This window comes from Hermetia illucens, chromosome 3, assembly GCF_905115235.1.
Source record: "Hermetia illucens chromosome 3, iHerIll2.2.curated.20191125, whole genome shotgun sequence".
Lineage (NCBI taxonomy): Eukaryota > Metazoa > Arthropoda > Insecta > Diptera > Stratiomyidae > Hermetia > Hermetia illucens.
The window spans coordinates 104,461,724-104,584,741 of NC_051851.1; the positions used below are offsets into that span (position 1 = coordinate 104,461,724).

The following is a 123,018-nucleotide window of genomic DNA, read 5'->3' on the forward strand; positions in this document are numbered from 1 at the left end:
AGCATAAAGAACAACACAAATGTCAGTGACGACTGGGATTTAAGCTCGGAGTAATGAGGTACAGAGACCAAAGGATGAGATGTTACTTTATGTGGTTGCCATAGTCCCATAAGTAGTGCAAAGCGTGTCGAAGACATTTAGCCGCCATCGATGAAGACTGTGCTGAGTGATGTAGCCTAAGGCGTCCTACTCGTCAGCCGTCTCAATCCGAAACTTTCCCATAGCCACTTCCGTTCTCTCATCAACATCTCCACGGATATTTGACCCGTATGTTGACGAAGTTTTTATTTGTCATTGCCTCAGGGTAAAGTATCCCGATGACTCTATACAGACATGAGTTGAGAATTGTGTTGAGGTACTTCTTCTAGCCTAATGTCAACGTCCTCCAGAGGATGTTCCATGCAATAGAGGGATTTTTTTGGTGTAAGCTAGGTGAATGCGCCCGAAACAGTATGCTGTCCGACTACCAACTAAATTCCTCCTTGTCATCAGAGAACTAGCCTGAACCTTTTGACACCTTACGTCGGGCAAGCCCTCCCGCTATCCTGGCTCAGTGAGCCCTCAGGTCAGGGATTTCCCTCTCCCAATGGGAGGGGAGTAGAGGGAGGGGGTTACTAGTTCAGAGGACCCCTTGGAATCCGGTGGCTCCGCCGGTTGAGATCAAACAAACTATTAGCGCTCCTTAGCATCTCTCTAACAATGTTGTCTGAAAACAGCTACGCTGTGTCGTTGCATCAATATGCCAAGCCGTCCGGATTCCTGAGTGGTTAGAGCACAAGGCTGTCGTACGGAAGGTCGCGGTTCAAATCTCACTGGTGGCAGTGGGATTTGTATCGTGATTTGACGTCGGACACCAGTCGACTCAGCTGTGAATGAGTACCTGAGTCAAATCAGGGTAATAATCTCGGGCGAACGCAATGCTGACCACATTGTCTCCTACAATATAATGTAGTGTACCGTTACGGTCTTGAATGAAGTGCTCTAACACACTTCAAGGCCCTGATCCATTATGGATTGTTGCGCCAACGATTATTATTAATATGCCAGTCTGCTTTGCGCCAGTTTAGCAGCAGTACGTCCAACAACAAGCGCCGCAACCTAGTCTGCATATCAGACTGGGCGCGACTATTCCTACATGTCGAATCTGAGCAGACTATCCTAGGAAGCGTTTCAAAGTTGCGGCTCTAGGATGAATCCCTGTGGTCTTTCAGTTAATCCCTCAATATCTGCAAGCATATCTTCCCATCTTATGGAATTGAAGTCATGTCTGACATCAAGCGTTATGAGGAGCACTGTCCGTGAAGGTAGGCGGATATGGGCCTCGGCTCGATGAACCGCATCCACGACCTTCACAACAGCATCCACTGTGGATCTCCCTGTTCTAAACCCCAACTGCCTTAAGGATAAGTTCCCGGCAGCGCGGATCGCTTTAGCGAATCATACACAGCTTGTCTTCTTTTCTCTTGCTGATCGGCGCGAGTCTCGCCACCTTCCAGCCACAAGGAAAAATAGTCTTCTTCAGGCAAGCATTGAGCCCCAGCAGCAAGTGCGGTCGTTGCCGCTTTCTTGTTTTTCATGTGAATGTGGCAATCCATGATGCTTTCCGTCCTATTAACATCGTGCGGGACGTCTGGGGTCTGTTTTTCGTTGTGAAAAGGACGCTCCCCGTCCTATTGACATCAACCCGTGCGGGATGTCTAGGGAATAATGCACGTGCAATGTGGTAAGTCAGGTCGGTACTTAGTAAGCAGGGCTTTCACAGAAACCCAATTTTCCGGGTGACAAGGTTATAGCCAAGTCCCGACAGGTCCTTATTTACCTCGTCGACTAGGTTCTGCCAGCGGCGAGCTTTGCTTATACTCTGCTTATACTTCTTCCGTAGGTCGGCAATAAGTGCGGCTGTTTCTAGTTTTCGCATGTCTTCCGCTGCTCACCACATTCGTCTGTTGAAGGAGGTGCGATCCAGTAGCTCCACTAGTTCCATCAGCCCGTTTTTGATGCCTTTACTGCCGTTCTTCTGGAGGAGCGTTGCCGATCGCATAAGCGTCACCACTGTCACGCATTTCCTGATGGGCCGGTCTTCTTCAGCTCTAGCTAGAAAGGTCGATCAAACTTCAACTCAATTCATGCCTGATTCCACCTTCCCGGGACTGGCGATTTTGACTGAGCTTTTTTCCGGAACAGGGACACTGCCGCGTCAGCCGCGCTACATTGTAAGGCTCCCTCTATATTTAGACGTAGCGGTGTCACATCTGGTGTTTCAGCCCTCGCTGCCTTTTTCGCTGGTCGCTGCGGTGAGCAACGCATTCTCGTACTGCGACAAACGCAGTCAGCTCTTTCTCCTTCCTTGATATTTCGTCCTTTTTTCTTAGTATTGTTATGATTATTCCCCATGTAAATTTCACAAGCACGTTTGCAAGGCAGCGGCTCGTAATAGTTAGGAACGGGTATACTCTTCTTGACAAAACCCCTACCTCAGTTCCCGGAGGAGCGGCCTACGCTTAGCTGATCTCGGAACTCCCAGACGGATCAGCACTCGTTCGGAGCAACGTGGTCTACTAATACCTATTCAATGTACACTAACCGACCAAGGTCCCCAAGGGCTGGCTTCTAATGCATGTCACAAATACTACCTTAAATACGAAATAGACTCACATCCTCATCGATGTCTCGAAGGACACCCAGTGTTTCACGACGTGTACTGGTCATTCACGGTTCGCTCATCACCGAGAGGCTTTCCTAGAGCGCAGACTACTACCTAGGGCGCCGGTTCATTACCAGCTGAGGAGTCAGAACCATGAAAGACGATGTTGAAAGTATTGCTGTTTGGAGCAGCGAACAGTAAAGCTTTCAGTTGCATGTATTTGCAGTAAACCAGGATTTATTGCCCTTCAGAATTTTGTACAGGTTGGTATTTAGGCCCTAAACCTGGCCAAAACTAATTTATACCACGAACAGCTACGTTTTATTTGAATTATAGCGGAATAGATGGTAAAGCAAAGACTTCTGGATGTACGAATATATTTATTCGTCATTGCCTCTCCCTCTAATATGAGCATACCTTACATCACTTTCTGATAACAACTGTCTTTTCTTATTTATGTTGCTTGGCACTATAAATAGGTCCGAAATAAAAATTGCCTATTTAGGATATCTATAAATGTTGGACGTTATACGTGAAGACCTTTTTTATAAATAACTTGCTATAATAATTACGCGCTTCCAGCTTCTTCAATGGGACCATGCTAGAACCACCTGTACAGTATAGGGAACATTGGATAAACACGGAGAAACGGAATACCGGAAGCTGTTGGTTCGAGTATAAACTTTCACCCGTATATGGCTAAAATCATGAATACAAAAATGTTACATTCCCCCTTTGCATGTATTGGGAGCCCCCCATTAAACTGCACATAAATTTACGTCACTCCCTGTATAATTCCCATCTGTTCTCCAATCGGTTTACCCGTTTTGGAGAAAAGTACAGACAGACTGACAGTGAATCGATTTTAATAAGGTTTTGTTTTACACAAATCAAAGGAATGTGGCTATTTGGTCCGTCAAACATTTGTCGAGGTTTAGAATTTGCGGTAAGTGGCAAAGATATGGAATACTTCAGAGATTTCACTTCGACAACCAACTAAGAATTTGAAAAGACTGACACAACTTTCACCATCTTTGCGCCTAAGAAATGGTAACTGGCCTCGTAGGGTCGTTGATGAAAGTGCTACTCTGACGCCTCATTTCGAAAATGTTTTCCACAGGTTCTACACCACAATGACCGGGTACCCAAAGTAATTACGCTGTATTGAATTTCGAAAAGGAATTCAATGGGTATCTACATTCTGGATCGATTTTTGAAGTGATCAAAGGACTGCTCCACACCCTCAATGCAGCTTGGATAATGCTACAGATTGCGACGGGTGTGCCATTCAACGTCTCGTCAATCGTCCAAGAAGAAAGGCCGTTGCATATTGTTCCTAAGGAAGATTCCACATCTTGTTTTCATTCAAGAGGTAGACTCATGCTCCAGAACTCCGCTCCATTTTTGAGCCATTCCATATACATGTATTTCTCTCTCTCTCTTCCAATGCTCTGTGCCTCTGAATTCATTGCCCATAGATCGAATTAGTTTATGAGGGGCTTTTATTCCAATGCTTTGAATATATGTACATATATCCAAGGGCTGCGCCACATGCCGTGCTTACGGCACCGGTAAAATTTACACACACAGTTTTCTGCAGTGCGGTTAGTTTACCGTAAAAACTTTTTTGCCTCAGCTTAATCCATATCTGAGGCGTGAGGAAAATATTCGCTGCCCACCCCATCAACTGTACAGAGCTCGTTTCATTTTTTCTCTCTGCATGTTTGTTCTAAAGAAGCTATTTTATCTAGAATAACTCCCAGATGTTACACTTCTTCGGAGAGTTGAAGAATTGTGCTCTTCATCTCTAGAAAGCAAAGGCCATTCAGTTTCTTCCTTTTTGTAAAAACTAGCGTTTTGGTTTTGTCTGAATTTACTGAAAGTCCGTACCTGTGGCACCAACAGTCCATCAAGTCAATTAGGCGTTGCATGTTTATGCACACTGTTCCGAGATGCCGACCAATAACTAGCGCAGCCTGTAATACATTAGCAGACTTTGCAATTCGCCTAGTAGTGAATCTATCAACATACCCCATGCAATAGCACACCACCTTGTGGGCAGCCTTTCGTCGCTTCTCTTACTCGGTAGCGATCAACACCCACGTCAGCAAACAGCAACCATTCCGTCGGCATAGCGTAGATTAACTAGATTTCCTTCGACAACGTACTCCCTGGCGGAAGTGCACAGTTAAAAGCCCCTTCAAATTCTACGAACACTCCCATCACGTACTCACCTTACAGAGTTGCGTCCGGTATATTTGAATACAAATAATGAAAACCAGACCCACAGGACTTTCTGCGTTGGTAAGTGTGTTGGTTTTCATTTACCAGACATGATATAATTTGTTTGAAGTTCTAGGGTTTGTATAGTTACCTTCCATAGGCGTAGAAAACTATGTGGTGCAGCAGGGTTAACAACATTAATTTCGAATGTTGTTAATGCGAACGGATAGATGACGCCGATTGCGCTCTCCGCGGCATATTCGAACCCGCTACGAGGGGGGAAAACCAGCAGTGAAAATTTCGTTGGTTGCAAACGGGTCTTCAAAACATCGATCCCTTTCTTCTGGTCGCAACTTCCGTAGGCGCAAGACGTACCTTTGCACATATTATAGTAAAAGGGAAGTATTCTCAGCATACATATTTGTAAGAATGCGTGTAAATAATAACTTTGAGAATTAATAAAAAATAAAAATTTCATGAGAAATTAGCGTATCTACTGCCTTATAATTAGAACGTTCAAGTCCATGGGTGTTTCCAAATAGGAAAACGTCCAAAACTACTTTAATCTTCTGCCAAGAGGTAACACGTACCCAGCATAAGACAACTTCGAAAAAGGATTTCTTAAAAGTAGCTCTAAGTATAGACGTTAAACCTCACTGAATAAGTGCCATCCATACAAGATGCCTTAAAGTGGTCAAAAGACAGAGTAGCAGTTCTCGCTTTTTATTCGTAGCCACCGCTATTGCAGCGTTGCAATTCCCCCTGTTGTTCTTTCCTGTTGAAAGGTTAGCAGAAACCGCCAATTCTCACTGTCTTCTATTTCTGATACCTACTCCCCTTGATACGAACTCTTGGCCGCGTTCGACAGAAGAATCCTCCGAAGAATTTTTGGCCCTCCACATGAGGATGAGCGATACCATGACCGCCAGGTTGTGGATAAAATCCGACTCAATAGGTTACGGTGGGCGGGTTACTTAATCCGTATGGATAAGGATGATCCCACCCGGAAAGTCAAGTAAGGGCAATATCTATGGTAGAAAAAGAAGACAAGGTAGACCCTGCCTATGATGGAGCGATGGCGTAGGTCAGGACGCCAGACAGCTTTTAGGAATATCGAATTGGTGGACCTCAGCGCGAAACCGGGATGTCTGGAGTTCCTTATTAAGGCAGGCTTACAGCGGATACCGGTTGTTGCGCTGTTGATGATGATGATGATGATGATTCCCCCTGATGACATACTACTAAGAGAGTCTTTACAGAGTCCTATATAAAGTTCATGAAAGTTCCATCTGGTTTTCTAAGAGTAATCAATTTAGCTGGCTGACCCCTTTCGCCTTCTAGTCAGAGTTCTTAACCGGTGACCTTGTCGCTATCCAAGTCTCATTGGAAGCCGGGAGGAGCACTCGAGAAGTAATTGTGGCATCGGAATACTTAATTGGAGGGTGTCGGAAGAACCCTCTATGTCTGATCACAGGATAATCAGATTCGACATTGAGGGTAACTCCGAAATAGAAAGAATAATAAGGATTCCCAGGAGAACGGATTGGGAATCCTACGCAACGCACTTGAGCAACAACGTTGCCCACCTTCAAGGGGGCGGTGACATCAGAAGCGAGCTGAAATTAGAAACGGTGGTGGAAAACCTCAACACAATCGTCATTGACGCACATGAGGCCAGCTGTCCGCCTAAGACAGTCAAGTCATCAAGGGATGTACCATGGTGGAACAAGAACCTAGCCAGAATGAGAACAGAGGCACGAAAACTCTTTAACCGGGCAAAACAAACCGGGGACTGGCAGAGGTATAAAAATGCACTGACTGCGTATAGCAACGCGATCAGGGAAGCGAAACGGAACAGCTTCAGGGAATTCTGTGAAGGGATCGAACAGATCACGGAAGCAACCAGGCTGTACAAGGCTGTAGCCAAAGACGGGGGAATATCCTCTGTCTGCTTGAAAAAGGAAGATGGGAAATTTACCGAAAATAAGGAGGACAGGCTACACCTGCTTCTCGGAACACATTTCCCGGGATCCTACCCCCCGGTGGCAGGCGACGACAGTCTGCCTGACACCCCAACAACGAATAAAAGAATAAAAGGGGAAGGAACGAGAGCTGGGAACTAGCAAAAGAGGTATACTCAAAAGCTAAGCTAAGATGGGCAGTGGGAAATTTTAAACCACTAAAATCTCCCAGAGTAGAGGGCATTTTCCCAGCGCTTATCCAGAAAGGCCTAGGAATTATATTAGAGTCTCTTTTGAGGGTGGTAAGGAGCATTGCACTGCGATACATACCAAGGGCATGGAGACGGGCAAAAGTCGTCTTTATTCCGAAAGCAGGTAAAAAGGATCCTTTTCACTCTAAATCTTTCAGACCAATTTGCCTAACATCTTTCGTACTGAAAACGGCGGAGAAGGTGATAGACAACTATATTAGAACTAACGTTCTAAAGCCTAATCCCCTACATCACTGCCAGCACGTTTACCGGGCAGGACGGTCCACTAAAACTGCTCTGTATCAGCTGACAGAGGTACTACGGGATGCCATAGAAACAAAAGAAATTGTACTGTGCGCGTTTTTGGATATCGAAGGAGCATTCGACAACACATCGCACACAGGGACGCAAGATGCCCTGAGCCGCAAAGGAGTGGGAAACACACTGGCATTCTGGAAAGCAAGCAAATAGAGGTACCGATAGGTACAAATTCTATTATCATGAACACCACTCAAGGCTGTCCACAGGGTGGGGTACTATCGCCGCTGATGTGGAGTATAGTAGTGGATGAACTTTTGGACGTGTTAACAAACACTGGAATGCAGGTGCAGGGTTACGCGGACGACATTGTTTTAATCTGTAGGGGCAAATATGAAGATACCCTATGTGATAGAATCCAAACTAGACTAAGGGTTACTAGTGCCTGGTGCAGGAAGGTGGGACTGCGGATCAACCCAGACAAAACCACCATAGTACCATTAACTAGGAGGCGTAAGCTTGATCACCTGAGAGCCATAAGATTACATGATATGGAGGTGAAACGAGAATCAGAGGTCAAACATTTGGGAATTACACCAGACCAAAAATTTCTCAGGAAAACACATGTCGGAAACACTTGTCGGAAAGCCACGAGGGCTCTGAAGTTTTGCTGATCCATAGCAGGAAAAAATGGGGTTGGAGCCCGAAGATACTACTTTGGATATACACTGCAATAGTAAGGCTGATTACCTATGGAGCGGTAATCTGGGCAGAAAGAACCGAACTCAGCACACAAGCCATAAGCTCCAAAGGCTGGCTTGCGTGTGTATCAGTGGGACAATGAGGACATGCCCGCGGCATCCCTGGAGGTCCTTCTGGGATTAACCCATCTCCATCTGCACATATTAACCCATCTCCATCTGCACATATAAATGCAGGCAAGGAGGGCAATATTCAGGATGGCCGGTAATATGAGTGAGGCGGGGAGCTGCCTAAATCGAAGGAAGATCGATATTCTTTCTAGGCGGTATCCCGAACTACTGATACCAAGGGATAATGTGGCGAGGCGGCAGGATTCGTAGCATTCGCGGAACTTCCCACTTTGTAGAACTCGCCACGGGGGTGAAGGACTAGCGAGGAAAGTGTGCCATGAGTTGGGGGCAGAAAGAGCCACATGGAGACAATCGTTCTCTTCTGCTTCCGGCCTTAAATGACGACGGATCGCTCGCGTTGTTCAAAAAGTGTTTCCGTTATTCTTTCATTTCTTGAATTATTTTCGATTGTTTGAATAAAAGTTTTAATTCGTAACGACGTCATTTGAAATTTGTGATTACTCCGTGCTCTGGTGTCATCGTGTTTTTCCTTAAAAATAAAATGGGATTACACTCGGAAATCGTTAACCGGACTAATCTATCACCCACACGATAGAATCAGCATCAACACGGAATACACCAAATGAAAACAGAAATCTCTGCACCCCTGGTTTCTGTTGCGCAGAGAAGCTTGAACTTGGACGTACGGGTGATAGGGAGCAGACTGGTGCAATTGCACAATAACATGACAACGAGGCTTCACTTCGATAAAAAGTGTGAAACACGTTGGGAAACTGGGAGAGCGTAGCTGCGACATACGGCTTAAACCAGCAACTGATTACTTGGTGCACTGAGGGATCCCTCTCAGCAGAGGGAGCGGGTGCCGGTGTCATTGGTCCAAGGAAAATGTACTTTGAGCCAATGGGCAGGTACACTAGCATATTCCAGGCGGAAATATACGCCATAGGCAAATGTGCCTCCTTAAATCTGAAAAGGAAAAGGATCAAGGCACTTAGGTCCAACCAGGTGAACTCTAAACTGGTATGGGAAGTTCCAGGCCATGGTGCGTTGGAAGGCAACGAGGCAGCGGAAGAACTAGCCAAGAAAGGAGCAGAGACGCCTTTAAACGGGCCAGAACCCTTCTGTGGAATCGGAAACGGTTTCATGGCTATGAATCTAAAAAATGAAGAGGAACGGCTGAGGGGACTATACTACGCGAAACTACCAGGGACGGAGCAGTCCAGGGTGCTTATTGGGGGATACGCACCATACGACCTATACACACAAAGGATTACTTAAACCTCACCAAAAAGAACCTCCGAATCATAGTGGGAATTCTCACTGGTCATTGTGGGCTGAACTATCACCTAGGGAAGCTAGGAATATCTACGGACACTGCCTGCAGGTTTTGTGAGGAGGAGGACGAAACCTCTATACACATCCTGGGACAGTGTCCGGTACTTGTGCAAAGTAGGTCGAGGCATCTTGGAGAACACTTAATACCAGATGCAAAGCTGAATGATCTGGAAGTAAGGAACATACTTAAGTTCCTAACGGTTATAGGCCTGCTTAAGGTACTATGATCAATAGGTACACTATAACCAGTAAAAGGGGCACAATAGTTCCTCAAGGACGCGGTGCGACTTTCCCTTAACAGAATTATAATAATAATAGAATTCCCAGGTTCATGCAAGGTATGAGTTTCAATATTTCACTTCAGAGATGTTGAAACTTTTTGCCGCTTTCGGTATCCATTTGGTAGTGGTTTTTACCAATCATACCGAGTTGTTGAAGGTGTACGATCTTCGTCGTCATCCTACGCATCCTGTTTGTTTTCAGAATTTAATCAATCAGAATTAATTCGCTCTTCTAAAATATCCTCTACACTCCCGAAACACTCCCGAAACACTCCCGTTTTCTTCGCAATTACCTTCGAAATGTATTCGCTTTGCTTACTGGTACATATTGTATCTAAATTGACTTCGCAGTTAGCTGCGTATGCGTCGCGTCCTTCCTCATATAGAAAAGTCCTTTGCATCTCAAAATGTTCACTTTCCTCTTCTTCAGCTTTTGTCCCGTTCAGAGTCGGGGTTTATCGTCAAATGTGGTATGTTAGTATATGTGTGTATATGTACATATATATAAATTCTATGTATGTTTCCCTTAGGCTGTAATGAATTCACATGAAGTGGATAACTTTCAACTACTACAATATGTTGGATTTCCCTTCATTTCCTAAGATGAACTTAAGGATTTTTTGTTAAATTTCCAAAATTTAGCAATACATATTCCTTCATTAACTTTTTTTACATACATACATACATTAATATGTAAATAATACATAAAGAAATGTTGTTCTTCGCCTTCCATCTAATACCAAGCGACCATATAATTGGTTCTTTGTGTTCTCTACATTTGTCAAAAAATCGTTTTAAATTGCATGAAGCCCATTGTAATTTCTTAATACCGTGTTCGAATAGAACCTTGCCGCCAACGATCCATTCAGAAAAAGAAATAAAAACAAGTCCTTTTATTTTATGTTTTACAAATGAGCCCTTATAAATATTGTTGGTGTTTCGATAAAAAGCGTTTTGACTGTCTTTTGAATCCGAAGTAAGTTACTTGGACAATAATTACTTCTGCCAAAACGTTTTCAAAGTGACCAACGAAAAATATCATATCCAACTGTCTGACATTGTAGTGGCGATATTTACATACATACATAAATATATATGCATCATCAATTAGAAAAGATATGTAAGTTTTCTTTTGTAAAGTTCCCGAAACTAAACTTATTTTCGAGAGATATAAGTAAGTTTCTATACGTAAAAATCGTGTGCACACACACACGACAGGTAAAAATTCGGCTATTTTCTTTAGGATGGGTGTTGAGGTACACACTTCATTATTCTCTACCATGCCTGTGTTCATTTAATTTTGAAAACAGAACTGAGTTAATTCTAATGAACACTGAAAACAGTAGATTCAAAGCACGAGCACGCAAACAACAAAAAATATGTACAAACAGAGATGTTTGCCAAAGCGTTTCCAGATGATGTTGCCGTACCCCTTACCGCACCATATTTACTACAATTATCATTATTATTGGGCCTCGTATATTGACAGTCTGGTGCCCCAACTACATAGAATTTTTCAGGTTATTTGATGCCACTATCTCGGAGCAAGATTTTGAAGTAATCCTTTGTTTGTGCGCAAATCTAACGTTCACATATGCAACTAAAGAGCAATCGACGTGAATTTCAGAAGGCAACTTGGCAGTGGCCCCAATCGCTTGAATTTGAGGGAGCTTCATAGAAGGCGGCGTCACCGTTTTCGGACATTTCCTCTCAATCAAACGCATCTGAATTGGCAAAGCTATAGGCCCACCAAACTAGCCGGCTTAAAAGTGTTCTACAGATCATTGTACTTTTGGAGAAAACCCCACAAAAAATGCCGGAATTAGCAAATTTCAAGAAAGCGGCCAGCAAAAAACCGAAATGGTTTATCCGCCAATCAAGTTGCGGAATTTCCATCTTTTTGCTCCGTTCCTAGCCTGTATCTAGTATCGAGGAAAACAGCAGTGGTCCGCGTCGGTAGCACCAATGTCGCCACTGTATCAAACGCAGCAGCTACGACCCATTCAAACTTTTCCAACGGCGTGAATTGCAGCGGGCATCGAGTGGTTGCGAGAAAAACGGCGAAAAGCTATTCTTTATCAATCTGCTTTTCCGCGTCATGATAGTACGACGATAATATCTACGATTGCACTAACGTCGATAGAGATTTTGTCACCCACTGTACGCATTACCTAATTGGCGCCCTACCATCGCGAGTGCATTCGCTGGCTTCGAGAGCGATTCGTTTCACCTGTGCGCCCAATTTTTCGACTGTTGTTAGATTGAGCTTCGTAGAGGTCGTTATCTACTACCGGCGCCGTGATGCACCTCGCTAAGTTGCTTGTAACCGTTCTTGCCGTGAGCGCGCATGGCGTCGCCACCCCCATCGTGCAAAATCCGCCCAGCGAGCTACCGGCTGGGGGTTCCGGAAGTGGGCTTAAGGTTGCGGGCTTGCGTACCTGCACCATCCCCAACCAGAGTGATAAGGGCTGGTGTGTGATTGTCAGTGAATGTGAGTCTTACGTGCGCCTTCGTAGCGATTTTAATCTGACCGCCGAAGAGGTGAACTTTTTGAAACGTGTTCAGTGCGAAGACGATGGAATAGAGCCACGAATTTGTTGCCCCGAGGGTTCCGGCAGGTACGTAGATCCTCACGTGCAGTTCTCGCGAAATGATCGGAAAGTGCGGCTTGAGGACATGGCAAAAGTGCAACCCAAGAAGCACCGAAAGAGAACCGGTGCCCCGAAGTCGGGACCACCGGCAGGCATCGGATTGGAGGAAGAATGCGGTAAGCAACTAGTAAACCGAATCTATGGCGGCGAAATTGCAGAGTTGGATGAATACCCGTGGATGGCTTTACTGGTGTACAATTCAAGTAGCCATTTATCTTCCTTCCGTCAATTTGTCGTCAATCTAACGAGTCCCGTTTTAGACGAATTCGGTTGCGCCGGGGCCTTGATTAGTCGACGTTACGTTCTCACTGCCGCCCACTGCGTGTCCGGGGCTGTTTTCGAAGAGAAGAAAGGACTGTACGTAATGCTTTCCGCTTTTCTTAAACAAAATCACATCCTAACCCGGTTTACCGGTTTTTACCACGTGTCGCTAGGAAGTCAGTGCGCCTCGGCGAATACAACACTAACACCGAGCCTGATTGCATCCAGGAAATTAATCATGTGGACTGCGCCGATTCGGCCGTGGACGTAGCCGTCGAGAACATCATCATCCACCCTGACTACAATGAATCCGCGCGGGATATGCAGCACGACATTGCGCTTCTCCGGCTCAAACAGAACGTTCGATTTACACATTTCATAATGCCAATCTGCCTTCCTGTCCAGAGCCACAACCATTCCATCACCAAAGCCAAAGGAGCGATCTTCACGGTGGCTGGATGGGGCCGAACGAACCTCTGTAAGTTTGGTGTCACATTTTTTACTTTACTTCCCATTCCTAATTACAACGTTGTTTTATTTTCTACATATATTTAGAACTCCCTACTAACTCGAGAATAATTGACCTGTTCTATTCCGTTCACGCCCTCGTACTCGATCAATCATCCCCTATGCGCCCAAGCCAAATTCACGAAGTTTCACTATACATTCATTCTCGAATGGCAGAGCAGCGCATCCTCCGTACTTAATAGTAGTGCCAACATTTCGCGACGCAGGGCATAGGCTTGTGACCAATTAGAATTTTGAAGCAGCGCAATAATTACATTCGATATGTGCATTTTATTAGTATTTTCTCTCGCCAGCTCCAATTTTCAAATATATGAGTCCGAAGTTCAGAGTTTTCATTGAAGTTCGAATGAACCTGTTTCCGCCCTGGATATTTGTCAGTAAAGAAACAGTTGATTCCACAGCTAGTTTCGAGATCCTGTTACCAAGAAATGAAAATCTAGCTGCTAATTTGTATTTTCCACATGACGGTTTGAGCCCAATTATCGCATGTATAGCAGCCGGTCATTTAACCCAGAATGGTTTTACCTACAGTATGGAATGCGGCTTAATGTATATTTAGAGAAGAAGAAACCACCATTTATTTCAAATGTGTCGGGATAACTCACTGCTTAGAACACTAGGTTGTCGTATGGAAGATCGCGACAGTGGGATTTGTACCATAACTGGATGTCGGATGTCAGTGGACTGAGCTCTGAATGTGTCAAAACAGGGAAATAATCACGGGTGAGCGCAACGCTGACCACATTGTTGCCTACAGTGTACCGTAATCCTGTAGTGGACCGTTACGGTCTTGTGAAGTGCTCAGACCACTTGAAGGCTCTCATCCAAATGGATTCTTGGGCCACCGATTATTATTTTTTCAAATATTGTCGTTAATTGTTAGGTCGCGTTCGTCGCGTAGGTTGCATTCTGAACACGTCTGGATTGACTTTCACCGTACCGACTGAATACGACAGAAAGTTTCCGCTTTAGTGTGTCCAGAATTTCAACTACGGGTGTTTCACAGGGGTTGACATAGTTGCTGTAAAAGTTCTGCACTTTATTCTTCACCCGTCTGCTGGCATTGTAAGAGCTGATTTGAATCAGCCTTGCAATGTCGTATCTTAGTGAATCTCGCCGACATTCCAGACGAAGTTTCCATGGTGGATTTCTTCGGTCACTCAAACCAATAACACGAAAGCAAATCTTCTGACCGTACAATCTGACAGCCGTAACTGCACCAAAATATACAAGTGATTGTAGTTGCAGCAGCGACATATCAGCACACAGCCGAGATGCAATCTCATCATTGATTTGAGGTAGAACTCTCGGAGGTGCTGAAGATGCAGAGAGCCTGGGAGTACCTAGTCTATGCAAAGGTTCCATTTCCGAAAATTCTCGATACGCTCTTTGGAATTCGTCCCGAATCTCTGCGGAGACCTCAGCTGGACGGTGGATAAGAGTGCTTCGCTGAATACTGAAACTGTTGCCTGCAGTGGGGTGTGGTGCTGTTGATGCTGCCGCCTCTGCCCCCATTGACTCTTGGTCGCCAGTTTCCGCGATGACCTCAAGTCAAACACGTTGCCTGATGATGGACGGGATTGTGTCGCTGTGAGTAATAAAGCGGTACTGGTCTGCGACTCGCTGCACAGTCACGTGCGCGAAATGCCCGAAACGCTCGACGAATCTGTAGTCCAAAAAGGGCCAATAAGATGTTGTACTCGCCCCGCCTAGTCATCGTGACGCCTAGATGTCGAAACGCCCCACATTACGGAAACCGATCCAGCCACCAAGTCAGACGACTCATACTCACACATTATTTATTATTATTTATTATTTTATAAACAGTATTATTGCAACAGCAAAAATCATGCGGTTATTCCCATATGGAAGTCAGGTACCCTTCTTTGAAATTGTAACGAGCATCTGCTTTTTCAACTCATTGCAATAGATCTGAGATCCATCAAGTATCAAGATACAAAGATTGGAGTGCTTCAGTGTGTTGATACCAAGATACCAGATAACTTCGCGTCCGGTTGGAGGAACAGTCCGTGCTACGGAATGTGATATTATCCACATGAGGTGGAATTCTGGTGTATATTATATAATTCAGAATCTTGGAGGAAGATTCTCTCCACCTCTTCAGCTGCTCATTTTTGTGAATGTAAATCCCCCTGTTAACTTCCATTACAGGAAAATTGAAAGGCTTACGATCACGTGTAATATCTTTCGTAAAGGAGATAAAATTCCTATCCAGAATCCCACTTCGCCGTCCAAATGCTGCAAAAACACGGCTCCTATAACATAAGAGCGGCCAGTCACAGTCCGAGAACGGATTCATGTCTACTACGTAAAGGTCTCCCGGAGTTCAATAGAACCATGTCTCAAAGCAGATAATACTACTATCCAGAATCCCACCAACCCACTTCGCATAGGCTTCTCAATACCATTAGCGAGAAACCAAAAACCGTTTTCCACAGCGAAAGTGTCGTAGCCTTCATCCGAGGCATTGGTGACAGTTCCGTAGCGATCCCGAAATTCGTTACTAGCTCACAAAGTTCGATCCTCTTTAATTGCCTCTTACAATAAAAGCAGAACTATTTTGAGTGTACATATTCTTACATCCCAAATTAATGGGCCATTGTATTCTTAAACACCAGCTCAACAGGCTATTGAAATTGAAAATTGAAAAGTTGTCAAATGAACAAACCGCAGCATTCTCACTTGCACGGCAGCAACAAAATAAATATGCCGATCTACTAAATTTCCTCCAAAAAATTGCGTAGAGTAACATATAATTATTACGGAATTTCGCAATGTTTAGCAATCCAAGATTTCGTTATGTTGCTGGAGCTTGAATTTGTTCCCTCCTTATAAGCAACGATAACTTTACTCTATTTTGACCGTCGTGTACTAAGCAGTTACCATTCTTAAAATTAAGGTGAAGTTATAAATGAACAATCTTTTTCTCAAATCTCAATAGATCATATAGTCTTCTAATGAAAACTTAGAAGACTTGGAATGCTTCATCTCTCACTGCACTCTGAACAAATCACTTTTGAACCAGAGGATTCGTAAATCCCGATAATGGTCCTTTTATTTAAGTTCTAGAAAAGTATAATTAATATTAAAAGTTTGAGTGAAACAAAACCTTAGAAGAATTCATTTAATGTCAGCCTTTTTATCTTTTTATTGATTGTTCTTAGAAACTGCTCAATGGAAAACTTTGAAAAATCTATAAATAACACCGCAACCCTGCAAATAGAGTTGATAATTGCAATTAATTTGTTAGATATGGGAAGAAAGCCTCCCTACTTCCACTTTAGCAAGTCCAATAATGGGAGCAATGTGAATGATGAATTTTCTTTCACCCTGCTTATGGGGAGAATAATTGAATTGTTAAAATTCGCAAATACGAAACGCAATGTATACTTATTGAATTAATTATCAATTCCAAAGGTTATGTCACATACGTCCACATTCTGCGGAAGTTCAAATCTGTTGAAAAAGTCTCCCGACAATGCGACCGATTTCCTCTGTAATGTGAAAAGTTCTCAGGAAGTACAAACTAAATGGTTGGAAATCACCATACAATAAGAAACCATTCATGAAGTTGCGGAGGAAGAGAACAGTCGCGAAGCCCCAGGAAGGCAATTCGCACCAGTCGTATTCTAAGAGCCTGGAATTGAGGAACTCAGGACAGGGTATGGAGGCACACAAGGGACAACTATTAGTTTGCCGGCTGAAACAACGTTCGAACTACTAGGATGTAGTAAAGCAAAAAAAATAACTCGGGTTGTTTGCAGACTAGACTACATAGCTAAAATTATAAAATTTTCCTTCATTAATTGCTAAACTCCAGATACACATGCATATGCACTTACATATCAATATTCTGTTAATCCTAAGTAAACAAACGACGCCCATCTAAATTGATCTAATGCATCTTCACGCATTTCATTTTTTCATTTCATTTATTTACTCATAGTGACTTACAACTAGACAATGATTACTTAATGCTAGCTTAATAACGGCTAATAGATCTTAATGCTATCAAACGGGTGACTATTACATAGTTTGGCCAACCCGACCTTCTCTGTAATCTACTTTACTGTGTATATTTTTATTTATACATCGATCTTGACAATTTATAATAGCACTTGGTATTTTCAAACTGCGCCCGCACTAAAGGCGCGAGAAGGTGAAATTTTACTTACTTAACCTAGTTACATATAACTTAACCTAACTTATTTTAACTTAAAGTAATTTAATCTAACTTAATCTAACATAATTAATCCTTAACTAATATTTACAATAAGCACATTACAATTTCCTGTGCTTATCCTCTATCCACCCCTACCAGGCAAGGAGTTTCAAAAAAGGTTAGGATTTTGGGTCTTAGAGATGAACTCACGATTTGGCAGGGCCTTAAGAATGTGGCCAATGGGGAGGTTTTACCCTGTTGGTAGAGATGCCGAATTAGTGGGTTGGGGTGGTCCTCCGTTCTTTCGAAGAACCTTTCCATTATTGTGAGAACGTGTTCTCGAAGTGGTTTGACTTTGGCTCGCCTATACACTTCGGCGTTTTTGCCGATCTTTTTTGTTTTCCAGTTGTAAGACAAGCCTGTACAATGTCTAAGGATTCGGCGTTCGAATGACTCGCATTTTGCCATTGCTTGGTTGGAGCATGAGATCCAAGTTGGTGCTCCGTAACAGATAACGGGTCTTATAAGGGCCTTATACAGGGTCAGTTTGGTTTTGGTGCTGAGACCTACTGTCTTGCGAAGAAGATAGTAGATGCTACTGACTGCACCGCGTGCCTTGCTGATAGCGAGCTGGAGGTGGGGTTTAAACTTGAGGAGTTCATGCAGGGTTACTCCCAAGTATTTGATCGAAGTAGATCTGCTCACTGTGGTGTTCCCGATTCTCATTTTCAAGCGTTTAGCTTTCCTATGGATGCCTCTAGAACCTAAGTATCTAGATTTTCTCCTAAAGGTGCAGATTTGCGTTTTTCCCTCATTAATCTTGATTCCCCAACTACGGTAGTACCTGCAGAGGTTTACAATGTATTTCTCAACCGCTTTGGCTGCCCTGTTAGGGTGGAGGTTCGAAGCGAAGATAAGCGTGTCATCGGCGAATTGGATCAGTTCAACGCCGTCATCGGGGATCGGAACGTCAGCCGTGAAGATGTTGTAACAGGTTGGCCATGAAATGGATCCTTGCGGTACACCCGACGTTACCGGCAAGAGATCTGAAAATTCATTCCCCACGCTGACATAAAAGTGCCTATCTTCGAAGAAACTTAACGCAAGTCTAATTATCGGGACAGGGAAGTCATTATCTATCAATTTGTATATAAGTCCGTTTACCCACACGGAGTCGAAGGCCTTTTCCAAATCTAACGCACATGCTACTGTGGGTTTATTGTTGACGTTAAGTCTTGAGACGACAGTGTCGTGTAGGTAGCTCAACGCGTGCTGGGTTCCGTGTTTAGAGCGGAATCCGAACTGGTGGTCAGGGATACGCATTTCACTTTACTCCGTACATTTATATACTTAAAGTAAATACCAACCGCACTAGCATACACACATGTCTTTTTTTATTTGACACCATCCGCAAACATTATTAGCAAATACATGTGCACACACATGCCTATGTTGAGTAATTCATACTGATATACAAACAACAAAACAAGTCGGGAAACCGGAAGCTGGGCGCTTCAGGTATGAGAGGTTTTGTTTTTTTCTTGGGTGAGTATATTTGTACGTAGCCCGTTAAGAATATGCATTTAGCATATCAGATTTAGTACTTCGGGTTGTAAATTTACACGGTAAGGCAACTTTGAGCTACTGTAACTTTGTTACTAATAGTATGATTTTAATGAAACTTGGAGGTAATATGCTTCATATTATATTTTATACTACTACCAACCTTTATAACTCTGACATAAACTTATGGGGGGGTTTTCCTCAATTTTTCCAAAAATAAGGTTATATACTATTATTAACTTAATTTGAACAGATATCGATATGGAGAGTATTTTGAGGCCTGGGTACCGTATAGAAGCAGCTTCATTATTTTTTTCAGATTTTTCGGTTTGGTAGTTTCTGAGAATGGGTCCGTTAAAGAAATCATCACTTTGCACCCTTCCCACTCTCCACCTTTTTAACAAATCTCAAAACTATATTTGGCCAAAAAAATGTTTACACCCCCCTTTTACATGTATGGGAACCTCCCTCAATCTCAACGAATTTTTGTTTTACAAACAAAACCTTAAAAAGGTAAAAAAGGAAAACTAAAATATCCCAACTTTATCCCATATAAGTTCCACTTTATATGATGGCGACATCATACACCTTAGAATGCAATAAATTTACGTGAAATGCAAAATTTAAAGGAATTTCAGGAGAATTCGTAAAATACAGTAATTTGCTAGTTTTTTAATTTGTTTTTTTTTTTTTATTTGAGCAGATATCGGAATGGCATGTATTTTGAGGCCTAGATTTCATGTAGGTGCACTATTGTGAATTTTTCAGATTTCTTGGCTGGATAGGTTCCGAGAACGAGACCTGCTTCACTTTTTGGGGGACACATTTTGAATCACTACTCCCCTATGTTTCACCAAATATTAGAAATGAGACCCGTTTCGAAAAGTAATAAACAAGCTCTTCCATTTCATACGCTGTATGACCATGACCAGTTTACACTTCCTTTCATATGTATGGGTTCTCAAACTCAACACAAAATGGCGCTATTTGCTACATGTAAAGGGATTGACACACTACGTATTCTCACCACATTTCGTGACAATTGGTTTAGCTATTTCTGAGTAAATCGGATGTGACAGACGGACAGACAACAGGCAGATATTGGATCGATTTTAATAAGGTTTTGCTTGAGTGTAAAGGCTTTGTGTTTACCTTATGTGAGAAACTTTCTATGCGCGTACATATTTCCATACGTAGAAATAAGAGTTCGAAATCTTCTTTTTCTTCAGCCTTCGTCCCGTTCACAAGCGGGGTCGGCTCGTCGTGGTCGGCTTCGCCATTTGGCTCTATCGAATGCCTGATCTGGGTGCAATCTCGAGTCTTTCAAACCCCATCCGTATCAAGCCACCGTTGTTTCGGCTCGACTATTGGTCGTTTACCATCGATTTCGATATTCAGACCAATCTTGGCAAGTGAATTCTCGTTACCACGATTTGCGTGACCATACCATCGAAGACGCCTCTCTCGCAACTTTTCCACGATCGGTGCAACCCCATAACGATCGCGGATATCCTCATTTCGGATGTGATCTAAACGTGTTACGCCACTAGTCAGTAAAACGTAGCATCTTCGTCACCATTACCGCAAGACGCCGAAATATTTGTTCTTATGTTTCCGGACACCAACACATATATGTAGCTTAATTATATTGACATAAATATTGTCCTCAACCTAAAACAAGTCGGAATACCGGAAGCTCGGTATAACGGTTTTGTGTTCATTTTATGTGAGCAATTCTCTATGCACTTTTCTCCATTCATACGTAGGTAAGAATACAAAATATTTCGTCATCTATTGCCACAGAGCAATTGATCGAACCTTTTCATTTGATACCCCATATCACCATATTCTGTGGAAAAAATTGTTCACCCCCTTTCGCATGTATGGGGAGCCCCCTTGAAACTTAACATAAAATGGTGCCACTCGCTGCATGGGACACACAGACCACATGTTCTCACCAAATTTCGTAATAATCAGTTCAGCTGTTTCGATGAAAATCGGGTGTGATTGATTGACAGATAGATATTGTATTGATTTTAATAAGGTTTCGTTTCACAGAAAGCCTTACAAGTAAACATTGCCTACTACCGTATTCCAGCTAAAAAGGGAAACTGTCATCCATAGGCATTCACTTTATGTGATAATGATGACATTTGGTGCCCATCATTATTATACATGAGAAACTTTTTATGAATGCTTTTCTATTCGTATATACATAGCGAACATGCAAAATATTCCTTATTACATTTTTAAACGCCCATACTTGTTGAAGACATTATAATGCTCATCCTCAACGAACAGACCCAATGACTCCCGAACACATGAGCTCACTATTTATGATTCAATGTTTGCTGTCCGTCTATCTGTCACACACGATTTACTCGCAAATTGCTGAACTAATTTTCACGAAATTCTCACTTGATAATTCGTTTAAATATAGCCAGCGGCGGCAATTTCTATTGAGTTTAAGGGAGGGGGAATGGAGATGTTAAAGTTTTTGTCAGCGAATATAGTCATAGCCATGGGAATATAGCCAGGTGGCAATTGTGATATTGAGTCGAATATAAGGGGATAAGGACTCAAAATGTGAGCCCCCAAAAGTGAAACGTTGTCCGGTTATGTCTTTAATATGTGCAGATATTCTTATATTCAGAAGTTTGGAAAAACATACATGACGGAATATTTTAAATTTTCAGCTACCGGCGAAAAAAAAAACCTGCCTAGAAGTTTCTGACATAAGATGAACACAAAACCTTTATACCTGAAGCCCCCAGCTACCCGGTGTTCCGACTTGTTTTGTTATATATGTATATGCTAATGTAATTTACGGATAGTGGACAATAAATGGACATGGATGTGTGACATCAACGGCGCAACAACCGGCATCCGGTCTAGGCCTGCCTTAATAAGGAACTCCAAACATCCTGATTTCGCGCCGAGGTCCACCAATTCGATATCCCTCAAAGCAGTCTGGTGTCCTGCCCTACGTCAGCGCTCCATCTCAAGCAGGGTCTGCCTTGTCTTCCTTTTCTACCATAGATATTGCCCTTATAGATTTTCCAGGCTGCATCATCCTCATCCATACGGAATAAGTGACCCACCCACCGTAACCTATTGAGCCGAATTTTATCCACAACTTAACGGTCATGGTATCGCTCATAGATTTCGTCGTTATTCTTCGGAGAATTCTTCTCTCCAACGGGTAAAGTAAAAATATGTGAAAATGCGTTAGATCAATTTAGATGCGTAGTAGCATACGGTAATAGGCAATGCTTGTTTGTTTTAATATGTCACACATATTTATATCTTGGAGTTTGGTAATATATGAACGAATATTTTGAATTTTTAGCTGTGGAGGAATGAAAAAAGCTTCATAGAGCTCTTCAGATAAGATGAACACAATACTTTTATACCGGAAGCGGTGAACTTCGCGTATTTCGATTTGTTTAGTTAAAATATTTGTATATCAGTATCAATTACTCGAGACAGGCATATGTATATATTTGTATGGTACAAGTCAATGAAGTTTTCGGGTAATATCCGGACCACCAGTATTCAACTTGCGTACATAACAGCTTTTGTGCACGGAGTAAAGAGAAAATATTGAGACACATATGCGCTAGAGTGCGGAATAAACTATATTTCTTTGCTTTGGATGAGCACCATATCTGTCTTTAATATGTAAATATATCATGGAGTTTGGAAATACATATATGAAGAAATGTTTTGAATTCTTAGATGTGTCTCAATTGAAAAGCGTGGATAGAAAGTTGCTCACATAAGGTGAACCAAAAGCATTTAAATCCGCCTAGCTTCCGGTATTCCAACATGTTTTTTTAAGGTTTTGTGTCCGTATGTCACACCCGATTTACTCGGAAGCTGCTAAACCGATTGTGACGAAATTTGGTGAGAACATGCGGTCTGTGTGCCGCTTTATATGCAACGAGTGACCCCACTTTGTATAACTCTGAAAGGGGGGTGTACATTTTTTTTACACAGGATATGGTCATGTTGGCTTTTTTTTGTTATTTGCACATCAGTGTCAACTACTCGAGGGAGACATGTGTATTTACATGTATGTGTTACAACGCTTTCGGGTAGTAATATAATAGACATCCAACCAACGGTTTTTAATTTACGGACGTGCTTTTATGCACGGAGGGAAGTGGAAATGTGTGAAAATGCATTAGATTAATTTATCAATGCGGTAATAGATAATGTTTGTCCATTTAGAATGCACAGTATTTATATCGTTGAAATGTACATATGTACACATGTATATCTTGGAATTCGACAAAATATGGCGGAATGTTTTGTATTCTTGGCTATGTACGAATGGAAAACCTGCATAGAGAGTTTCTCATATAAGATGAACATAAAACCGCAAGCGCCTAGCTTCCGGTATCCGACTTGTTCCTATTTTGGTTTTGGACAGGTGTTGGAACTGGTATGTTCATATAATAAGGTGAAATCGTCAATACATTGAACATTGAACATCAGCCATCGAGTCATTAGGAATTTCATGCAAAGAGAATAGATCAAATTGTTTCTCACAATTATAATGGGACACGGTTGAATGTCGCCCAGTCCCAGGCCCTAGTCAAATACGGAAAACGGAAGATCGTACCCACATATTAACGTTTTACAGATTTATAGCTGATTTCGACTCAACGACTAATTCATAACAAGTGTCAAAGGATGCAGAGAGACAACAAATCGGGAAACCGGAAGCTGGGCGCTTCAGATATGAAAGGTTTTGTTTGCTTCTTGTGTGAGTATATTTGAGTGTAGAATTATCCCATTTGTGCATAGCCCGTAACGTATATGCATTTATGATAGCATGTCAGATTTAGTACTTCGGGTTGTAAATTTACACGGTAAAGACAACTTTGAGCTACTGTAACTTTGTTGCTAATAGTATGATTTTGATCAAACTTGGAGATAATATGCTTCATATTATATTTTATACTACTAACTTTAACTTTTATAACTCTGAGATAAACTTAAGGGGGGTTCTATTCAACTTTCCCCAAAATATGGTAACATACTATTATTAACTTAATTTAAAGAGATATCGATATGGAAAGTATTTTGAGGCTTGGGGACCATATAGAGAAAGCTTCATGATTTTTTTTCAGATTTTTTCGATTAGGGAGTTTCTGAGAATGGGTCCGTTAAAGAAATCATCACTTTCCACTCCCCGCCTTTTTAACGAATCTCCAAACTAAGACCGGCTTCAAAAAGTACTCATTAAGACCTTTCATTTGAAAACCTACATGACTATATTTGGTGAAAAATTTGTACACCCCCCTTTTACATGTATAGGGACCCCTCCTTAATCTCAACTTACGAGGATATCACTCACTGCATGTCTGGGGGTCCACAGTTCCCACCTTCTCACCAAATTTTGTTTCAATCGATATAGCCGTTTATGAGAAAAGCGCCTGTGACAGACAGACAGACATTAAACCGATTTTTTTGTTTGAAAAACAAAACCTTAGTAAAAAATCATCGATTGAGCTTCCAAGGCAACAAATTTACTGTCCAATGCGTCTTGACTAGACAAAATTTCGAAAAGTTGTTCATGCAAGAATACCCCTGAAATATAATACATCACTAAGAATATTAAGACATGTTGTGCACATCATTTGAAAATACGATCGCTACAATGGTACGCTGATCGGCAAAATCATCGGTGTGCTTAAGCAACTACTTGCGATATCCATTATCCACATTGATTAAAAATAGCTCTATAAAGACCAACTAATGAAATTTAGAAGCACACTTTAAACGTTCACGCGCTAAAACGGCCATGTGCGACGTTTCTGTAAGTAAAGTCCAAAAAGCCATGTTCATGTAATTTAGAGACCCCACGTATTGACAAAATTTCCAAGCTGTAGTTAAGATGGCTCGACAGCACTTACAGGGTATTAACATATCATTCCAATAAGCTGGTAACTCATGCATACCTACTTCGCTTCATTTTTCACCAAGGAAGTGATTCCTCCTATCCCCGAGAAACGCGCACAGACTACTTGAAACCCATACTAACACCAACATAATTATAGTAGCTGTTGTTGCTTTCATGTGAAATGAATATCATAGAAATTTAATATCATATAAAAGGAAATTTCCTGGTATGTATTGTAGTAAAAACCCATTTTTAAGTTACTCTAGAAAAGCTAAGGATGCATAGAATCGAATTATATGTAAAGCGTTCACTTTTCCCATCCATTTTTCATACCTGCTTGCTAAATAACAGTCATCTCTCGTTCTGGAAGCAAGTAGTGTAGTAGACGAGCTACTCACAATAGAATCTAGAAAAAATAGAAAAGAATTGTGTTTCAACTACATACAAACGCAACAGTAGTAACGGTCTGCTGGTAGAATTGGCTAAGCGTCAGCCTTGGGTAGTTTAAACTAAATAGTTGAAACTGTCGGTGCAAAATGTACTCTGTAGAAGCGCACACACGTGCAGGCTAACTTACCAGTTTTTTTAAAAAATCGTTGTGTTGCCTGCCCTACTCCGGTTCGTCATGGAGGTTTACGTTCATCTTTGTGTTGTTATACTACTTTAGGCTTATCACCCGCATAGCCCAAGTGTAATGATAACAGGGAAAAATAACAATATGACAAGAGGGGAGTTCTTTATATAAGAAAACGCATAACTCGTCCTTGGCCAACTTCCCTTTTCCCGATTAAGATTTTGCACAAAATAAATCCTAACCGCGTTACATGCCGAAAACAGCAACCTATCTTCTTAAGTACATCTGGGTTTAACTGATATTTAGCTATTTAGCCAAACAGAATCTGTGAAACAAAACCTTATTAGAATCGAGTCAATGTCTGTTTATCCGTCTGTCCGTCTGCCCGTCCGCCCGTCCGCCCGTCTGTCCATCTGTCCGTCTGTCGGTCACACCCGATTTATTCAGAAACGGTTAGAATGATTGTCACGAGAATTGGTGAGAACGTGTTATCTGTTTTTCCCTTTACATGCAGCAAGTTCCGCCATTTTGTGTTAAGTTTAAGGTGGTTATGTGGGGTATCAAATGAAAGGGCTTAATTAGTACTTTTCGAAACTGGTCCCATATTTGATATCGGGTGAAACGTTGGGGTGGTCAAAATATGACCCCCAGAAGGTGTAACAAGTCTCGTTCTCAGAACCTATCCAAGCGAAAAATCTGAAAAAAATCACACTGGTGCATCTCTACAAAATCTTGGCATCAAAATACATCCGGTTCCGATATCTACATAAACAAAATTAATAATAGCATATTTCAACATTTTAGAAATTTACCTGGTAACCCCACTTATTCCAGAAGTGCGGTATGGGGATAAGGGGTAACATAATGCACAACTTGGTCAAGTTTGAAGAAATTCCAACTTATACTAACAATGTCATAGGGTGTGAAACTTCGTCATTTTTGTGAATTTCGCGCATTAGTGTTTGACGTCACCACCAGAAATGTGTGTATGTAGGTGTATAGTATAGGCGTGAATTTTCCGGGTAATGTCTAATTCAGATAGATACATATATTTGTACATTAAACCAGCCGTATTTAATATATGTACTATATATGCACATATGAATGCTTTTGTGCACGAAGTAAATCGGAAATATGGGTACGATCAATTTATATACGCATGTACAGTATTCAGAAATAAGCAGTTTGTTTGTTTAGGGGGAGGATAATATCTATGGCTGTAATATGTACATATGTCTCTTGTTTTGGAAAAGTACGAAAAAAAATGTTGGATTTATAGCTGTATACGGATAGAAAAATGTGTTTCTTATATAAAATGGACACAAAACCTTTATACCCGAAGCGCGAGCTTCCATTATTCCGACTTGTTCATCTATTTACTTTGAATTGTAATGTTCCTTTAAATTAGAATTAGACATTGGAAAATCTTACAAATTGATGCCTACCCGACTAAGCGCGTTTAAAGCTTTGCCGATGATTGGAGGACTTTCATATTATTTCTATTAACGATGGAGCTGAATCCCGCAAACTTACTCTCTTTAAAATATTATTTATTCCCATTATAATGATGTTTCTCTCTTTTTTATTAAAAATACCATTAAAGCCTTACGGACATCCCCGTAGTCTTAGTATCTAATTAGCTGAGTTGAATGTATTATACAATGAAAAAGTTCACTATGATTTTGGGGTAGATTCGAATTTTGTCGAGGTTCCCAATTTTGAGTGATAAAGATTAAATTATTATATTTATTTACAAATAAATTAATTTTATATAAATCTCTTAGACAACAAATGGTTCTAATACAATACGTACTTAAGGAGAGGCATTTTCGAACATCTTCTCAAAACTCTCAAAAGTTAATAAAGTAAACCAAAAGATACAGTGAACGGCTATGCACTCTGGGCTTGCGAGGCAAGTTTAGAAATATAATCCTCATTAATGTTCACGCCCCTACAGAGGAGACTGCAGAGTCAGAGAAAGATACCTTCTACGAGGCAGTAGAATGAATCCTCGAAACCTGTCCCAGATATGATATCAAAATCATACTTGGGGATTTTAACAGCCAAATAAGGAAGGAGGCCGTATTCAGGCGATACGTTGGCTCCCATAGCTTACAAAAATACAAATGATAACGGACTGCGGACCATTCAGTTAGCAGTGTCACACGAAATGGTTGTTGGAAGTACCTGGTTTCCGCGGAAAGCGGTCTACAAACATACATGGGCCTCTCCAGACGGGACCACTTTAAACCAAATTGACCACGTGTTACCTCTCCCCTCTCTGCCTTGATGAATGTCAGAACATATAGGGGGGCCAATATAGACTCGGATCATTATCTCGCTGGCATGGTGCTCCGAGCTCGAATAACAACACCACCCAAAATCCCCTCTAACAATCAGGTGAAAGTTAACACTGAAGCCATCCATAACACAGCCCTCCGCGACACCCATAAGAGGAAAATGGATGCCGCAATAACCGCAGTCAACAGACGACCTGGAGATGAAGCATCAACAAATGATCTTCATAACCACCTGAAGAACGTTATCATGGATACGGCCACAAACATACTTGGCCCCAGCCGCAAAAGGAGTCGCAACGGCTGGTTTGACGATGAATGTAAGCTAGTTACGGAACGGAAGAATGCTACATACCGAGTAATATTGCATTCTCAAAGAACGGGGGCACTCGCAGAGACTTATCACGAACTCCGTTAAACGGAGAAGCCGCTTGACAGACGGAAAAAGGACGCCTGGGAGAACCAACAAGTCTGTCAACTAGAAAAGTACAGGGAGCAACCGCACCAGGCGCGCAAGTTTTACCAACAAGTCAGCAGGTTGAAACCTTATACAGCTCGATGCTCATCCTGCCGAGACCAAGTGGGAAATCTGATTTCCGACAGAATGGGCATATTACAGCGATGGGTTGAGTACTTTGATGAGCTACTGAACAACCAGAACATCGGCGTGTTGGAGGTCCCGCCAACTGAAGACGACAGACAAACACTGTCACCACCAAGTATAGGAGAAGTCGCCAGGAGCCAATGGAATTACAGCGGAACTGGTTAAATATGGAGGCGACCAGTTATACCAAGTGGTTCATCAAATTGTGCTCAAGGTATGGGGCAGCGAATCAGTGCCTGACGATTGGCATTGTCTGTCTCATATATAAAAAGAGAGATATCACACAGTGCAGCAATTATAGAGGTATCACGTTACTGAGTACCATCTATAAAATATTCTCCACTGTCTTGCTAGACCGGACAGCCCACACGCCGAGGACAACATACCAAAGAAGCTTCACTCCAGGCAAATCAGCAACAGATCAGATTTTCTCTCTGCGGCAAGCGATGGAAAAACTATTGAAATATGGACAACAGTTGAACCATCTATTCATCGACTTTAAAGCCACCCATGATAGCATAGCCAGGGTGAAACTGCACACGGCCATGAGAGAATTCGGTATCCCGACGAAATTAATAAGACTGACTAGGCTGACCGTGGCCAATGTGCGAGGCCAGATAAAAGCAGCAGGATCACTCTCAACACCATTCGACATCAACAACAGTCTACGACAAGGGGATGCCCTCTCATGCATCCTCTTTAACCTGTCCCTCGAGAGAGTGATCCGTAATGCTGAGGTAAATGCAAGAGGTACGATCCTCTTTAATTCAACCCAACTACTGGCCTATCCTGACGATATCGACATCATAGAAAGAATCACCCGAAACGTACAAACTGCCTTCATCCAGATCGAGCAGGTGGCAATCGGGGCGAGATCTTGGGCTGCACATCAATAAAGGCAAGACAAAGTAAATGGTGGCAACGTCAGCACCGAAAACCAACCAACCAGCAACATCAAACCGCACTGGTCAAATGGAAAGAATAAGGATAGGAGAATACAACTTGCAAACCGTTGATAATTTCTCCTATCTAGGGACAAAAATCACAACCGATAACAGCTACGATGATGAAATCCGCGCACGGTTGTTGTCAGCCAACAGATCCTATTTCGGCTTACAAAAACTGTTTCGCTTGAAACGTCTTACCATACGGTCAAAGCTCTTACTGTACAATACAATGATCTTGCCAGTCCTCATGTATTCCTCGGAGACTTGGGTTCTTAGCAAGAAGAATTGCGCTCGAGAGAAGAAGGAGGATGGACGATTCCGTTGCCTACATAGCGACGAAATCTATGAGCGATACCATGACCGTCAGGTTGTGGATAAAATCCGGCCCAATAGCTTACGGTGGGCGGGTTACTTAATCCATATGGATGAGGATGATCTAGCACGGAAAGTCTATAAGGGCGATATCTATGGTAGAAAAAGAAGACAAGGCAGACCCTGCCTAACATGGAGCGATGGCGTAGGTCAGCACGCCAGACAGCTTTTAGGGGTATCGAATTGGTGGACCTCGACGCAAAATCGCGGTTCCTGGAGTTCCGTATTAAGGCAGGCTTAGACCCGGTATCGGTTGTTGCGCCATTGATGATGATGATGAAAAGATTCAAGTACATTTACATTTGGATCCCATTTTTAATGGAGAACTATAAAACGGAACTCATTTTTTATCCAATCGACTCCAAACTTTAAAAAAAACGATATTTCACTAAAAAAAAACAAGAAAAACAACTCAAGAAGAGTATAAAAATATATGTCAATGTTAAATATAGCCTCCGTTGACATCAATAACTGCGTTTCACCGTTTCAGAATCGATAAAATTACCTTTAAAGGGGCTCGCGTTTCGTTTTGTCAAATCGAATAAGATCAAGCAATTGGGGAGGCGTCCAAAGGCGTCTTGGTTCATAAGAAAGGAACCTTTCGTTCAAAATATTTGCATTGTGTATGGGATCATTGTTTTATTGGAAAGTCCAATACTCCAAGACCAAAACTATCCACGAAGAGATGTAAATTCTCTGTAATCAGGCTCTTATCTTGGTGTCCCAACATTGTAGTTTCAACGAACCCAAACCAACCCACTGGGTGCTATAGCCTCCGAAACCATAACATGACCTCTACGATGCTTAATAGTTGGAAGTATGTTGATTTTCCGATTGCACCGCTGTGCTCAGTTTTCGCCAGACATTTCCTTCATTTGTTTGGATGGCTCAAGTGGTTAAAACCTGAATGTCGGATACCAGTCGACTCAGCTGTGAACGAGTACCTGAGTCAAATCAGGGTAATCATCTCGGGCGAACGCCATACCGACCACATTGCGCCCTGTAGTGTACTGCTACGGTTTTGAATTGAGTGCTTTAACACACTTCAATTCCTTGATCCAATACGGATTGTCGCGCCAACGATTATTATTATTTCTTTCGTTATTACTTCAAAATTAACTTTGGTTTCAGTAGTTAATATTACTTCTCTCCAAAACTCTTCATAATTTTGCATCTGAGCTCTGAAAAGCGAAGAGCTGAGACCCAAGACTGTGACTCATTGAATTCTGTATTCGGGTTATTCAGGAAGGTAGAAAACCATTTGACTTCAGGAAAGTACCACAGTTCCAATATAGAAAAATAAAGGTAGTCCAGCAGAATGTTCAAATTACCTTCCAATCCGGTTACTATCACATACCATGAAGATTTCTGAACGCATTCTTCACAAATGTATTCGCAAAATCGTTGAAATAACCTCGAACAAAGCCGGATTTGTCAAGAACTGTCAAGAACTACTGATGCAACACACGCTGCGCTCATGGAGAAACACCGTGGAAAACATCGCCCACTTTACATTGCCTTTCTGGATCTAAAGAAAGAGTGTGACCGTTTGGCACATGATCTCATTTGGTATGATTTACGACAACACTTAGTGCCAGAAGAACTCGTGCGCTGGATTCAATTGCTCTACCATGATCCGAAAAGTAAAGTTCGAAGTATGGCGGGTGTATCAAAACCGCTTCTTGTCTCTGTTGGTGTTCATTAAGGAAGCGCCCTCTCACTACTCCTCTTTGTTCTTATTATGGACACCGTCACACGGGACATCCAGCAAAAATGATCTCGAGCAACTTGTCCAAAAAAAGAATGATCGCCTCATGTAACACAGTCGGAGAGTGAGCCTGAAAAAATTTTCGATGACCGCATAGAGCCAAATGGCGGAACCGATCAGGACGAGCCGACCTCGCTTGTAAACGGGAGAAAGGCTAAAGAAAAAGAGAAAGATTTTTCATGTAGTGGCTTGCAAAATCTATGCAAAATCTGTGTGCCCCTTTTCACTAATAAATAATTTCGTGCGAGGTATTCTACCGTTATAAAAATCAAAATGGATAACTCCATGAATGGGTTTGTATTAAACATATTTGTTTGAAATTTTTGTCACGAATCGGAGAATTACTGGCTAAGAGGTGGTACAATGCTCTTATTCAGAAGAAAAAACAAAAGCAAGCCGCTTTTTTGATTTAATTAGGCTCTGAACTTAACCAAAACAGAATTTTTTTCTGAGATCAATCAAATATAAAAAAACTGTTAAACTAAACGTAACTTCAAAATATTAGCGAAGAGAAGGCGAATTCCTTAAATTATTCTTACAACTTACTTGATATTTAGAACATATTACCGTCTTTACTAAATGACTTTTCACTGCTGTATAGGTTTCGACATATCTCGTGTGCTCTAGAAAGTTTTCTCCTCTTTTTACCGAGCATTTGATATGTTTTTCGTGAACAAATGGTATCAGCAAATCTATGTATATGTTAATCAATATAAGCATTGCATTCCATAGCTTTAATTATAAACTTTTTACAAATCTAGCGATTTGCATCGATTCTCGCCTCAAAAACCCTCTAAACCAACTGCACGTTTGGTTTCCCTTTTCCCCAGAGCTAATTGTACTGTAAAAGCTATCCACATGGATAATTACACCGTTTGCCGAGCAGCTAAGGTCCGAGGACATTATCGCTCTCGAAGTCAAACTTAACTTCCAGAAATACATATACTGTGTGAGCATTTGGATTTCATAACATTTTTGTTTGAATTTAATGAAAAAACAAAAATAATATTTATAAATTCAAGTTAAAAAAAAACATTCATAACTGGTATCGTGCCGTGTTCGGCAATCACTGCAGCACGTGATATAATGAGATTACTTCGATGAGGGTGGACGTAAGTTAAACAAGTCGGAATACCGGAAGCTCGTGCTTCGGGTATAAAGGTTTTGTGTTCATCTTATCTAAGAAATTTCGACGCGTATTTTGCTACCCGTATACAGCTACAAAATTACGAGACATACGCACATATTACAGCCGTAGATGTTACGCTCACCCTAAACAAACAAACTGCCTATTTTCAAATACTGTACACATATAGGCACGTATAAGTATAAATTGATCGTACCCATATTTCCGATTTACTTCTTATATCTATCTGAATTAGGCTCTACCCGCAAAGTTCATTAGCACGCATATACTATATACCTACATACACACATGTCTCGTTGGAATAATTGATATTCATATACAAATGATTAAAGAACTAAAACAAAATAGTTCTTTTCCAATTCATACGAACCTACTTCTTTGTGGTATTGACAAATTGATATGTGATGATGACGTCATGCAGGTTGTAGAATGCACGAAATTCACAAAAAATTGTAAAGTTTGACCCGTATAACTTTGTTAATAATAGTTGGATTTTCTTCAAACTTGACCAAATTGTGCATTTTGTTCTTCATTATACGTATGCCATGTATTTCTGGGATGAACATAAGGGGGGTGCCGGATAAATTTCTAAAATGTGGAAATATACTATTATTAACTTTATTTGTGCAGATATCGGAACCGGATATATTTTGAGGCCTAGATTTCGTAGAGATGCACTACTGAGATTTTTTTTCAGATTTTTCGGTTGGATAGGTTTTGAGAACGAGACCTGTTACACCTTTTGGGGGTCATATTTTGAGCCCTCACTCCCCTATGTTTCACCCAATATCAAATATTGAACCAGTTTCGAAAAGTACTAATTGAGGCCTTTCATTTAATACCCCCATGTCCACATTTTATGAAAAAAAATGTTGCACCCTCCTTTCACATATATGGGGAGCCCCCCCTTAAACTTAACACAAAATGGCGTTAGTTGCTGCATGTAAAGGGAACGGCAGATCACATACTCCTACCAATTTTCGTGACAATCGGTTCAGCCGTTTCCGAATAAATCGGCTGTGACAGACAGATAGACAGACAGACAGACGGACAGACAGACATCGAATCGATTCTAATAAGGTTTTGTTTCACACAAAACCTTAAAAATGCAAATATTAGAGCAAAAATGCATACGGTGGGGCCCATTTTGTCCCCACGACTCCAGTTAAGAGTTAAAGCTCTCCCGGATTGACATCATAATATCTTAAGGAATGTTGTAGCATAAATCGAACCTGCCTGACGAGAAAAAATTAACAGACATAATTGTATTTGTGTTTTTACGGTATTGAAATAAAGCCCATATATATTTTTATTCACCTCAGAGTGAACATGATTTAAGTCTTGCTTGGGTAGCTTCCTCCAAACTATAATTTTTAGTTTTAAATGTAAATATGTATTTCGGGAGCGACTTACCCCCTTCATCAGTGCAAAGCTACTCTTATTAGAAACTACTAAACTGAAAACTCTAAAAAAAGTAACGAAGCTTCCACAATATGGTGTCTAGACCTCAAATACCTTCCAAATTGATATCTGTATAAAATTAGTAATAGTTAATAACTGTATTTATTATTAGGAGATTTTTAAAAATTGGCTGGATACCCCCGTAAGTTTATCCTGGAATCACGAAGTTTAGAGCACGGTACTACCAGGTTTGGTGAAAATCGCGCTATTATTATCAAAGTTATAGTAGGTCAAATTTGTCTCTGTTGTGAAAATTTATTGCAACCTAGGACTTTCAATGCAATCTAACTAAGATGAATATTCACACACACAATATATAAGAAACACAAAAAAACCTATACCTCAAGCGTTTACCTTCCGGTTTTCCAACTTGTTTTCCAATTCAGAGGCATTCGTATTTGGAACCCATTGCAGCATATATGTACAATACTATCAAAATACCAATTACAACAAATCCATTCATAAAATTCGTCGGCTCCTCGTCTACTAGAACCCAAAATGGCAATAGTACTGGAACTTCTCCTAAACATTTGAAAAATTCATCTTAGTGCACTCCTGCCATAACATCATTTTATGGCGTCCATGCCAATCACAATCCAACTCCAATATATAACGACTCTGCAAAACTAAACTGGTTGCATGGCGATCCTGTCGATTCAATATTATTACAGCATTTTTATTAGCAAAGTATGAAAAAGAACCCATCGAATCGGATCGATCTTCAAACCAATCTTGGCAAGCCAATTTTCGTTAGCGTGAATTACATTACTATACCATCAAAGATGAATTAATCCAAGATGTTTAAAACGTTCAGTTCTGAGTAGATCACTGACAGTGATTATGCTGGCCCATGTGGATCGGTCGACAAAAATTTAGTTTAATTCAGATTCAATTTGAGACCGTGTGGCATGAGGAGATCTTTCCATTTTTGGACAGGTTGCCCGAATCGTCATCTGCACACTGAACTTACTGAATGTCCCATGTAACAGTGTTCATAACAAGAACAAAAAGGAGTGGTGAGCGGGAGCTTCCTTGATGAACACCAACGGAGACAAGAAGCGGTTTTGATACACTCGCCACATATCGAACTTTACTTGTCAGACCGTAGTAGAGCAACTGAACCCAGCGCACTAGTACTTTCAGTACTAAGTGTTGTCATAGAGCATACCAGATGAGTTCGTATGACACTCGGTCAAACGTCTTCCCTGGATCTGGAAATGCCATGTAAAGTGGGCGATGTTTCCCACGGTATTTTTCCATGAGTAACCACGCATCGCATCAGTAATTCCGCAGCTCTTGATAAACCACGAGGATGTCGCGAATACGGTTGTCAATCAGCAACCGGATCGGATGGTAATTTAAACACTCTGGTAGATTATCCTTCTTTTTTCATATTGGTACGGTCGTGTTTCCTTACCAGTCAGATGGTATTCTAACTTCCTCAATGACCCGATTAAAGAACTCACTGAGAGATAGTGACGTCGTCCGTCCCTGATTTGATTCTTTTCGTTGCTTTGTCGACTTCAGTCACCCTAGCAGTTAGCCTTTGTCGTGTAAACTTAACCCTATGGTCTTCTGAAGACACGGATTGATTTTGTGACCACAATCAGAGCCCTGCTGTAACAAGGACAAGACTACCAGTATACTATGTGCATGGCTCCCTATTTATACCGGTGGTGTCGCGTTGGGATGTGGAATTGTTCCAAATGTCGGCAGTGATTTTGTAAGTGCGTGATTTTTTCGTTGAAATCTGCTCGAAATATTCTCATCATCTACCCGTCGCGGCTCGTCGGTCGGCAAGCAAATTAACGTTCTTGTCGTTAACGCGACAGAACTGTTCGATATCTTGTGGGCGTTGGTGTCCGTTTTTGACAAGTGGATACCGATCTCTCTCGCCGTCCTCCGTTCCTGGTTATCGTAAAGATCTTTGTAATAGACTGCTCAGGTAACAGCAATTGCTTTCTTTTCTTCCTGGTTGGCAGTCTTGTCAATTCGCCAAAAGGCCAGTCTTTCATCGACGAGAAACTTATGATAGAGGTGTTTTTTTTCACGGACCTTTATTTAGATATCGTTATTCTAAAGCCAAGTATCTCGTTGATGAAATGCTTACCTTGTTTGGTCACCCCGAGGGTTGTATAGGCCGCTTTTGTGAATCCTGTTGTTAACTTGGTTCCGCGATTCTTCTATTTAACACGCAGGCGCCAGTGCGTTCCTCATACTATTTAATCGGTGACTAAATTCCCAAAATAGGAATCAACGGCGTTGAAGCGCGATAGTCTCAAAGGGAACGGCTTTGAGTCAGTGACGGTGATAAAATGTCAGCATTTTTTGAGAATATAGTCGATTTTCACTTTACTGTTCCCACTTCCAATGTGGGGAGATGAGACAATCGTTTGATGAACTAAATATTCAAAAGTACAGGATCGTGAGTGTCCGCAAAATTGACTACACGTTCGCCACTCTCATTGCGCGCTCCAAACCCTTTCCCCCATGGCACTTGTTACCGTCTGCACTTTCAATGACGATATAGTCATTAACAGGAACGTTCCAGGTCTTTGTGCCAGAAGGAATCTTTCTCGGCGTGAGGTCGCCCTGTGTGAATGCGATCAACTGATATAATGGTGGACTTCATCAGCCGATCATCAAATCGTTCGACTTCTTTAATGGCATCACTGAAACACTCAGAAGGGGCAATGCCAGCACCATATTCAGTGTTTGGATTACCAAAGTAGAAAGTTTATAGTCTCTCGTATAGCAGCTTTTGGCATCACAGCACCGGGTTTCGTGTCGGGCGTGTGTCTTTCTAGCGAAGGTGTCAATATTTAATGTGCAGACACGTATTTGGACTAATTTACTTACCTCTTGACGCCGTCCATGAATCAAGAACCATTTTTCATTTCTCGACAGGACCCGTGCCCGCCCTACTGCGTTGACCGAGGTCAACGGCCTAGCATTTCTCCGAGGCTTAGGATATTTCAACACGATCATTTTTTCTAACTACGTTGAATGCATTTTCCTATACGGCCTTTAGCGTTTCTTGTCACAAAGAGAGATCAGGTAGGATTAACATAGTGCAATAACTCCATTATTTATCTCTTTCTCCATCTCAGCATTTTACTGTTGTTTTACTGGGAATAATTCAAAGTAGGTTGCCTCAAACCCCCTCTTTTATCTGCACTTGGGATCACCATACTTGCATTCATTTGCGGTTAACACTTTTTTCCAAAGCTTTTCATCCTCTTCCATATAACACCTTGCCACATTATTACTTCCCCCTTTCTAACCACCAGAATGGATAACTCTATGAATTTAAATAAACAGATTTATTTGAAGTTTTCCAAGTTTCCAAAGCATTGTGCCAGCTCTTATCCAGTAAGTATCTGATTTTCATTCACTTTAGCCAAAATGATGCTACATTTTCAGCTAAAAATTTGTTTGGTCAACAGCTTTTGACTTTATTTTGCACTAACCCTATATTAAAGCAATAATTTGTTTTAATAAATTTTTTAAAGCCGATTATTTTTGTCGAAAAAGAGGTCTTTTCCTAAGCCATTCTCCGAAAATAAATTCTAAAAATAAAATTTATAAAAAAAAATACTTTGCTTCTAAATGATGATCTAAGGTAGTTCTACTGCTCGCTGCGGACGAATTCCAAAAATGTTTACAAAAAAAATATGAATAATAATTTTTTTTCTTACTCCTGAAGAGCTGCTTAGTCAATTGGTATATTACTTGTGCACTAGAATTTAAAAATGTGCTAGCAGAAAAATCTTGAAAAAGCCCTTTTCTTGGGGCTCCGAGCAATAATAACCCCTTAAGGTGTTGTTTGAAAAAAGCCACATTAAATTCGATTCAATGCCTCTCTGTCTGCCTATCACAGTCAATGTACTCGGAAACTGTTACACATAAATCCTTTCGTTTCAGCAGAGAGTTCCCCAGCACACAGCCATCTGTTCGTTAATGCAAATCTTTAAATAGCTGCTAAAGACAATTCACGTGTTTACCGTGCATTGCTTTCGACTTCCATTCATCGATACACTCTTGGTCTGACATCACCCAACTCAGAGGATTGGAAGATCGATCCTACAAGTTAAGCGGTGTCAGCCCACGGTCTGCCTTGCAAACAGCCGAATGCGAGGGACTCGCCTGTTCTCTGCTGTAAAAATAAGCACGCAGCGAGTTGGCTTGGCGATGATGTTGTGCCGCCACGTCAATCACGCCCCTACTTCCGATGCCTCGAGGCAGGTTCATCCGCGCCACGGCAGACACGTATTTGCATTGCATGATGCATTCGGAATATGAACATAATCCATTCGCGGCTGGTCAGTTTTCGTCCTCAGCAATATTCAGGATGCATACGAGTGAAGGGATATCGAATAAATTCAATGCGCTTATATTATTCTTCCCCGGGAGATGCGATTTCAATAGCAGCTTTACACGTCGTTAGAATTCGAACAGTAAACCATCCTTCAGAATACCAACTCGAGCATGGGTACTTTGCAGAATTCCTAGGTACTTGTAGAAGTCTGTCTCGGACATAGCTTCGATGTGGAGCTCGCCAATGCTATGTTTGGCATGCAGCCCGTGATGACCTTTGCGGATGGCTTGGATTCTTCATTTCTCTAATCTAAATTCCATCCGTATATCACGGCTAAACATTTCCACTATTAGCAACAGACTTCTGAGATGGTCGTCAATACCAGCATACAACCTGATATCATCTAAGTACATCAAGTGTGTCAGCTCGCACTTAGCACGTAGGCCATATTCGATTGAAAAACGCCCCTCCGTATAAGGATAGACTCCGAGGTATTGGTACTCTCAGATGAGCGCACTGATAATATGACATGCCACCCATGACTGGCGCCGAAAACCAATGTAGCAATTAAAGAGATTTTTTTCGCCTCTAGTTGCTTGTCTTACAACTACCGAGTCGATAATGCTCTCTGCAACCCATTTTAATGGACGTTATGAATTTGTAGAAGGCTTTTAAGCAAGTAATCGGTCTTGTATCCGCAGGGTCCTGCACTGTGTCCTTTTCAGGAACAAGGTAGGTAATTCCCACATTGAGGAAGGGTGGAAATTTCTCCGGCCGACTAATAACCTAGCTTACCGTGTGTGCCAACCGGCCATATATACTGGTGAACTTTTTGTACCGGAAGTTCTGCACCTGATCCAGACCAAGCCCCCTCCAGTTCTTCGAGCTGTTTATGGCGCGTCGAACCACCTTTTTGGTAACATCCCTTAAATTCATGTCCGGTAAAGTGGCATGGGGAGTGACATCAGCGACAATCCACTCAGCATGCTGAACGGGTAATCCTCAAAGTCCACCCCAATATTCTTTCGCTTCCGTTACCGAAAATCGCACTGTTTGGACACTCTGTTGGGATTCGCTGAGTGATCTGAAAAAGCTTTGCTGGCTCCTCGCGTGCGTTGCATTTTGGACACGTCTAGAATGACTTTCGCCATATCATCGTAACCGACTGAATACGACTGAAAGTTTCTGCTTTAGTGTGTCCAAAATTTAAACTACCGGTGGCTTACTGGGGGTTGCATAGTTTCAGTACACCTTCTGCACTTTATTTTTTATCCGTCTGCTGGCATTGCCAGTGCTAATTTGAGTCAGCCGAGCAATGTTCTGCCTCAGTGAGCCACGCCGACATTCCAGACGAATTTTCAATCGGTTACTCAAACCAATAACGCGAAAGCGAATCTTCTGACCATGCAATCTGACAGCCATTACTGCACCATAACGCGCAAGAGATTGTAGTTGCAGTAGGCGAAAAGCAATCTCATCACTGATTTGAGATTGAATTCTCGAAGTTGCTGGAGATGCATAGACCCTGGGAATGCCTAGTCTATGCAAAGAATCCATTTCTAACAATTCTATACATGCTGTTTGGAATTCGTTTTGAACCTCAGCGGAGACTTTAGTCGTACGGTGAAGAAGTGTGCTTCGGCGAGTACTGAAACTGTTGCCTGCAGTGGGGCGTGTCGTTGTTGATGCCACTGCCTTTGCCCTCATCAACTCTTGGTGACCAAGTCGAACTCGTTCCCTGATGTTGGTACTGGTACTGGCCTGCGACTCGCTGCATAGTCACGTGGTTCGAAAAGGGGCGGATATACTACTCGCCCCCGCCGTTATTTCATAGTAGGAACGGATGCCGAAGAGGTTCATTTCCTCAGTCCACTTCGTCCGCTGCTTACGCGAATCTGCTGAAGTGGTTACCACAGATTGTGGTGAAGTAGCTGCAGCAGGCGCAGCAATACTCTTGGTCATCGTGGCGGCTTCACGTCGAACCCCCCCATGGTTAGTGGTTTCGGCGCTGTGTTGTCTAATATGGGAGTCCGACCCAATCATCAGGTTAGGCGACTTCCGCTGGTTGTCAGGTGTGGTGATATTTTCCTCAACAAGTAATCTGCAAGACTGCAAAGTTCCTGCACTTTCCTCTCCTACCCCCCAGAGAGGTTGTGGTGGCGTAACGCCATTCATCCATCCCTCTTCCTTTTACAGGCTTGGAACCGGCTACGGCGGAGTTATTATTGTGATGCTGTTTGCTGGAAATCGATATTACATCGATATTATAATAGGTCAAAGTTGTCGCTCTAGGGTAAATTTACTGCAATCTAAGGCGAGACAAGACAAAGTTTATAAACACTGCAAGGTAGATACAAATGGGATAAATATTTGCTTAATTATATAAGAAATACGCAAAACTTTGCGTACCTGGCACGTCCAGTTTCCGGTTACCCGACTTGTTTGGGTTTTTGAAGTTATTGTTAGGATTTTCTCACTCTGGCCGAATTTCAATTCTGCCTAGGAAAATACGCTCTCAATTTCGCATCGTATTCAATAGGCTGTACGTCACATTCTCGTAAAAAAAATCCATACAACTCCGTTTGCCCCTATTTTTCGCAACAGGTGTCCAGATTACTATTTTGCCCACTGTATTTTATGTGCACAAATGAGAGTATGAAGATTTGCATATATTTATTTATAATTGTTCATGATTCATGGAAGTAACTGTTTAGTTAAGAAGGCATCACTTATAACTGGGAAACAATAGATGAGTAACACCATTCAAGCGATCCTCTGATTCTTTGTGCCAACGGGTACATAGGTATGTGTGCATACAAATATAATGTGGTTAAGTTTTCAATTCAATGAAATATTTTTGCCAATATATACATTCACAAAAGATCCTTCCATCACTGCAAATTGAAATATACAATAGTATTACTGCACTGATAAATATCACCACATAAAGCAAACATTTAATTAAGCTATCGTCAAACCACTTGATTTTTAGTCTATCTATGTATTTTAGTTATAGTTATAATTATGTTGAAAGCACGAAAGCTGATGCTTACTCAGCAAGACCTAGAAGAGTTTTCTGAGACACCAGCGTAGTTGGGAAAATTATGAAATAAACGGAAAAGTTAAAAAAAGTCCGTCCTCTAAGAGAGATTAGTGAGATCATCATTGCTTTCTGCTAAGCGTGAAGTTCCTTCCTCGAAACAATTTTATAAATATTTCGAATAAAGTCGAAGTATATAGATAAGCGCTAAGCCACGGTTGACAGCACATTCCTTTAAGGCAACATGTTGCCGGTTGTTGACTGCTCCAAATAAAATGTTAAAGACAGAGTTCTCATCTGTTCACAATAAAGGAAGCATTTATCATGTTGCCAAACTATACTGTGCCCGGTTAATTTTCACCATTCATTGGTGAAATAAAGGAAATTAATTTCGGTGATCATCAACATTGATTTCATAATCGGTGGCCTACCTATATACAATGGTCAAAAAAAGTTTATCAACAACGGTGAAAAAAATTAAAACGGAGTAAAACTATGAATGTGTTCATGTTCGAAAAGTTCAGTGTAACCCTCAAGTAAGTGCTGAACAGGTTAGTCGATAGTTCAGCGGAACGTATTGTAAACAAATTTTGGATCAAACAATTAGAAACCTGGTTTTAAATCCCGAACCACTTGTAATAAACCGTACATCTCCTGCGGGAATAAGAAAAGCGTCTCGAGTTTGCAGAAAAGTATATCTCGAGGGACGAAATTTTTTGGAGAACGGTTATCTTCTGTGACAAGTCCGAATTCAATTTGTTCGGTAGCGATGGAACAGTCTGGGGAAAATCAAACATTGAATTTGATGAGAAAAATTTGAATGCGAACATTAAAAATGATGGCGGAAATGTCCTGCATTGGGGTTGTTTCGCGGCGTCAAGGGTAGGCGCGCCGCAGTTTAGTGAAGGAACGATGACTGCCAAAGACTACATCAAAATTTTGAAAGAAAATTTGCGCCAGAGTGCTGAGAAACTAGGTATCCTAGAGTCCTGGAAAACGATCCGAAACATAAAGCGTATGCAACCCTGGCATGACTCCAACTGTCCTAACATATTAGCCATGCCTTCCCAATCAGCGGATCTCAATCCCATTGAATACCTATGGCGCCAATTGTACCGCAATATTCGTCAGCGCCCATCCGTCACAAATAAAGCAGAAATTAGAATGCGACTCCTCGAAGAATAGAATAATCTTCCCCCACATTATCTTCGAGCCTTGGTGGAATCGATGCTTCGTCGGTTTTAGCTGTAATTAGAGCCAACGGTGGATACACGAAGTATTAAGCTGTTTTGATCCCGTTTTTGAGCGCTATTAATTTCATTATTTGTAGTGTTGACGTACTTTTTTGACTGTGAAGCTAGATTTTTTTTCATTTTCCTACGACTGTGCTAATTGATTCACTTTTCTCCATTTTTTTCGTACATGTGTATTGAATAATGTGGCTTGTGTATGTTACAACCCATTCTAGCATAATAAACGAATTGTTTTCCTACATTTCCTCTCGTGTTCATTTTATTGGGCGTTGTTGACACTGAAGGTGCCAGAATGGGAAATTTCCCCATTGAGCCGGGTTTCATCCACCCCGAAGTTGTGACCATCTCTCATAGATGTTTTCTTTTTATAAACTCAAGTTTGTGGGCTTTCCTTCTTCGCAATATTTTTGGCAAGTACCCAAATTTCCAAAGAGTGAGCATTATGTTGTACATATTACATACAGAGTGAAAGCTGTTATCGGCTTAGATAGTTTTGAATAGTTTTGCCAACGATTATTATTAATAACTGGGCGTGGTATATTATACAACAAAAATAACAACTTAAACAATGCTAGAAAACTTGGCAGAACATTTTAAACTTTTGGATAATAAAGAACTTGACGATTTCTTTTCCATATCCACATATGCTATAGATCAATTTGAAACAATTTTAGCTAAAAGGGAGCATATCTGGAGCATCTTTTTGGGCATCGCCAGGAGAACCAGTGTTTAACCTACCAAAACCACCGCTTTTCCTTTTTCCTATTAATAATCATGCTTTCCAGACATCCTCCTCATGTTTGGTCTGCATTAGACATCTGTCAGTGTGCAAAGGACCCTTATCTGATACTAACTGCAATAGGATCTACGCACCACATTAAGGAAAAAGATTCCTTACAAAACCCTTCATCCTGTTATTGAAGCTATCATACGTGACTTCCAACGCCCACCATCATACACGCATTGCTCTCTGCAGATTATGTCTTCCAAGCCTCTTTCAAAGCTAATGTCGAGCAAACTGTCCAAATTTCGAGTGCTCACTTTTGTAAAAATAGGAAGAACAACATATGCATAAATCTGTAAAAGAATGTGTTTCTAATTGGCGATTCAGGCAGTGACCACTGTCACAAGAGCCTGCACAGAATTAAGTGCTTTTAACATATCGATTAAGTGCTTTCAGTGATTGGCTCCCAGATATTATCGTTTGTTAACCCATGACTTACAAAACTCTCCATTAAACAGGGATCAAACTTGTAACCAAGAGAAGCGCTCAACCTGAACCAAACGAAATAATCTTTTGCGAATTTCGACCTTCTCGCTTCCTATCCGAAGGAGCTGAGCATTCTGTGAAAGATATATTACTTTTATTGGTTAAAAAACCGAATATCGCCGATACCAGGATAGCAGTATTTGGGCAAATTGCAAGTGTGGTATGGGATATTATGTTATATATTCCGAAATATGTGCCTGAACCCCCCGACTTGGCTTCTCACTCAAGGCACTCGGTGGAGCAAAGGTGCTCTTGAGGTCTACATGTTTCGCAAGCAATGTGAAATAGTCTCAAGCCCAAGCGTGTGGACAGGGTTTTTGGCGTGGTTGCTAGCGTTTGTTGGCGATTTGGTGTGTCCACACCCTTGCCAACCATCAACAAACAGTCGTAACGCAAACCTGCGGACTGGGTGTTTTGCTTGGGATGTGTCCGTTCACTAGCACTTGCCGCCGATCCGATGAAGTATCGGTTTTTTGGCAAAAATCAAAGGGTGTATGCATGTGTGTGCGAGATGAAAGATCGGTGTGAAAAGTAGTGTGTGAACAAACCTTGTCGACTTGGCGCAAACTTCGTCGACATGGAGTTGCAGCTCACATTGCACATTTCTGGGAGTTACGAGTTCCCAGCATAAAAAAAATTTACTGCGCAGTGTTACAAAACAATACTTTGCTTACTTACTTTAAAAATGAAACTTTTTTTTCTATAATATACTTGTCAAATATGATCTTTCAACTTAACCAATGAAGTCTATATTTTATAATACGTGCATGCAAGTGGTCAAGTAGGCTGTTGTTTGCAGGGAGATTGCAAGTTTGAACGGGCTTGGCTTGGTTTTTTCTTGTTCTTTCTTACTGAATTGCTAATATGTAAAATGTATGTGTTGTGCACCAACTGAAAGTTAATTCAAGTACCGGCCTAAAAGTGCTTCATTTGTGTGTGAATTCGGCTTAGAACATGCAATAATAATACCTTAAATTAAATTTGAAAAAACAAAATACAAATCAAAAGTAAACTGCAAATAATCCTTTATTTTAACCAATCAATAACGAGTGTTCCCTCCCCTTTGCTGAATCATAGCGGAATCGCTTCTAAGGTTTTGTGTGAAACAAAACTTGACTAAAAGCTCAATGTATGTCTGTCCGTCCATCTGTCATACGAGATTTACTCTGCTGACAATATGTTCTCATTGACCTGTTACACGTCCAACGAGTTACCTCATTTGTGTTGGCTTGTCGAAGCAAAAAGGTCATGTGGGCTATTAGACGATTACCACTTTTCGAATATAATTTTATTTCTGATATTGGGTGAAATGCAGGGAGTGAGTAGTCAAAATGTGTGCCCCAAAAGTGAAACAGGTCGCACTCTCAGAACCTACCCAACCGAAAAATCTGAAAATAATCAAAGTAATGTATCTATACAAAATCCAGGCCTTAAAGTACATCCCATTTGCTCAAATAAACTTAATAATAGCATATTACTATATTATATTATTATTTATATTACTGTATTTTAGAAATTTACCAGAAAATTTCATTCTAGATGTACGACACTCCTAGGCGATAATGTAAAGCACAATTCTGGAAAATTTGAATGCAATCCAACTATTACTAACAAAATTAGAGAAGGAGAAAGTTTTGTATTCCATGTCAATTTATTGTAGTCCGAGGCATATGTGGCGTCATCATCATATAAAGTGAACTCACACCACACGCCGTCTACTTACGGCGGGCTGTACTAATTGGAGTAGCAACTCACTCCCCTCTTCGATATAAGGCAGGCTCAATTGTATTAGCTGAAACTAGTCTAGATTCAAACTTGGCGCTTACGAACAAATTTTTAAAATATGATAATATGCCATTATTAACTTTATTTGAGCAGATATCGGAAAACCCAACCCTTTGATACCCAACATATGAACATGTGAACAAAAATGCACACGCATCTTTCGCATATATGGGCAGCTGTCTTTAAATCCATTGATTTTGGTGACAATCGCTTCAGCCGCTTCCGATTAAATCGGGTGACAGACAGACAAATAGACCAGACATACATTGAATCAATTTTACTAAAGCTTTACTTCACACCTATATGTGTTTTCCACCAAGCCAAGGGTATCTGACTTCCACTTACCGCGGCTGAAAAAAAAAGATTGGTTCTTTCCTCCAATGTAAAGTATCTAGATCTAAAGCTAAATTGGTGATTGAACATAGAACTGAGGATTAGGAAGGCCCGTATAGCCTTCTATGTGAATAGAAATGGGGTCTCCGACCGTGAATGGTCCTCTAGATGTACACAGTTGTGTTGCGTCCCATCGTAATGTACATTATATTGTATGGTAGCACGCTCTGAGCAAAAAGTACAATAAAACCAATCTCAATAGAATTCAGAGAACTGCTTGTGTAGGTGCTATCAGGGCTCTGCAGTCCTCCGGCATCTCCTCCCCCTAGACCTCCACATTAAATACGTTGTAGCGTGCAGTCCTGTCAGACTATGTGAGTCCGGATGCTAGACAGTGAAGCCCTACGGCCGTAGTAACATCCTAGACAAAATACGGGAAATCTGGGTATTCCCCACGGACTATGCCACACGTAACGTGAAGTTATCACGAGAAATTTTGCGGTGTACTTTCTAACCAGGGCAGAGTGGAAGACCCAGCGTCGTGTTGCAGGGCTATGACACAGTATTCTTCACCGACGGATATAAGATGGTCTCTGGAATCGGTGTGAGGTTTTTCCCGAATACACACCGTCTATCCGAGTCGTGCTACTAGTTGTGTCACTGGAGCTGCCTACGCGTGCGTACGTAAAGTGCAAGTCCACCCACGTGAACTATTTAAGTGATTGTCTGGAACTTGAATAGTGTTAATGACAACGAAGGAGGAGCTAGATCCTGGCCCTAAAAAGATTCACCCCGTGCGGATAGTGAGGATCACGCTCATTGGGGCGTTATCAAGAGCCCTCGGACGGTCTACAGTAGCGGTTCTGAAATGGAACCGAATATTTCAGAGGAGGAAAACGAGGTCGCTGAGCTGAGACAACAGGCCCGTGATCTCACGAGAGCCCTCAAGAACCTGACGAGCCGGTACGAACGGCTGGCATCTCCTTGGGGCATCCCCGACGACGATGCATTATCCTATGAGAACCGAAAAAAACGGCTCGATGTTTCACAAATTATTCCCAACTACGAACAACTGGAACTGGAACGCACTGTCGTTCAAAGTAACCCGCGTCCCGTTTCAAACAAAAATACAATAGTCGTTCAACAATGCACACTCCACCCGCTCTGAAGATCCGAACACCGGCTTCCATCACCTCCAATCAACACCCAACCAATATTCCCGCGCTAAAATTCAGTCGTCATCAAGCAACACTAATGCAAAAGGAAAACGTCAGGGAAAATTCCCTGCGCTCATTATTCGCGCGGACCGAGACGGGCACATCTCGTCGTAACGCAAAACCATTACACCTTTTCCCCCAAGTTCCAGCAGTCCTCACTCTCAAAGGCCAGAGCGATGTTTCACTGTATGGTGAAATTCGAAGCGATCCAGCTTCATGAGATTGCACAATGCCGCAATTGCCAACGAATTGAACACGCCTTGTCCAACTGCAACCCGCCCTATCGTTGTGTTAAGTGATGGTCTGCCCTTATGCCCACAAAAGCAGGAGGATAATCCCATGTGCATCAACTGCGAGTCAAACACGCATCCGGTGAGTTATCGCAACTGCCCCATGTTTGTTCAAGCTCGCGCTCGCCAAAATCAATACCGTCCATCCTTCCAAACAAAGCACCGCCCCCTCCACCAAACGAATCGCTCAGCTCAGACCCTCCCAAACATTTCCTGCTTCCAATCGTCAGCCCCACCCTTTATCATATGCATCCATAGCTAGGTATGCTACTCGTCTTCCGTCAGCTTTCAATCTAAACTCAAAAATGCAGGCTCTCTTCAACACGTCCACTTCTCAACATGCCGCCCAACTCAGCTCTTTCCTTCCCACCTGCAACACCCTCTCCTCTTCAATGGAGAAGCACCTAACGTTACTCTCCTTCCTCCGTCAAGTCACCCCAGACAATGCCTGCTAAATGTCAATTCAGCAGTCATCAGGCAGAAATGTCACGAATTATCCAATTTCCTCTCCATTCATATACCTGGCCCGCCCACCGTAAGCTATTGAGCCGGATTTTATCCACAACCTGACGTTATCGCTCATAGATTTCGTCGTTAAGCAGCCTGCGGAATCGTCCATCCTCATGTAAAGGGCCAAAAATTCTTCGGAGGATTCTTCTCCGCGCGCCGCGTTCGAGGCCAAGAATTCGCAATTCTTTTTGCTAAGAACCAAAGTCTCCGAGGAATACACGAGGACTGGCAAGATCATTGTCTTGTACAGTAAAAGCTTTGACCCTATGGTGAGACGTTTCGAGCGGAACAGCTTTTGTAAGCTGAAATAGGCTCTGTTGGCTACCAGCAACCGTGCGCGGATTTCATCATCATAGCTGTTATCGGTTTTGATTTTCGACCCTAGATAGGAGAAATTATCAACGGTCTCAAAGTTGTATTCTCCTATCCTTATTCTTCCCGTTCGACCAGTGCGATTTGATGTTGTTGATTGGTTGGTTTTCGGTGCTAACGTTGCCACTATATACTTTGTCTTGCCTTCATTGATGTGCAGTCCAAGATCTCGCCCCGATTGCCACCTGCTCGATCTGGATGAAGGCAGTTTGTACGTCCCGGGTGATTATTCCCATGATGTCGATATCGTCAGCATAGGCCAGTAGTTGGGTGGAATTAAAGAGGATCGTACCTCTTGCATTTACCTCAGCATCACGGATCACTTTCTCGAGGGCCAGGTTAAAGAGGACACATAGAGGATAGGGTATCCCCTTGTCGTAGACCGTTGTTGATGTCAAATGGTCTTGAGAGTTAATTAATTCTGCTGTAATTCCATCGGCTCCTGGCGACTTATGATTTGTAAGCCGATGAATTGCACGGACTGTTTCTTCTATACTTGGTGGTGGCAGTATTCAGTTGACGGGACCTTCAAATCGTCGATGTTCTGGTTGTTCAGTAGCTCATCAAAGTACTCAACCCATCGCTCCAATATGCACCTTATGTCGAAAATCAGATTTCCCTCATTGTCCCGGCAGGATGGGCATCGCGCTGTGTAAGGCTTCAACCTGCTGACTTGTTGGTAAAACTTGCGCGCCTGGTGCGGTTGCTCCCTGTAATTTTTGAATTCACAGAACTGCTGATTCTCCCAGGTGTCCTCTTTCCGTCTGTGCAGTCGCTTCTCCGCTCGACGGAGTTCATGATAAGTCTCCGCGCGTGTCCGCGTTCTTTGAGAATGCAACATTACTCGGTATGCGGCATTCTTCCATTCCGTTGCTAACTTACATTCATCGTCAAACCAGCCGTTCTGACTCCTTTTGCGACTGGGGCCAAGTATGTTTGTGGCCGTATCAATGATAAAGTTCTTCAGGTGGTTATGAAAATCATTTGTTGATGCTTCATCTCCAGGTCCTCTGTTGACTGCGGTTATTGCGGCATCCATTTCCCTCTAATAGGTGTCGCGGAGGGCTGTGTTGTGGATGGCTTCAGTGTTAACTCTCACCTGATTGTCAGAGGGTGGTTCTGGGTGGTGTTATTCGAGCTCGGAGCACCATGCCAACGAGATACTGATCCAAGTCTACATTGGCCCCCTATATGTTCTGACATTCAGCAAGGCTGAGAGGTGGCGGCGTTTCACACCCAATGGCCCACAATAAACGCCACTCCCTCGTACTTAATGCTGAACATAGTTCACGGTATAACTCCGCCATGAACCCGCAAATTCCTTCTCCCTCGAATTAACCCTCCTTCTCAACAACCAACTGTCTTTCCACCGTCCGAACATGGAGTCCTACCTTGACTTCTTCCTAGTAAGCAACAATCTTCTTACTCTGGCCTATGGCACCACCCCTCCTATCGATCTTCCAACCACCACGGACCTCAGTTACCACGATGGTCTAGTGCTGCTAGGCAGCCTTTCCGAACACCCAAAACCCAATCCTCCCTCTTTCCCTATCCCCTTCCCAGATCGAATCTGTTGTACAAAAATACACAGAAATTACCCAAGATGTTTGCCGCTGTGCCATCCCCTCGAGACCCCTAAACTACAAAGGTTTATTCACCCTCCCTCCCCAAACCCTTAACTTTATCAAGGAGAAAGCCCCCTTGAGAGCAAACTCTCACCTAACAAAGTCTAGCAAAAAGCCACATCAGCCAGCACGATCCGACAAAACACCGCCTCCAAAATTCACGCAGACTGCATTGCTGAAACTTTCCTTCGAGCGCAGCATATCTCGCTCCACACTCCCGCCCCCCTCTGCGCTTTTCGATACCTCCACCCGACCTAACAGCTGAAATTTGTTCCCCTATTTAAGCCGCCTCCGCCCACACAATAGAATCCATTATAATATCCCACAACAACAAGAAATCCACCGGCCTTGATCATATCCCGCTCATGATTCTAAAGAAGTGTGCTAAGATTTTTAGCCCTCTCTTATCCCAACCTCTCAATTCACGCATCCTTGTAGCCCACTTCCCCATATCCTGGAAAAATTGCCACGTTGTACCGATTCTTAAGAGACAGCATCCCTCTGCTTCCCCGAACAAATACCGACCAATTTCTCTCCTCAACACCACATCCAAAATTTTTGAACATGTCCTATATGAAATCATCCCCTCCCACATCTTCTTCTTTTTTGTCAGCCTTTGTCCCGTTCATCAAGCGGGGTCGGGTCGTCGTGATCGGTTTCGCCATTTCATTTTACCAAAGCCTGATCTGGACGTAATCTCGAGGCTTTTAAATCCGCATTCAGCGCATCAAGCCACCGTTGTTTCGGCCGAACTTTTGGTCGTTTACCATCGACTTCGATGTTGAGACCAATATTGGCAAGTCAATTTTCGTTAGCGCGAATTACGTGACCATACCATCAAAGACGCCTCTCTCGCAACTTTTCCACGATCGGTGCAACCCCATAACGATCGCGGATATCCTCATTTCGGATGTGATCTAAACGTGTGACGCCACTAGTCCAACGTAGCATCTTCGATCTTCCATTACCGCAAGACGCCGTTCATTGTCTTTTATGGTCGGCCAACACTCAGAACCATAGAGAGCGACTGGACGGACGACATTGCGGTAAATTTTAGATTTGAGACGTTCGTTGATACGTCGATCACAAAGGACACCAGTTGTGGAACGCCACTTCATCCAGGTTGCGTTAATGCGTGAAGCAATTTCATAACGCAGCTCTCCATTGGCTGATAGCGTTGACCCGAGGTATTTAAATCGCCCAGTTCTGGGCGGGTAATTGCCGCTGACCGCGATTTTGTCTATTTCATGGGGATCGGTCGACAAAAATTCAGTTTTGTTTAGATTCAAACTGAGACTGTGTTGCATAAGCCGATCATTCCATTTTTTGACAAATTGCTCGAGATCATTTTTGCTATTAGATGCTAGGAAACCATCATCTGCATAAAGCAGTTTATAGTTCGCTGGACATTGGATGTCCCGTGTTACGGTGTCTATAACAAGATCAAAGAGGAGTGGTGAGAGGGCGCTTCTTTGATTAACACCAACAGAGACACGAAACGGTTTTAATATACCCGCCACACTTCGAACTTTACTTTTCGGATCGTGGTATAACAATTAAACCCAGCGCACGAGTTCTTCGGGCACTAAGTGTTGTCGTAGAGCATACGGGACGAGTTCATGTGGCACACGGCCAAACCCTTTCTGTAGATCCAGAAATGCAATGTAAAGAGGGCGATGCTTCTCACGGTGTTTCTCCATGAGTAACAGCACAGCGTGTATTGTATCAGTAGGCGCACAGTTCTTGACGAATCCGGCTTCATTCACAGTTATTTCATCAATTTTGCAAATTCAATTGTCAAGAATGCGGTCAAAAATCTTATGGTATGGGAAAGTAACCAAATCGGACGGTAATATGAACATTCTGCTGGACTACCTTTCTTTTTCCATATTGGTACTGTGGTACTTTCATGCCAGTCAGATGGTGTTCTACTTTCCTGAATAACCCGATTAAAGAATTCACAGAGCCACAGTCTTGGGTCTCAGTTCTTCACTTTCCAGAGCTCAGATGCGACGTCGTCAGGTCCGGTGGCTTTCCTCGATTTTTTGCCTCCTCGACTTCAGTTGCGTGGAACTGGTCCAAATGTCGTCAATGATTATGGGAGTATTGGATGAGCAAATTCTTCAGTTGAAATCTGCTTAAAATATTCTCGCCGTCTATCCGTCGCGGCTCGACGGTTGGTAAGCGAGGTACCGTTCTTGTTATTAACGCAAGAGAAGTGTTCGACATCCTGTGTGCGTTCGTTTCAACTTTAAGCAAGTCGATACAGATCACTCTTGCCATCACGAGTGTCCAGTTTATCGTAAAGAATTTTGCAATGGACCGCTCGAGTGACGGCGCTTTTTTTACTTCCCGGTTGGCATTCTTATAAATTTGCCATTTGGCCAGCGTTTTATCGTCGAGAAATTTGTGGTAGAGGCGTTTCTTTTCAGGGACCTTCATTTCAACATCATCATTCCAATGCCAAGTATCTCGGTTGATGTACCACTTACCTGACTTGGTGACCACGAGGGTTGCAGAGACCGCTTTGTGGATCGTGTCTATCTTCTGGTTCGACGATTCTTCCACATTCTTAATGGTTGGTAATCGCGTAAGTGGGATAGTTCCTTCTTTCTTCTGGTGAAATCGTCACCATTATATGCGCGGCGGGGCAGTGCGTTCCTCACGCAGTTTCATCGGTGACTTAATTCGCAAAACGATCCTCTTCCACATCTCCAAAAACAATATCATACCTCCTTTCTAATTTGCTAATAAGCGTACCCATAGTACATCCCTCCTCCCTAGCGGGACCAATATAGACTCGGATCACTATCTCGTTGGCATGGTGTTGTGGCGCGGCAGAATCCGCAGCATTCGAAATTTATTTCGAATGTTGCGAATGTGGACAAGTAGATGGCGCGGAACTCTCCACTCATTTTAGAACTCGCCACGGGAGTGATTAGCGGTGAGAAAGTGCCGTTGTTTTTTTTTTTTTTTTTTGAGTAGGGTAGGTGAATGCGTTTACGCACAGAGTGTTGAACTCCCGCAACAGCACGCTGGCGGACTACCAACTAAACACCTCCCTGTCATCAAAGAACTAGCCTGGAACCGTTTCACACATTACTTCGGGCTAGCCCTCCCGCTCTCCCGGCTTTGGGAGCCTTCAAGTCAGAGAATTCCTTTCACCAACGGGAGGGGAGGGGAGGAAGGGAGTTGTTAGTTCAGGGAACCCCTTACCGTCCGATCCCTCTGCCGGTCGAGTTCAATCTTCTTCGTAGTAAGAAGAGCCCGAACATAATGCGCAATACGATTCCAGCTGCCAGCGCTCTTCAGCATCTCTCTGACAATGTTGTCTGGAGAGAGCTCCCCTGTGTCTGCATAAAGCTGCTGGCGGAGGCCGTCCCACCTCTCGCAAGAGAAAAAGGTGTGTTCAGCGTCATCCGCCCCTCTATTGCAGAACACACAATCAGGAGATCGCGCCTTCCCAACCCTGTGCAAGTAAGACTGAAAACCTCCATGCCCACTTAGAAGTTGGGTAAGGAAGTAATCAATCTCACCGTGCTTTCTGTTCAACCACGGGTCTAATTTGTCGATGAGCCGCGCAGTCCACTTGCCCCTTGGCTCATTTTGCCAAGAAAGTTGCCACTCGTTAAGGGGGCGTTGACGTTCTTCACGGGCAACCACTCGCAAAGCTCCCCGTCTCTGCACTTGAGCGAGGCGTTTACGATGCACCTCCTTGTCAAGGGCATCAGCCCATACCTCCGCACCATAGAGAAGGACGCACTGCGTTGCTCCCATGAGGAGACGTCTCCTAGTTGATATAGGGCCGCCGACATTCGCCATTAGCCGACTCAAGGCCGCGACTCCTGCTGCAGCCCTGTCCGCGGCTGCTTTGATTTGCTCGATGAAGCTCATCTTCGAGTCGAGCATTAAACCAAGGTTGGTTTTGACTCTATAGTCAACTCGCCGATCGATATGGGACGCAAGGTCGGGATTCTTCTTCTGGTCAGGATGACTACTTCGGTTTTTTCCAGCGCAAGGTTGAAACCGTGAGCAGTCATCCATCCGCTTACCCGTCGCATCAATATGCCAAGTCTGCTTTGCGCCTGTTCAACAGTGCGTCCGGCAACAAGTGCCGCAACGTCGTCTGCATAACCGACCAGGCGCGACTCTTCAGGCATATCGAGTCTCAGCAGACTATCGTAAGAAGCGTTCCAGAGGTCCGGCCCTAGGATGGATCCTTGCGCTACTCCCGACGTGATTTCCATCCTCCTCTGGCCCTCTAGCGTCTCATAGAACAGGGAGCGGTCTTTCAGATAATCCCTCAATATCCGCAAGAGATAGCTTGGCACGTGAAAGGAGTTCTCTAGTGTGCCCAGCATATCTGTCCATCTTACGGAATTGAAAGCATTTCTGACATCAAACGTTATGAGGAGCACTATCCGTCGAGATCGGCGGCTGTGTGCCCCGGCTCGATTAAACGCATCTACGACCTCCATAACAGCATCCACTGTAGATTTCCCTGTTCTAAACCCAAACTGCCTTGCGGATAAGTCCCCGGCAGCACGGATCGCTTCAGCGAGTCTACCCCTGATGAGCTTCTCGAGCACTTTTCCGGCCGTGTCAAGCATACACAGCGGTCGGTATGCAGACGGGAGCTCCGGATCTCCTTTACCCTTACGGTCAACGCGAGTCTGGCCACTTTCCAGCGAGAAGGAAAAACGCCCTCCTTCAAGCACGCGTTGAACGCTTCGAGCAGCAATTCTGGCCGTTGGCGGAGCACCAGTTTGTAAACTTCCGCCGGGATGCCATCAGGACCTGGCACCTTCCTGTTTTTCATAGTGAGAACCGCTTCTTCGAGTTCTCCCATTGTGAAAAGGGGGCAATCCACGACGCTTTCCGCGCTGTTTACATCAAGCCGTACAGGGTGTCTGGGGAACAATGCCAGCACAATGCGGTCCATCTGGTCGGTGCTCAGTATGCAGGGCTTCCGCAGAGCCCCGATTTTCCGAGTGACAAGCTTATAGCCAAGTCCCCACGGGTCATCATTAACCTCATTAATAAGATTTTGCCAGCCGCGAGCTTTGCTTTTATTTATAGCGCTGCGGAGTCTCCTTTTTGCTGATCTATATTGTGCCTTTATGGCACATGCCTCCTCGTTGGCATACAAACGTTGTGCCAAACGGCGGAGCTTATGACACTCCTTCCGTAGGTCGGCAATTTCCGCCGTCCACCAGTACATAGAAGGCTTGTCGCGCCTGGGGCTTCTCCGGGGCATGGAAGCCTCACACGCCGTCGTTATCAGATTCATCACTGAATTTACGACGGTGTCAGCTGCGACACCACCACCCCCCGGAGTGCCCCCCAGCGCGGCCCTACCTGCTCCAAGAGCTTCGACGAACCTTCCGATGTTCACCTTCGCGACATTCCACACGCAGGGGGAACGTCGTGTTGGTGCTCGCCGGCAAGTAGCGTCAAACACTTCGAACGCAATGTACTGATGATCACTTGCCGAGAAGTCTTCTAGGACTCGCCACCCGTCCACCGATGATGCCAGAGATTCCGACGCAAAAGTTATGTCGGGAATGCTTCCTTCACAACCTGAGCGCCGAAACGTTGGCGTGGATCCGGTGTTTAAAATTACGAACCCGGTTCTCGCCGCCATTTCCAGAATCCGTTTCCCTCTGGAGTCTGATTGAGGCATGCCCCATTCAAGAGCCCTGGCATTAAAATCACCGCCAACCAGGATTCGTCCCTCCGTGCTCGAAACGGCGTCCTCCAGAGCATCAAGCCGGCGTTGAAAGTCCGGAATCGACTCATTCGGCGTCAGGTAAACGCTAAAAAACGTTATCCCTAAACACCGGATCCAGGCAAATCCGTCCCCCCGACCTTCGGCAAGAACACGAAGTCGAACGTCGTCCCGAACCCAGATGGCAGCGGTGCCCGATAAGTCCAGATACCATGAGGACGGGTCCTTGTTTCGGTATTGCTCGCTAATCAGCACTAGATCAGCATTTACTTCCGCAGCGAACTGCGCTAGCAACTGGTGAGCGGTTGCACTCCGGTGCATGTTAATTTGCAAAATGCGGATCATGGCGTTCGCACCCTAGCCCTCTCCAATTCCGCCCTGAAGATCGGACACCGTCCCGAGCCCGCAGTGTGTGCGACGCTTTCGCCAGATGCGCCACGATCCCTGCAGAGAACACAACTCTCGCTTTCCTTGCAAGTCTTCGCTTGATGACCCGCTTGGCCGCATCTCCGGCATGCTGTCCTCCTGTCCGGACCCTTGCAAGCTGCTGATGTGTGTCCATAGTCCAGACACCTGTAGCACTTGGTGGGGACTATCCGCATTCGTACCCTGCATACTACCCATCCGATTTTGATTCTCCCGCTGTTAAGGAGTTTCCTCGCATATTGCTCGGGGACATCCACCACGGCAAGTTTTTGGCCTCGAGCATTTACAGGGGTAATACCTACCCGGGCATTGGTTACCTCTGGACATTCACGCTTTAGCGCCTCCTCTACTTCGACCTTTTCTGTGAAGCAGTCAAGATCCCGTATTTCCAGAGAGCACATGGGTTCTTGGCTGGAAACAAGGGCCTTCTCCCCCAATAGCCCCTTGACCGCTTCGCAGAACGTGCTCTTGTTGGTCGTCTTTGCCCCCAGTTCGACGAGAACTCCACCACTCCTCGTTTTCCGTATCGAAGACACCTCTGCTCCGTTCTCCTCGGGTTTCATCCTGTAGCGGATTTCACTAAGGACTTCGCAAATGTCTTGCCTTCCGTCGGCTTAATGAGCAGAGCCGACGATCTAGTCCTTCTTCGTTTCCTCGTTTTTTCCGCTACTGGGTTTGGGTTGGCAGCCTCCTTGTTTTTGGACAGACGTGTCTCTGGCGCCGGAGTCCGTTGTTTCTTTTTATCCTTTTTCGCCTTCTTTTTTTGGGCCTTGGAGACTACTTCGATAAAGTCTCCTTCAGGCACGTCGTCCTCTTTCCGCTTTTTCCCCTGTTCACTTTGCAGAGGGCTATCTGCGGTCCGCTTGACACAAGCAGCATTCTCAGCGGGGAGTGCGACTGTTTCTGCTCTATAGTCGTCTTCCGCTGCTCTCCACGTGCGTCTATAAAAGGAAATGCGGTCCAGTAGTTCCTCCAGTTCCATCAGCCCGTTTTTGACGCCTTTGCTGACGTTTCTCTGAAGGAACGTTGCCGACCGCATACGTTTCACCACTGCTGCGCACTTTCGGATGAGCCTTTCCTCTTCGGCTCTAGCGAGGACGGTCGAATGCATTTCCACTCTATTTGTGTCCAAATCCATCTGCTCAGGACTAGCGTTTCTCACTGAGCTTACTTCCAGGACAGGGGCACTGCAAGGTAATGGAGTTGCCATCCCCGCACGGTCAGTCGCACCACTTGATGAGGCTTCCTCTTTATTTGGGCGCCCCGGTGTCTCATCGGGTATATCAGCCCTCGTTGCCTCTTTCACTGGTCGCTGCGGTGAACGACGCATCTTTGTGCTCCGCCCAAACGCACCCAGCTCTTCCTCCTTGTCTGTTGTTTCGTCGTTTTTTTTTATAATTTTCAGAATATTCTCCATGAAAAAGGTACCAGCGCATCGTGTGCAATAGTCAAGAACGGGTATACCCTCGGGGACACAGCCCCTACCCCAGTTCCCTGAGGCCTGACCTACGCTTAGCTGATCCCGGAATTCACGGACGGATCAGCGCTCGCTTGGGGCAACGCGGTCTACTAACACCGGTTCAATGCACACTTCCCGACCAGGGTCCCGAAGGGGCTGGCTCCTGGTACACGTCGCAACTACCACCTTGGCAGAGCTACGCTCACATCACCCCGTCGACGCCGACAGAGAGTTGTCGACGGCTCCGGAGACTCCCAGTGTGTCCCGACGTGTACCGGTCATTCGCGGTTCGCTCTTCACCGAGAAGCTTTCTCGAGGCTACTACCTAGGACGCAGGTATGCTGCCAGCTAGGGGGCAGAACTACTTACTCGGGCACCTCAGGGACGTCACACCCCGTATCGTAAGCGACCCGTTTAAAAATCGCTAACGACCCCTGAGGGGGAGGAAGTGCCGTTGGTTGGGACAGAAAAGACCGCATGGAAATAAGCCGGTCTCTTCTGTCTCCAACCGTGGCACGTAACACTCACAAGTTTCTAGCCACACAGTTAGACACGGTTTTATCGTTTTCGAATTTTGTTACAGTAAGACTATCAGTGGTGTTCACTTTTTATCGAAATTTCATCAATATATTTTACAAAAACATTTTTCAAAATATTGTGTTCTCGCATTATGTGCTGAATTTGTTATTCTTCATCCTTATAATTGTGGTGTTATAATTACTCGACCTACAGTATCTATCTCACACCATCATTACGTTCCCTTCTATTACACCGGTTGGACACCTGCAAGCTGAAAGGAACTTGCCTCTGCTGCAAAGTCGAGACCACTCTTCACACTTCATCTTTATGGCGTCGTCGGCGAAAACGTATATCTGCATTCAGCCAGCCATAATAAAATCGATGTCGACGACATTTCTCCACTAGACTTCTCTTCATTTATTTACCGTTGACGCTTAGTTCGCAGTCGATCTAAGTCTGTTCGTTTCGTGTATATTTTGTACGTGCGATTTCTTGCAGTGATTGCTAAAGTGTTCCGAGCTCGAATAACAACACCACCCAGAATCCCCTCTGATAATCAGGTGAGAATTAACACTGAAGCCATCCACAACACAGCCCTCCGCGACACCTATAAGAGGGAAATGGATGCGGCAATAACCACAACCAACAGAGATCCTGGAGATGAAGCATCAACAAATGATCTTCACATTCACCTGAAAAACGTTACCATAAATACGGCCACAAACATACTTGGCCCTAGCCACAAAAAGAATCGGAACGACTAGTTGGACGATGAATGTAAGCTAGCAACGGAACAGAAGAATGCTGCATACCGAGCAGTGCTGCATCTCAAAGGACGCGAGCACGGGCGGAAGCTTATCTCAAACTCCGGCGAGCGGAGAAGCGATTTCACAGGCGGAAAAAGGACGCTTGGGAGAACCAACAGGTCTGTAAACTCGAAAAGTAGAGGGAACAACCGCTCCAGGAAAGAAAGTTTTACCAACAAGTTAGCAGGATGAAGCCTTACACACCTCGAGAGGGAAATCTGATTTCCGACAGAATGGACATATTGGAGCGATGGGTTGAGTACTTTGACAAGCTACCGAACAAGCAGAACATCGACGAGTTGCAGGTCCCGCCAACTGGAGACAACGAACAAATACTGCCACCACCAAGTATAGAAGAAACAATCCGTGCAACTCATCGGCTTACAAATCATAAATCACCAGGAGCCGATGGAATTACAGCAGAATTGGTTCAATATGAAGGCGACCAATTACACCAAGTGGTTCATCAGCTTGTGCTCAAGGTGTGGGACAGCGAATCAATGCCTGACGATTGACAATGAGGCATTATCTGTTTCATACATAAAAAGGGAGATATCACACAGTGCAGCAATTATAGACGTATCACGTTGCTGAGTACTATCCATAATATATTCCCCGGTATCTTGCTAGGCCGAATAGCCCTATACGCCCAAAACATCATTGGCCCATACCAAAGAGGCTTCACTCCAGGCAAATCAGCAACAGATCAGATTTTCTCTCTGCGGCAACTGATGGAAAAACTGTTGGAATATGGACATCAGCTTCACCATCTATTCATCGACTTTAAAGCCACCTATGATAGCATAGTCAGGGTAAAACGGTACACGAGAGAATCCCGAGTATCCCGACGAAATTTAAAAAATTGACTAGGCAAAACCGGGATGTTTGGAGTTCCTTATTAAGGCAGGCCTAGACCGGATACCGGGTGTTGCGCCGTTGTTGATAGTACATCCCACGCCCTCCTTATCTTTAAAGTAGACATATGCTCCAACCTGAACAACAATATCTCTACCACTGACTGAATCCTTAATATTCAGAATGCCTTTGATTCCGTCTTACACGAAGGCCTCGTCTTTAAATTGTACAACTTCTTCAAATTCCACCCCCAGATTAATGCTTAATAATACTTGGTTAGATATCCTACCGCCAATCTCACGGCCGCATTTCTGATTAACTATCCGATCCATTTTCTCCGCCTGTAGGCATCCCACAGGGATCAGTCTTATCAGCTACCATTTTTTCTCCGTCTATACCGCCGACATCTCTTTCGGAAACCTTACCAACACTCCCTGCACCGTTAAAACCATCCAGTACGCAGACCCCCTGATCCTGTGTACTGCATCCCGTAACATTCCAGCTGCTCAAGGCAAACTTAAGCTCTCCATCCAATTCATGAATGAATTCCTTCACTCCTGTAAACCCCTTCTTAATCCTAGTAAGTGCGAAGTGATCGTCTTCCGTGGTAGAGTCAAATTTACCCAGAAGATAACGGAGGAAACACGAAACCTCAACATTAATGTTGGGGCAGCTTCCATTCACTCCGTCCGTTCCATTAAATGCCTTAGGTGTCCACCTGAATTCCCACCAATTACCAATTCCCCACGACAAATCCATCATCTCCAACACCTCAATTACACTCTGGCCGACCAAGCGTTAACAGAAAGTCCTCAACCCTCCTTGAAAGAAAGCGGTTTGTCGCCTGCGCTTATATGAGAGGAAGTTCTTCCGTTTAGCCACGCTTGATTCCTATTTCCTTTCCAAACAGTTCCTTAGTGGCAATGTCAACTCCATCCGTATCGACAGATTCCTTTTCAACTCCCTCATTAAGTTCCCCACCAAATCTCAATCTCACAATAACGACCTTATTCGTTTCTTCGCTACCATACAAAAAGACCCCACGACCCACTCTTTCAGACACCACTCCTATAGTCCTCCGCAACCTTCCTCAACCTCCACAACCAAGGCAGCATTTATCAGGATGATAGGCTAATTGCCCATACAGCACACATTGCGCTGGTCTGGTTTACTCCACCGCACAATAGTCTCAAGTTCCCCTACACGTATCTTGTCAGGATCACGGTATACTGGTACCATGGGGGGGGGGGGGGGCATAGCTCCTGGACTCGCAGTCTTCAGGAGAATTCCTGTTGAATGTGCGTACAGCTCGGTTGTTTGCAGTTGGCCTCCTAGTGGGAGCTTCGTGGGGGTTGTGGTTGCGTTCAAGCGAGCAGAGACCTTCGGGCCTCGGCATGGTGTTGCGTTTCAACACGGGTGCCGTACTTCTTAGTCGATAGAGATTTAGGCAGGTCTTGCATCCACCAGTATGAATGAAATTTTCTACCATTTTGCCCGGAGACTTCTTCTGCTCCAGCATCAAATCTCCTTTTTGGGAGCGTCTGATTCGGCTGACGTTTTCTCCAAGGTCCATCAGCTCAAGATCAGATTTGACTTTCCTGAGGATATCGGCGTAAGACATATCATCTTTTTTGGAGATGATAACTAATTCGGGCCGTAATCTTCTTTTCGGTGTCGCATTTTTCTTTCCGCCAACCTTGGTCCATGCTTCCTTGGTTCCTTTTTGGGGCTTTGCCTCCCTTGGGTCAATTGGAGCCGGCGCTGTAGTTTCCACGATTTTGCTAACTTTTGTTTGCCTTCCCTTTTCTCGGTGAGAGGCCTTTTTGCCTTTTCGCGTCCTGTGAGGATCCGAAAGAATCGTTCGCACCTTCTCTACTCGTCTTTTCAAGCTTACCGCCCTTTGGATTTTGAGGGGGCGTCACTTGTGTTACCTGGGTGACGCTTAATTTCTTCGCGGTATTTTTTTCGTCCTTGGCACCATTGTATAGTATACGAAAGGGACCACATTTTTGATTGTCTGATGCACATTATGTTTGTTCTTTATAAATGCAGACAACTCTACTACTACTCTACTATTTACTGTGCCGTAACTTTATTCTCCTTCTGCTCCTCTATGTTTGGTTTCATTTCTGGGTATCCTTCCCATAGCCAATATTTATCCACGGCTGGGCGTTTACTTCCCACCTACCCGGCCTGCGCATAAGAATGTCCATACACGCACGCATATATGTGCATATTCCTACGCATCCGCCGAGCATTCCCATATCCGCACAAAGGGGCGCGCCTAATGGGAGATCTGGAAACTCCGCACTGCCCGTCTGTCTGTCACACCCGATCTATTCGGAAACGGCTAAGCCGATTGCCACGAAAATAGGTGAAAGCGTGTGATCTGTTGTTTCCTTTACATACAGCAAGTGGCGCTATTTTGTGTTAAGTGCAAGGAGGTCCCCATACATGTGAATGGAGGAGTGCAAATTTTATTTTTATGGGGTATCAACTGAAAGGGCTCAATAAGTGCTTTTCAAAACTGGTTCCGTATTTGATACCGGGTGAAACGTAGGGGAGTGAGGGCTCAAAATATGACCCCCAAAAAGTGTAACAGATCTCGTTCTCAAATCAACTTGGTGTAATGTATTGTATTGGTGTAAATAAAGTTAATAATAGCATATTTCCACATTTTAGAAATTTACCCGGCAACCCCCCTTATATCCATCCCCGCTACGGGAATAAGGGATAACATAATGCTCAACTTGGTCAAGTTTGTTGCCATTTTTCGTGAATTTCGTGCATTCTACAATGTTCATGACGTCATTATCACATATCAATTCGTCAATACCACACCAAAGGGAGTTCGTATGAATGAGGTCACAAAGAACTATTTTGTTTTATTCGTTTTGAGAATGATGGCCAAGCTCTGGTCAATAAGACGGATTTGCGCTCAATATAATTCGTAGGCATGTCGTGTTCTACGAATTATATAAAGGAGCACTCAACATCTGCGAGCCGCTACGGTCACGCTGCTCAGACGCTGCCTCACCTCTGCCCTGGTAAGAAACCGTAAAGCCGCCATCGCTTGCTATTTTGTTTTAGTTTTTTAGTCATTTGTGTATGAATATCAATTACTCCAAACAGACGTGTGTGTATGTAGGTATATAGTATATGCGTGCTAATGAATGCGGGTAGTGTCTAATTCAGATGGATATATTTGTTCATTAAATCAACCGTATTTAATATACGTGCTATATATGTACATATGTATGCGTTGGTGCACGAAGTAAATCGGAAATATAGGTACGATCAATTTATATACGTGCATATATATGTACAGTATTCGGAAATAAGCAGTTTGTTTGTTGAGGGTGAGTATAATATCTATAATAATAATAATAATCGTTGGCGCAACAATCCATGTTGGATCAGGGCCTTGAAGTGTGTTAGAGCACTTCATTCAAGACCGTAAGGGTACACTAGGAGGCAATGTGGTCAGCATTGCGCTCGCCCGAGATTATTACCCTGATTTGACTCAGGTACTCATTCACAGCTGAGTCGACTGGTATCCGACGTCAAATCACGATACAAATTCCACTGCCACCAGTGAGATTTGAACCGCGACCCGCCGCACGACAGCCTTGTGCTCTAACCACTCAGCTATCCGGACACAATATCTATGGCTGTAATATGTACGTATGTCTTGCAGTTTGGAAAAATATGAAGGATTATGTTGGATTTGTAGCTACATAGGGATAGAAAATTGTGCGTTGAAGTTGAACACAAAACCTTTATACCCGAAACGCGAGCTTCCGGTATTCTGACTTATTTGGGGTCCACATGAATATGTGAATGAGGTGAACCCAAGTTTCATCCACAGTAACGAATCTACGCAAAAGTCGTCGGGATTTCTTTTATAGAGTGCCAAATTCGATATAGGCACAGTTTTCCGGTTCAACTTCTGAGGTTCCAAACAGAGAGCTTCTTCATGCAGAAAAGTGTATCTCGAATATGTGTACATGTTTATTTGATATTCCAAGCTTTGGCACTCTACCATAATTTTATGAATTTTGCCAATTATCTCAGTAATTGTGGCCTTAACGTCGTTCAAAATAGTATATTGGTATATTTTGAAAATTTACTGGGAACCACATTAAGTTCATCCTAAACCCGTAAAATTTTCACTAATATGAATTTTCATATGAAGTCGCGTACTGGAGTTTGGGGGAAATCGTACTACTATTAACTCAATTACAGTAGGTCAAAGTTGCAACTAAACCTTTCATATCTAAAGCGCTGAGCTTCCGGTTTCTGACTTGTTTTAAATTCCGCAATTCACTGCATGACTGTTGAATATTATGGAGAGAAGTTGTTCAGTGTTTAATCCATTTGTTGAAATTTAGTTTTCCAAACAGAAGTCTTTGATTATTGAGTGATTTCTCCATTTTCGTGTACACAATCGAGGCGTCTTCTTAATGAGCTCTTAATTGTATGGTAACACATCAATTGACTTAAAAGTTGGCTCATAGAATATAAGAAAGCAGTCGTACCTCATGACGTCATGTCTTAATCAAGCCGGAAACTTTTCACCCTGCCCTCGTAGGCGGACTTTTAATGAATATAAATTGTATAAATTAACTTTAAAATTTGTCAGTCTTCATGAAAGCAAAGATTTCAATATTATAACATTCTAAATGATTTCCCCATTTAAGTATTTTTTTGTCATTTTGCAGTTAACAAATTTCGATGGAACATGGCCAGTCCAATAAAACTGAAACTGCGTGTTCCAATTGTCGACCGAGGGAATTGCTCTCAAATTCTGCAACCTTACGGAGTGAAGTTGGGTCCTAAACAAATTTGTGCCGGTGGTGAAACTTCGAAAGACACATGCTTAGGTGACAGTGGAGGTCCTTTAATGCGATTCGATGAAGCTCTTTTGCGGTGGGTAACCCACGGAGTAGTCAGTTATGGATTTACACAATGCGGTGTCAAAGGTTATCCCGCCGTTTATACAAATGTTGCCGAATATATAGATTGGATATTGAATGTAATAAAGAATTAAAACCAGATTAATTATGTAAATGTTATTTATATTGCTAATTTATCATGATTAAATGTGTTCCTCCAAGTTTCAAATCTTACTTTCATCGACTGGATATTCACTTCATTTCTCAACGAATCATCGACAAAAAGCCAATCAAATAATAATAATAATTTTACGATGGTGCCGAAAACAAATTGTTATAATCACCTATACATTATCAATATACCAGAACGGGTTGTCCCAAATTCTTCTTGTCTGCGCGAAAAGATAGGTTTCTTTGTTCTTCTGATAAACGTTCATTTTTAAACGAGTATTTTTGAAAACTAAAAACAACCGTTGACATGATCTTGAAACGTCGATCACAAAAATATCCCAGGTGGTAAGATTTCCGAGGTGTTTCAAATGCAAAGAATATGTTCTAATTTAATGTTACATTGACAATCTTCCCCCAAACCGTTTTTACTTTAATTTGTTAAAAATATGCAACGATTTACAAAAAAAATCAAATTTCGATCTATTTTTGGTCCATTAGACGCTATACAACTAGAAAAGGAGAGGGCGACATATCTATTGATTGACGAGAAGAAATAATCTGATATATCAAAAGGAAGACACACCACAAAGTTAAGAAAAGCAACCTATAGGAAATAACTCTTGAAGATAAATGACGAAGCAAAACGTGATTGGAGAGACAAGAGTTTTGCAATACCGAAGAGTTATCCTTCCTCGTTTGAGAAGTAGTTTTTGGTTTGTCAACAATCGCAGTTTAAATTCTTCTAGGGACGGGTGGACAAGGGTAATAATGACGGAATGTCCACACACCGCCAGGCACCCGACAAGTCCCAGTGCGCTACCAAGTGCGGTATCAAGTTTCATACAGCTTCAAAGGTAAGTGTATTTTATATGGTGTATTTCTGGAAGGGACAAGATACGAAATATTCAAAATCATAAAAATCGATATATAGAAATCCTGAAATCCCTGATTGCGAAAAGGGCTCCTTTTGAATTTGACAGCACATTATTACCAATAGGGACAGGATGTTCACTAGAGTCCCAATGCATTATTTCTCTCGGACCCTGGTCCAGAATGCATTGCCCATATTGCTGAAATTCTCGTTCAAATTAAAGAAGGCGGCTAATCGGGCAAGTTTACCGAGGAATTTGCGATTAATCTTAAAATCAATCCTAGTTTCTTGTAAGATACCAAGAAACCCACCACTATCAAATACGTGTGTAACAGTCCATTACTATAGTATTTTCTTATTTAAGTTACCAGCTCACGAATTCTTTTCCTCCTAGACACCTTTGAGGAAAATTTGATTCTACACCCAAAAGGGAGCCACTTTCTTAGGGGCCCACCAACTCTCTGACATTACATATTAACTCCCTCTTTTTCAAAAGGGTTTCAGACAGCTTACTAGTTCATAGTTAAAATACAGAATTACCTTACTGCTTACTATAGAACTTCTATATTTTATCACATTCTCTTTTCCATGCATTTCCAAATATGTGTAATCTTCTTCAAATTTAAAACTATCACTTCCACCTAGCAAAATAACTAGACATTTTAATTGGAAACAAATTATCTGACTTTTGTATCCAACTGTTATTGAGTAGTTTTTAAATCGTCTGCCTGATGTAACTGAGTGTGACATTACTTTCTCTTCTCACGCAATCTCCCCAAGAAAATCGTGCTCTTCTGCTACCTTAGCGCCATTCAAGAGTAGTCTGTGTTACCAGTACCAAATTTGGACATCCAGATCTGTTTATCTATATAGTTCATCTACAAGTAAATTGTTTCATTTAATTTACAAAGGAAAGTAGTTAATGTGCCATCTTTACACGTACCGTACAATAAGCAACGTATGGCTAATGGATCACAAATATGTCCAACCTAAAGAAGGGAACGATGTGCAGGTCCTCAGACATGGACACATATAACCCCCTTTTCAAAGAAAGGTTAACATTATCTGCAATTGTCCGTAAAACTTTTCATTCGAATATATAATTCGTTCTACAACTAGGAAAACCATTGTATAACTTTTTATTCAATGGCAACTCTGGCCAATTTCATGTGCATATGTAGATCAACCCAAACTAAAGAAAGTGAAAGCGTTTCTTTCGTCACTACTTGATAGTGGTATTTAGTGTATTATCGAGAAATACCTGGCCAGCAAACATCCAATATTGATTTGGCTTCTCGGATATCCACATTCACACAGCGCAGCTGGTAAAATGGAAGTCTAATGAATAAATCTAAATGAATATGTAATATCTTAGCCGACCGCCATGATATGATAATACAATATAAATATAGTTAAACATGTGACTTTCTTCGTGAACACGTTTATTCGTTTGATCATCAGGGTTGGAAGAAGTAATAGCCACAGAGGGAATCGATAACACTTCCGACACAGCATCCCAAATATGCAGATCAAAGACTTGTTCATTCGGATAATGAGCATAATCCCATTGGGCAGCATGTTAAAAATCGGTCTATAAATGCTTCTGTAGGTAGATATTGATTTGATAAAGGCAAAAACCTTGGTTTGAAGCTACACTTGAGACAATTTTAAATATTATATGCAAGTTTAGGTGCATGCATGAAGTCGAGGAATCGGATGCTCTTCCTAAACAAACATTGCCTATTACTGAATACTGTACATATATATGCGTATATAAATTGATCGTACGCATATTATATTATATATTAAATACCCCCGGAATTAGACACTAGCGGCAAACTCCATTAGCATATACATATAAATACATATATATATATCTGAATAAATAGCTAAATAGAGAAAAACAGATGTTCCTATTCGGCGCCCCATTTACTTGAACTCGCTTTGTTCCGGCATTGACAAGTTGATATATAATGATGACGCCACGTCTTAGAATGCGCCCAATTCACATAAAATGGAAAATTGTCACCTTTTCTAACTTTGTTAATAATAGTTAGATTTCCTTAAAACTTGCTAAAATGATACCTTATATTATCCCTTAGGCCACTACCAAATTTATATCCCAGGGATATGAACTTAAGGGGAGTTTTCGAGTAAATTTCTAAAATATGATAATATGCCATTATTAATTTTATTTGAGCGGGTATTGGAATGGGATGTATTTTGAAGCCTAGATATTGTATAGATGTGATTTTTTTCCAGATTTTTGGCCTGGATAAGTTCTAAGAAATCGATCGAGGACGAGACTTTTCATCCAATATAAACAAGTCGGAATACCGGAAGCTCGTGCTTCGGGTATAAAGGTTTTGTGTTCATCTTATCTAAGCAATTTCAACGCACATTTTTCTACCTGTATCAGCTACAAAACTACGAGACATACGTACATATTACAGCCGTAGATGTTACGCTCACCCTAAACAAACAAACTGCCTATTTTCGAATACTGTACACATATAGGCACGTATATAAATTGATCGTACTCATATTTCCGATTTACACCTTATATCTATCTGAATTAGGCTCTACCCACAAAGTTCATTAGCACGCATATACTATATACCTACATACACACATGTCAGGCTGACAAATAACTAAAAAACTAAAACAAAATAATTCTTTTCCATCCAATTCATACGAACTTACTCCGTGTGGTATTGACGAATTGATATGTGATGATGACGTCATCGGGTTTTAGAGTGCACGAAATTCACAAAAAATTGTAAAGTTTCACCCCCTATAACTTTGTTAATAATAGTTGGATTTTCTTCAAACTTGACCAAATTGTGCATTATATTCTTCATTATATCCATGCCAAATTTTGTACTTCTGGGACGAACATAAGGGGGGTGCCGGGTAAATTTCTAAAATGTGGAAATATACTATTATTAACTTTATTTGTGCAGATATCGGAACCGGATATATTTTGAGGCCTAGATTTCATAGAGATGCACTATTGAGATTTTTTTTCTGATTTTTCGGTTGGATAGGTTCTGAGAACGAGACCTGTTACACTTTTTGGGGGTCATATTTTGAGCCCTCACTCTCCTATGTTTCACCCAATATCAAATATTGAACCAGTTTCGAAAAGTACTAATGGAGACCTTTCATTTGATACCCCACATGGCCACATTTTATGAAAAAAAATGTTGCACCCTCCTTTCACATGTATGGGGAGCCCCCCCTTAAACTTAACACAAAATGGCGCCAGTCGCTGCATGTAAAGGGAACGGCAGATTACATACTCCTACCAATTTTCGTGACCATCGGTTCAGCCGTTTCCGAATAAATCGGCTGTGACAGACAGACAGACGGACAGACAGACAGACGGACAGACAGACAGACAGACAGACGGACAGACAGACATCGAATCGATTCTAATAAGGTTTTGTTTCACACAAAACCTTAAAAATAGGACTAGCTTGGAAAAGTACTAATTGAGCCATTTCGTTTGATACCCAACACGGCTAGCTTCTGTGAAAAAAAACCTGCACCTACGTTTCCCATATATGGGGAACCCCCCTTAAAATCAACAGACAATGACGCCCCACACAGACCAGACATTCACATTAAGCTTCGTGACAAAACGTTCAGCCGCGGCTCCAACTAGAGTAGTTAAACACATGGGAGCATTCACTTACCATAAACGATACTATACTCAGAGAATTATGCCAGATGCCTCAAAGTGGAATAAACGACGAGATAGCGAAGTCACCTACAACCAAATCTAATTCCTAAGCGGTCCCAGTCGGTATCGCCCTTACTTTTATCGCTTCGGATGTGATGACTTTCCGTATTAGCAGGCATATGAGATGATTTTGAATAACGTAGGGCATGTTGAGACTTGCTGCGCACAGGGCGGAGTTGGAAATCATCGCCGGGTACCGTTGTCACCCGATAATTCTAGCTTATGAAACTATTAGAAAGGCAATGAAAAAAAGAATTAAGGCGTTCCACAATATGCTGACGGAGGAAGAAGGTAATAAATTACAACACGAGCCGCAGGCCTTAATTGATCCTACCCCGCAACGGAATTAATGGCGAAATGGCAGTCCATTGGGTTAAGTGTAGGAGCAGGTGGTGGATTTAGTGAGTAAAAGTCTCACAAAATCGAATGGCCGGACCCAATGATAGGTTTTCAACTCTTCCACCTTCCAACGACACGTCGGTGATATGGCGGGGTTGCTGTTACTGGGCGAACGGCGTGGGTAATCTGGTATTCGTGGAGGCGAATACGTACATGTACATATTTTAAAAAATAGGGTATTTGTCAAACATTCAAGATATGCTGAAGCAGCAACCCGAAACACAACGGGTGAAAAGCATCCATCTGGTAATTTTCAATTGTTCGAACCTACTCGAAACCTTTCCACAATCCTCAGATTACAATATTATTGAGAACCTACACGATTATGCCGAGGATAGGATGAAACGTTTTCTTGAATAATGGAGAAAAATTCCTGCAGAATATATCCAAGGTTTGGTGGAATTCAGGCCACTGGCCCGTAAAAGCTATATATGGTGCAAAAGGTCTCCATACGTTGGAGGAGGGTTTGAGGCAACGTATCTTGTACTATCCTTAGTAAAACAAAAGTAAAATGCTGAGATCACGGAAAGGGATAAATAAGTTTGTTAGTTATTCCATTATACTAAATCCTACCTGATTTCTCTCGGTGAAAGGTCCCGCGACAAGCCGACTAAACAAATGCATCCAATGTCCTTAAAAACAAAGCAACCATGTCGAGTCCTAAACCTCGGAGAAATGCTTGGACCTTCATTTCAATCGACGGAGCAGGACGGGCCCCGGTCCTGTCGAGGATTTATAAGGGTCCTGTTCGAGCAAAACAAATATTGGTACTTTCACTAAAAAGGCCGGGGAACTCGCAAGAGCCCTTCGGAAAGGGGCATCGATATCTGTGCTCTACAAGATACCCATTGGTCTGATGACAAAAGCTGCGACATAGAACGCGAAGGTGGTAAAAATTTCTGTAGATTTCTCTATTTTCATAGCCTACACACTCAATATGGTGCTGGCATTGTCTTCTCAGAGGGTTTCCGTGATGTCATTAAAGAAGTCGAACGACTTACCATTATATCAGCAAATAATAAAACATCCCATTTGAGAACTGGTGAAGTGAAGAATTGGAACTCAATACTGTGACTCAATGAATTCTTCAATCGAGTTATTGAAGAAGGTAGAACTCCATCTGACTGTCATGAAAGTACCACAGTTCGAATATGGAAAAGGAAAAGTAGTCCAGCAGAACGTCCAAATTGCCGTTCGATCCGGTTACCTTACCATGCCATGAAGATTTTTGAACGCATTCTTCACAACCGTATACGTTGAACCAATACACACTGCGCGGTTACTCATAGAAAAACACTGTGGGAAGCATCGCCCACTTTACGTTGCAGTTCTGGATTTGGAAAAGCCGTTTGACATGTGCTGCACGAACTCATGTGGTATGCTCTACAACAACACGTAGTGCCAAAGGAACTCGTACGCTAGGTTAAATTGAACTGCCACCATCCGAAAAGTAAAGCTCGAAGTGTGGGTTTATCAAAACTGTTTCGTGTCTCTGTTGATGTTCTCCATGGAAGTACTTTCCCATCAATGTTCTTTGTTCCTGTTATGGACACTGTCACATGGGACATTCAACGTCCAGCGCCCTATACACTGCTTTATGCAGATGATGTTTTCATGAGATTGAATCTGAGTAAAACTGGATTTTTGACTACCAATCCCCATGAAACAAGCACTATCACTGTCAATGGCAGTGACCTGCCCAGAACTCAGCGACTTAAATATTTTGGGTCAATGCTATTAGCCAATGAATGAAATTGCACGGTAGTGTCGTCCCCCCTGTTGGCTGACTATCAAAGACAATGAAAGGCGGTTTTGCGGTTATGGAGACGAAAATGCTGCGTTGGACTAGTGGCGTGACACATATTGATAATATCCGAAATGAAGATATCCGCCATCGATATGGGGTTGCAGCAATCGTGGAAAAATTGTAAGAGAGGCGTCATCGATGGTATGGTCACGTAATTCGTGCTAATGAGAATTCACGTGCCAGAATTGGTCTGACCATCGAAGTCAATGGTAAATGAACAAAAGGCCGACCGAAACAACTGTCATTTGGTACGCATGATGGCTATTTGAAAGCCTGGCAACTCCGTCTAGGTCAAACCTTTGGTAGAATAAACGGCACAAAGGCTAAAGAAGAATAAAAGATCTTTTTAAGCTAGTACACTGTGACGGTTTTTTAAGGTTTTATGTAAAACAAAACCTTATTAACATCGATTTACTGTCTGTCTGTCCGTCACACGCATCTTTCTCGGAGATGGTTATAGCGATTGACACCAGCACCACGAAATTCTGCAGTGATGTAGGCTATAATATAGAGCATGATCTTACCAGCACTATTACTTACTAAGTTATAATATGTTAAAATTGTTGCTTCTTTGCAAATTCAAGACTATGAATGTCAATATCATCCGGAAGTGAATACTTTCACATAATATATGCATATATTACGTGCTACGTACTAAGCCTTTCGTACCTCAAACGTCCAGCTTCCGGTTTCCCGACTTGTTTCTCTTTACGTATTTGTTAATTAATTATATTGAACTATGAAAATGTACAGTCAAAATTTCTGATTCAAATTCAGCCGATTTAGCCGTAATTTGAATCGCTTTTTCTACACTCAAATGCTGAAATGCGGAAAATGTTTAACTTTCTAACACAAATTTTTTTTAGCAATTCAACATAAAAACATATTAATTGGGCAAACATACAGATGGCGTTTTTAGTTAACCCTAACCTTCCAAAGGTACAAATTTGACAGCTGTCGAACTATTAGTTTGTTAGTTTGTTGTTTGTTGGAAGAAAATAGATAAAAAGGAATTTTGGATGTTAACAAAACATTGCTTTTGGGCGAAAGACAAATACTTGGTTTGGCTTGATAAACATTATTCGTACTTCGCCCCAAGAAAATCAATCGTTAAGAAATAGGCTGCTAAGTTTAAACGAGGCACAATGAACACCGAGGATGACGCACGAAGTGGACACCTCAAAGAGGCTGTTACCGACAAAAACAAAAAACAAGTTGAGAAACCGCAAGCTGGGCGCTTCTGGTATGAAAGGTTTTGTTTGCTTCTTCTGTGGGTATATTTGAGTGTAGAACTATCCCATTTGTACGTAACCCGTTATGTATATGCATTTAGCATGTCTGACTACCCACTTTAGTGTGATATTGATATTTTGTCGCAGTGTCCGGATGGCTCAAGTGGTTAGAGCGCTGGGCTGGCGTAGCGGAAGGTCGCGGTTCAAATCTCGCTGGGGGCAGAGGAATTTGTTATCGTGATTGGATGTCGGACACCAGTCGACTCAGCTGTGAATGAGTACCTGAGTCAAAGCAGGGTAATAATCTCGGGCGAGCGCAATGCTGACCACATTGCCTCCCACAGTGTACTGTGGTGTACCGTTACGGTCTTGAATGAAGTGCTCTAACACACTTCAAGGCCTTGATCCAATATGGATTGTTGCGCCAACGATTATTATTATTATAAATATACACAGTAAAGTCAACTTTGAGCTACTGTAAGTACGACGGAGTGCTTGGCCTTCGCGTGCCGGAAGAGACAACGCTGATTGGTTTTGCGGACGACTTGGTGGTAGTTGCAATTGCAAAGCATCCCGAGGACGTGGAGCTTTATGCAAATGAATCAAGTCATGGTTACGAATAGCCAAGCTGGACCTGACGGACGAAAAGACGGAGGCGGTCCTCATTACCAACCGTAGGAAGAACAACACGGTTACCATCCGGGTTGGTAATCGTGAGGTCGTCTCAAAATCGGTTGTCAAATACCTGGGGGTGATGATCGATGCCAAGCTGAGTTTCAAGGGACACTTGGATTATGCGCGAGAGAAGGCAGCAAATGCCAGCTCATCCCTTGCAAGGATGATGCCTAACGTGGGAGGGCCGAAGTATAGTCGCAGGCTACTCATCGCGGGAGTGGTGAGGTCGATCCTGCTATACGCGGCCCCTGTCTGGGCGGGAGCATTGAACCACGCTGTCAACCGGAGGAAGATATGTTCGGCATACCGGCCAATTGCGCTAAGGGTGTGCAGCGCATTTAGGACGGCGTCGACGGAGGCAGTGTGTGTTATCGCAGGAATGATCCCTATAGATCTTCTAGCGAGCGAGTCACACTGGCTCTACGAAAAACGGAAGGCAAATCCAGCCGAGGTGAATGCGGATTTCCGAAATGCCATCAGGAGAGAGTTGTGTGGCAAGTGGCAACAACGATGGGATAACCCCGACAAGGGCAGGTGGACCCACACATTAATCCCGTGCATCGAGAAATGAGTCAACCGAAAGCACGGAGAATTGAATTACCACCTGACACAGTTCCTTACGGGACACGGTGGCTATAGGAAGTACTTGCATCGCTTCGATTTGGACGAGTCTCCCAACTGTCCTGAATGCGTTGCTACACTCGAGGACCCGGAGCACGTTATGTTCCATTGTCCCAGATTTCTGCAACAGAAAAGGAGGTTGAACAGCATCTTAGAGGCGGGTATCGAGCCCTCCAACCTGGTGGAAGAGATGTTGAAGTCGGAGGAAAACTGGATGGCGGTAAATGAGGCAGTAGCCGTGGTGCAGACAAAACTCCTGGAGTTGGATCGAGCTCGGAACGCGGCGCGACGGAGACGTAACATGGACGAGCTTGTAATAGCGAACCAGAGCCTGCCCCGCGAAGTACATAATACTTCACGGTGGTCCCGCGGGGAGGGGCGGAAGAGTGGGGGTGGTTTTAGTGGGTGTGAATCCCACACACTGCTGCAACCTGGCGCAGCAGCGTCTTTCTAAGATTTCCACCTCCATCCATACAAAAAAAAAACCCTTCTTCTTAAAGTTATAAAAATACAGTAATATAGACTAGACTACCACTCTTAACTGAGAGAATGTAGAAAGCAAGACCTGCTATCGCTAAGGAAAAAAAAAGCTACTGTAAGTTTGTTAGTAATAGTTATACATCAAACTTGGAGATAATATGCTTCATATTATATTTTATACTACTACCAACTTTTATAACTTTAGGATAAACTTAAGGGGGTTTACCCAATTTCCCCAAAAATATGGTAATATACTATTATTAACTTAATTTGAGCAGATATCGGTATGGAAAATACTTTGAGGCCTAGGCACCATATAGAGGCAACTTCATGATTTTTTTCAGATTTTTCGGTTGGGTAGTTATTGAGAATGGGTCCGTTAAAGAAATCATCACTTTCCACCCCTCCTACTCCCCGCCTTTCTCACAAATCTCAAAACTAAGACCGACTTCGAAAAGTACTCATCGAGACCTTCAAGCCCCCCCCCTTTTACATGTATGGGGATATCAAAGGAACGTGTTGGACATCTCATGCATGAATGTTTGGGTATGCGAAAGTTCGGTTCAAAGCGAATGTCGTCTGAGCTGAAAATCGATAATAAATAACAACGAGTTGACGATTCTGAGCAGTGTTTCAAGCTCTTCCTCCATACAAAACCTGAATTTATGCGTCGATATGTGATCCTGGACGAAACATGGCTCCATTGTTTCACACCAGAATCAAAACGATTGTCATCTGAGTGGACTGCACATGGTGAACCGACTCAAAAGATTGCAAAGACACAACAGTCGACTGCCAAGGCTATGGTACCAGCACGTTTGAGAAGAAGAAACCATGCACAGGGACTATTACATAGTGTTATTGGAGCGCTTCAGGTGTAAAATCGTGGAAAGACAGCCCAGTTGAAGAAAAAAAAGTGTCGTTTCATCACGACAATGCACCGTTAAAACGATGACAAAATTGCATGAATTACTCTTCGAATTGTTTGTTCTCAGACTTCAACAGAATGCTCGTTAGAAAGAAATTTAGCGCCGATAAAGAGGTAATCGCCGAAACTGAGGCCTATTTTGAAGCTAAAGGCAAATGGTACTAGAAAATCGCTGCATTGCCCTCGAAGGCAACTATATTGAATAATAAAATCAAATTTTATCAAAAGCAAACCTTTTTTTCTTGAAATATTTTGATCATAAATTTACTATATTTTTAATTCTTTTGAAAATATTTGCGTATTTGAGGATCCGCATATTTTGACAAGCCTACAGAATAGCAAAAAAAGTTAATTTTTTTTAAGTCAGAGCACTACAAAAGGTTGTGTGCTTCCCGAGTAACACCATCTTTTCCTGAAAGTCGTAAAAAAAATACATTGATTAATGGAAAATTAAACAAAAAAAATTGCTGTATATTTCAAGGTTCCATCAATTAAAATTTCAGAACACCTATTCGCCTATTATTTTCTTGTTAAAAAAAATATAGCGAAATAATGTTGAAATTTCGAACGTGCCACTATACTATTACCTTAATTTCATTATTACGATCTCTCAGAGGTCGTCAGCGATCTTTAACGGGTCTCTTGCGACGTCCCCGAGGTACCCGAGACGCAGTTCTGACCACTACCTGGTAGCATACCTGTGTAGTAGCCTTGACAAAGCCTCTCAGTGCAGAGCGAACCGCGAATGATTGAGACACACTGAGAGCTACCGAATCCGTCGACACCTGCCGACGTCGATGTGGTGATATGAGCCAAGTTCTGCTAAAATGGGAATTGCAACGTGTATCAGGAGCCAGCCCTTCGGGACGCTGGACGGGTAGTGTGCATTAAACCGATGTGAAATTCCCTTTGAGAATACACATGGCAAAAATCGATGAAATATCAGAGAAGGATGAAGAACTAACTGCGTTTGGGCGCAGCACGAAAATGCGTTGCCCACCGCAGCGACCAGCGAAAGAAGCAGCAAGGCCTGGATTACCCGATGTGACATCGGGACGCCCAAATGAATAGAAAGCCGCAGAGACAGCAACTCCAATGTGCTATAGTGTCTGGACTAAAGACATACGTTAGCAACTTGCAAGGAACCTCACAGAAGGATAGCATGCCGCATCTACGGTCAATAGGCCACCAATTAAAGATCTGCAACGAAAATTGCTAGCGCAATCCGCTGCGGAGGTCAATGCTGATCTTGTGCTAATCAGCGAGCAATACCGGAAAGGGTCGCGGCTTCACGGCATCTCGACTTCTCAGGGACCGATGCCATCTGGGTTTCGGAGGGGAATCGACTTCGTGCTCTTGCCCAACGGCGAGGCAATGCGTCTATCTGGATTCGCTGTTTATGGATAACGTTTTCTAGCGTTTAGCTCACGCTGAATGAGACGATGCCGGACTTTTGGCGCCGGCTTGATGCTTTGGAGGATCCCGTGTCGGGCACGGAGGGACGAAGTCTGGTGGGCGATGACTTTAATGCTAGAACCCTTCAAAGGCGCATGCCTCAGTTGTACTCCAGAGGGAAACGGATCTTGGAAATGGCAGCGAAAACTGGGCTCGTAGTTTTAAACATCGGTTTGAGGCCAACGTTTCGGCACCCAGAATGCGAAAGAAGCATCCCTGACATAAATTCTGCGCCAGAAACTCTGGCACCGTCGGTGGGTAGGTGACGAGCCTGAGAAGACTGAGTGGTCACCAGTACATCGCGTTCGAAGTGGTTGACGCTTGGAACAGGCAGAGTCACCCTGAAAGGCGCTTCGGGGGGTGGTAGCGTTGTTCATTCTGTCGAAAATTCAGTAATGAACCTTATAACGACAGCGTATGAGGCTTTTATGCCCCGGAAGGGCCCAACCGTGACAAGCCTTCTATGTACTGATAGACGGCAGTAATTGCCAACCTACGGAAGGACTGTCATAAGCTCCGCCGAACCAAGTCAATGAGGTAAATGAGGACCCGTGCGGAAACCCTGCATACTAAATACCGACCAAATGGACCCCATTGTACAGGCATTGCTCGGAAAAGGGAAAAGGGGAAAAGGGTTAAGGATTGTCTCCTTTTCATAATAAGGTAGCTCGAAGACGCAGTTCTCACCATGAAAAACAGGAAAGGGACAGATCCTGATGGTATTCCGGTGCAAGTTTGCGACCTGTTTTTTCGCCAACGGACACACTTGCTGCTTACAACGTTTGCCTGAAGGAGGGCATTTTCAGCAAAGAAAAATAATACTCTAAGCGGCAGTCTGTATACCGACCGCTGTGTTTGCTTGACATGAGCCGCCGTCTGTATACCGACCGCTGTGCATGCTTGACATGGCTGAGAAAGTGCTCAAAAAGCTCATCAGAAGTAATATGGCTGAAACGATCCGTGCTGACGGGGACTTATCCTCAAGGCAGTTCGAGTTCAGATCAGGAAGATCCACGGTGGATCCTGTTATGCAGGTCGTTGATGCGGTTCATTGAGCAGAGGCACACAGCCGCCGATCTCGACGAATCGTTCTCCTCATAACGCTTGATTTCAAAAATGCTAGGCATATTGGAAAGCTCATTCTACGTGTGAAGCTATCTCTTGCGTCTATTGAGAGACTATCTGAAAAACCGCTTCCTCCTTTATGAGACGTCAGAAGGCCAGATGGGGATGGAGATTACGTCAGGATTTGCACCGGGATCAATCCTAGAGTCGGACCTTTGGAACGCTTTTTACGATAGTCTGCTAAGACTCAACATGTAGAAACAGTCAAACAGGCGCAAGGCGAACTTGGGACATTGATGCGGATGGATGACTGCTCATGGTTTCAGCCTTGAGTTGGAAAAAAACTGAAGTAGTTATCTCGATGAGAAAGGGAATCCCGACCCCGCGACCATACCGATCGGTGAATTGGCTGTAGAGTCAAAAAGAGCAGTTGAATAGTAACAAAAATAATCATTGGCGCAACAATCCAATCGGATCAGGGCCTTGAAGTGCGTTACAGCACTTCATTCAAGACCGGCAATGTGGTCAGTATTGCACTCGCGCGTGATTATTACTCTGATTTGACTCAGGTACTTATTCACGAATAGTATCTGACGTCAAACCACCATACAAATTCCACTGTCACCAATGTAATTTGAACGGCCACCTTCCGCAAGACAGCCTTATGCTCTAACCACTCAGCTATCGGGACAAGGTTAAATACCTTGGTTTAATGTCCGAGTCGAAGACGAGTTTCTTCGAGCAAATCAAAGCAGCAGCGGACAGGACTGCAGCTGGAGTCTCGGCCTTGAGTCAACCCATGGCGAATATTATGGGGCCTATAACTACCAGGAGATGTCTTCTTATGGGAACTACGCAGTCCGATCAGCTCTATGGCGCCGAGGTATGGATTAACGCCTTTGGGAAAGAGATGCAGCGTAAGCGCCTTACTCAAGTGCGGAGACGGAGAGCTTTACGCCGTAACTGAACCGAGTGCGTGGTGAGATTGATTACTTTCTTACCTAACTTCTAAATGGGCATGGAGGTTTTCAGTCTCACCTGATTGGATTAGAAAGGCGCGATCTCCTGATAATGTGTTCTGCAATGGAGTGGCGGACGAAGCCGAACACACCCTTTTCTCTTGTGAAAGGTGGCACAGTTTTCGTCAGCAGCTTTATGCAGACACAGGGGAGCTCTCTGCAGACAACATTGTCAGAACGGTGCTGAGGGCCGCAGATGGAGTCGTGTTCCGCATTATGTTCGCCCATTTCTTATTGGGAAGTAGATTGAACTCGACCGGGGGAGGGTCAGGATGGCAAGTGGTTCCTGAATTAACAACTCCTTTTCTCCCCTCCCATTGGTGAATCAATGAATTCTAAGCAAAACAGGGAGAGCGGGGGCTAGGAAGAAGTAATGTGTCAAAGGTTCCAAACTTGTTCTCTGATGACAGGGAGGTGTTTATCGACGGCGTACTGTTTCGGGAGTCCAACACTCTTTATTCGCTCTCAGGAAGAGTTTTATTGTATCCTTTTTCGTTGATTTTCTTTGCAGTGTATCAAACGAACTGTACCAAACATTCTTGTAAAGAAAACAAGAGGCATAAGTTAACGTCAACCGGAAAAGGTACACGCGTGAAATCATTAACAGAAAAAACTACACGAGCATTCGAACCTGTGTCAGCATTTACAGGTGCCGCGGAGAAATTATCAACGGTCTCAAAGTTGTTTTCTCCTATCTTTATTCTTCCCGTTTGACCAGTGCGGTTTGATGTTGTTGATTGGTTGGTTTTCGGTGCTGAAGTTATCACCATATATTTTGTCTTGCCTTCATTGATGTGCAGCCCAAGATCTCGCGCCGTCTGTTCGATCTGGATAAAGGCAATTTGTACGTCTCTGGTCGTTCTTCCGATAATGTCGATATCGTCAGGATAGACCAGTAGATGGGTGGATTTAAAGAGGATCGTACCTCTCGCATTTACTTCAGCATCACGGATCACTTTCTCGAGGACCAGATTAAAGACGACCCATGATAGTGCATCCCCTTCTGTTAGACCATTGTTAATGTCGAATGGTCTTGAGAGTGATCCAGCTGCTTTTATCAGACCTCGCACATTGGTCAGGGTCAGCCTAGTCAGTCTTGTCAATTTCGCCGGGATACTCGGGATTCTCTCATGGCCGTGTACAGTTTTACCCTGGCTATGATATCATAGGCGGCCTTAAAGTCGATGAAGAAATGGTGGAACTAATGTCCATATTCCAGTAGTCTTTCCATCGCTTGATCTGTTGCTGATTTGCCTGGAGTGAAGCCTCTTTGGTATGGGCCAATGATGTTCTGGGCGCATGGGGCTATACGGCCTAGCAAGAATCTATTGGGAGGACTGCTTCAAACAGCTATGAGGCCATGCCGACATAAACCATTGGCGCGAGGCCTACGGAGCGGTAATGAAATGGCTGCGGAGATCACCCCAGGTGGCCTGCCCGCGCCTCGTGAAACAGAGTATTACCACTCTGTTGCCTCACCATGAAAATATGAGAAGGCAAATGGTTGTCCAGCTAAATGAGGGCATAGTACCTTGATTCGGTGTGGAGAAGCTGCGGGAAATAAGTGGTAGCATCGGTGGCAACAAGGCCGCAGGTTTGGATGGCATTCCTAATCGAGCCTTGAAACAGGCAGTAAAGACTAGGTCCGATCTTTTCGCCAACACCTTCGAGGCATCCCTAAAAGAAGAAATATTCCCTGTATAGTGGAAAAAGCAAAAGTTGGTATTGCTTCCGAAACCTGGTCTGCCACCCCGCATCGTATCGTCCTATCTGCGTGCTGGATACAATGGCGAAAATGATGGAGAGAGCCATCTAGAACAGACTCTTACCAATCATAGAAGTCATATCATAGAAGATATCCCAGGGATCGGTATTTGATTACCTATTGTGGAAGATCATGTATATGGGAGTGTTTGCCCTTTCCGTCCCATAAGGGACTACGATTGTCGGCTTTGCTGATGACCTGATTGTGGTTGTTGCAGCAAAACGCCCAGAAAATGTGGAGGTCTCCGCGACGGAAACAGTGAGAGCGGTAAAGTCCTGGCAAGAAAGGGCCGGACTGACCTTGGCGGACGCGAAAACAGAAACGGTCTTAAAAAAGAACCGCAGGAAAAATAACACAGTGAAAGTGGAGGTCGGTGAATATACGGTCGTATATAGGCCGGCTGTCAAATACTTGGGGGTAATAATTGACACCAAATTGAGTTTTAGGGATACACCTAGAATATGCATGCCAAAAGGCAGCCAATGACACCACGGCATTTGCAAAAATGTTGCCGTATATTAGTGGACCGAAACACTGCCAGAGGTTGGTGGTAGCCGAAGTGGTGCGCTCCATCTGCTCTACTCGTCAGCTATGTGGGCAGAGGCGCTTGCAAACTCTCAGAGACGGAAGCAGGAGAACTCAGTTTACCGGCTGTTGGCTTTGAGGGTTTGCAGTGCTTTTAGAACCACATCAGATGAGGCAGTATAGGTGGTGGCAGGCATGATCCCTGTTGAAATTCTGACTAAAGAAATGAGTGTGCTGTACCATACAAGACGTATCGAAAGGTATACAGAGCGTAGAAATGCGGAAAGGTCAGAGTCGCATGATCTCTGTCAACGCAGATGGGACGAGTCTACGAAAGGTCGGTGGACACACAAGTTCACTCCCTTAAACCAAGTGCTGGGCAGAAGCGCGACCCGAAGAGCTTGGTTGCGGAGATGCTGAAGTCCGAGGAGAAGCGGCATACAGTTTGCTCCACAATCATGCAAATGCAGGAGTAGGTGCTGGACGAAAAAAGAAGGAGGAAAGTCGCAAATACCCTCTTCCCGCCCAACCGGACCGAGGGGCGACCAACCTAAGGATGGGCTGAAGGCAACATCCAAAGGCCCGCATCACAGCGACGATGCGTTTTAACGCAAAGTGTGTGCGACCATGCGAAAATGTATTACTACATCTCGATTGTCGCAAACACTTCAGCCAATGACGCGGTGGTTCTACACTACAGAGACATGGATCATATGATATATCGAAGACAGTGCGAATCAAGGGTGAAACCCATTAGGTCAGATTGTTACCGGACAGGACTCTTCGGACTATAGCACAGGTTGCGAGGATAACCGCTTTTTGCATCTCCATGTATAGTCCAGCCCTAAGATCGAACGTTTTCAGCGCTTTATGTAAGTTCTGCGGGACTAATCCCGTCGCTGAAATTATTACTGGGACTACTTGGATCTTTTGTAGTCTCCAAGTCTACTTCATATCGTCTGCCAATGGGTCGTAATTCCGGATTTTTTCGTGCTGTTTTTCAACAGTGTTCCGGTCCAACGGTACGCTACATCGATTATAAAGCACGCTCGTTCTTCCTTCAGAAGCAGAACTAGATCGGGTCTGTTATGATTAACACTGTGATCGGTGGCAATAGTGTGATCTCACTGTAGTTTGACCCGATCACTTTCCAAGATTCTCTGCGGGGTATACTTATAGTAAGGATGGTAGGTTGCCACTAAGTTATACTTCAACGCAAGGATTTGATGGAGAATCTTGCAGACAGAGTTATAACGATTGGTGTACTCGGTACTGCTCAAAATCCTGCACGCAGATGTTATGCGCTGGATGGTCTCCTCTTCAAAGTTGCATAACCTACAACTGGAGTTGGTGATTGAGGAGTCATGAAGAATATACTGTTTATAATTTTTTGTTGGGAGCGAAGCATCCTGAATTGAAGTTAGGAATGCTTCGGTCTCATAGAAAAGTACACCATTTGTCAACCATTTGTTGGAGGCTTCGATGTCAATGCCTGACAGCAACAAATTTTTGATATGACCTCCGGGCATCGGTTTCTCTTTCACATGTCGATCTTCTGTTGGACTGAAGTAACATTCGACATGGGATCCCATTCTGCCATGACGGTAGGCTGGTGTATTTGGCTAGAGGATTGTTTCTCATAGAAATTTGAAGCTAAATTAGACATCTTTCTGATAAAGATATGGGAATGTATTCTTCAGTACATTATGTAGAAGGATTTAAAGAAAAACCGTAGCTAAAGTAACCAACAAATGTACGAATTGGGAATGCCGGAGATAAAGAATCTACTTTGAATGTTAGAAATTTGACGAATTCCACGAGAAATTACTGTGGTAAAGGCGGCGAAACTTTGAAATGCAACATCACTTTAATTGAAATAATGAAATATAATATATATATAAATTGGTCCAATCCACTGTTATCACTATATCTGCTACTATGCCGGCAACTTCCAACCTCCTTGGTGGTTGAGACAGAAGAGACCGGCTTATTTCCATGCGGTCTTTTCTGTCCCAACCAACGGCACTTTCTCACCGCTAATCCTCCACTCCCGTGGCGAGTTCTAAAACGAGTGGAGAGTTCCGCGCCATCTACTTGTCCGCATTCGCAACATTCGAAATAAATTTCGAATGCTGCGGATCCTGCCGCGCCGCGTCACGAAGAGAATGCACTTGATTGTAGTGCAACGTTTTTAAATGAAGTTCCCCCCTTCCTCCCTGATGATGTGGGATAGTGATCCTCAATTTTTCGGCAGCTCTATTGTGCATGTTGTTGTTTGCAAGAACTACCCTTACCCGTCTATTAACGGATTCTAAATCAGTATTACTCCACTGTATCACACCGAAAGTGTATAGAAGGACGGGAATGGCGAAGGTGTTGATTGCCATGATTTTATTTTTCCCGTACGTACAGTTTTAAGGACAAGATCCAGACGACGTTCAAATTCCCCCAGCAACTTGGATTTGATTATTGCCACAGCAGGTGTTGTTGCTTGCAATATGCCGAGGTATTTGTAGACGCCGTCCGAATTCATACCCTCAATTCGGATGTTATTTTGGCTGTATCCTTCGTTGTCGTTGTGTTTTCCCCGAACAATCGTTTTTATGCGACATTTTTCCAAACTCAACTGCATGCCGACATCCCTGCTGAACTGGATAGTGATGTCCAGCAAGGAGCGAATTTGATTCTCGTCTTTGGCATACAATTTGATGTCGTCAATGTACATTAAATGGCTTAATGTATATTGCGACAATATGCCATGCTTGACTTGGAACCCGTATTTGCTATCATGCAAAAGATGGGATAGCGGATTCAAAGCCAAACAAAACCACAGTGGGCTTAGAGAGTCGCCTTGGAAAATGCCACGCCTGATTGGTATCTCTCCTGATGTTTGTGAGGATACCGATAGCTTCGTGCTCCAATTCTTCATTACTGTATGCTGGTCCCAAGCCCAGGTAAAGGAGGAGGGTTTGAGGCAACGTACTCTGTACTATCCTCAGTAAAACAAAAATAAAATGCTGAGATCAGGGAAAGAGATAAATAGAGTATAGTTGGAGTTATTCTACTATGCTAAATCCTACCTGATCTCTCTTGGTGACAGGCCCCGCGACAGGTCGACCAAGAAAATGCATAGAATGTCGTTACAAACATGATGATCGGATTAAGTCACAGGCCTCGGAGAAATGCTAGGGCGTCCACCTCAGTCGACGCGGCAGGACGGGCCCCGGTCCTGTCGAGAAATGGGCAAGGGTTCTTGACGCATGGACGGCGTCAGGACGTAAGCAAGTTAGTCCGCACACAACGAACAAAACAAATACGTGTCTGCACGCTAAATGTTGGTACCCTAACTGGAAAGACCGAGGAACTCGCAAGAGCCCTTCGGAAAAGGTGCGTTGACATCTGCGCTCTGCAAGAAACCCGATGGTCTGGTTCCAAAAGCTGCGACATTGAACGCGAACGCGGTAAAAATGGCTACAAACTTCTCTATTTTGGTAACCCACACACTCAATACGGTGTTGGCATTGCCATCTCAGAAGGTTTCCGTGATGCCATTAAAGAAGTCGAACGATTTGATGATCGGCTGATGAAGCTCACCATTATATCAGCTGATCGCACTATTCACTTCTTCACCGCGTATGCACCACAGACAGGTCGACCTGATGCCGAGAAAGATGCCTTCTGGCAACTTCTCGATGAAAAGACTTGTCACGTGCCTGCTGACGATTACATAATCATTGCCGGCGACCTTAATGGTCATGTGGGTGAAAAGGCAGACGGTAACAGGTGCCATGGGGGAAAGGGGTTCGGAGCGCGCAATGAAGGTGGCGAGCGTATAATCGATTTTGCGGACACCCATGACCTTGTACTTATGAATACATGGTTCATCAAACGATTGTCTCATCTTCCCACATTTTATAGTGGGAACAATAAAACGCAAATCGACTATATTCTCATAAGACGCCAACATTTTACCACTATCACTGATTGCAAAGTCGTTCCCTATGAGACCATCGCACCTCAATATCGACCGTTGATTGCTGTCCTGCGAATCAAGCCACCGATAAAACGGCGTGAGGAACGCACTGGCCCGCCGCGCATTAAATGGTGGCAATTTGGTGAGAAGAAAGAAGAAGCGGTCTCACTCATACGATTACCAACCATTACGAATGTGGAAGAATCATGGAACCAAATGAAAGACACGATCCACAAAGCGGCCTCTGCAACCCTCGGGGTCACCAAGCCGGGTAAGCGGTACATCAACCGAGATACTTGGCTTTGGAATGATGATGTTGAAATGAAGATCCGTGAAAAGAAACGCCTTTACCACAAATTTCTCGACGATAAAACGCCTGCTAATTGGCAAATTTATAAGAATGCCAACCGGGAAGCAAAAAAAGCGGTCGCTGCCAGCCGAGCGAACTATTTAAAAAATCTTTACAATAAACTGGACACTCGGGATGGCGAGAGAGATCTGTATCGACTTGCTAAAAGCCGTGATGAACGCACACAGGATATCGAACACTTCTGTTGTGTTAATGACAAGAACGGTACTTTGCTTACCAACCGTCGAGCCGCAACGGATAGATGGCGAGAATACTTCGAGCAGATTTCAACTGAAGAATTTGCTCATCCTCCACTTCCACAATCATTGCCGACATTTGGAGCAGTTCCACCAGTCAGCGCAACTGAAGTCGAGGAGGCAATAAAACAAATGAAATCGGGGAAAGCAACAGGACCTGACGACATCGCATCTGAGCTCTGGAAAGCGAAGAGCTGGGACCCAACACTGTGGCTCAGTGAATTTTTTAACCGGGTTATTCAGGAAGGAAGAACACCATCTGACTGGCAAGAAAGTACCACTGTTCCAATATGGAAAAAGAAAGGTAGCCCAGCAGAATGTTCAAATTACCGTCCGATCCGGTTACTTTCCCATACCATGAAGATTTTTGAACGCATTCTTCACAACCGTATTCGCGAAATCGTTGAAATAACCGTGAATCAAGCCGGATTTGTCAAGAACTGCGGAACTACTGACGCAATACACGCTGCGCCGTTACTCATGGAGAAACACCGTGAGAAGCATCGCCCTCTTGACATTGCCTTTCTGGATCTAGAGAAAGCGTTTGACCGTGTACCACACGAATTCATCTGGTATGCTTTACGACAACACTTCGTGCCAGAAGAACTCGTGCGCTGGGTTCAATTGCTCTACCACGATCCGAAAAGTAAAGTTCGAAGTATGGCGGGTGTATCAAAACCGCTTCATGTCTCTGTTGGAATTCATCAAGGAAGTGCCCTCTCACCACTCCTCTTTGTCCTTGTTATGGACACCGTCACACGGGATATGCAACGTCAAGCGCCCTACACACTGCTTTATGCAGATGATGTTTTCCTAGCATCTGATAGCAAAAATGATCTCGAGCAACTCGTTCAAAAGTGGAATGATCGCCTCATGCAACACGGTCTCAGATTGAATTTAAACAAAACTGAATTTTCGACGACCGATCCCCATAAAACAGGCACAATCACTGTCAGCGGCAGTGATCTGCCCAGAACTGAGCGATTTAAATACCTCGTGTCAACGCTATCAGCCAATGGAGAGCTGCGTTATGAAATTGCTTCACGCATTAACCGAACCTGGTTGAAGTGGCGTTCCACAACTGGTGTCCTTTGTGATCGACGTATCAACGAACGTCTCAAATCTAAAATTTACCGCAATGTCGTCCGACCAGTCGTTCTCTATGGTTCTGAGTGTTGGCCGCCCATAAAAGACAATGAACGGCGTCTTGCGGTAATGGAGACGAAGATGCTACGTTGGACTAGTGGCGTCACACGTTTAGATCACACCCGCAATGAGGATATCCGCGATCGTTATGGGGTTGCACCGATCGTGGAAAAGTTGCGAGAGAGGCGTCTTCGATGGTATGGTCACGCAATTCGTGCAAACGAGAATTCACTTGCAAAGATTGGTCTGAACATCGAAGTCGATGATAAACGACCAAAAGGCAGACCTAAGCAACGGTGGCTTGATACGCTGAATGGGGATTTGAAAGCCTTGAGATTGCACCCAGATCAGGCATCCGATAGAGCCAAATGGCGAAGCCGTTCACGACGAGCCGACCCCGCTTGTGAACGGGACAAAGGCTGAAGAAAAAGAAGAAGAAGAAGAACGACATTCGGGTTGATTTTATACAAGCGTAATACGAATGTGATATGGAGTCAAAGGCTGATTTATAATCGATGTAGGCTGTCGAGATATTTCGTTTCTGATGGACAGCCTGCTTTACAACTACCGTATCGATTATAAGCTGTTCTTTGCAGCCTCGGGAGCCTTTTGCGCATCCTTTTTGCTCCTCAGCTATCAATTTATGAACGTCAAGATGTTTTGAGATGTTCGCGCACAGAACTGAAGTGAAGACCTTGTAGATGGTAGGAAGACAAGTAATTGGTCGACATTTTGAAGGGCAAGAGGCACCCTGTTCCTTGGGGATGAGGAAGGTTATCCCCTTGGTGAAAAATGGTGGAACTAAATCAGGATCGGCAATCATCTGATTAAATTAATTTGCCAATATCCTGTGAGTGCTCTTGAACCGCTTCAGCCAAAAGTTGTGAATCTTGTCAACTCCTGGCGCCTTCCAGTTACCTGCCTTGTCAAGAGCTGCTTCAATGTCGACTTCAGTTACGTCAGGCATGGTCATTTCGGGGAGGGCCTCGCACGAACGCATAAAGTATGGTAGCCACGCTGCTTCTAAATGGCAACGGCTGGATTCGCTCCAAACACTTCTCCAGAAGTCTTCTGTCTGATCCAGATCGAGGTTACTTTCCCTATCTGAGTTGGTGAGATTTTTGTAGAATCCCCGTTGGTTCTGGAAGAACAAGGCGTTGTCTGTCCTTCGCTGAAAGCTTTTCTGATACCTACGGATGCGATTAGATCATACCGCAAGTTTCTGCTTCTGCACCTCGAGGATTTCTTCGATTGGCATATCATTGGACAGATGGTAGTTTCCAATGATGTTCGCAAGGCATCTGTGGACTCTTGGTGATGGATTTCCAGGGAGTGCTTGCGTCACACGACCAATCTCCTTTCTCAACTTTTCGACTCTTTTGTTGACCCAGAACGGCAAAGTCCTTCTGCGCATACCTCTGTTATTCGCTCTAAGATGGTGATTATGGAGACGAATAACCGTGGCAGCTGCAAAGTAGATCAGGCTGTAAACCTCTGTCGCAGTAATCTCGCTAGCCAAACGATCAGCCAAAATTCTGTCAACGGCAGCAATGATGTTAGTAGTTGCCGAAGTAAACTTCAGTTTTGGGATCTTTGGCCTAGCGTCTGGAAGAACCTCAGCATACTCTGTGAATGTGACCTGGAATGTGGTCAAAGCCTCATTATAAATTGGGTCGACATCCCCAGTTGCTAAGATTCTTCTGACTACTCGGTTCATGAAATGCCTTACAGATGGAGTAGTTGTGTTGCCCCTTTGACTAGTCCGGTAATTTGATGACTCCAGACCGAGCTCAAGTGAAATCTCTTGGAACATTTGTTGCCTAGTTGGTAGGGCAACTCGGTTGTTATTCACGATCACCCGGTATTGGTTTATGACTTTCAGTTCCGGAACATGACTTGGTTACGGAAATCGGGTTATGAACGTGTCATGTAGTCGGTGCTTTTACCCTGATGGATTCCGTTCCAAACCGTCACACGGTAATAGGCGCGGACGATAAGTTCATTGACTTAGTCCGTCCAAACCATACAACGCCTACTTCTTCCGTCCCTGGTGGTTGACGGCGTAACCACCAAAACATCCAAGGGCGAAGAGCCGCTCTGATGTTGTTGAGCAACTCTCAACCGTGTTGGGTGCTGTCTTCGTGTCCCTGGGGTCCCATCAAAAGGATTTGAAATATTTTCCCCAATTTTGTTCCCACGAGTATTGGGGAGGCAGTCAACCCTGTAACACAGCCCCAATATTGCAATGTCCCATGGTTACCTCCAAAGGTAGGGAAGGTATTTGGAGGGGAGCCGCTGAAATTCAGTGTAACGTCACTGGAATTCATCCGATAGGCGCGTCGATTCCTTCACCCCGGATTACGGAGGTTTACTCCCTCTGAAAGGGAAGAATCGGTAAGGATGGACGAACACAAAGGGGAACGTTCTGCTTGTCCGCGGCTACTTATTTACAAAATTAACTTGCGATATTCGTAGCTAACCCGGTAGGCCATGTCATTATCCGCAACCCATTACACGCGCCTGGTCGCATGCAGGTTTGCTCTCTCGCTCTGTCTTCTTATTTGGGTCATAAATTTTGTTTTCTTTTCATTAATTCTTAGGCCGACTCCTTGCACAGCTTCATTTAGTTGTAGGAATACTTCCTTGGCGTCAGGAACTGCACGTGTGGTGTAATTGCGGCTATCAGATTGCACGGTCAGAAGATTCGCTTTTGTGTTATTGGTTTGAGTGAAAAGAGAGATCCACCATGGAAAATTTCTCTGGAACGTTGGCGGGACTTACTAAGGCAGGACATTGCTAGACTGATTCAGATCAGCACTCTCAATGTCAGCAGACGGGTGAGAAATAAAGAGCAGAGGGATTACCGGAACTATGCCATCCCCAGTGAGACACCCGTTGTTGAAATTCTGGACACACTAAAAAAGAAACTTTCTGTCATATGCATTGAGTTACGACGGTATGGCGAAAGTCATTCCAGACGTGTCCAGAATTCAACATACGCGAGGGACCAGCGAAACCTTTTCAGATCTCTTAACGAATCCCAATACAGACAATACAGTTCTCCGTGACGGAAGCGGAAGAGTATTGGAGTGGACTTTGGTGGTTACCCGCCCAGCATGCTGAGTGGATCACTGCCGAAGGCACCCGCCATGTCAATACGCCTGGCATGAATTTTGCGGATGTTACCGAAGAGGAAGTTCGACGAGCCATAAACAGCTCGAAGAACTGGAGGGGCCCAGGTTTGGATCGGGTGCAGAATTTCTGGTATAAGAAATTTACCAGCGTACACAATCGATTGGCACGCAGAATAAATGAGGTCATGAGTCGGCCGGAGGAACTTCCATCCTTCCTCACTGCGGGGATTACCTACTTTATCCCTAAGAAGGACACGGTGCAGGACCCCGCAGACACAAGACCGATCACTTGCTTACCAACCCTCTACAAATTCATCACGTCCATTATTAGTGGAAGGATCAATGCGCACCTCGACACCAACAACATTCTGTCCGAGGAGCAGAAGGGCTACCGAGTTGGGTCAAGGGGTTGCAAAGAGCAACTCATTATCGACTCGGTAGTTGTAGGACAACCAACTAGAGGCCAAAGAACCTCTTCAGTTGCTATATCGATTATGCCAAGGCTTTTGATAACGTTCCGCATACCTGGCTAATCGACATCCTACAACTGTATCGCATTGATCCGAAACTTATAAAGTTTTTGGCAACAGTCATGGAAGGGTGGCATACCACCTTATCATCCATATACGGAGGGGCACCTTGTAGGGAAATTCGTGGAGTCCCCTTTGGTTTTATATGGCTCTGAACCCCTTTTGATGGCTACTGAATGATGCTAGAGGGCATGGTTTTGCAATGAAGTATGGCCTATGTGCTAAGTGCGAACTGACAAACTTGATGTACTTAGATGACATTAAGTTGTATGCTGGTACTGACGAACGTCTTAGAAGTCCGTTGCGAATAAAAGAAATGTTCAGCCGTGATATTCGGATGGAGGTTGGATTAGACAAATGTCGAATCCAAGCCATCCTCAAAGGTCATCACGAGCCGCATACCGGACATAGCATTGGTGACCTCCACATCGAAGCTATGACCGAGACAGACTTCTACAAGTACCTAGGAATTCTGCAAGGAACCCATGCTCGAGTTCGTAATCTGAAGGATGCTCTGCTGTCCGAATTCCTGTGACGTGTAAAGCTGGTGCTGAAATCGCATCTCTCGGGGAAGAATAAAATGAGCGCGTTGAATGTATTCGCTATCCCTTCACTGGCTTATGCATTCGGAATATTGCCGTGGACGAAGACCGATCTGGAAAACGTGCAACGGCGGATACGGACAACTATGTCGAAATTCCGAATCCATCATCCAAAGTCTGCCATGGAGCGGACGAACCTGCCCCGTGACATCGGAGGTAGGGGCGTGGTTGATGTGGCGCTGCGCGCTTATTTTTACAGCAAAGAGCAGGCGAGGCCCTTGCATGCGGCTGTCTGTAAGGCAGACTGATCGCCATACCGCACACAATAAGCCTGACGTACTGTTAGTTGATAAGACAGGTCGCTCCGCGTATATTATTGATGTTGCTATCCCCCATAGGAGTAACATTGAACGGAAATACGTGGAGAAGAAGGTGAACTATGAGCCATTGGCTCGTGAAATCAAAGAAATTTGGCGTCTCGAGCGGGTGGTTGTAGTTCCCATAATATTGTCAGCTACAGGTATTGTACCTAAATCCCTCACGGCTTCCCTTGATGTCCTGGGACTTTCGCACAGTCTGGTTCAAACCATGCACAAGTACACCATTCTGCATACGTGCTCGATGTTGCGGGAAGTACTCGACGGATTTTTCCACTGACCTACCACCGGCCACCACCACCAGCGCCCCTTTAGTTTTTAAGTAGGAAGGATCGTCTGAGCCTAAATGCTTGGCACCTAGTGCTATTATTAGGTAAAATCCGGCATCTGCCGAAATTGTGATAACTCGGAAATAATAATAATAATCGCTTGCGCAGCAATCCATATTGGATCAGGGCCTTGAAGTGTGGTAGAGCACTTCATTCAAGACCGAAATGGTACACTGCAGTATACTGTAGGAGACAATGTGGTCAGCATTGCGCTCGCCCGAGATTATTACCCTGATCATTCAGAGCTGGTATCCGACGTCAAATCACGATACAAATCCCACTGCCACCAGTGAGATTTGAACCGCGACCTTCCGTACGATAGCCTTGTGCTATCCGGACACATATAAATAAGTTCATGGAAGAGGTTATCTAGCCAATTTCGTCCTCTTTGTAACAGTTAAACTGGAATACCAGTGAATCTCGGGGCCTTGTCCAGTTTTTGGTCGCGCAGGACTGCTTTCACTTCTTCATAGATAGAAGGAAGTTCGACTGGTGTGTTGTTTGTAACTTCCAGGTTCGTCAAAGTTATACTTCTCCCTGGCGCTCCTGCTGGGCTGAGCAGCCTCTCCAGTTTTCTTGACGTTGATGTTTCCTTGGTTATCCTTACAGAGACTTGTCTGCGACCTATAGCCTCGTACGAAATCTTTCACCGTGGCGTATGTGGCTCCTACATTTTTATTTTTCATGTCGTTGTCAAGTATTAACATTCTGTCACTGTTGTATTTTCGCCGTTTTTTCATGTACATTTACTATTCGCCTAAGCTCGTCATAAGTTTCTTGTTTACGGTAAGCTTTGTTTTTTTGTTGATTGCATTTCGACACCCGACCCCCCACCAAGCATCACGGTTGCGGTTGGTTTGGAAACCGATTCTCTTTTCTGGGGATGTTTTTATTCCATTTTTTACGTTTCTTCTACATCGATTTCGTGTATGCAGCCGTTGTTCGCCGATTGTCATTTCTGAGACCTGCTCTACTCGCGTGATATATTTTCGTTAGTCTACATCGAAACTTCGTCCTTTCTAACATGTGGTCAGAATCACAATTGACCCCACGTAGTGAGCTTACATCCGTAATGCTTTTTACAGCCCGTTTTTCGATAAGAACATGGTGAATTTGATTGAATGATGATGATCATCTTGTTTGAAATCAATGACTCGTTCTTTGAGTTTGTTGTCCACGATAAACGCCACTCCAAATTCTCTGCTTCCCGATTCCTTTCCGCTTGTGGCCACATGTCGTCAACCTTGCATCCGAGCTATTTCGTTTCTTGGATTGCCAGGATGTTGATGTTGTATCTGCTGAGGTGGCAACAACGGTGGGAACGGGCGGAAAAGGATCGATGGACCCACAGATGGACCCACGCATGGTGGGATAAACTATGATCGTTTTAACTGGACAGCTCACCCAACTACCCCAACTGCGACGCTATTCCGAAGTACCGGGAGCATGTCTTTTTCCATTGTTCTAGGTTCGCAGAAGAAAGGGAGGGTCTAGAGTGAACATTGGGAGAAACAGTCGCATCGGAAAGTCTAATTAGGAAAATGGTTGCGTGTCAGGAATTCAGTGCAGGTTCAGAGAAACAATGGGAGCTAAAAAAGTGCGGTTGCGAATGCAATCGATGGATGAAGGGAGAGGCTAGAGTCATGTTTGCCCCCCAACGTAATATTTTGCGATAGTTCCGCGGTAAGAGGGCAAAAGATAAGGGTGGGTTTTAGTAGGTAAAAATATCATACGCTGGAACATGCGCATCAGTGTCTTTGGAAGATTTCCACCTCCGTTTTGTTTCACAAAAAAAAAACAAATAAAAGGAAGACAACTTCTCTTCGGTGTTCTATTTCCGATCCAAGACGTTCGTCAACACTTAAATCATACGTAAGGGCTTACACAAGATTGTAAGAGCTAAGGTTACTCACAGCAACAAATCCAAACGAAAACAATCTTCCGAAGAAACCGCACCAGAATGTAACTAAATTTTATATCACAAAGAGTTACTTAGTATACGATTTATTAAGAGAATCATAATAGAAAAGAAAATGCATAATTTGCCCAGAATTCGCAAGTAAAACCGAAATATCCAATACATATAAATATAATAATTTAACTTGAAAGACAGGATGTCAGGAAATGCTTCAGATGTTTACATTTAGATTACTAATGTTATTATGAATTCTCAATCTGTGAACATCTAAAGTATTACTTTCACATAGAATACAATGGCATTATAATCTAATTTGGAAATAAGATGCTCGAGGGAATATGGCAAGTCTGGACGAAATTTGATGTATTATTTTGCTGATTTTGCAGATTTTGCACTAACTTGTACTTGAGGACATATTTTATGGATCGCGATGTGTATCTATCTATATACAAAGGCTAAAAGGCTAATCGCGATCCGTAAAATGCTGATATTCGATTTTCTAAAGTAAATGAAAACTATTTGGGTTTTTCTTAACCCTCTCTTGCATGAATTATGATTTGTGACGAAAAAACATAGGGAGGATATTTAAAAAGACATCTAATATCATAAGCAACATATTTTAATAAAAAAAGCTAATTACACTTTTGTACACATGCCAAAAACACATACATTTGTATATATATCCCAAAAACACTATAATTATCAACAATATTATAACAAACTTTTCTTCTGAAGAAAAACTTGCAGTATAGCTGTAACAAAATGATGAGTTTCCGGATAGGTGAGTGATTGGAGCACAAAACTGTCGTACGAAAGGCCGTGGTTCAAACTTTGAACTCAGATACCAGGCGACTCAACTGTCACCTGAGTCAAATCAGGGAATAATCTCGAGTGAGTGCAATGCTGACCACGTTGCCTACTACAGGGTACTGTAATCCTGAAGTGTAAAGGTACGGTCTTGAATGAAGTGCTCTAACACAATTCAAGGCCCTGCACGAACGATTGTTATTTTCCGAGTTGTCACAGTCTCGGGAGATGCCGGATTTCACCTAATACTAGCACCGAATGACAAGCATTTAGGCTCGGACGATCCCACCTACTTAAATTATAAAGGAGCGCTGGTGATAGTGGCCGGTGGTAGGTCAATGGGAGAATGGGAGAACTCCCCGCAACGTCGAACATGTACGCCGAATGGCATGCCTCTGCATGGTTTGAACCAAACTGTGTAAGAGTCCCAGGACAGCAGTGAAGTAAGTACTGTCTGCGGTTCATATCGGTAAACCGGACATATTCCCGTGATCAGCCCCCGCTTGTATGCAAGGTTTTGATGGATAACCTTACATACAGCATTATGCCTGGTGATGTATTACACCGGTGTCATAACAGTGCAGCCAAAAATGAGATGTTCCAACGTCTCTAACACCGAACCACATATTCTGCACTCGTTGTTTTCCACCTGTTCTTTCATGATCAGCTTTTTATAAACTCGGGTGGCGACCACGCCGTCCTGAATGGCACTCATGGACCCCCCCCTGTCACCAAAGAGCTCCCCAGCATAGAGCCATCTGTTCGACAAATGCAAATCGACTAATGGCTGCCAAAGACAATTTACGTGTTTACCGTGCATTGCCTCCGACTTCCATTCATCGATCCACTCTTCGTCCAACTCAAGTTAAGTGGAGTAAGTCCACCGTCTGCCTTACAATCAACCGCATGCAAGGGACTCCCCTGCTCTTTGCTCTAAAAATAGACGCGCAACGAGTCGACTTCGCGATGATGTTGTGGCGCCACATCAATCACGCCCCTACCTCCGATGTCACAAGGCAGGTTCATCGGCTCCACGGCAAAGTTTGGATGGTGCATTCGGAATTTGGACATAGTTGGCCGTACCCGCCGCTGGACGTTTTGCAAATCGGTTTTTGTCCACGGCAATATTCCGAATGCATAAGCCAGTGAAGGGAGAACGAATACATTCAACGCGCTTATTTTATTCTTCCCCGAGAGATGTGACTTCAGCACCAGCTCCACACGTCGCAGGAATTTAGACAGCAGAGCATCCTTCAAGTCACCAACTCAGACTTGGGTTCCTTGCAGAATTCCTAGCTAGTTGTAGGAATCTGTCTCGGTCATAACTTCGATGTGGAAGGCATGAACGCTATGTTTGCCATGCGGCTCGTGATGACCTTTGAGGATGGCTTGGATTCGACCCTTGTTTAATCCAACCGCAATCACGGCTGAACATTTCTATTATTCGGAACAGACTTCTAAGATGATCGTCAGTACCAGCATACAACTTAATGTCATCTAAGTACATCAAGTTTGTCAGTTCGCACTTAGCACATAGGCCATACTTTATTGCAAAACCATGCCCTCTAGCATCATTCAGTAGCCATCAAAAGGGGTTCAGTGCCATATAAAACCAAAGGGGACTCCACGAATTTCCCTACAAGGTGCCCCTCCGTATATGGATGATAAGGTGGTATGCCACCCTTCCATGACTGTTGCCAAAAAAAATATAAGTTTCGGATCAATGGGATACAGATGTAGGATATTGATTAGCCAGGTATGCGGGACACTTTCAAAAGCCTTGGCATAATCGATATAGCAACTAAAGGGATTTCTTTGGCCTCTAGTTGCTTGTCCTACAACTACTGAGTCGATAATGAGTTGCTCTTTGTAACCCCATGACCCAACTCGACAACCATTCTGTTCCTCGGACAGAATGTAGTTGGTCTCGAGGTGCGCATTGACTCTTCCACTAATAATGGACGTGATGAATTTGTAGAGGGTTGGTAAGCAAGTGATCGGTCTTGTGTCTGCGGGGTCCTGCACCGTGTCCTTCTTAGGGATAAAGTAGGTAATCCCCACAGTGAGGAAGGATGGAACTTCCTTCGACCGACTCATGACCTCATTTATACTGCGTGGCAACCGACTGTGTACGCTGGTAAATTTCTTATACCAGAAATTCTGCACCTGATCCACACCTGGGCCCCTCCAGTTCTTCGAGCTGTTTGTGGTTCGTCGAACCTGCTCTTCGGTAACATCCGCAAAATTAATGCAGGTATATCGATATGGCGGATGCCTTCGGCAGTGATGCACTCAGAATGCTCAGCATTCTGGGCATTCGACCCCAATACTCCTTCGCTTTCATCACGGAAAACTGTACCGTCCGGGCGTCTCTTGGAATTCATTGAGTGATCTGAAAAAACTCCGGGTGTTTCACTGCGGATGACATAGTTCCTGTAAATCATCTCCACTTTATTCTTCACCATTTTGCTGGCATTGTCAGAGATGATTTGAATCAGCCTAGTAATGTCGTACCTTAGTGAATCTCGCCGATATTCCACACGAAGTTTCCATGGTGGATCTCTCGGTCACTCAAACCAATAACGCGAAAGCAAATCTTCTGACCGTGAAATCTCACAGCCGTAACTGCACCACAATACACAAGTGATTGTAGTTGCAACAGCGGCATATCAGCACAAAGTCGAAATGCAACCTCATCATCGATTTGAGGTAGAATTCTCAGAGTTGCCGGGGATGCATAGAGCCTAGAAATACCTGGTCTATGCAAAGAATCCATTTTGGAAAATTCTATACACGCTCTTTGGAATTCGTCCCGAACCTCAGTGGAAAGCTCAGGTTCGCCGAATACTGAAACTGTTAACTGCAGTGCAGCGTGGTGTTGTTGATACCGCCGCCTCTACCCCCATCGGCTTTCGGTCACCAGTTTCCGCGGTGATCTCAAGTCGCAAACGCTCCCTGATGATGATGTTGTACCCGCCCCCCGTTATTTCGTAGTAGGAGCGGATGATGAAGAGGCTCAATCCACTTCATACGCTGCCTATGCGATCCTGGTGAAGTGGTCGCCTTAGATTGTGTAACTGCAGCTGGCAGACAATGCTCCTGGTCGTCGTGACGCCTAGACGTCGCACCGCCCCACGACTAATGGTTTCAACGCCATGCTGTCCATTACGAGAGCCCGACCCAGTCAACAAGTCAGATGACTCCCGCCAGTTATCCGTACCGGACCTTAAACTTCTCCTTTTCCTCATTTTTGGGTTTGCATTTTATACCTAACCTAAAGAAAAGGATAAATTTTATCTTATCTTCAGGTAAAATGAATTTGTGAAACCAATACTTGTACCTATAAAGTTAATAATAGTATATTAGCATATTATAGAAATTTAGTCGGAAACCCCCGTTAGCTTCATGCTAGAAGTACCAAACTTCGCAGAGATATAAAAAAAAACATAGGGCACAACTTTGGACAGTTTGAAGGGGATCTAACTATTATTAACAAAGTTAATAGAAAGTGAAATTTTATATTTTACCTAAATTTCGTGCATTCTAAAACGTGTATGACGTTATCATAACATGTCAATTCACAACAAAGTGAATTCATATGAATAGGGGTCGCAGGGAAACATTTCGTTTTAAATTTTTAATCATTTATATATCGATATCAATCACTCGAGACAGATATATGTTTGTGCTTATATGTACATATATGCTAATGAAGCTTTGGGGTAATGCCTAATTCAGAAAGATATATTTGTAGATTAAACCAGCGGTATTCAATATACGTACTGTATATGTCATATGTATGGTTTTGTGCACGAAGTAAATCGGAAATAGAATGGCAATAAACCTTGGCTTGTTTTTTGTAGATTTGCAATCGATTGCCACCGATCCGATCGAGTGTCGGTCTGTTGGACAAATCGAAGAGAATTTGCTTACATGCTCAGAAAATACAAACGTGTGGATGGCGATTTTTCCGCCAAAAATTTGTGGTTGCTTGGAGTTTGCGGCAAGCAGAAAACATGTGGAGCCGGCATAATAGTATTTGCAAACGGGAAATACTGGACGCAAGAAAGGGTCGGGGAGGTCTAAAATAATTTCGGTAAGAGAAGATCGGGTACTTCATCGGCTGTTACTTCGGGATCGTTTGAAAATGGCGGCTAATTTAAAAGAAAGGTTAGCTCCGCCTGGAAATGTGCCAATTTATGTGGGCTCTGCACTGCATCGACTAGTGATGGGAAACATGACTTATTTGGTTGACTCATTCACATAACTAAGTCGGCTCAAAAGAGTCGTCATATTTTCACCTAAAGCACTATGAGGAAAATTTCGTATCAAAAGCTTAAAAATCAGCTTAAACCAATAAAATAGAATAATAAATTTGCCTAATGTATTATCATTTCTGTTTTCTGGTATTTAAAATTCAGAAATTATATAGAAGTCTTGGAAAAGAATAGATTTATTCATTCAATAAATATACAAAAGTCTAAGTGCGGCTGGGTTGTATAAAAGTTAACACAGAGATGGGAATCTCTGACCAAATAAACACACTCCTCCTCTTGGAAAGATGTTCGGAAGAAGTGGAGCGCCATCGTCCGACGGAACCCAATTGCTGTGGAGTTGGGTTTAAGTTGTGTGGATCATTTCAATGTGAGTTGACATTAGCGTTAGAATTTTCATTCACTATTATTCAAATCAAGTCACAACAGGAGAGCTGCACCCGAATATTCAACGTGCCTGAGATTCGAATCCCGCTCAGTGCAAATTCATTTTTAAGGTTTTGTTTGCAAAACAAAACCTTATTAATATCGGTTCAATGTCTGTCTGGCTGTCTTTCTTCTTTAGGTCGAAACATACTTCGACGTGGGGTCGCTCGATCCGTTTCCGGACATCCAGTCTATCGGTCTGTCTGTCTGCCATAAGCAACTTTCTCAGAAACGGCAGTACCGATTAGCACGAAATTTGGTGAGAAGGTGGGAACTATGGACGCCCAGACATGCAGTGAGTGATATCCTTCTACGTTGAGGTTAAGGGGGGTCTCTATACATGTAAGGGGGGGGGGGGGGGGGGGGGGGTAAACATTTGTTTCACTGAATATGGTCATGTGGGGTATCAAATGAAAGGTCTCGATTAGTACTTTTCCAAGCGGTAGTTTTGAGATTTGTTACAAAGGCGGGAACTGGGAGGGGTGGAAAGTCATGGCTTCTTTAACGGACCCAGAAAGTAAGTACTTAAGCTACTTCCAGTAACTTAAGTACTGAGGAAGAGAGTAAGTAGTTCTCGAAATACGTATTTACTAACTATTAAAATATAGTAGGAGGAGTAGTAGGAGAAAGCTACCTAGTTTTATTTTTATTGTCTGCTTGTCTTTTTTTTATCGTTGGGAAGGTCCAAAACCTAACATTGGCTCGTGCCATACAGTTATATGAGAATTTCACCCACTAAAACCGCCTCCTTGGAGACGCATGCTGCTTCGTCAGTGGTTGTACTGTTCGCGCACGATGTCCACAATGCATTTTATTGCCGTGGGCATACAATCTTTTTCCCTTTTTGATTTTTGTTCCAATGCCGATACCCAGAGAGGAGCTCCATAAAGCAAAATCGAACTAACGACTCTGAAGGTAAGGAGATGACGACTTTGCTTTGGCCAGCCTATATTCGGTAGTATTTTCACCAATAATGTTGTAACTCCAGATGCTTTTGTTGCTGAACTTTCAAGATGTGGTTTGAAGTTTAATTTTTGGTCAATAACGACTCCCAGATATTTGTGCGACAATCCTAATCTTTATTGCCGTTTGCGCCTTCTAGCCAGGATATGATTTCCCAAATTGTTTCGTTTGCCAGAATCAATTTCAGTCATGTGTCACGACAGTCACTCCAATATCATCTACGAAACCGAAAACAGTCACCTCTTTGTGGAGCTGTAACCTCAACATTCTATTATACGTTATTATCCACAGAAAAGGAACGGGAGACGATGTCTGTGGAGCTTCACAGGTTTTCTGATGTATCTTAGGTTCATCGTCCAAATCGGAACACAATAGCTCCTTGCGGAAAAACTTTATGACGATGTTAAAGCCTCAATTATTTAACTACCGCGCAGATTTATTAACCCTACTACTGCTTCCACAATTCTGATCGCTTTAAAAGTAAATCTTCCTATTTGGATGTGTCTGCTGTCTGTCCTCCCTTTCTGTAATCGATATAAACCTGTTGTTGATGACCCACTCGAAAAGTTTACGGATAACCTTTAATATGCAAATAAGCCTATAAGACGAGGGCACCAGCTTCTGTTGCTTTCACCTTCCGGGGAAAATCCCTGCTTCGCAGCTATCTCTTCTTCTGTTCGTCTGTCATACGAAATTTTTTCATCTTTTGAAACGAAATTTTTTAAAGAGGTTGAAACTGTGAACCCCACCTCATGCAGTGAATTACGTTGCTACGCGTTCAACATAACGGTCATCCCCATACACATAAAATATGGGTGCACTTTTTTTTCACAGAACATAGTCATATGGGGTATTAAATGCAAGGTTTAGTTTAGTACCTTTCGAAGCTGATATTGGTATTGAGATTGGCTGCAACGAGAAAGAGTGCAGGAGTTCGAAAGGGATTAACTACTTCAAGAATCAATTCTCAGAAAGAAATTATGGTTGTTTATGTTCATGGTATCTAGGCTTCAAAATATCCTCCGTTACGATATCGACCCAAATAAAACTAATAATAATGTATTATTATAATTTCAAAATTTACTGCGAACCTCATTTCAGTTCATACTAGATCCATAAAATGTTATTGCTATATAGGTTTTAACAAGAGGCATCACACTAGGAAGTTTAGTGGAAATCCTTCCATTGTTAACAAAATTATAGTATGTCAGATTCGTAGCTTTCAATGTATACACGAGCTGTGTATAAATGGAAGCACCGCGCACCTAAATATACTTGTACAGTGATTCATCTGAAGCGGCTTTATGTCGCGAAACCTTAGAGGGGAGTAAGGGATAGCCCCTGAATTCACATGTCTCAGGGAAATTCCTGGTTCATGTGCCTCAAACGTAGTAATGCATTTCAACACGGGTGCCTCACGCCAAAGTTCGATAGAGATTTAGGTAGATCTTGCATCCACCAACATAAATTCTGAGCCATGTACTCAGTATAGACTGGTATCGTTGTGTTTTTCTCAGCGGGGATCTCAATACGGGTCAGTTAGTGCTGGCAAATTCCCCTTGCCAGGCATTTCTTACTGAAATTTCAAAGCGCAATGATGTGAGAACAATATAATCATTAGATCACTGAGTATATTTCAATGCATTTTGCAATTATAATCTTTATTGTAATTGAATACTGCTGTATATGGATCGACCGGCAATCTTGTACGAGCCGTTCAGCTTCATCTCGGTATTTACTCGAAGATTCGTATTTCGTATACCATGTTTCGTATACCAAGTCGCATATTACCATATTACCAGTGTTGATCTATCGTGGCCCCATCTAATGATAAATGGGATCAACTAGATAATGCACACAAAAAGCAGTCTTATGATAAAATTCACACTAGAAGTGAGAGGTACATTACGAAAACGTAATCCGAAATCTGAGAATTGAATTGGTCTCCTTTTCAATTCAAAGCCGTTTGAAATTACTCGAATAACACAGCAAACGTACTCTATACCTCTATATTTGCGTGAAAAAAATAGCATCGAACTAGTGAAACTTATTTGTCAATTCATTGCAAATAGTCATAATAATCATACAGTCCTTATTAACAAAGGTGACATCCATTAAATGAAGGTAAAAATCTACAGCAAAGATCATATCCGCAAAGTAGTTTCTCAATTCGATATTAAATAATGAACTTATTGCACGTAACAACTGAAGTCTAGCAAAGGATGAGTTGTTGTTATAAAAGGTATTGAGCATGGTATGGATTCGAACCTAATAAAAGAAACACTATACATTAACGGGTTTGCTGTCAAGTCTATTTAAAATATTATAAATCGAAACAAAGTCTTACAGCCACTCTACTGAATTGACCTGGAATCATGCAATCGCTAGTTAAAACCCCATGAAACGCATCGGATTTACAATCTATGTTCCACCACCATCGAAAAACCTTGGGAAAAAATAGGCCCACCCAGTGTCAAAACTGCCAGGAGTTCGGTCACACAAAAGCTTATTGCAAGCTGTCAAATGTTTGCATGATCTCCGGCGATTTGCATTCAACATCAAGCTGCAAAACAGAGAAGGAGTGCATAGAAATGTTGCTACTGTGGTGGACCACATACTACCAACTATCGAGGATGCCCAGTATACGCTACAGTGAAACAGAAAAGCAATTTACCCTGTGCGGGTATTCCAAACTAGAGTCTTCCCATCTCGAACATAGTTGAATCCAGTATTAAAATACCAGAAAACCAGCTTCAATTTCGACCTACATATGAAAACGTATTGAAATTATCTGTTCAAGAGGAACATTGTGATAATAAACAGCAGCAAAATCTAGAAGAATTAGTTCAAAAGGTGAGATCTTTGGAATGTTCTAAGCAGCACAAAGGAGTAGAATTTCATTTTATCTGGGCGCCCAACTTACTGGGCGATTGAGTACCGCAAAACACCCGATCTAATCGATTTCGGAATTCTGAAAAATATTCGTGGCAAACATATTCAACTGAACCAGGTTACTAAATCTCATGAAACCATTCATCCCAGAGGCAACAGAAGGCCTACCAAAGGTTTTACCCAATAACAACCAGCACAATATTAAAAATTACATCAGTGCTTTAACTTCAACAGCGTACACTGGCAAGCTTGTAGAAATCTGACCGAAACAGCATTCACCACCCTTGCGGCTAGGAAATGGCACCTGACCAAAAAATGATGCTGAAAAAGTGCTTCACTGGCGACTCATTTATAAAATGTTTTTACGCCCAACTAGTGAAAAACAAAGTTCAATTTCCGCGAAGCTCACCCCAATCTACGAAAGCGAACCTTCGCTTCAGAGATAAAAATGCAGCTCACATCATCAGAGAACTCAATCCTAAACAAGTCGGGAAACCAGAAGCTGGACACTTCAGGTAAGAATGGTTTTGTGTATTTCTTTTATAAAGACATTTCAGTGTGCATCTGTCCCATTAGTACGTAGCACGTAATATATGCATATATTATGTGAAAATATCAAGTGATATTTGCATTCAAAATATTAAATTTGTAAAGAAGCGATAACTTTCAACTATTATAACTTTGTTAGCAATAGTGGGATTTGCACGAAACTATATTATAGCCTACACTTAACTTAAGGGGAGTTTGCCAGCCAATAACTGAAAATTATAATAACATACTATTATTAACTTTATTTGAACAGATATCGATGTGTAAGTTATTTCGGAGCCTAGGCACCAGACAGATAGACAGTAAACCGATTTTAATAAGGTTTTGTTTCACACAAAACTTTAAAAAGCATGTGGTCACGTCAAAACTATAAGCAAAATTGTGAAAGAAGTCCCTCTCCATCCTATCAAGCATCTGATTGAGATCTTCTGTTATAATTACGGTCACAAAACCGGGAAAGGATGCCACGCAAATAGCATCATACCACCCGACAGGCTTGCTTCTTACCTAATCAAAAGTTTTTGGAAAACTGCTGGCATCAGAGTTCCTCCCATCCCTAACAAGTCGCAAAACAAACGCAGACCATCTATTTGGCTTCCGAGAAAGTGTATTGTTCAGACAGTAAGACAAGCTTTCAAGAACAACAAAATAAACATTGTTCCACTGTATTTCTCGATATTGTCCAAGCTTTCGACAAGTATTGTATTGTATATTGTACAAGATTAGAAAACTTCTGTCGGCAGTTATGAATGAATATTGAAGTCTGCTGTTATCGGCTTTGAAAACATAAGCGAACGGTTATGCACTCTGCGCTTGCGAGGCAAGTTTAGAAATATAAGCCTCATTAACATTCACGCCCCTATTGAGGAGTCTGCAGAGCCGGACAAGGATACCTTCTACGAGGTAGTAAAACGAACCAGAACATATAGGGGGTCAATATAGACTCGGATCACTATCTCATTGGCATGGTGCTCCGAGCTTGAATAAAAATACCACCCAGAATCCCCTCTGACAATCAGGTGAGAGTGCACACTGAAGTCATCCATAACACAATCGTCCGCGACATCTACAAGAGGGAAATGGATGCCGCAATAACTGCAGCAAACAGAGGACCTGGAGATGAAGCATCAACAAATGATACATACTTGGCCCCAGGCGCAAAAGGAGTCGGAACGGCTGGCTTGACGATTAATGTAAGCTAGCAACGGAACGGAAGAACACTGCATACCGAGTAATGTTGTATTCTCAAAGAACGCGGGCAAGCGCAGAGACTTATCACGAACTCCGTCGAGCGGAGAAGCGACTTCACAGACGGAAAAAGGAAGCCTGGGAGAACCAACAAGTCTGTGAACTAGAAAAGTACAGGGCGCAACTGCAGCAGGCACGGAAGTTTTACCAACAAGTCAGCAGAATGAAGCCTTATACACCTCGATATTCATCCTGCCGAGACAGAATGGGCATGAGTGCTTTGATGAGCTACCGAACAACCAGAACATCGACGAGTTTGAGGTCCCGCCAACTGAAAACGACGGACAAATACTGCCACCACCAAGTTTAGGAGAAACAGTCCGTGCAATTCATCGGCTAAAAAATCATAAGTCGCCAGGAGCCGATGGAATTACAGCCGAACTGGTTAAATATGGAGGCGACCAGTTACACCAAGTGGTTCATAAACGTGTGCACAAGGTATGGGACAGCGAATCAACGACGGCTGGCAACGAGGCATTATCTGTCTCATTCATAAAAAGGGAGATATCACACGGTACAGCAATTATAGAGGTATCGCGTTGCTGAGTACCATCTATAAGATATTCTCCTCTATCTTGCTAGGCCGGATAGCCCCATATGCCCAGAACATCATTGCCCCATACCAAAGAGGCTTCACTCCAGGCAAATCAGCAACAGATCAGATTTTCTCTCTGCGGCAAGCGATGGAAAAACTGTTGGAATATGGACAACAGTTGCACCATCTATTCATCAACTTTAAAGCCGCCTATGATAGCATAGCCAGGGTAAAATTGTACACGCCTATGGAGAGAATTCGGTATCCTGACGAAATTAATAAGACTGACTAGGCTGACCGTGACCAATGTGCGAGGCCAGATAAAAGCAGCAGGATCACTCTCAAGACCATTCGACATCAACAACGGTCTAAGACAAGAGGATGCCCTATCATGCGTCCTCTTTAACCTGGCCCACGAGAAAGAGATCCGTGATGCTGAGGTAAATGCAAGAGGTATTATACGATCCTCTTTAAGTCCACCCAACTACTGGCCTATGCTGACGATATCGACATCATGGGAAGAACGACCTGAGACGTTCAACCTGCCTTCATCCAGATCGAGCAGGTGGCAATCGGGGCGAGATCTTGGGCTGCACATCAATGAAGGCAAGACAAAATATATGGTGGCAACGTCCGCACCGAAGACCAATCAACCAACAACATCAAACCGCACTGGTCAAACACAAACACGAAGAAGAATAAGGATAGGAGAATACAACTTTGAGACCGTTGACAATTTCTCCTATCTAGGGTCGAAAATCTCAACCGATAACAGCTACAATGATGAAATCCGCGCACGGTTGTTGTCAGCCAACAGAGCCTATTTCAGCTTACAACCAGAGGACTCTTACTGTACAAGACTACGATCTTGCCAGTCCTCATGTATTCCTCGGAAACTTGGGCCTACACAATGGCGAAATCTATGAGCGATACCATGACCGTGCGGTTGTTGATAAAATCCGGCTCAATAAGTTACGGTCGGTGGGTCACTTAATCCGTATGGATGAGGATGGTCCCACCCGGAAAGTCTATAAGGGCAATATCTATGGTAGAAAAAGAAGACGAGCCAGACCCTGCCTAAGATGTAGCGATGGCGTAGGTCAGGACGCCAGACAGCTTTTAGGGATATCAAATTGGTGGACCTCGGCGCAAAACCGGGATGTCTGCAGTTCCTTATTAAGGCAGACCTAGCCCGGATACCGGTTGATTCGCCATTGATGATGATGACTTTGAAGTCCTATATAAAAGGTTGGTCCTTCCGATTAAGATACAAAAGCTGCACATCCACATCCCTATTGTATCTGATATATGTTTCCGATTTGAAAGTTGACGAAAATCGTTAGATGGAATTAACATTCCACAAACTGACAATGTCAGATATCCTGGCTTCCATCTCTATCGACGTCTTACTTGGATCTATTGAGTGCAACAAAAAATTCCAGTATCAAACGACTGCAGCAAATTCAGTTGAAGTTCCTTCGAATAATAGCAAATGCGCCATGGCTCATCAAGAATAGTAGTTTACAACGAGACATGAAAACTGCTCTCGTAGACGATGAAAGTCTTATTCAAACTAATAAATATCGAGAAAAACTACAATGTCACCAAAAAGTTCGCCAGAAAATTGATAAATAATTCTCATTGACATATAAAAATTAATCTATAATTCACAATAGAATATTGCCAAATCAATCTTTTTACAATTAAAAGATTCGTATACATATTGTTAAATAAAGTTGTAAAAGAAATTTGCTCCAGTTCCTACAGCAAACAAATCGAAATACGGGAACCTCGGCGCTTCGGGTATAAAGATTTTGTGTTAATGTTAAGTGAGGAAATCTCTATGAATGTTATTCCACTCCTCCATAGCTAGGAATGCATAACCGTACTTCATATATTGCCGAACGCCAAGATATAACCAAGATATAAAAATGTACATACATATTAGCAGCATAAATATTGTGCTTATCCTAAACAAAGATTGCCTATTGGCGTGTACTAATATATCAATCTACATATATGTAAGCATTTTAATTGATTTGACGCATTTCCATATATTTCCGTTTTACCCTGTGCTCAAAAGCATTCACATATGTATGTACGTACATTAAATCTGTCGCTGTTACCAACGTACACACATGTTGATCTTATTGTACACTATCCGCAGACTTCATTAGAGCACATACAGATGCCTCCAGTAATTGATACTGATATAGAGATAACTAAAAAGATTAAGTTTAGTTTTTCTTTCTATTTTTTTTTTAATTATCTGTCCCCATGAACCTCCGGTTCCTATAAGTTCACTTTATATGGCGATCACGTTTTACACATCCTAGTGAGCAAATGCAAAACTTTGACCTTCTATAACTTTGTTTATAATAGTTAGATTGCGTTCAAATTTTCCAGAATTATGTTCTATCATATATTATCGCCTGCTACCAAATTTTGTACTTCTAGGATGGATTCGGGTAAATTTCTAAAATTTGATAATGTAGCATTATTAGATTTATTTGTACAGATATTGGAATGAGATGTATTTTGAGACCCAAATTTTTTATAGATGTACCATCGGGACTTTGCTTTCAGATTTCCCGGTTGGATAGATTCTGAGAACGAAACCTGTTTCACATTTTGAGTGGTCAATCCACTGTTTCAACCAATATCAAAAATAAGTACTAATCGAGTTCTTTCATTTGATGCCCCACATGATTATATCTTTTTAAAAAAAGTTTAACACCCCCCCCCCCTCCGTTTGCAAATATGCTGACCTCCCTTAATCCCTTAATGTAATAGTCTACATTACTTGAAAATTTTGATGAAGATGAAGCAATAAACTTTTATTACAATTATTGAACAGATATCCGTATGGAAGTTGTTATAATGTTTAAACATCGTATGAGCCAGCTTCAAAATATTTTCAGTCATCTTACATCCCCTTCAAGACTGATGTCAAAACTAAAATCGGCTTAGGAAAGTATTCGATTCATTTCATGGCTTAGGTTAGGTAAAAAAATTAGACATTGCTCTCACATATTTAGGACCCTCTCTCCCTCCTCTTAAACTGAACACAAAGCAATATCACACTACTACGGCGTTATAATTCCAAACTTTTCACCAAATTTCGTGTCAATAGGCATATCCGTTTCTGAGGAAACACAAACAATCAGAACACCTTTGAAAAAATGGAAAGATAAATTCCACGCCAACAGTGAAATGCTATCAGGTGTATGAAACTGTGGACGGAGTTACACAGTTGGATGTAAATGTTGAAGGAAGACAAAGCCAACAAGTCGGGAAACCGGAAGCTAGACGCTTCAGGTATGAAAGGTTTTGTGTATTTCTTTTATCAATTTAATAAATTAATAAATTTACACCCTCCCTTTGCATGTATGGGGACCCCCCCTTAAATTCGTCGTAAAAGGATGTAACTCACTATATGCGTGAGAGTTCACAGTTCCCCACCCACCAAATTTTCGCCAATCGCTACAACCGTCTCCGAGAAAAATGCGTGTGACGGACAGACAGACAGACAGTAAACCGATTTTAGTAAACGGGCTATATCGTTGCGAAGAAAAGAATTACCAATTGAAAGAAGTCTTTGGGACGAAGAAGATGAAGGATCCGTTCATTGTCTGATATCCTCGCACGATAATGGATCTCAATACAAAGTAGTTACTTTTGCAAAGCGTCATACAAATCGATATGACCACCACATTCTCCAGATTAGACACAGTAGCGCAAAATAAACGTTATTCCGGGTCCACATTTTTGCCAAGCATTAAGGAAAAGTCTAAAGTGCAAACGTGTGCGCATGGTGTTTGGCTTGGTTGCTACTGCTTGTAGGCGATCCTTCCAATCAATACCCCTCCGAATCCTTTTGATGTTTTTCGAAGTTGTGTGGGTTCGTATCTGATGACTTCTCTATTTGTTCCACATCATAACGTTTTAAGATGATACGTGTATGTTAGTACTCTATTTTCAACATTTTCGAGATGTTTAATACATACCTCGATACCTTCCTTCTATGACTGAGTTACACATTCTCCTTTACTCAATTCGCTCGCTTAAGTTAATACGAAACTCTATAATTAAATATGAAAACAAACCGGGAAACTGGAAGCTGGGCAGTTCAAGTATGAAAGGTTTTGTTTGTTTCTTGTGTGAGGATATTTGAGTGCAGAACTATCCCATTTGCACGTAGCCCGTAAAGTGTAAGCACTTAGCCTGCCAGACCACTCACTTTAGTGGGATATTGATATTGATATTTAGTGCTTTGAGCTACCGTAACATTGTAAGTAAAAGTACGATTTTGACCAAAATTGGGGATAGCATGCTTCATACCATTACCCTAGGATAAACATAAGAGGTTTTCTAGTCAATCTCTCGAAAAATATAGTAATATGCTATTAACTTAATTTGTGCAAATATCGATATGAAGAGTATTTTGAGGTCTGCACACTGTATAGAGGCAACTTGATGATTTTTTTCCGATTTTTGGTTGGGTAGTGGTGAGAATGGGTTCATTAAAAAAATCGTCACTTTGGACCCCCCGCTCCCGGCATTTCCAAGGAAAGTCAAAACTAAGGCAGGCATCGAAAAGTACTAATCCAGATCTTTCATTTGATATCCAATGTGAATATACCATCAACCCCCCCGCCCCACTTCGCCTTGGTCATGCTTCATTTTGCTTGGAGATTGTTGGAAATTGTTGAGTTGTCGGAGTTCATAAAAGATAAAAACAATGTGCACCAAGCAATCAAGCATATCGTGAGAGCCATCAAGGTTTTATATAACAAATCGTGGGAAGATGAGATGGTTACGCAGTGAACGCAGGTGACACCCAACCGTATACTCTCCGATGGGCAGAGGAAAACGAGGGTTTGAGAAAAGGAAGACGAACATTCCAAAAAAACAAGAAAGCATACCACCCGCTTTGAAGAAGGGGCCAAAAACCTCGGTAGATGGGAAAATAGTACCTAAAATAGCAAGGGTTCAGGTGTCTCAAAAGGTAAACGGCGGTAGGACTAAAGTTGGACCAAAGCCAAAAAAGGAGAAGGAGAGAATTCCTAGTCCTATGAAGACATACTAAGAAGAGTGAAAGCTGCCAGGAGAAGTAGCGCGCAAGCTACTGGATGTCGGGAAGGTAGTTTGTCGCGTTAGATAGCAAATCTCGTTGATGAGATGCTTCAAGTGTCTCTCGTACGAACATCCAGCGAGAGTGTCCGCAACTGAGGTTGATTGGGTCTAGCTGATGCAGACGTTGTCCTGAGTTCAAAAAGGTGCTAAATGCAGCGAGAAGATGAGGTTGATCCAAATCAGTGCAGTGCACCTATAGTGACCGTTGATCTGAAGAGGTTAAGCGGTTGGAAATCTGCTCGTCCAAGAATGAGGAGAACGTCAGGTTGGTCTGCGAAAGCAATTGACGACCAAAAATTCATAGGTGTGTATTTGGACCAGGATTTATCGATGCCGAGACGTTATACTTTCCCCAGTAGAAGGCCCAACTGCTGGTGGAATAGTGAATTGTCAGATCTTCAGTCGGCGTGTCATCGGACCAGACAAGCGGCTCAGAGAGCAACGGGTAGGATTGACCAGGAGGTAAAACAGCGAACTTAAAAAGAAGTCGGAAGAAACCTGTAGCTGGCTATATGGCGAAGCATGAGGGACTGTTTCAATCTACTCTACGCAGAGGCGGATATAGACCCAAGGGGAAGCGCCTACAGGGTTGTGATAGGGAGACTTAGAGGTCAGGCAACTCCACAAATTACATGTTCAGGTCTCCTACTGAAAATCGTTCACGGTTTGTTCTCTCAGGAAAGCACAAGGGGTTACAGTCTACAGGCATCTTGATGTGGTAACGACGAAAGAAGTACTGTAGATTTTCAGTAGGCTGGGAGACTACAAAGCGCCCGACCACGACGAAATACCAAACAAAGCTCTTAAGCTGACCTTTAAGTCGAGGCCAGACATATTGGTAGAGTTGTTTGAAGCACGCTTGGAGGATGGGATCTTTCCTGAGGCATGGAAAAACAAAGGTTAGTGTTGTTGCCTAAACCTAGTAAGCCTCCTGGTGAACCATCTTCCTATAGGCCTGCATACCTATTGGACACTATGGGGAAAATGTTGGAGCGAATAATCTAGAACAAATTACTCCCGACTGTAGAAAGTCTGGGAGGCTTATCAGACTGACAATTGGATTTCCGTACGGCCAGATAAACGGTTGACGCCATCAAACTGGTCACTGGCTTAGCTGGAAGTGTGATGCTCGGAAGGGGTGGCACTAGCAAGTATTTTGCTGTGATTACCCTTAACGTGCAAAATGCCTTCAAATCTGCCAGTTGGAACCTTATAAGGAGATTATTGGCGGCGATTGGTGTACTCAGTTACTTAACAGATAGGCAGCTACTTAGCAGATAGAAAGCGTACGACACAGACAATGGAATCGAATTTTCTCCGCGGGTGTTCCACCCGCCATTGTGGAACATCATGTGTAATGATGTCCTTAAGATCCCAGTTGCTAGCGAGTGTGTTATGCCGATAACATAGTGGCGACTGTTGTTGCAAAAGATCTGGCGGATGTGGAATTATATTTATCCGAAGCAATCACTGCTATAAAGAAGTGACTGAAAGAAGCAGATCTTCCACTCGCGGAGAATAAATCAGAGGCTCTGCTTATCACGAAGCGGCGTGAATTTCAAGCAGTTCTTGCAAAATGTTTGCACCAAGGCGTCCAGTATTAACATGAACCTGGCAAGGATGATGTCAAATGTTGGCGGCTCGCGATGCACTTGTAGACTGCTTATAGCTAGAGTGGTGAGCTCTACACTGCTTTACGCAGCGCCAATTTGGTCAACTGCATTGGATACCGCATGCAATGCTCAAAAGATGAACGCGGTGTATAGAAAGACCCATCTCGGATGAAGCGGCCGATCGACATTTTGCCCGATGGGATGGCAGGTATCTATGATGGACTCGAGTCTTCCTCTGATCGGCAAATGAAAAACGCCGAAAGGAAGGAATCGTTAAGCAGGTGGTAGTAATGGTGGGAACAGGCCAAAATCGTCGACGGACCCACAGATGGATTCTGATTGATTGATGCGGCGAACGCACGATGAGATAAACTATGATCTTGTAGTTGAATAAACACAATTAATGTTATTTCATTGAACTTAATAATTGCTCGCTACACATTTTCCAGAACTTGCACTTTGTATTTCTAGCTTAACACGTGCTATTGCATAAGTATATTTTTAATATAAATAATAAATTGAATGTAAGTATAGTGAGTTGTTATAATCAATCAGCCGGCGGAAGCTATGCTTAAATAAATCGGTTTAATTCAAATTAAGTTGTATTTTTCTTTTACAAAACGCGACTGTCGGCAGCCAAGGTTGAAGACAGAAGAGACCGGCTTATTTCCATGCGGTCTTTTCCTGTCCCAACCAACGGCACTTTCTCACCGCTAATCCTCCACTCCCGTGGCGAGTTCTAAAAGTGGAGAGTTCCGCGCCATCTATTTATCCGCATTCGCAACATTCGAAATTTATTTATTTATTGCCTGCCGCGCCGCAATCTCATACCTCTATAGGTTTAAACTGGACAGGTTACCTAACTTACCAGCTGAGGACCCGGAGTTTGTTTTCTTCCATTGTCCTAGATTCTCTGAGGAAAGGAAGAGTCTAAAGGAGACATTGAGAGGAACGGTAGCACCGGAAAGTATAACTGGAAAAATACATGCATGCCAGGAGAGCTGGAGTGCAGTGAACGACATGGGAGGGCGAATTCAGTGCAGTGGAGGCGAGAAAGGCGCGGTTTCGAATGCAATCGATTGTCTAGAGCCATGTTCACCTGTGACGAAGTACTTGGTGGTTCCGCGGGGAATAGGACAGGAGTTAGGGGGTGGTTTTAATTAGAAAAAAATCCCACACGCTGGAAGATGCGTACCAGTGTCTTTGGAAGATTTCCACCTCCGGGGGAAAAAAGACAGACAGACAAACAATGAACCGATTTTAATAAGGTTCTGCTTGCTAAATACCTACCGCGAAATAATTATACCGCCCAGTATAAAATTATATTTATAACAAATTTATTTAATTCATTGTTCTTTTTTATTAATGTTTATTCAATGAGGACATAGAGTTATTAAATAACAAATACTTATTTCATACAAATATATGATAATATACGACAACAAAAAATACTAATAAATAAGCAAGTCAAACGAAATATATATACCGGACAAGTGTACAAACTGCCAAATAAACGAGGCTAACTAAAAAGTTTTAATTTGGAAAGTTTATTTCTCCGCCCCTTTCTATAATAATTTCCATTATACGTCATCTCATTGAGTCTTGAGAAGAGTAATGTCAATTTTCTTCTACTCTTCTTGAATAGAAACATCTCCAAAAGTGTATCATATTGGCGTCCTGCAGAATAGATGCGGTTAGATAAAATCCCCCCCAGGTTTTCTATGGGGTTTAGCTCACGACTTACAGTTGGCCATTCCAAAATAACGATACTTGTCCACACCAAAAAAATTTTTGATTTTGTTTGAAATGTGGATTGCTGCATTTTCCTGTTGGAATGTCCAGTCTAAACCCCGTAGATCATCACCATAATCTATCAGCACATTCCCCAATAAGTCGCAGTAGTAACTGGAGTCCATTTTATGGGTGGCAATGAAAATTGAAGACTTTCATGATATCGAAAAGCAACCCATACCATTAATGATCCTCCTTTGAAATTCCGTGTGTATCGTCTTTCATACCCCTGGCGGATGTCCCTCCAATACTTCTGCGAACCATCTAGGCCTTCCAGCTTGAACTTTTCATCACTAAAGATGATGGATTGCCATTCGGGGCCCAAAGCTTAAATTTTTTTGTGAAGTTCAATCTGGCCGATTTGTGGAGGGGTAAAAGGCGAGGCTCTGGTAATCTTTTTTGGTATTTGATCTGTTCATCGTTGGACAAAATTTGTTGAACACGTCTTGTTGTCACAGGCAAATCTAAACTCTGACGAATTTTCGATGGGCTAATTTTTTGGCGACGGCAATACTTTTTTTTGCCTTTTAGCCCTTTCTTTAATTCTTGGTGCACGTCCAATTCGATTGTTTTTTTTATAATTTTTTGGATTTTTAAGGAACTCACTCGCAGTCCTCTTACTATGATTAACTGCAATCGCAATTTGGCGGATAGATTATCCCTATTATCAATTTTATTTCCGAGTTATCACAATCTCGGCAGATGCCGGATTTTACCTAATACTAGCACTAAGTGCCAAGCATTTAGGCTCGGACGATCCTACCTACTGAAAAACTAAAAGGGGCACTGGTGGTGGTGGCCGGTGGTAGGTCAGTGGGAGAATCCGTCGAGTACTCCCCGCAACATCGAGCACGTATGCAGAATGGTGTACTTCTGCATGGTTTGAACCAGGCTGCGCGAAAGTCCCAGGACATCAAGGGAAGCCGTGAGGGATTTAGGTACAATACCTGTAGCTAGCAATATTATGGGAACTACAACCACCCGCTCGAGACGCCAAATTTCATTGATTTCCCGAGCCAATGGCTCATAGTTCACCTTCTTCTCCACGTATTTCCGTTCAATGTTGCTATTATGGGGGATAGCCACATCAATAATATACGCGGAGCGACCCGTCTTGTCAACAGTACGTCAGGCTTATCGTGTGCGGTATGGCGATCAGTCAGAACTTGCCGGTCCCAATACATGCTGTAAGCAGAACTATCAAGTACTGCTTGCGGCTCATATCGGTAAACCGGACATGTTCCCGTGATCAGCCCATGCTTATATGCAAGGTTTTAATGGATAACCTTACATACAGCATTATGACTGGTGATGTATTGCACCGGTGCCATAACAGTACAGCCAGAAATGAGATGGTCCAACGTCTCTAACGCCGAACCACACATTCTGCTCTGGTCGTTCTCCACCCGTTCTTTCATGTTGAGCTTTTTATAAGCTCGGGTGGCGACCACGCAATCCTGAATGGCACATATAAACCCCTCCGTCTCAGCAAAGAGCTCCCCAGCACACAGCCATCTGTTCGACAGATGCAAATCTACAAATGGCTGCCAAAGACAATTCACGTGTTTACCGTGCATTCCCTTCGACTTCCATTCATCGATCCGCTCTTGGTCCGACTTCACCACACTCAGAGGATTGAAAGATCGATCCTTCAAGTTAAGTGGAGTCAGTCCACAGTTTGCCTTACAGACAAACTCGCCTGCTCTTTGCTGTAAAAATAAGCGCGCAGCGAATCGACTTGGCGATGATGTTGTGCCGATACGTCAACCACGCCTCTACCTCCGATGTCACGAGGCAGGTTCATCCGCTCCACGGCAGACTTTGGGTGATGCCAAGCGACGACGGCTTTACGGTTTCTTACCAGGGCAGAGGCAAATCGGCAGACGCTGCCTCACCTCTGCCCTGGAAGCAGCATGACCGTAGCGGCTCGCAGATGTTGAATGCTCCTTTATATAATTCGTAGAACACGACATGCCTACGAATTATATTGAGCGCAAATCCGCCTTAATGACCAGAGCTTGGTCCGGTCCTGCGTTAAGTTGATGCGGACTTAGGACCCCCTTCATTCTCAAAACGAATATTTCAGCTCTGGCCAAGCTCTGGTGCAACAAGGGACGGTAAGATGTTGTACCCGCCCCCGCCGTTATTTCGTAGTAGGAGCGGATTATGAAGAGGTTCATTTCTTCAGTCCATTTCATCCGCTTCCTACGCAAACCTGTTGAAGTGGTCGCCACAGATTGTGGCGAAACAGCTGCAGCAGGCGGAGCTGTGCTCCTGGTCGTCGTGGCGCCTAGACGTCGAACCGCCCCACGACTAGCGGTTTCGACGCCGTGCTGTCCATTACGAGAGCCCGACCCAGTCACCAAGTCAGACGACTCCCGCCGGTTATCCGTACCGGAGGTTAAATTTCTCCTTCTTCTCATTTTTTGGTGGTGCATTTTATCCCTAGCTGCCAGGTGTGTAGATAGCTTATATTATATATATTATATTATATATATTATTATTATATATTATTTTCTGCTCATCAATTTTCAATATAAGAAACCCAAAAATATAATATTATTTTATTAACCGCTAAACCTGTGTCCGGTATAATTATTTCGAACTGCACAAAGAACAATACGCAAATAATTGACACGTGCTAGAATACATAACGCTCCGATCACATGTTTCTAAAAACGATTATTTCTGAGTAAATGGCCGAGATCATTTTTCAGTGGTATTCAACATTTTCCCGATTATGAACGGAGTAATCCGTCAAATAATAAACAAGTTGGAATGCCGGAAGCTCGCGTTTCAGTTATAAAGGTTTTGTGTTCATCTTATGTAGGAAACCTCAACCTGTCCCTAGTTACTTGACTAAGCTCCTCAACAGTTACCTTTCGGAGAGGACACTGTGGTACGACACGGATGAGGGATCCAAGCAGTACACCGTCACCGCAGGAGTACCACAGGGCTCAGTGTTGGGTCCTCTCCTGTGGAACGTCATGTACAATGGGGTCCTTGTCCTTCCCGTGCCAAAGGAGGCCACGATAATCGGTTTCGCAGATGATCTAGCTGTGGTTGTCGTCGCGAAAGAACCTGAAGACGTGGAAATGTACGCTAACGAAACCATTAGCGCCATAAAAGCGTGGCTGGAGATGGTTCAGCTTGACCTTGCGGAACAAAAGACGGAGGCGGTCTTGATTACCAATCGTAGGAAGAGGAATACGATTAATATTCGCGTTGGTGGTCACGTCATCACTTCGAAGCCGGTTATCAAATACCTGCGGGTGATGATTGACGCTAAGATCAATTTCAGGGGACATCTGGACTATGCCTGTGAGAAAGCGGCAAATACCAGCGTATCATTAGCGCGGATGATGCCTAACATTGGAGGTCCAAGGTACAGTCGCAGATTACTTGTAGCCGGAGTGGTTCGCTCCACACTATTATACGCGGCACCAGTTTGGGAGAAAGCATTAGCGTGTGAGAGTAATCGTAGGAGAGTGAATATGACTTACCGCTTAGTGGCGCTAAGGGTGTGCAGCGCCTTCAGAACAATATCAGGCGAGGCAGCGTGTGTTATTGCGGGAATGATCCCGATAGACATTCTGGCAAGTGATACACGCTGCCTGTACGAGGCAAGGAAGATGAATCCTCTTGAAAAGGATACAGAATGCCGAAAGGCGGCAAGGCGAGAGTCGCTGGAGAAGTGGCAGAAACGGTGGGATGACTCGCAGAGGGGTCGCTGGACCCACACTTTGATTCCCCGTATTGAAGAGTGGATCCAGCGACGACACGGTGAGATTAACTACCATCTGACGCAATTCCTGTCAGGACATGGTGGTTACAGGAAGTACCTGCACCAATTCAGGCTGGATGATTCTCCCTTGTGTCCTGAATGTGGTTGCACACCTGAGGACCCGGAGCATGTTATGTTCCACTGTCCACGATTTCTCTCAGAAAGGAGGAGTCTGGAAAACTGGTGTGCGGTGAACACCGCCATCAAATAAATACAAGAGGAACTGGCAAGAGCGGAGCGCGCAAGGAGGACGCGAAGAACGGAAGACGTGGTCGCGTAAAGCGCAGTCCACCCCGCGAAGTAATGCTTTGCGGCGGTCCCGCGGGGAAGGAAAAAGGAGAAAGTCGGGGTGGTTTTAGTGGGTGAGAATCCCACACGCTGCTGCAACCTAGCGCGGCAGTGTCTTTCTAAGATTTCCACCTCCATCCTTAAAAAAAAAAAAAAAAAAAGACAGACGGACAGACAGACACTAAACCGATTTTAATAAGGTTTTGTGTTTACCTTAAACCTTAAAAAGAGAGGAAAACAACACACATTTGCGTATTGTGTAAGGCTTTAATATGTTAACAATGCACTGAGAGAATTTGCAAGGAGAGTGCAACTTAATTTTTTTCAATATTTTACCCCTTGCAGGCTTTTTCTTGAAAGTTTATTTCTCGTTTCTAATGCCCTATTATTGTTATTGTATTTTGAGTTTGTTTGCTTAAAGGAACCATTTTTTGTTTAAATGTCATGTATAACTGTTTATCTACAAAATTAAAGAAATGTTTTAAAAAGTGTTGTCGAATATATTTTTCTCGTGTTCTTGTGTTGTTTTATTAAAATCAATCGCTTCACAACTTTAACCAAACTCTAAACAAATATAGAAAGTATACACATTTCAGTTAGTATACAGATTTTTTTAACCCTTACATTTAGTATAAGCGATAAAAAATAACTCGTGTTTATTATGATGTTTGTATAATCGGACGTCTGTAGTTAAGGGTTAATAATAACTTGCTAGTTTGCTGCTTAATATAAAAGCCTATATTTCTACTGCGTGAACCAATGCGAAAAATTCAGAGAGACAGACGTGAAAAAATATAAAAGTCAAGTAAAGAAGCAGAACTTATGCTACACTTGCTTGACAGGGGGCTGATATGTCGCTGCTGCAACTGCAATCACTTGTGTGTTGTGGTGCAGTTACCGCAATCAGATTGCACGGTCAGAAGATTTGCTTTCACCTTATTGGTTTGATTGACCGTCGAACATTCGTCTGGAAATTCGGCGGGACTCACTAAGCTAGGGTATTGCTTGACTGACTCAACTCAGCTCTGGCAATGCCATTGAGACACCCGTAGTTGAAATTCTGGATACACTAAAGCAGAAACTTTCTGTCGTATGCAGTCGGTTACGACGGTATGGAGATATTCACCCCGAATTTGTTCAGAATGCACCATACGCAAGGAACCAGCTTTTTCAGATCTCTCAACAAATCCCAACAGAGCGTCCAGACAGTACAGTATTTGGTGAGGAAAGCGAGAGAATATTGCGGTGAACTTTGAGGGTTACCTGCCCAGCATGCTGAGTGGACCACCGCCGAAGGCACCCGCCATGCCAATACACCTGGCATGAATTTTGCGGATGTTACTGAAGAGGAAGTTCGACAAGCCATAAACAGCTCGAAGAATTAGAAGGGCCCAGGTCTGGATCGGGTGTAGAACTTCTCATACAAAAAGTTCACCAGTTTACATGGTCGGTGGGCACGCAGCATAAATCAGGTCATGAATCGGCCGGATGAATTTCGACGCTTCCTCACTGCGGGGATTACCTGCCTTCGCCCTAGAAAGGACATGGCGCAAAGCTCCGCAGTCACAAGACCGATTTCATGCCTTCTATAAATTCATAACGTCCATCATTAGTGGAAGGGTCAATGCGCACCTAGAGGTTAACAATATTCGGTCCGAGGAGCAGAAGGGCTGCCGAGTTGGGTCAAGGGGTTTGAAGGAGTAACCCATTATCGACTGGGTAGTTGTAAGACAAGCAACCAGAGGCCAAATAAACCTCTTTAGTTGCTATATCGATTATTCCAAGGCTTTCGACAGCATCCCGCATACCTGGCTAATCGATGTCTTACATCTGTATCGCATTGATCCGAAACTAATAAAGTTTTTGACGACAGTCATGGAAGGGTGGCATACCACCTCATCGATGCGTACATCTGAGGGTGCAAATACCTTAGAGCCCATCCGTATACGGAGGGACATCTTCCAGGGGGATTCGTTGAGTCCCCTTTGGTTTTGTATGGCACTGAACTCCCTTTCATGGCTACTGAATGATGCTAGAGGGCATGGTTTTGCAATAAAGTATGGCCTACGTGCTAAGTGCGAACTGACAAACTTGATGTACTTAGATGACATCAAGCTGTATGCTGGTACTGACAACCATCTTAGAAGTCTGCTGCGAATAATAGATATGTTCAGCCGTGATATTCGGAACGGAATTTGGATTAGACAAGCGTCGAATCCAAGCAATCCGAGCGAGCCGCATGCCGGAGATAGCATTGGTGACCTCCACATCGAAGCTATGACCGAGACGGACGTCTACAAGTACCTAGAAATTCTGCTAGGAACCCATGCTCGAGTTGGTGATCTGAAGGAAGGTTTGCTGTCCGAATTCCTGCGACGTATAAAGCTGATGCTGAAATCGCAATCTCTCGGGGAAGAATAAAATAAGCGCGGTGAATGCATTCGCTATCCCTTCACTGGCTTATGCATTCGGAATATTGCCGTGGACGAAGACTGATCTGGAAAACGTCCAGCGGCGGATACGGACAATTATGTCCAAATTCCGAATGCATCATCCAAAGTCTGCCGTGGAGCGGATGAACCCGCCCCGTGACATTGGAGGTAGGGGCGTGGTTGACGTGGCGGTACAACATCATCGCCAAGTCGACTCGCTGCGCGCTTAAGAGCAGACGAGTCCCCTGCATGCGGCTGTCTGTAAGGCAGACTGTGGACTGACTCCACTTAACTTGAAGGATCGATCTTTCAATCCTCTGAGTGTGGTGAAATCGGACTAAGAGCGGATCGATGAATAGAAGTCGAAGGCAATGCACGGTAAACACGTGAATTGTCTTTGGCAGCCATTTGTCGATTTGCATCTGTCGAACAGATGGCTGTGTGCTGGGGAGCTCTTTGCTGAGACGGAGGGGTTCATGCGTGCCATTCAGGATTGCGTGGTCGCCACCCGAGCTTATAAAAAGCTCATCATGAAAGAACGGGTGGAGAACGACCAGTGCAGAATGTGTGGTTCGGCGTAAGAGACGTTGGATCATCTCATTTCTGGCTGTACTATTATGGCACCGGTGCAATACTTCACCAGGCATAATGCTGTATGTAAGGTTATCCATCAAAACCTTGCATATAAGCATGGGCTGATCACGGAAACATGTCCGGTTTACCGATTTGAGCCACAAGCAGTACTTGATAGTTCTGCTTACAGCATGTATTGGGACGGACAAGTTCTGACTGATCGCCACATTCTACACAACAAGCCTGACGTACTGTTAGTTGACAAGATGGGTCGCGCCGCGTATATTATTGATGTTGCTATCCCCCATAATAGCAACATTGAACGAAAATACGTGGAGAAGAAGGTGAACTATGAGCCATTGGCTCGTGAAATCAAAGAAATTTGGCGTCTCGAGCGGGTGGTTGTAGTTCCCATAATATTGTCAGCTACAGGTATTGTACCTAAATCCCTCACGGCTTCCCTTGATGTCCTGGGACTTTCGCACAGTCTGGTTCAAACCATGCAGTAGTACACCATTCTGCATACGTGCTCGATGTTGCGGGAAGTACTCGACGGATTTTTCCACTGACCTACCACCGACCACCACCACCAGCGCCCCTTTAGTTTTTAAGTAGGAAGGATCGTCTGAGCCTAAATGCTTGGCACCTAGTGCTATTATTAGGTAAAATCCGGCATCTGCCGAGATTGTGATAACTCGGAAATAATCATTGGCGCAACAATCGATATTGAATCAGGACCTTGAAGTGTGTTAAAGCACTTCATGCAAGACCGTAACGATACACTACATCACTATGTTGCACTCTAGGAGGCAATGCAGTCAGCATTGCCGAGATTATTACCCTGCCTTGAGTACTCGTTCACAGCTGAGTCAGCTGGTATCCGACGTCAAATCACGATACAAATCCCACTGCCACCAGTGAGGTTTGAACCACGACCTTCCGTATGACAGTATAGTGCCCTAACCACTCAGCTATCCGGGCACAAAATCTTCACTTAAAAATTGAATAAGGAGATTCCTATTCAGCCACGCACCTAAGTTGCCGATGAGCCGTGCAGTCCATCTGCCTGTAGTTTCATTTTGCCAAGAGAACTGCCACTCGTCTAGGTTACGTCGCCACTAGCAACAACCTCCTTTGGCTCATCTCCCTTGCGCTTGTCTAGGGCTTGACTCTCCTTATCAAGAAGGGCAACGGCGATTATTCCCACGATCACCATCATGGCCGGTTCAGAGATAGGGCGGTACGCATATACCAGCTGCGAAGCTACCAGAGGCGGAAGACGTTTACGATATACCTCCTTGCCAATAGCGTCAGCCCGTACCTCTGCGGTGTGGAGCAGGATAGACTGCGTTGAACTCATCAGGAGACGTCGCCTGCTAGACGTACGACCCCCAATGTTTGCCATCAGTCTTCTTAACGCCGAAACTTCAGGTGCAGCCTTGTTCGCTGCTGCTTTGATTTACTCAGAAAAGCTCATCTTTGAGTCAAGAGTTAGCCCGAGGTACTTTGCCGCTGGTTTTGATTCGATTATCGACTTGCCGAAGGATATGGGATGCAGGGAATTCTCTTTTTAGTCAGGATGACTATTTCGGTTTTTTCCAGTGCAAGGTTGAAACCATGAGTAGTCATCCATCCGCTTA

The 123,018-nt window shown here is 43.3% G+C and overlaps 1 protein-coding gene across 3 annotated transcripts; it reads left to right on the top strand.

The window, feature by feature from the left end:
* The first annotated feature begins 11,752 nt into the window (after nt 1-11,752).
* Nucleotides 11,753-64,929, top strand: LOC119653035 (CLIP domain-containing serine protease 2). 3 transcript variants are annotated; one of them, XM_038057484.1, is made up of 4 exons: nt 11,753-12,553; nt 12,698-12,794; nt 12,872-13,176; nt 64,581-64,929. In XM_038057484.1, the coding sequence occupies exons 1-4, from the start codon at nt 12,088-12,090 to the stop codon at nt 64,907-64,909; spliced, it is 1,197 nt and encodes a 398-aa protein (XP_037913412.1). In that variant the 5' UTR covers nt 11,753-12,087; the 3' UTR covers nt 64,910-64,929. The 3 variants fall into 3 exon arrangements, with proteins under 3 accessions (XP_037913412.1, XP_037913410.1, XP_037913411.1); XM_038057483.1 differs by having other exon boundaries at nt 11,756-12,640; XM_038057482.1 differs by having other exon boundaries at nt 11,754-12,794.
* The last annotated feature ends 58,089 nt before the right edge of the window (nt 64,930-123,018 follow it).

Bases quoted from the DNA above. Each gene is read 5' to 3' on its own strand.
- LOC119653035 (XM_038057482.1), top strand. From the start codon at position 12,088: ATGCACCTCGCTAAGTTGCTTGTAACCGTTCTTGCCGTGAGCGCGCAT. The intron at 12,795-12,871 runs GTACGTAATGCT...ACGTGTCGCTAG, and splicing joins TTCGAAGAGAAGAAAGGACT to GAAGTCAGTGCGCCTCGGCG. The intron at 13,177-64,580 runs GTAAGTTTGGTG...GTCATTTTGCAG, and splicing joins ATGGGGCCGAACGAACCTCT to TTAACAAATTTCGATGGAAC.